The sequence below is a fragment of the Sorex araneus genome, chromosome X, assembly GCF_027595985.1.
Source record: "Sorex araneus isolate mSorAra2 chromosome X, mSorAra2.pri, whole genome shotgun sequence".
NCBI lineage: Eukaryota > Metazoa > Chordata > Mammalia > Eulipotyphla > Soricidae > Sorex > Sorex araneus.
In genome coordinates this window covers 291,296,897-291,434,352 of record NC_073313.1, presented here as the reverse complement: position 1 = coordinate 291,434,352, position 137,456 = coordinate 291,296,897, and the positions used below count along the sequence as shown (strand labels likewise).

General features: G+C 45.8%; 4 protein-coding genes across 8 annotated transcripts; 2 read left to right on the top strand and 2 right to left on the bottom strand.

The window, feature by feature from the left end:
- Nucleotides 1–22,071: 22,071 nt before the first annotated feature.
- Nucleotides 22,072–48,201, bottom strand: ATP6V1E2 (ATPase H+ transporting V1 subunit E2). 2 transcript variants are annotated; one of them, XM_004611986.2, is made up of 2 exons: nt 48,087–48,201; nt 22,072–22,931 (listed from the first exon to the last, which is right to left on the bottom strand). In XM_004611986.2, the coding sequence occupies exon 2, from the start codon at nt 22,839–22,841 to the stop codon at nt 22,161–22,163; it is 681 nt and encodes a 226-aa protein (XP_004612043.1). In that variant the 5' UTR covers nt 22,842–22,931; nt 48,087–48,201; the 3' UTR covers nt 22,072–22,160. The 2 variants fall into 2 exon arrangements, with proteins under 2 accessions (XP_004612043.1, XP_054975898.1); XM_055119923.1 differs by lacking the exon at nt 48,087–48,201 and adding an exon at nt 25,880–25,981.
- Nucleotides 47,502–82,507, top strand: RHOQ (ras homolog family member Q). 2 transcript variants are annotated; one of them, XM_055119920.1, is made up of 5 exons: nt 47,502–47,788; nt 48,101–48,159; nt 76,606–76,770; nt 77,593–77,688; nt 78,199–80,385. In XM_055119920.1, the coding sequence occupies exons 1-5, from the start codon at nt 47,647–47,649 to the stop codon at nt 78,460–78,462; spliced, it is 726 nt and encodes a 241-aa protein (XP_054975895.1). In that variant the 5' UTR covers nt 47,502–47,646; the 3' UTR covers nt 78,463–80,385. The 2 variants fall into 2 exon arrangements, with proteins under 2 accessions (XP_054975895.1, XP_054975896.1); XM_055119921.1 differs by lacking the exon at nt 78,199–80,385 and adding an exon at nt 82,286–82,507 and having other exon boundaries at nt 47,515–47,788.
- Nucleotides 82,508–82,646: 139 nt separating this feature from the next.
- PIGF (phosphatidylinositol glycan anchor biosynthesis class F) lies at nt 82,647–117,521 on the bottom strand. Of its 3 annotated transcripts, XR_008627192.1 has the most exons (7): nt 117,424–117,521; nt 115,696–115,944; nt 114,459–114,550; nt 113,241–113,357; nt 94,355–94,463; nt 91,595–91,851; nt 82,647–82,966 (listed from the first exon to the last, which is right to left on the bottom strand). XR_008627192.1 is itself a non-coding variant. In XM_004611985.2 (6 exons), exons 2-6 carry the CDS (start codon nt 115,921–115,923, stop codon nt 82,853–82,855), a joined length of 660 nt encoding a protein of 219 aa, XP_004612042.2. In that variant the 5' UTR covers nt 115,924–115,944; nt 117,424–117,521; the 3' UTR covers nt 82,647–82,852. The 3 variants fall into 3 exon arrangements, 2 of the variants coding, with proteins under 2 accessions (XP_004612042.2, XP_054975897.1); XM_004611985.2 differs by lacking the exon at nt 91,595–91,851; XM_055119922.1 differs by lacking the exon at nt 82,647–82,966 and having other exon boundaries at nt 91,615–91,805.
- A 132-nt stretch (nt 117,522–117,653) lies between these two features.
- On the top strand, nt 117,654–130,005 carry CRIPT (CXXC repeat containing interactor of PDZ3 domain). The gene is made up of 5 exons (XM_004611984.2): nt 117,654–117,760; nt 121,056–121,121; nt 122,175–122,229; nt 126,762–126,865; nt 127,217–130,005. Exons 1-5 carry the CDS (start codon nt 117,745–117,747, stop codon nt 127,279–127,281), a joined length of 306 nt encoding a protein of 101 aa, XP_004612041.1. The 5' UTR covers nt 117,654–117,744; the 3' UTR covers nt 127,282–130,005.
- Nucleotides 130,006–137,456: the final 7,451 nt, after the last annotated feature.

Sequence of the window (137,456 nt, the reverse complement as noted above, 5' to 3'; positions counted from 1 at the left end):
TGTGTTCAAATTTTAAAACTGTTATTTATAGGGTAATGGTTAGATTTGAGCTAATGTTAGTTTTAGGTGTAGTCTTGAGTAGGGTAGGGCTAGGGTTAGTACTGAGTTTACAGTTAGGGTTAGGTTTGGCTATAAGATTTGGTTTTAGGTTTGACTCTTAAAATTATAAATCATTGTGTTTTTTTGAGATTGTTAAACTTCCAGCTAATTTCAGGCTTTAGGCATAAACTAGGGAAAGATTAATATTGTGTTAAAGTTAAGGTTAGAGAGAGAGAAAGGGCAGGGAGAGAAGAAAAGTGCATGCCATAGAGGCAGACTTGGCAGGGTGGTGAGAGGGATTCTGGGGGCATCGGTGGTGGGACATGTACACTGGTGGAGTACATGGGTGTTGGAACATTGTATGACTGAAACCCAGTCATGAACAGTTTTGTAACTTATGGAAATTCAATTTTTTAAAAATGCTAAGGTTAGCACTTTGGCCAGGATTAGAGTTAGGGTTTTCTATAGCATTAACAATTAGGCTTGGCAAAAGGAGAGAGAGAAAGAAAAGTGCCTGCCATAGAGGCAGGGTGGGGTGGGGGGGAGGGGCTGGGGGAAAGGTGGGAAACTGGGGACATTGGTGGTGAGAAATGTACACTAGTGGGTGAAGGAATGAATGTTGAAATATTGAAACACTGTATGACTTAAATCCAATTGTGACAGCTTTGTCATTGTGTGTCTCACTGTGATTCAATTAAAAATTAAATAAATTTGTAAAAGTAAAAAAAAAATGAAAATAGGGGTGTCAGTTTTCCAAGTTAAAAATTAATGCTATTTAAAAGAAAATTGCTAAACTTAGGCTAGTTTTAGACCTAGGGTAGGATAAATTTAACCTAAGTTTAGGATTGGTTTTAAAGTTAGCATTAGAGTTTGGGTTTAGGATAAAGGATTAGTGTTTTATAAAGAAATCTAATAGGATTAGTCTTTAGGCTTGGTGTGTTTAAAGGTAAGTATCAATGTTTCTCATAAGGTGATTTTTAAATTTAGGTTAATTGGTAGGCTTGCACCTAGGTGGGGTAATGTTACGATAGCATTTGGATTAGGTTTAGAGTTAGTGTTGTCTTTAGAGTTAGGAAAAGGTTATGCAATAGGGATTTAAGATTGGGTGTTTTCACAGTTAAAAAATCAGTGTTATTGATAGATTCATTGTTAAATTTAGACTAATTGATGGGGCTAGATCTATGCTGGAGTGAAGTTCATACAGTTAGGTTAGGATTTATGTCAGGGTTAGAGTTAGGTTGGGGATAGGATTAGGGTTTAGGTTTGAATGTGCTCAAAATTTAAAACCAATGTTATTTATGAGCAATTGCCAAATTTAGATTAAGTGAGCGATAGCACAGCAGGTAGGGCGTTTGCCTTGCACGAGGATGACCCGGGTTCGATTCCTCCATGCCTCTAGGAGAGCCCGGCAAGTTACTGAGAGTATCTTGTCCACACGGCAGAGCCTGGCAAGCTACCCAGGGCGTATTCGATATGCCAAATACAGTAACAACAAGTCTCACAATGGAGGCATTACTGGTGCCTGCTTGAGCTAATTGATGAGCAACAGGATGACAGTAACAGTGACAGTGAGATTAAGTGATATGTTTCAAACTATGCTTTTGTAAATGTAATATAGGATTAGTTTAGCATTGAAGTGAAGGTTAGGGTTAAGTTTTGTAATAAGATTAGGGATTAAGTTTAACTGTTTTTCAAATTCAAAATCAATGCTACTTTTGCGTGATTGTTAAATTTAGACTAATTTGTATTTTGACCTCAAGTGAGATTTATACTAGGACTAAAACTAGGGTAATGGTTAGGTTTTTTGATAGCATTAGGGCTTAGGTTTAGCTTGTTAAAGTATAAAAATTGGCATCATTTATAGAGTTACTGTAGAATAAAGGTGAATTGGTAGGTTTTCACTTAAGCTAAGTAAAGATTAAGGGGGAGTTGGGTTTAGGGTTAGCATTTGAGGTTAAGGTTAGGTTTTGCAATTAATTTAAGGTTTAAGTGACCGTTTTCAAAGGTCACACACAATGTTATTTAAAGTTTAGGTGACTGTCTTCAAAGGTCATAAGCAATTTGGATTTTGGCTAATTTGTAGGTTTAGACCTTAGCTAGGCTAAAGCTCATGTCAAGGTAGGGTTAGCATTGGGGTTCTGGGAGGGTTGGGTGTTGTGAAAGACTGTTGAGGTCTGGCTGGGAGGCTTCATGGGGGTGGCAAGGACCCATGCAGAGGCCAAATTTTTTTTTTTTTACAGACTTACAGGTTTTCATGCTTACATTTAAGTCATACAATGATAGAGTGCTCATCCCTCCACCAGTGCCCATTTTCCACCACTAATGGTCCCAGCATCTCTCCCACCACCCCTACCCTGCCCCCTTCACTCCACTCTGCCTCTGTGGCAGGGCATTCCCATTTGCTCACTCTCTCTTTTTGGGTGTTGTGGTTTGCTATCGAGGTATTAAATAGGCACCTTGTTCGGTCTATAGTCTATTTTCAGCCTGTATCTCCCATCCCTAGTGGGCCCATCTAGCACCCTTTGCTTGGTGATCCCTTCTCTATCAGAGCTGCTTCTTCACCTAGCATGTGAGGTCAGCTTCCAAGCTGTGGAGTACGCCTCGTGGTACTTATCTCTAGTATTCTTGGGTGTTGGTCTCCCATTCTGTTACTTTATATTCCACAAATGAGTGCGATCTTTCTATGTCTGTCCCTCTCTTTCTGACTCATTTCACTTAACATTATACTTTCCACGTTGATCCACCTATATGCAAATTTCATGACTTCATCTTTTCTAACAGCTGCATAGTATTCCATTGTGTAGATGTACCAAAGTTTCTTTAGCCAGTCATCTGTTCTCGGGCACTCGGGTTTTTTCCAGATTCTGGCTATTGTAAATAGTGCTGCAATGAACATATAGGTGCAGATGTCACTTTTGCTATACTTTTTTGCATCTCCAGGATATATTCCCAGAAGTGGTATTGCTGGGTCAAATGGGAGCTCAATTTCTAATTTTTTGAGAAGCGACCATACTGTTTTCCAAAAGGGCTGAACCAGTCGGCATTTCCACCAGCAGTGTAGGACAGTCCCTTTCTCCCCACATCCTCACCAACACCAGTTGCTTTTGTTCTTTTGGATGTGGGCCAGTTGCAGAGGCCAAACTTAAGGAGAAGAGCAGATAAGGGAGAGCAGAGCCCTCTGTCACTAGGATAGGGCCTCCATCAATCTCCGTCCAGCCTGTAGCCAGCTCTGGCCCTCCTTCCTCTGCTTCCCACAGGCCTGCCCACAGTGTCTGGGGAGCCTCCAGGATTCACCAGAAACTTCCAAATGCCCCCGGGCATGTCTCTGTCTATTTGCTGATCGGGCTCCCATGCGTGGAGCTTTGGGGAAATGCTGCCCTACCCTCATTCATTATTTAAAGGTTACCCCTGTTTCCCCAAGAAAGGTGAAGCTTGTCAGAGCGAGGGGCTTTTCCCACGGACACGCAGGAGAGCCTGGGCTCTCGCATTTTTAAGCGGGTTTGGCCAAGCCTCGTTGCATAATTTAATGGCTGTGACTTAGTTAGATTTAATTAGCCCGAAAAGCAGCAGCTGCTGGTTCATTAGCTGGTGTTTATGAAGCTCCCTCGGAGGGAGGGCTCAGCAGGCCAGTGAGAGGACAGCAGAGGTTGGGCATTTGCTACGCTGCGTGAGGAGGGGCTTGTGGAGGGTCCCAGGGGACCTGCCTTGGGGTTCATTAAGGAGGGAAAGGCAGGGGCGGGCTGAAGCCCTCCACTTGTGGAATCCTGAGAACAGCCTGAGGTGACAGAGGCTTGAGGAGCAGGGACCAGGCTCTCTGGAAGGTGGTGTTGGTAAGGGACGGTCAGAGTGTGTGTAGGGAGCGGCCACTCACATTTCAAGAACCGGGAGGGGTAGAGACAACAGGTCCAGTGCTTGTGGGGCCCAACGCTAACGGAGAATGCAGAGGCCCCGGTTCACAACTGATGAGGAATTCTCCAGGGGCAACGTGGAACCTGAAACCAAGGGTGGCGCCAGGCAAGGTTGGGGTGGGGGGGTCTTTGTCCTGAGCAAGGTCAGGGAGTGGAGGCTAGGGGTGGCATCTCAGAGGCCAGTCTGGAATGGAACTGGGGGAGACCCTCCGGTTAAGGGGCTTTTGGGGCTCTCCGCAAGTCTCCCCCGAGAGAGGCCATCCTGGAGGGAGGGAAGCAGGCTGTGTGTTGGCAGACGCCCTGCAGCAGGTCTGGGGTGGGGTGCTGGGTGCAGGTGAGGCCCTCCCTCGCACACCCCCAGCTCTAGAAGCAGAGTCAGCTGAGCAGAAGCTTTCCCTGGCATGCAGGGCACACCCCAGTTCGGCAGCCATGGGCCGCTGGGTCACTGAGAAGACTGAGTTCTCCAGCATCCCTTTCCCCTCATTCCACTCACTTGCTCCTTTTCCTCTGCACTAGCAAACCCCCAAATAGAATAAAGCTACATTTTTTTTAACCCCCATGAGTCTCCCTTGTATGAAATGACTCAGTGGCTTTGGCTCAAACTTTTCCTGAAAGGAGGCTTTGTCAGGCCCCCGGGCAGAGCTGGCCTTGGAAAGGGGCCACCAGGAATCAGGACACAAAGTGCTGAGCAAGGAAATCCTGGGTGCAGGAGGCGGGGGCGTCCCACAGCTTCCCTCCACGGAAAGGGCCAGTGCCCGCTGTCCCCTCCCCAGCCCTGCAACCCTCCAGGAGATGCCAGAGCAGAGAAGGGCGGCAGTGGGGACTGACCACTGACAGGGGCTCGATGCTCAAGGAACAAATCAAGTACAGGGTGAATCAAGGAATGCCACGGGCTCCCCCCAAAGGCTCTGTGAGCTCCATTTCCCTGCAGTCGCCCCAGAGTGGGAGAATGTGCATCGTCCCTGCTCTGCACCCAGTCCTGCAGTCCTTCCACCCCCGAAGCCGCATTCCCTCTTGGCAGGTGAGGAAACTGAGCAATTCCGGGGGTGCCTGAGCTCACTCAACAGAAAGTCAAGTGATGTGGGAGCAAGGAGCAGAAAGTTGACATCAAGAAAGCAAAACTATCCGAGGTTCACCTCTGGCTTGAAGGGTGAAGACCCGAGGTTGCCCTGCTGTCGGGAGGAAGGCGCTACTGTCGAATCTCCCGCTGTTCTGTGCACCCAGTGTCCACCTATGCGCCTTTCTCGGGGCAGTTACCTGGCCAAAAACTCTTTTACATCTCTCTCTGTTTTCACAGACTCCCACAGAAATGTCTTGGAGAGCAAACAGGGATGCGTGCACTTACCCCCAGGCCTCCCATGGACACACAACTCTCGGATTGGGGTACAAATCTGGGATTGGTGTACAAGAGAAGCTTAGAATGCTCACTTCCTGCCCGATTGCAGGCTAAGTTCTGAGGATTCCAGGTGACTGAGCCAAGCAACACCTCCACATCCTGGCCCCCTCCGGCTCGGTTCTGATCTGTAAGGGATTCCGGAGGGTCAGGTGGGGGATGTAAGAGAAGGAAGTTGGCCAGGTGTTGCAAATAGGAAATAAGCACCAAGAGGAAGAGAGGAAACCCCGCTGTTGGCCTCCCTCCTACACGTGGTCACTATGTAAGGACACTAACAGGTCCCACATCCTGTTGTTCAACGACCAGGAACCCAGTCTTTTGTTTTTATTTTTCGATTTTGGTTTTGGAGCCACACCCAGTGGTGCTCAGGATGAGCCCTTGGAGGTGCTCTGGGAGCCATATGGGTTGCTGGGGCTAGAACCAGGGTCAGCAGGATGCGTGGCCAGTTCCTTAAGCCCTGGACTGTCTCTCTAGCCACAGAAACCCTGTCGTTTAATGGAGTTTCAGGGGCTGGAGTTCTCGCTCAGTGGGGCAGGCACATGCTTATAGGTCCAGGTTCAATCCCCTGCTCCCCAGCACCACTGGAAATAAGCCCCAGGCAGAGTCTGGAGAAGCCCCTTGAGCATTGCTAGGCATAGTCAAAAAATAAACTCACAGAAACAAAATTAAAAACTTGATGGTATTCCTGCTGATGTTTAGCTCCTGGTTCCATTTTATTTATTTATTTTTAATACATTAAGCACCTCTATAGGCCTGTTGGTTCATAATCTGGGAAAGTGAGATGTTATTTTCCTTAGTATGGAGTGTGTTTCACTTGGAGAGATTTGGGGGGATTTCTTTAAACAGAAAACACTCCTTCTACAGAAATAGAATGTGATTCACGCTGGCACAGCACGGAAGCCCAGAAGCCGCAGTAAAGGAAGCCTCCTCCCCTCAAAAACTGCCTCACCTTGAACTGCTTTAACACAGACCTCCTAATGCATTCCAAATCATGTTAGACACAGAAAAATCTAATTTCCATACAACTTTTTGTAGGGAGTGGGGTGAAGATTTGGTTTGAGTCTAGACAAGAATTAAGAAGGGGCGAGGCAGGCCCGAAGCAGGAGAGAGAGGTGGGGGAGTGTGTTGGGATGGATAAATAAAAGAGGGGGACGTTGGGTGTCCAGGCTGAGCAGAAACCAAGAGAAATTAGCATCAGCTCTGTGAAGATGGTGAGCGTGGTAGGGCCTGGGGGCCGGAGTGAGTGGAGGAGGAAGCATCATTAGTTGTCATGACAACAAAGGAATAGGGGAAGGGGGAGGAAGCATGAGGGGGTCTCAGGAGAGAAGCCTATTTGTTGCTCTCTATGCCCTCTCTTCTCTACATCCAAGCACCTCGTCTACAATTGCCTTGATATTCTTGATACCTATCCCTTACGCCCTCCCACATACACACCATAACTCTGCTCATTCCTAACACAGATAAATTACTATAAAATTTTATCAAGGACATTTAGATCCTAAACATGAGTTTAGTGTTGTGTGGGGTGATGAGTTCCTGCTTCTGGTGCTTCGTAGTCTCCAAAAGTCCTTTAGAATTCAAGTATTTTCGCCACTGTCCTGCCACAAAGTCAGTTATTACAACAGCAGGACAACATATGTTGGACTAGGATTTGCTTGTGTTCTATTACAAATAGTCATTAGGAGGAGTAATATATAGTAGTGGTTATCAATGTCTAGAATCCCTCAGGGATTTGTTTATCACATGGAGCTGGTAGTTTCACCCTAGAAGAATGCAGACATATCTGAACTGATGTACTGGTGAAATCCAGCCCAGAGAGTGCTGATCCTAAAATGGTTCTAGAGACATCTCTTCTAGAACCAACAATGTCTTCCTTAAAGGTTTGCTTCCTTTAGGGGACCCTCCCTGTTTCTCCCTCTTTATACATGAGGCCCCTGCAGGCTTAATCAGTCAATATGGGCCGATAGCCAGATCTAGCCAATGAGGCATTCTGTCTCCTAGCTAAAAGTATTCCTTCTGTGTGGATACAGGACCCAAGACAGGCCAGTGAGGCTCCAGCCCAGGTCTTTGGCTGGAACTTCTGGGCAAGAGAAAACCTTTCATAAGTAGGGAAAGAGTCTCCCTGCTTCTCCAGGAAAACAGGGAGAATATGTGTGGAGTTTTTGGTGACCACCTTACTCCATTGAGAAAGTCAAATGTGACTTGGAAACTTGAGAATAAAGCTGATATGGAGACAAGCTAAGTCCAGAAGAGATGAGGAGACACAGACAGGAAGGTAGAGGGGGAGTGGGAGGAAAGGGGGAAAGGTAAGTCTTGGCAGAGTCAACTGCCCCCATCTCTGCTGTGCCCCATGTGGTGGTCTAGAGAGTAAGAGTAAGAACATTTTTTGATCCAGATTTCACCTTCCAGGTCGTTGTGAAGGTCTTTTGTCAAGATAAGAGGCTGGAACATCCAGCAGTCTGCTCATTTGCCTTTACAGTTGGAACATATTAAAACAGTGGCTAGTGGTCGTCCATTTGTTACCTGACTCTGAATCTCCCCACAAGAGCTGGGATATGAACTGCTGGCTGATGGTCTTTAATACATCAACACCAGCTCAGACCTCCAGTGGCTTGCTCTTGAACACACCTTCATCAACACAGACTTAATGTGACAATATGCTAAGAGAAAGCTCTTGCAGTGCTTTTCTTGGTTTTTGCTTATTTGTTTTGTTTTGGGATTACCCCCATGGTGCTCAGGGCCTACTCCTGGCTCTGTTCTCAGAAATGTCTCCTAGCAGGAGCTGGGGGACCCTCTGGGCTGCTGGAGATTTCAGACACATGGAGGAAAAATGCCCTTCACCTTTACTATCTCTCTGGCCCCACCAGAACATTAATTTTTTGATGAATCCTGGTATAGGGGATTCCCAGGCCACATTTATGGATTTGAGAAGGATTGTTCGTGGATCCCTTGTGTCAGACTATAAAGCTGACTCATGCATGCCCACGCTTGAAATGCAATGATTTCTCTCAATGATGTCTCAGCTAGCTGGGATTAGCCATGAAGGAGGTACGAAGGTGGGGATATGCATGAATCTATGAATTCAAGTAAAGAATTCTGTGTCTATCTGATTCTGGTTTTGTTGTTGTTGTTGTTGTTGTTCTTTAAGACACCATGTCCACTAGCAGGGAACTTTAGCAGAAGTTCAAGAGAAACATTTGAGAGCAGGGCTGGAGGCAGATGAGAATATTCAGCCTCTCTCTATGGCCGAGGGCCACTCCACTGGAGGTCCTGTGCTAGTGCCCCAAGCACACACACCTACAGGCCACTTCTCACCCCTGGGCTCACCTCCACCCCCTCCCAAGGCCCCTGAAAGAATGAGGAGGAAGGTCCTTCAGGAGTCGCCAGCAGCTTGAACCAAGAGTGGAGGGAACTGCAAGGAATAGTTGGGCTGGGACGGAGAGAGCAGCAGGGTCTGGCCTTCAGGACACTTCTGCTCCCTTCTCAGGAGGAGGCGCCCCTGAGGGTACCCCTGACCAAAGCACCTTCCCTCCTATCAGATTAGGAGGCCCGGCAGGGACCTCTCACCCCATCACCTTCCCTTCCTTGGCTCAGTGACCCGCAATGGACCATGACACATTGAGATCCAGGTGCCTGAGGGGATACATAAAAATATCCCACTGGGGTACATATTTTGGCCTGAGTCATTCAGGGGTTCTCCCCGTCCACACACATGCTCTCATCCAGGGCTTTTGTCTGAGCACACGATGCCACTGGTTGTGTCTCCTGCCTCCCTTTGCACCGCCACCTTCCTCCCTAAAGAGAGCATATCTGACCATTGGTGCCTGGACTCGGGCAAGTATAAACGGGGCAACCTCAACACAGATCACCCTTGACAGAAGAGTGTCGGAAGGAGAAGAAAAGGAATTGAAGGGGGGACATAAGAAGAGGTGAGTGGGCAGTGAGGGGAGGAGGGCTCAAGGGCCCCTCAGCAGTGGAGAGAAGCAGCGGAGCTGTATGTCCAAACAGCAGAGGCAGCAACCCCGAAAGCAGGAGATTCAAACCACCGAAACCAAACTTAGAAAGGTGCCAAGGTGCCTCTCAAGGTGGGGAAGGGAGGGGTCGGGGGGGAGCTGGGGGCAGTGCGGAGGGAAGTTGGTGTTGGTGGTGAAATTGGTGCTGGAACACTGCGAGCCTAAAACTCAACAAGGCACAACTTTGCAAATCATTGTCTCTCAAAAATAAATAAATGTAGAAGGGATGAGCTAAGACCTGGCATCCATGCTGAGAAAGGAAGGACTCATGACAGGCCTGACCAACCAGCTTCTGGTTCTCGGCTTCCCTTCCCAGGGAAGGAGAATTTATTTTAGTTGTCAAATGCTAGATTTCAAAAGTTCTGCCCATAATATCTATGGCCTATCACTCAAAGGGGTTTATAAAAGTGGGCGGTATTACTGTAACCAAACTCTTTACACTTCTTTATATTTAGATCCATGCAAAGGTTTCTGAGCTCAGTTTTTGCATCAACAAAGAGAAATGGAACTAATGCAGAATCCCAGTCCTGCCTAAAAACAGCTAATCCAAGGAAGATCAGCTAATGGGAACAGGAAGAGAAAACTTCATCTTACTAGTGGATGCATTTTAATTGAACAATTTCTTTTGCTTTTTTAGTATCTGTTAAAATGTCTCATGGCACTTCTTGATTAATTATATGTTGGTGATCATAATACAAACTCAGACAAAGAGTTCTCTGACAGGCACAAAAAAGTTATAAAAGAATATAATTCATTTTATAGATTAAGCTTAGTTGGAGATTAGTATGATAGGAGAATGCACAAAAAACATTATTTTTTAATAGGATAAAATTCTGTAGGGAATACAGATGGAATATAAATTCCGTGAGAAAAAAAAAGAAATGACATTTTTCTTGCTGTTAGGGAAAACTTCTGTCCTTTTTTAAAAGGGTGATGGTGAGGATCTAATTCTGATGTTTCACAGACATTTTCAGATGGCTGTAACAGTTTTATTTTAAAATATCAATATTTGAGTACACCAGTAAGTGCACCTTATGTAACGGACCCATAAAAAAATGTTGAATGTTTATTTCTAAAAACTGCACAGGAGGGTACACAGCTTTTCAGAACTCTTTAGGGAGTCAGTAGGAAACCCAGCTGGAATACTGGGCCCTGGGGGCAGGCTCTGGGCTGCAGGGTGAGTGGGCCTACAGGGGTCCAAAAGCAACAGCTAGGACAGGCCGCCAAAGTCTTGCAGAGTCTGTGGGTCCCTACCAAGAAGGTCACGGTGGTCTCAACGTGCTGGGCATGTGGGAAACTGACCATGGTCTGCCCTCCATCTACAGACTCTCAGTTTTCTGTGCTTTTTGAATTTTAAGCTTCCTTTCTGTGGGATCTAAGGAGCCAGGCAAGAAGAGGTGGGTCTGCTCTCACAGTGCTCAGGACTCACTCCTCACTCTGTGCTCAGGGATCACTCCCAGTGAGGCTCTGGGGACCATATAGGGTTCCAGGGATAGGATCAGACTCGGGTGCAGGCAAGGCAAGCACTGTGCTATTTCTCCAACCCGAACCCCATTCTCTCCACCCCAGAGGCCCCATGAGGTTAGTGGGTGCTCTTTTCCGACTGTGTCCATCCTACGTTCCTTTCCTGACTGCCCACCCTGCATTCCTTTCCTTCTCTTACCTCGTCAAGCTTCTAGGGCGAGCTTCCAGGGCTGGCACCTGCCCTTGGGCACGCTATACCCACGGCTCCCTGCAGTTATCTGCAGTCATACCCAAGGAGTATACTTCCTTGGGCTAGTTGCAAGCCCCAGTTAGGTTTCCTTGTCTGTGTCTTCGAGTCTGTTCCCTAAGCAGAAGATGTGGATGATAAGAAGGAAGCGAGATGCAATCTGTGCAGTGCCTGCCCCCACTCCTCTCCCCGCCACACACACAGACACACATCTCCAGAACTGGGCCCCTGGCTGCATTCAGCAGCTGTTTGCAGAGCCTCGTGCAGTTTAGCTCTCTGCTAGGAGCACAGAAGCCAGGGCTGCCTGCTGCCTCTTGCTTCGCCCAAGAAGTATACTCCTTTAAGTCACTTGCCAACTTAGAAGGATGAAAATTCCCTGGGTGCTGCAGCACAGGGCGCTGGAGGGGAGAGGAGAAATAGGAGGAGGATTAGGAGGAGGAGGAGGATCCAAGAGCTATGAGGTCATGCTCAGGTCACGTGACAGGCACCGCATCTGTCAACTGTGGGACAATTACTAAGACTATAGGAGCCTGTGACATTCAAACCCTTCTCTCTCCCTCCTCCCCTGCCCCTATAAAGGCGCTGGCCCCTTTCGCACCTAGGGACTGTCTCAAAAAGTCTAGGACCCTGAAGTGCTTGGCTCCTGGAACGGTTGAAGATAGTAAGGGAGAAAGTCCAAGATTGCTTTTACAGCTGCAGTTTGAAAGCCATGCTTAAACCCACTTTAAAATATTTTCTGCCAAAGCAATTTAGCATGTGTTTGAAGAAGATTTAAAAAAAAATAAAACACATCCTACTCTTTAACCCATTAGTGCCAGTTTTAGGATGCTTGCCTATAGCAATCATTCAAGTGGAGACAAAATCCACCAATGGATTATTGAAGTTAATAGATCTGGACATTAACAGAACATAGGATGAAGCTGAATACATTTGAGTATTAAAAAATATTTCATTTTGGTACATATTTAAATGGTGATTTCTAAGGATTTTTCATGGCATGGAAGAAGTGTGAGGAATGACAACAGGAAGTGTTTGCTGAGCACCTACTATGCAGCAGATGTCCTACTAAGTACTTTATGTGTGAATTGGTTCTTTTTGTTGACTTTGTTTTGGGGTTTGGGTTGTTTGGTTTTTATTTGGACCATATCAGAGCTCCTCAGGGGCTACGCCCAGCACAGTGCTCAATGAACCCCCCCTTCACTGAACAATCTCTTGAGTCCTGTGGATTGAGTATTACATCCTTAGGAGAGAGACACTCTTGTCCTTCTGAAAACTGTGCCTAGACAGAGCACTTTCCTAAGGTTGACACAGCCAACTTGTCAATAATTGACATTTGACCTGCTTTTAAGTTTTCATTATAATAAATTGTATAATAGACTCATTGTAATAAATTATAATTAGCCCATGGTATTTTATGGACTCACAGCGGTAGTGTGTTGGCCTTTCATGAGGCCAACCCGTGTTCGATTCATCTGCCCCTCTCGGAGGCGAAGCTACCAAGAGTATCACGCCCGCATGGCAGAGCCTGACAAGCTACCCGTGGCATACTGGATGTGCCAAAAATAGTAACAACAAGTCTCACAATCAAGAGACGTTACTGGTGCCCACTTGAACAAATCAATGAGCAATGGGATAGAACAATTTAAGGATCAAAAATACATACAAGGAAAATTTCCAGGACCTGAGCCCTGGTACAAGGCAGAACATTTGCCTGGCATGTGTCTGACCTGGGTTCGATCTTGTGCATCCCATACATATGATCTATCTAGCCACATGGAGGGATCCCCGAGTAGAACCAGGAGTGAACCCTGTACACCACCAGTTGTGACCAACAAAGCAAAACAAAACAAAATGTTCATGCCATTGAGGAATGTCGTGGTGAAAACAGGGCATGTGTCCTGGCTTTTTATGTGTATATTGTATGTAGAGGCACATATGTGTATGACCATGCCACCTGGACTAGAGGCATCCATGCAGGCTGAGCTCTAATCAGTCATTTTGCAGAAGACAGTTAAGAGCACTCGGGTTAAGAGGAGTTATTTGTCATCATGAAAACTAAAAAGTAGCTCCAATATCAATTACTATTTGAGTAGTTATATGACTTTTAGAAAGCTATTAGCTACAGTAATTTATAGGCATTAAAAATGAAGATTAAAAAGAACAAGTGAAATGATTATATACAAAATGGTCAGCATCTATAGCTTTATAATTTGAGTCAATCACTGTGAAATTTTCAGGCAAAGAGAAAATGACAGCCATTATCAGGATGGTAAAATTATATATAATTAAGATTTTTGAACTTCTATCGTGCTTTCTAATGTATAGTAATATTTGAGCTGAGTGAAAGTTCAGTGCCGACATTAGAGTGGAACACATAGGAACTGTTTTTTGCAGCTGCGAGTGCACTGACAGCTGTGCTCAGCACCCACTAGGGTCAGTCTGATCAAGGGCTACTCCTGGTGGTACAGGGGATTGAGCCCAGGGCTCACCACGTTTGCTCTAACACTTGCATCTCATTCCTAGTCTCTGTGCTCTTGACTTTCTGTCTTATACATTTTATTGCTAAATCATCCCAAAGAAATAGTGCAGAGGTTAAGACATTCGCCTTGCATGTGGCTGGTCCTAGACCAGTCCTTGGCACCACCTGGTCCCCTGAGCACTGCCTGAGATAATCCCAAGCACAGAGCAGAAAGTAACTCCTGGGCACTGCCAGGTGTGGCCCACCCACCCCCCTAAAGGAATTACTCAGTGAAACAGAAGTTTGTTCTCCCATTTTGTCAATAGGAAAGTTAAGGCTTAGAAAAGAAGCAAGAATGACTGCATCTTCTATTGAAAGTAGCAAATAAATAGGACTCAAGTTAACCCTGCAATCTCTCCCGCAGGGCTCGGGCCTGCAAAGCACACTGATTCCTCTTTGTACAGGGCTGCCAGGCGGGGCCTGCAGAGCACAAACTGCTATTATTAAGCCCCTGACTCTGAGAGGCCAGAGTGGCTCCTCTCCAAAGGGTGGGATCCAAGAGGCAGGAAGCTCGACCTAATTATGCGCTTTGTTTTCAGAGCACAGACGTCTAAGGCCCACCTCCCTCCAGAAGCCCCCACAGCCCCTCTGAACACACACAGCCACCGTTGTCCCACACACAGGCTCAGGGACAGGCTTGCTGGGGATGCAGCTCATGACCTCCTCCCTCCTTTCCTCCCCCCCCCCCACCCCCAGCACTGGAGCAGCAGAGACACCACAGTAAAGTCGCTGAAGGCACCCAGGAGGCCACCTGGGGAGAGAGGTCAGAAGCTGTCTTAAGTCAGTGTTGATGGGAAAAACCCACAGAAGGGAGCTCTGGCTTAACACACCCCAGGGAATTTGGTTACCGGGTTCCTCACAGACGCAAATGTGACTTGCTGGGGTCAGCCAGCAGCCAGAGACAGCTGAGTTAGCCCCACTCTCAAAGCAAAGCAGTAGGTCAGTGGCCAAGCTGCCACTGAGCCAGCCTTCATTCATTCCTTCAAATACACCACAGTTACTGTCATATTCCGGTTCCCCCCCTTGGGGTCAGAAGGGAGACACCTGGGAAGTCATAAGAAGGCAGCTGTCTCTCCAGGGCAATGACCCTAACCTCCTGAGCACATGAAACATACCACAGGGCTGAGAGTCTGGGGATATGACCAAGGCTATGACACCCAGTGATGGGAAAGTTCTAGAAAGAAGGAGGATCCAGAAAGAATCCAAATTTGCATCGCCCACAAGCCCACAAAGATGGATATGCTATAAAGCACTTAGAGGGCTTTCTAGAGCTGGTAACAGTGTGGTTATAAGCAGAAACTATACCCAGACGTACACTTCTGATTGGTAGGAAGGTCCCCAAGAAGGAGAAAGGGAAGTTGGTGATTTGGGGAAACCATGCATTTAAATCACTGCCCCCACATTGGAGAGGAAAGGGGGTGCCTTTGTGTTGGCCATGTCTGCTATTGAAGACCAAGGTGAAGTTCATAGTTATTTTCTGTAAAGAGAGGATATCACTTGCCCTAAATGCTCTTTACAGGATTCTTTCCATGGAGGAAAAATGGTGCTGGTTAAGAGGCCCCCCCGTCCATTACTCTGAGCTGGCTGAGGACTGGGCACTGCTTACTATATTTATGAAATTGAGGAGATTTCTCTTTTCTTCCTTTCTTGGGGGGTGGGTGTATACCAGTGTGATGCTCACAAGCTATTCCTGGCACTGCTCCAGGGACCCTGTAGTGTCAGGGGATCAAACCCAGGCTTGACCAAAATATGCACACTAGCCATTTGAGCTATCTCCCCAGTCAGGAAGATTGATTTAGTGGGAATAAATGGCATCGTAGGAACTTAACAGAAAAGTAGACACAAAATGAAGGCGGCCATGCTCTTCCAGGCTCGCACACCCTTGATGGCTTCTTATTATACTCAGACAAATTTCACGTTGCTGAAAAGCCACTCACAAGAAACTGTATGGCTGCACTGCCCAACCCACTTCCTCCTCCTTTTCACTTCTGCCTTTAGGACCATGAGCCCTAGTTTGCAAGGCTCATAGCAAAGTTCGTCTACCCATAATCCTTTACTTCTCCATGGCCTTAACATCAGTCACCAATCGCCAATCAGCTACCTGTTAAGAGAGTCCCTCTATCGCCCTTCTCTCTCTCTCTTGCTCTCTCTCTGTGTCTCTCTCTGTCTCTGTCTCTCTGTCTCTCTCTCTCTCTCTCTCTCTCTCGCTCTCCTCTCTCTCTCTCACAAACACACACACATACACACACACACACACACACACACACACACACAAGCTGGAGCCTGAAGTGTCCAGTTCTCTGGCAGTGCACTGGCAATTTGCAACCATTCATTAACTATTCATGGAAGAAAGGAATGAGTAAGAGGTGTGCCGGCTGGAATTTAGCTGAGCACTGTAGCACTGTCATCCCGTTGTTCATTGATTTGCTCAAGCAGGCACCAGTAACATCTCCATTGTGAGACTTGTTGTTACTGTTTTTGACATATTGACTACGCCACGGGGAGCTTGCCAGGCTCTGCCATGCGGGCCGTATACTCTTGGTAGCTTGCCTGGTCAGCCAAGTGCAAGGCAAACGCCCTACTCGCTGTGCTATTGCTCCAGTCCAGGAATTTAGCTGAAGTGAAAATAAAACCCAGAACACTGAATTCTAAACAAAGAAAGAGAAGGCTCTTCAGACACTGCCTTTTGCTCCCTTCCTCTCATGGAGCCCCGGAGCATCCAACTTCCACACTCTCCAGCCCCCTACTTCCCTCCTGTCCCTCCTCCTGGCACAGAGAGTTATATGATGCCTGTCCTGAGCCCATGGGCGAGGTGCTGTGTGTCAGGCAACTTTTCAGACCCACTCTTGTCTCCCTGTCTCCCCCAGTGCCCTGCCTCAGGAGCCTAACCTTTCCCAGGTGAAGTCCACCTCTCTCACTATCTCCCCCGACTCCCAAACCCCCATACCTTTTCCCCATGACTCTGGGGTCAAAACACCCTGGGAGCAAGAAACGAAGGATGTCCGTGGACCCATGAGTGACCACGCATATGCACACATATTTGTCATGTTAGGGGTCAAATTCTGGGACTGGAGCTATAGCACCAGGGGGTAGGGCCTTTGCCTTGCACGTGGCCAACCCGGGTTCAATTCCTCCATCCCTCTTGGAAAGCCCAGCAAGCTACCGAGAGTATCCTGCCCGCACGGCAGAGCCTGGCAAGCTACCCGTGGCATATTCAATATGCCAAAAACAGTAACAACAAGTCTCACAATGGATACGGTACTGGTGCCCGCTCGAGCAAATTGATGAACAACGGGATGGCAGTGCTACAGTGCTACGGGGTCAAATTCTGGAGCAGTAAGTCTTTCATCAAGCAAATGACAACAATCTGGTCCTCTTTTTTTTTCCGGAAGTCTCTTTTTAGGTGTTTAGACCTTGTACCATTTCCTTACTTCCTCTGAACTTCAGAATTAAATGAACATTTGATCCCTTTGAACTCAGAACTTTCTGCATCCCCCAGAATGTGAATGCACTCGGGTCTGGGAGCAGTCAGGACACATGACGGGCTTCATCTGCCCTGAGAAGCGTATGCTCCACCCCTCCTTCCGAGGGTGTGTGGGAGAGAGCAGAGAGCTGGCCTGGGAGTGACCCGGCTGTCTCTCCCAGCTTGGGAGGGAGCCCTCTCGGCTGCATCTGCAAAGAGCAGAGAAACAGCCTTCTGTGGAAGCAGGAAAGGACTGCTGGGAGAGCTGGAAGCTGCCGGAGAAGGCCTGGGGTGCTGCTGGAGGAAGGCCTCAGCAGGGTGGAAGTGGGAGGAGGGACTGTCTCCTTCTGGGGCATTCCAGAAGAATCTGCAGGATTCCAGAGAGGAGGCAATGCATGAGGAGGGTGGTGGGAAGGCATGGAAGAGAGGGCAGAATGGGGAAGGGTCTGGAGCAGTTCCTCTGTCACCCATGCTCACCAGGGCCACTCTCACTCCCAGAGGTGTGAACTTTGGCTGGAGCCCAGAGCAGATGGACTGCCCGGGGCCTGGGGGTTCGACACCCCATGGCACATCTTCTGTTGTGTTGCTCTCGTCTTCTGATTTCAGAGGCAACCCAGGGCTGCAAGCAAATCTGCACTCAAGTGATACCACCTCACCCCACAAAAACCAGGACTCCCCATGGAGGCCTTCGCGAGCAGGGAGGGAGCCTGCAGAAACACCTTCCATCAGCACAGCCTCAGCCTGCAGCAGCAAGCAGCTTCCCTGGCACCTCGGGAGGAAGTGCTAATGAAGAGAGCTGCCAGGAAGGTAGCGCCCACCCAGTCTGGCTCCAACAGTTGGTTCCTCTGGGAGCTCCTGGGGCACAGAAGTCCACATACATGCGGGGAGAGAGTCATCTCAGAGGAAGGGCCCACTGCAAGGGCACTAAACAAAGCTCCCCCAGAGATCTCCCACAGATCTGACAAGGTTAAAGCAGAGCTGGGTGCAGGGCAGAAACATGGGGCTGAAGGTTCCCTTCTCCCGTCACTGGAGCCCTAGGAAAGCCCCAGTCCCTCTGCAGCCTTTTGCACTGGAAAGGTTTCCTTAGTTTCCCAGCGAGAGGAGGGATGTACTATCCTACTACAGACATACTCACACATGTGTACACAGTCATGTGCATGTATGTACACACATGTACTCACACACTGGCATGTACACACATTCACACACAGTCATGAACATGTACGTGCACATACACACATGCTAACATGCACGTGCACACGTGCACACACATACACATAGTCATCCACATGTATGCATATACATGAATCTATACTCACAACATTCACATACACAGAGTCACCCACATGCATGCAAATATATGAAAGTACACTCACAACTCACATGCACAGTCATGCACACGCACTTGTACACACATGCACATAGCCGCACATATGTGCACACACATGCACATACACTCACATGCACGCACACACACATACACACACGCGTGCCAAGGTATTGGAGCCACAGAGTTTCTGCCTGAAGTTCAGGCTTTGTCCAGTGTCAGCCTCTCCAACCCACATCATCTTGGCGTGTGGAAGATTTTCTTGTCCACAATGAGTGTTGCTGGTTCCTTCTCCTCTCCTCACCATATCACATGCTTATACATCAACTGATGGGGAGAAGAGGCTGCCCTCCAGCAAGCAGAGTCAGGCAGGGAACGTGGAATGCTCCAACCATAATGCTCATTCCTGCTGCACAGCTGTAACACACAGCCACTTTCTGCACCAGCGTAAGGCAGCAAGGAAGGCAAGAGTAACGGCCACCTCCCGACCATGGAATGCCGTCTGCAAGGGTGGGCCTGGAGAGCAGCTAAGGCCAAGGACAGGAAGCTCAGGCACCATCTGTCCTGGGAAGGGGGGCCTGACTTTCTTGGGGTACACTATGAGGGAGGAGAATAGAAGCAGGGGAGGGGGCAGGGAGGGAAGAGGCTGAGGAGGAGAAGAGATAGTATCTGACAATTCTGGGAGAGAAATGTTTGGGGAAACATATGTTCAAGTGAGACTTAGAATGTTTTCCCTTCAGGCACTCTGTGAAACACCTCAGTCTCCCTAGCCCTACTGATTGTCAGCATCTGGAAGATGAATTCTCTTCAGGGGCCCCAACAGTGAACCGAGGCTGGTTCAGAGCACCAGAGTTGTGCGAGGCCAGGGGCTTGGGACACATCTGTGGGGGGCGGGGGGGGGGGACCAGCTGAACGTGTATGAGCTCCTGGGAGTGGAAACCAGGGGAGTTGGGTCAGCTGGGAAGGGAATGTTTTGCCCAGTCTGCAGGGGGTCGAGGAGAGAAGCCGGGAACTCTGCGGGTCAGGGGACTCACAAGGAAATGCCTAGAGATGGTGGAAACTGAGGTGACAAAAGCCTGACTCCCTGGACAAATGAGAGAAAGTGATGGGGGGAGGGAGGACGTGGGAGTGGACAGGAAGTCGGTTGCTAATTCTTATCTCTCCCCGCCTTGGTGTCCACGCATCAGCCCTAAAGCACAGAAGAGCGTGTAAATCATCTATCATGTCACTTGGCCCCCGTCGAAACTCCTGCCTCATGTCCTCTTCCAACGTGTGTTCTGTGTACAATGACACTGGGGTAATCTGGCTCTCCTGCTCGCACTCTTATGTAATCAGGCTCTGTCTGTGTCTCTGGGTGCCTCCATATCTCTTTTCCTCACTCCTCCATCCCCATCGCACTCAGAAGAACCAGTGAGAGTTTTGACACAAGCTTGTTCACAGGGCTCCGCATGCACACTCTCCTCCCACCCACCAACCTTTTCCTAAAGTAACTCCCTTTCCAACCAATGACAGCCTCCGTGACCTTCTCTTCCTGTGTCAGCTTCCACAGAACTGCGTATCCAGCACCAGACTGGCTCTTGCACAGCGTCTCGTTTCCACAGTGCCCCTCTGCTGATGTGTCTGACCAGTGAATGCAGAAGACAGACCGTGTTCTGTGCAGACCAGCACCTAGCACAGGGCCCCGCGCATGGCTGGCGTACAAGGATGCTTGCTGACTGCGTGAATCCACCACTCTCAAGAGTCCACAGAGGACACCCGTTGGGAGTCTGCCTGGCTAACAAAGACCCCCTTTTCCCTCAGCCCCGTCCCCAGGCACCGACTGGACCAGAGTTAGTAATCTGAGTCAGGACAAACAGATTCCCTCTCGGGAAAGTGGGATTGTCCAGAAGGGATGCACATTTGTCTCCGAAGCTATAGCATGTCATCTTTGCCAGTTAAATGTTGTGGGCTTACCTACTCTCCTGCCGATACAGAACAGTGGAGCAAGTCACTTCTTTAGAAAGAAATGAAGCAGCCAGATACATGTTGGCTGTCTAAGTGTCTAAGACAAGTGGCTGTCTAAGTCTCAATGTGGGCCCTTGACTGAGGCCCTGACGGAGGCGCAACTCTAGGTTCTGACTCCATTTCCCTTCCTGGCCCCTTGCTGGGTGCGTAAGCTTCCAGAACCATCTGTCCCTTCCACAGTCCTGACCACACAAGCCAAACTTTGGCTTTCACAGCGTTGCTTAGAGTTTCTTTTCTTCAAAAAGTAGCTCAGGCTTTAGCAATATCACAGCTGGATAGGGCATTTGCCTTGCACTCGGCCAACCTGAGTTTCATCCCCAGGATCCCCCAAGCACCGCCAGGAGTAAATTCCTGAGTGCAGAGCCAGGAATAACCCCTGAGCATCCCTGGGTGTAACCCAAAAAGGGGAAAAAGAAGTCTTTCCATTTAGGATCAGTTGACAATGCATAGTGTGTCTGGGACCGGGTTGGGTTCCCAGGACCTCAAAGTCCCCGGGGCATCTTGGGTGCAGCTTTAGGTGCCCCTGAGCCTGAGCATCTTTCTCACCACGTGGTCTGGGCAGCACTGCAACCTTGAGCCCTTGAGCTGAACTGATGGTCCCATTGGCCGAAACCCCCAGTGGGGTCCTGAGGCCTCCCGGGCACTGCCTGGAGGTCTTTAAGTTTAATACAGAAATCGTGCTCAGTCATCAACTCTAGTGCAGATGGAGCTCAGAGCAGGGCCTCGTGCAAATGGAAACGTGGGATCTTTATTCTAAAAGCAGCTCAGCTAAAATAGTACTAAAATATAAAGCTGTTTTATTCTCAGTCTGTCTTTTGACCTATGGTGGTGTTTATCTGCCATTTGATGTCTAACTAAACAATAAAAGGAGCATTTAACGCATTTGCCTGATTTTTATCATTTTTCTAATTGTGCAATGCCTCTGTGGAGAATCACCAGAATTACACAATCTGTAGTTCTTGGCTTCTCCTGGGAAATACCTCTGGCTGGCCAGAGGAGATGAGCTCAACCCCCTCAGGCACTGAGCTGTTGACCAACATACAGCTGTTGATGTTTGAACTCCATCCAGCAGGCACAGAGATACTGCACAAAGCAAGCACTGAGCTTCCTAAACTCCCGAGAATCTTGCCTAAGTGCAGACACAGCAAGTTTGTCAGTGGCTGATCCTCCTCTCTATGTGCTAATCCTCCTCCCTTCTCTGACTTCTGTGAGGTCAGGGAAGCCATGTCATATATTTTCCTTCCCAGTGGGTTGGCAGCTCTAACACAGCAAGCAGGTAACCTTCAATCTTTAAAGCATTGCACCCCACCCGCCAGGTTCTTCTAAGAATGGAGCCCCAGTAGGTCTGCACTGGTCCTGTTCTCAGGAAGTTGGCTTTGCGCACAGGAGAAAGATGTCTAAGCCTCATTAACATAAGTACAGGAAGCTGAAACAGAAGCTAGAAACCACACTTCTTATCCATATTGAGGAAATGTAAAGCACTCAGACCCACAGGCCAAGAATACCATTCACAGTTCCCCAAGAGGCCGAACTGAAGAACGGACATCATCACCCCCCCTCCCCACCCAGGCCACAGAACAGCAGAAGTTGTAGGATGTATAAATGAATTGGAAATAGATTTCCAAGCATCAAATCGGGCTTTATTGCAAAGTATAATGTCTTCAGCTCTTCAAAGGGTATTTTATGAAAGAGGACAGAGTAGTAGCAGAGCAACAGAGTGGAGGAACCATGACTACTTTCCTCTGCCCTAATACTTCTCCGCTGGAACTTCACTTCTCAGGAGGTTATACAAAAAACTTCCGGTTGAGATTGGCTCCAAACAAGGCCATTCGAATATTTGGCATCTTTTGCTGGGCTAGGAGAGCCAGGCGACTCTTTAGGGTATTAGAAACTTTGATTCTCTGATCGTAGCTATAGATGTCCACACCTCCAATCACATCTGGTGTCAGGTGCGTCTCTTCATCCACCTGGACTTGCACCTGTTTTTGGGAGATGGTCCAGTACTCCGGAATTGCTTCTTGAACTGCTGCCTTCACCATGAGCAAATCCTGTGGCCTACAGCGCACAACTACCACAGGCTCCAACAACCAGAGCAGACTCTGGAGCACTAGTTTGTTTAGCAATTCCTGGTAGGCTTCTGCATGAGCCACAATTTTGCTGAGTCTTTGCTTTGCATTATTTAGCAACTCGGAAATGAGGTCATCTCGGGCTCTTAGGACTTTCAGCCTTGCCTGGTTCCTCATGGTAGACATCTGAATTTTCTTCTGCTGCTCTATCTGCTTCTCCTTCTTCTCATAGTACTCCATGATCTTCAGTCGTTGGGTCTGCACAAAGCGTCCTTTCTCAATGTTGAACTCTTCCTCAGCCTTGGCATCAATTTCTTCTACCTTCTCATTGGCTTCCTGCTCAATGAAAGCCATCATGTGTTTGATCTGTTTCTGAACATCCGCATCATTGAGGGCCATCGTGGCTCCTACAGGGGGAGGTGGCGGGACAGCTGATAGACCCTCTGGCTCTTTCTATCTAGGGAAGTTTCTGGAGTTCCACTTCCTTGGCTGTGAAAGATATACAAAGAAAAAGTGAGTCAAGAGTCCAGAAAGAAGGATGATGGAGACCATTACTGTTCATGGAAGCCCAAATATTCAACCCTAAGTTCCTGGCATTCTATTTTTACTACATTTGCCAACTTCACTGTCATCAACTAATGAGATAATTGGGACAGACCTAGTCTCTAAGTTTTATAGCTATTGATGACTCAATAGACAGATAATGAGCTGAGAGAATGAAAATGCCAAATTGTGCACAAATGGACAGTTGGATACATTTTCAGATGAAGAGGATTTGGAAGAGTCATAGAAAACTTACAGCCAGACAAGATTTAATCCTGGGAGGCTGGCTGGAGACAGAGACTTCAAAAGCCCTCACAAGTAAAGAGACAAAATACTGGTAGGAGAATAGTAATGTGCTGTAAGACACTAGGTTAGTAGGAGGGGCTTAGGGTGGCCTCTCACTGGAAATAAAATCTATGGAAGTCTGTATCGTCTGTAAAGCTTTCAGAAATATAGCGCTCTAAGCCTTCCAGACCACAGAACCAGAATCTCAGTCTGAGAATCCCTATCCTAAAAAGTTCCTTGGGATGATCAATAAGCTGGGGAAAGTGATAAGAGAAAATTGGCAACAATGTAGACAGAGAGATAGTCCAGGAGTTAAGGCACTTGTCTGAAACTCAGCTAACCTGTTTGATCCTCAAACCTATATATGGTCCCCTAGTCACTGTCAGGAGTGATTCCCGAGCACAGAGCCAGGCCCTGTACATTGCCCCACCCCCCAAAAAAACAAAGATTAGCAACAATGAGATAGAAAATATTAAAGAGATCCAAACAGACAATTCGCATCTAAAGAACATAACCACAAAAGAGCAAAATTCACTAGAGGTATTCAGTGATAAACTTGATTGCTATCACAGTGGTAAATTGCTCAGAAAAAAGGATTCACAAACTCAAAGATCGGTCATTTGAAACTTGTGGTCAGAGAAGAAAATTTGAAAAGACTGATGAAAACCCAAGGTACATATAATATAGGAGTTCCAAAAGGGAAGGGAAATGAGAAACGGACAGAAAGTTTATTTGAAGAGATAGTGACCATTATCTGTATGCAAAAGAAAGATATTGGACCTTTCTCTACAGTTTTTGGTAAATAAACTCAGCCTAAGATGCATTGAAAACTTAAACTCTGAAGGGTAAAATTTTAGAAAAAAACGTAAGACAAAGGTTTCCTGTCAACTTGGTTAAGACACCAACAGCACAGCAACAACAACAAAGATAAGCAAAAAAGGCTAACTCAAACTCAAAATTTGCAGGACAAAGGGAACCATAGATGTAGTTACAATGTTAGCCTATGGAGTGGCAGACAATATTTGCCACCATTCATCTGATAAGGGGCTAATATCTAAAATAGGTAAGAAAATTCTATTACTCAATGTATATTTTAAGTTAAAAAAGATGGGCAATGAATTAGATAATTATCTAAAGAATATCTACAAATGCCCAAAAGGTTTATAAAAATACACTTAATATCAACAAATTAAAATCACTATGCTCTATCACCTTTACCTCTTAGGATGTAAAATAACTATTGCTGAGAATGTGGAGGAATGAGAACAAGATTAGTAGGAATACAACATGGTGTAGCTATTTTTTTACTGTGGAAATAACTCCAAAAAAAATAGAACTATAATGGATCCAGCAGTATCACATATGAGTATTTATTAATAAAATAAGTAGAATCTCAAAAAGACATCCCCAAGTTCATTGTACTCCCAAGTTCATTGTGCCATCATTCACAGTAGCCAAGCATAGAAACAGCCTAAGTTTCTTTGGCCATTGAATGGACAAAGAAAATATTGTATGTGGTTGGAGAGACTGTACAAGGATTAAGGCACATGCTTTGCACCCAGCTGGCCCCAGTTTGATTCTTGCCACCACATATGATTTTCCCAATTCCCCCAGGAGTAATCCCTGAGCACAAAGCCAGGAATAAGTCCCAGACACCACCAGATGTGGCCAAAAAATGAAAAAGATATTAAAAAATAAAAATTGTTGTATGGACACAAAATGGAATATTATTTTGCCTTCATAAAAGAAATTTTGACATGTATTCCATCATGGATGAACTCTGGGAACATTAGCTGAGTGAGAGGAGTCACAAATACTGCATGATTACACTAAAAGAAGCGTCTTTAGTAGTCAGAGTCATAGAAGCAAAGGAGAAGTTAGAATGAGGGTTGCCAGGAGCGGGGGAGAGGGAACTGATGATCAGTGGGTATAAGCTGTGGTGGCACTAAATGAAGGACGAGACGTGGTTAATAATACTGTGCAGCACAGTAATACTTTGATAAGAGGTAGATTTCATATTGTGTGCTTTTACCCTTTTTTTTTCACTCTTAGGTGGAGTTTGGACCAAAGAGAGAAGCCCTGAAACAGTGGCCCAGCTGTCCAGGAGGGGAAGAACAGAGACGTGCCCGAGGGCCAGTGCGGCTTTGACGCCATCACGAGGCGGAGCTGACTGGCCAGCTGGAGCACAAGTTCCGGTTATGTTAAAAACAGCCCATGAGAGAAAGGCAAGTCTCTGGGGATGAGACGAGCCACTTATTTTAAGATCTAATAGTATTTTAGATCCAGATTTTATGACAAAGACCAAGATAAGGGGATCACAGTTACAAACTGTGATTCAGTCAGCCACCCCCATTATATTCTATATAATACAGTGTATATATTACCCGTTCCCCCATTATTTTAGGATGAGTTTTAAAAGACTTCTAAATAAAGCAAGGCAATACCTGCTTCTAAATAAGGCAAGTCCTTGTAATTATTTGTTAAGAGGCTTCCCTGGGCAACACTTCAGGGGCCCAGCTCCGGGGGCCCTTTCCCTGGGCACAGAGAGGGTGAGTCATGGGTGACCTAGGCTATATCTATACGGGGAACTGAAGCAGATGATCTCTTACCGGTCCGAGCCGAGGCCCAGCTCTGCCCTGGCACCGGCGCCTGTGTGCAGAATGTGGAACCTGGAACTCACCCTGGAATGTGGCATTACTGCTTCCTTCTTTCTGCAGAGGACCCTCAGCTCCCCCGCCCTCTCCCGCCCTCCCATGGTTCGCATCCAAAGACCCAGGCTGTCACTGAGAAGGCAGGCCAAGTCCTCCAAGGGGCAGCCAAGAGGGATTTCCTTGGCACAGGGACTAAGGCCAGGGCTGGCCTGTGTGCTTGGCATCTCAATGATTGGCCCATGGTGAGCTTCAGTTTGAGGTGAGCTCACCTTAACCAAGAGAGAGACATGTGGACACAGACACATTTATTAATTGAGGATGGAAAATTCAGCTGTTGTGTTGGCAGATCACAGCCTTCTGCCCCGGAATGGGAGTTGCATGGAAAGCCAAGTCCCAAAATGGTTTAATGAGAAACCAGAGCAAGCAAAATTTGCCAGATGGTCTCTAAGAGACCACGCCCAGGGGCCATAGTGCTGGGATTTGGTGTGGGAGGACTTCCTCTCACACCCAGACAGGCCTTGAGTGTGGGCTCTGGGATCAAGCTGCTGACACTTCTGGGATCCCACTTCTGCACTTAACATTTGCATGAGTCGGGCAACGCAGTGTATCTCCCTGGATGGAGCCCTCAGTTTCCTTCTCTGTATTCAAAGAACACCTCTAGCATCCACACGAGAGCATAACAGAAGGGCTAAACGGAGGCAGGGAAGGCTGAGCCATGACGCACGTGGCGACTCTTCATGTTTGGTTATCGCCGTCGTTGCTGCTGTGGCTGCTCTGAGCATAGCTTGCCTGTGCTTTAGGGCTCCTCCAGGACAGCCCTGCTTTGCATGCAGAGTACTCTGGTGTGACTTCCACTCCCTGGAGGACGCGGAAGCACCTTCTAAGCCTTCCTCTTTCTATTAAACTTAGCAGCCCCCAGACCGTCCAGGGGTAAGGTACTGGCATGTGGCCAATCCTGGTTCAATCCCTGTCACCACGCATGGCCCCCTGAGCACCAGCAGGAGTGACCCCTGAGCACAGAGCGCTGCTGAGGTATGACCCACTCCCTCCCAATAAATAGCAATAAAAGGGAAAGATACATTGAGCAGTCCTACCTGAGGTTGGGAGTAACTACTCTTTTCCTTCTTGAGAATCATTGGTTACTTATTTTGATTGACCAGCTTGTTTCCCCCTTCTCCTCCCCTTGTTGCTGCGACTGTGATCTTGAGGTGACACACACTGGGTCTGTCTACACAAGTACTCACTAGGGTGTGCTTCCACATTCTGGGGGCTGTGTTCCCATGGGGCCACATTCCTGGTCACAGTGCTCACACATTTCTAGTTGGAGAGCCTGTTGTGGGCACAGAGTGGATGTAGGTGGCCCTGGGGGTGGATTCCTGGCTTTGTTCTTGCGAGGGGTCACTCTCAGCTCCAAGCCACCCCCTGGGCCTCACCCCCACTCTTTCTGGCCCCGTGGCCACAGTCTCAGGTGGCCAGCCCCATCCATGATTGGGAGGGGGCAGTCCCTAGATGCCAGAGCTCGAGGACTGAGGCTGGGCGGGCCCTCGAAGCCTGTCCTCCCCCCATTCTGAGGCTGCAGCCCCACATCCAGACAGCAGCTGCAGGGCGGAGCAGGAGGGAGAGCTGAGGGTTGAGCAAGGAATCCCGGCAGGAATGCAGGTCCCCTAGAATGTGTCTGGCAGACGGAAACTCCAGCCTGTCTGGGATGGGGATTATGAATCCACACGGGCTGTGGCAGGGGCACAACAATAAAATCAGCAACGGGACACGCGCATGTCAGTGACTGTTTGCGGCCCCTTCGCTCCAGGCCTGGGCACAGTGGGTCCCCACCACCAGCCAACTCCCTCTGACTCAGGTTTGGGGTCCAGAATCTCAGCCCTCCGAGCTCCCCTGCTCTGCTGGAATATTGACCACCAAGGTCCTTCCATGGTCCAGCCGCACCCCCGTCCCCACCCCTGCCCACGGCCCCCACCCATACTAGCAGCCTTTGCTCGTTCCATTCTCTACACAAAATACTTCCTTGGTCTCTCTCCTCGACTGAAATCCGCCCTAGTTCCAGAGCCGCTGTGAGCCTCCTGCTTCCCTGACCTCTGGGCTCTGCTGATGGCTGCACAGCCTATTTTCGAAGCTCTAACTCAAGCTGGACCCACAGCCTTCTGTTCCCCGGCCACTTTGCTTTCTCCAAGAAATGCCTTGAGGACAAGAAACTGGCTCTCTGGCTAAACTGGTGCTGCGTGACTCTGGCAATAAGACAAACCTAAACTGATTGGATTAGGGCCAGGGACCGAGGTGGGGGGGTGGAGGGTCGATGGTGAGGGGTGGGGGGTGGCTTAATGGAAGAACTTCTTTTTCTGTTGTTTTTGGGTTTTGCTTTGTGTTTTGTTTTGCTAAATATTAAACATTTGCCAAAGTATAGGGAATGTAAGTGAGCAACAGTGAATTATTGGGGGCCAAGATTTGAAGACCACCATCCAGGTCAACCAATAGAGCCCTGGGACAGGAGAGGGAGTACAGTGGTCACGGCAATACCTTGCATGCGGACAGCCCAGAGTCACATATGGGAGTGATTCCTGAGTATAGAACCAGGAGCAAGTCCTGAGCACCTCGGGATGTGGTCCAAAAGCCAAGCAAGGAACTAGAACGTAGCGAACACCCCCAAATCCACTCTATAAGGCCTTGGGAAAGAGATGTTTTAAAAACAGACTGGACCAGGGACTGAAGCGATAATACAGTGGGTAGGGCGTTTGCCTTGCACGTGGCTGCCCCGGGTTCGATTCCCAGCATCCTATATGGCCCTCAGAGCACTGCCAGGAGTAATTTCTGAGTGCAAAGCCAGGAAGTAACCCCTGTGCATTGCCGGGTGTGACCCAAAAAGAAAAAAATAAAATTAACTTGATTAGGGAGCTAGTATAGCAATTAGGATGTAGCTTTTGCGCCCCGCAGTTACATGGTCTTCTGAGCGTTGCTGAACATAACTCCTGAGATCCCACCACTCAGAGTATCACCAGGTGTGATTCAGGAGACGCCCACGCACTACCGGTGCCGTGGTGTCCTCTGCCCCTTATTTGGACCACCAGCCCGATGGCCTGGCTGGGAGCGGCCCCTGGGCCTCTTGAACACCATGCAGGAGGCCCCAAACCAAACGATTGTGCATTTTATTTCCTCCCTGCTTCTCTTCATTGTTGATGACAATGAAGCTGTGACATGGGAGCGTTCGTGACACATCGACTTTGTCACTTGTCCGCTTGAGGCTTGCTGTGGGTTTTCACGTCAGGCTGGGTGTTTGCTCACCAATATTTGTTCACCATTAGTCAGATTTTGTGCACATGCTGGCCAGGAGTTTCACTCTTCGACATGGCTGAGGGCCTCACTTCCTGCCCATGGGCCACATGACTTTTTAGTTATAGCCTCACTGGGGGTCACACCCCTGTGTGGTGCTCACACACCTGGCTGCTTTGTGGCTAGAAATCGTTTGCAGACACAGAGATCCTAGACAGCAGAGCTGCCAGGCTCAAACAGCAGCACTTCCTGCACCCTGTCCACAGCACCAGGGATTTGAACTCATGACCGTATGCAGTGAGACGGTGCTCCAAGGCCCCCAGCCATTCCTGCAGGCCCCAAACCGATGCTTTTGCACTCACAGAGGTTGAAGGGGTGCTTCAAGGAGGCCCAAGCTGGGAAGTCTGTTCTCAGGCCCTCCGTGGTCCCATGCACACGCTGGGGAAGTGTGGAATCCAGCCCTGTGGTCAGGAGGAGGGGGGCTGGCAGTAGACGCGTGTCTGTCACCCTGGAGCCCAGCCCAGCCTGGGAAGCAGCTGTTTTCCATTCCAGCTGGGATCTGTAAGCAGACGGGTCTGGGTGTGGGCTCTCTACCCCTGGCCAAAAGAGAAACAGCCTTCGATGTGGACCCCCACCCACAGGGACACTGCAGAAGGCGGAAGGGGGGAGGGTGCTTCCTAGAGCTTGGAGAACCGGGAACTGGGTGAAGGCATTTAAAGAAATACTGACTGCTGTGAGTGATTCCAAGTCCCAGGTATGTGGGCAGGAGGAAGCCTCTTTTCCCATCTGTCCACAAATACTTGTTGGCCACTTACCACAGAGCCACTCACTAGGCAGGCCCAGGAGAGAGTGAGGGAGACACCAGCTATCTCCCACGTCCACAGCGGAAAAGGGACGAAGAAATAGCAAGCAGGTGACTTCATGCCAGTGTGGCATGGACGGTGTCATGGGCTTAGGACACACGTGGACATGGTATGTTGGAATTCAGCATCTTTCAGAAAATGACACAAATGAGGGGCTCCAGCTCATCGGCTGGGGTGGCCTAAAGACAGGCAGCCTGTGGGTGGATGGCATGAGACGTGCCCTCTGTGTCCTCCATGTCGTGATTTGGAGAGGGCCACTGGGGAAGGGCATAGAGAGCAATCAGCAAGGAGAAAGCATCTGCCTAGACAAGGATCAGCTGAATCTTTCTGAATTCCCAAGTCCTGCAATGCCTTGGGTTTGTCCAGGGAGGGCCTGGCTCTCCGCCTGAGATGGGAGTTGTGGCAGGAAAGGGAACTGCTTGCTTTGGGGGTCAGGGGAGAAGCCTGCTGTGGCGAGCGGGTCCTTCCAGGAGGGAGATGTGAGGGCGGTGTTTAAAGGCTGAGCCACTTGGCAGAGAGCAGACGGAGCAGGGCATAGTCTAAATGCGGGGACAAAGACTCAGGGAGTGGAGGGAATGTGGAGGGGGCCTGGAGCACGGCAGGGAGCCATGCCACAGCAGTGGGAGTGAGCTTTGTCTAGACAGACCTTTGGAGTGGTACTGGGGCATGTGGCAAAGGCAGCCCATCGAAGGGTGGCAAGTTGATCCAACCCTGGGCAGAAGTGAGAGAGGCTGGGTGGAAGGCAAATGCCATGTCTGGACAGTGCCTGGGTGAGGACTTGGAGAAGGCGCAAGAATGGAAGGAGATAAGAGCCAGACAGGTCCGACAGCTCTGGGCTGGCCCATGCAGTGCCCCGGAGCATGGGGGAGAGAGCAAACCATAGCCAGGAGCCGCCCAAAGAGGAAAGCCCAAGTGCCCAGGATGCGCTCTCTCTCCCTCTCTCTCCTCCCTCTCTCTTTCCCTCCCTTTCCTCACTCTCTCTTTCCCTCTTTCTCCCTCTCTCTCCTCCTCTCTCTGTCTCTCTCTCCCTCCCTCTATCTCTGTCTCTCACCCTCTCTCATTCTCTCTCCCTCTGTCTCTTGGTCTCTCTGTCTCTCAGTCTGTCTCTCCCTCTCTCTCCCTCTCTCTCTCCACAACCCTCTCTGTGTCTCTGTCTCTGTCTCCCCCCCCCTCCAAGAGCTGGCTAATAATGGGGGAGAGGGAGTGATACTCAAAGCTTATTCCCAGAGTTGCACCCGCGCAGGTGATTTGGAGAGAGCACGCACCTCTGGGGTATCAGCACCATGAGAAGCACTTTACCCCCACATTATTTTCACTGATTAGCCCCAACATAATTCCTCCTTTGCGAGCATCTGCAGGAAGGTTACTTCAAAGCCACTAGGTTGAGCTCATGGGTAATGTATGATAATTTCTCCCCACCAAAGAAGACTCTTTGGTTCCACTTCCGAAACCCATTTGAAGGGCTGGGGATCTGCCTTGGAAGTGTGGGCATGGTGCCACGAGACCTTGGAGAGGCCGGGAGCCCTGCTGTCAAAGCAAATCCGCCTTATCTTCCTTGAATGTGGAAACATACACACAACATACACTTCACTGTTTCAACCACTTTTAAGTGTCTCATTGCCAGGCATCAAGTGCTTTTACCCTGCGTGCTACCTGGTCACCATCCGCCTGCATCTCTGCATCTTATCTCTCATCTCCCTCAACTGAACTCCTTCAATAAGGATACTCTATTCCTCTCCAACTCCGCACCCCTAGTTCGGGAAAACATTCTTCTGCTTTATGACAAGAATCTGTCTTCTCTAGGTAGAGCATATAAATCAGGAGCCTGGGCGGGGGGTGGAGAGCATGATGAAGGGAGGGAGAGGGAGAGTACTAAGGTGAAGGGGCTTGCCTGCATAGATTGTGCCCGCTCAATCCCCAGCAATGTACAGGAGTGACACCTGAGCACCTAGTTGTGGTCCTAAACCCCCAAATGAATGAATTAATGAGTGAAGGGAATCAGACACTATCTGTCCCCTGGGACTGGCGTACTTCACTCAGCATAATGTCCTCAAAGTTCACCCCTTCTGTATAAAAATATCTTTCCTGGGCAAGGCCAAGAGCACCCCATTGTACGTAGGTATCACTTCGGCTCATCTATTGATGAATGATTCGCTTCCTTGAACTGTTCCCGCCATTTGGCTACTGTGAATAAGGCTGTGGAAACACAAATACTTGTTTAAGCCCCTGCTTCCCATCCTGAGAGCAGATGCTCAAAAGTGGAAGTACTCATGAAATATCTAGAAGTGAGATATCTATATATTGTGAGATATTTATATATAATATTTTTATCACTATGTATATAATATGCACACATACATATATTCTGGATCATAGCATCTGGTCCGGTGTATGGCAACTCATTGTTTCCTTGTTTGAAGACCTTCTGGACCATTTCCCCTAAGTACCACACCCTCTCATAATCCCACCAGCTACCACAATGAGGGTTCCAATCTCTCTTACCAGTATTTGTTATTTTCTGGGCCCTTTGGTCATTGTCATCCTGATGTGTAGGATGCATTCCTTTCTGTTCTGATTTGCAGTTTTCCTAATATTAGTGGCATTGATCATCTTATCACATGCTTCTTGTCCACCTGTCTATCAATGAACATAAACGTGTATTTGGGCCCTTTGTCCATTTTCCCATCAGGTTGCTGGTTTGCTGTTGCTGTTGAGATAGTTGGAGGACTTCTTTACCCCTCTGTGGCCTCTCCCCCAGCTGCAGGCCTGGGAGGCAGAGGGCAAACAGCCCTCCAGCAGGGTTTCTTAAAGAGCCATGAGATGAAATTGAAATACTCAGAGCTTACTCTGCACAAGGGCTGGGTGCTGAAAGGAGGATAGGCCACATGCATGATATCCTTTCTGTAACATTATTGTAAACCCTTGTGCCAAAATGGGGGTGGGGGAGGAGTGTCTGCCATGGAGGCAGGCTTGGGGTAGAGGGGCAGGAGGAAAACTTGGGATACTGGTGGAGGGAAGTGGACACTGGTGAGGGGATTGGTGTTGGAACATTGTATGCCTGAAACTCAATCACAAATAATCTTGTAACTGTATTAGATATGCCAAAAACAGTAACAATAAGTCTCAAAATGAAATGGTACTGGTGCCCGCTCAAGCAAATTGATGAGCAACGGGATGACTGTGACTGTGTGTAATTCAGAAGGATTCAATAAAAAAATTAGCACTGTAGCACTGTCGTCCCATTGTTCATCAATTTGCTGGAGTGGGCACCAGTAACATTTCCATTGTGAGACTTGTTGTTACTGTTCTTGGCATATCAAATATGCCACGGGTAGCTTGCCAGGCTATGCCGTGTGGTGGGATACTCTTGGTAGCTTGCTGGGCTCTCTGAGAGGGACGGAGGAATCGAACCTGGGTCAAACACGGAGAGCCCAGCAAGCTACTGAGGCATCTCGCCCGCACAGGTAGGGCATTTGCCTTGCATGCAGCCAACCTGGGTTCAATTCCTCCATCCCTCTCAGAGAGCCCAGCAAGCTACTGAGAGTATCCTGCCACACAGCAGAGCCTGCCAAACTACCCATGGCATATTCGATATGCCAAAAACAGTAACAAGTCTCACAATGGAGGCGTTACTGGTACCTGCTCAAGCAAATCGATGAACAATAGGACAACAGTGCTACAGTGCTACAATAAAAAATTAAACAAATAAATAAAATATCCAGAGTTCATCACCGTAGTGATAAAAATATATATATTATATATTATATATATATATAAATATATAATATTTTATTATATATATATAATATTTTTATCACTATGTATGTAATATGCACACATACATATATTCTGGATCATAGCAAATATATATCACGTGATTTGCAATGCTGGAAAGTCACTGTCCTAAAAGTTGACACAAAATACCCATGTTATCAAGCAGTTTAATCCACCATGTGCTAGCACTCAGGCAGACCCTTGGCAGGGCTTAGATACCCACTCAATCCACTCAGTAAAGTTTTTGCCTACCAGAGAGACCTCTTCTAAGGTGGGGTGTGGAAATGGCTTGTAATAGTGTGAGAATCAGGCTGAGTGATATATAAACAGGATCTATCCTGACCTTTTCTTAAGCTTTAATTCGGGACCTCCCCCATGGTGCTTGGGGACTCAGCTGCTGGAACTCGGGTCTGATACATGCCAAGTGTGCCTCTAATTCTTGGGTCTCCTCCAGACCTGTGACCAGCGTTCACAGACCACATCCCAGACACCAGTGGTCACGGAATTGCCTCAGGCAGGAACCCACTTCTCCCCCTTCCTACCAGGCTGGACCAGGGAGTCCCTCTAATTAGCCAGGATCCCCCCCAGCCTCAGATGCCTCAGCGATAAGTGAACAGGATTCAGTCTCCGAGATTCAGGACTCTTTGTACACAATTTGGAGAAGGGCTCCAGTGGGCCTTAGTTCTGTCCATCCAGACAAGGCCCAGAGTAACCACAAGATCAAGATGCATACACGGAGAACAGCACACATCACAAAAACCAAAAATGACCCGTGTTGGTGTGGATGCGGGGACAAAGGGACCCTCACTCACTATTGGTAAGAATGTCAATAGATCCAGTCTTTTTGGAAAACAATACCGACATTCCTCAGAAAACCAGGTATTGAGCTTCCCTAGGATCCAGCAATGCCACTCCTGGCAACATATCCCAAGGACCCAAAACCACAATGCAGGAAAGACATTGTGTTTGTTGTAGCACTATTCACAACATCCAAAACCTAGAAACACCCCAAATGTGCAAGAACAGGTGATTGGATAGAGAAACTATGGTATGTATACACAGTGAAATACTCCTTGGCTTTAGGTAAAGATGAAATTGGGGCTGGAGCGATAGCACAATGGGTAGGGCGTTTGCCTTGCACACAGCCAACCTGGGTCTGATTCCCAGCATCTCATATGGTCCCCTGAGCACCGCCAGGAGGAATTCCTGAGTGCAGAGCCAGGAGTAACTCCTGAGCATTGCCAGGTGTGACCCAAAAAGCTAAAAAAAATAATAAATAAATAAAATTAAAAAAAAGAAGAAGAAGAAGAAAAAGAAAAGAGAAGGAAAGAAAAGAGAAGAGAAGAAAAGAGAGAAAAGAAAAGAGAAGAAAAGGAAAGAAAAGAAGAGAAAAGAAAATAATGAAATCATGTAGTTTGCTACTACAGGGATGGGTCTGGAGACTACTACGCTGAGTGAAGTTAGGAGAGGGAAAGATACAGAATGAGCTCTCTCATGTGATATAAGGAAACATAGTAGGGGTATAACAAATGTCCAAGGGCAACAGAAACAGAGAACATGAGAACTGGCCCTCAGCAGGAAGCTTGCCACTGGGGTTAGGGCTGGGGTACAGGGAGATGTAGGACAATGGTGGTCACTCTGGAGGAGAAGGGGTTGCTCAAAGGTGGTAAAGTGATATGCGTGAACCATATCAGTTAACTGTAACGTAAACCACAGTGCCTAAAGAAGGAACAAGGTTTCTGCCGTAGGAGGGAAACTGGGGGCAGTGGCAGAGGGAAGGGAACGCTGGTGAAGAGGGGTTGGTGGAACATTATGCTTGAAACTCAATCATGAATCACTTTGCCCATCATGGCACCTCAATAAAAAGATAAAGATGTGTGTTCAGAGCGCGGCCGCCAGTCCCAGCTCACAGGAGGGCTGCAAGGCCACAGGCAATGCCAAGGTGGGCACGGGTCAGATGTTGTCATTCACCACCTTCCTGTCCCACTTCCTGTTCTTCCAGAACCACATTCCTGCAGCTTCCTGTGGGGAGGTGGACCCAGGACAGAGGACAGAGCTCTAGAGAGACACCAAAGTGTGGGGTCGACCAGGAGTCCCTGGACATAAGCCCCTCAGAGGGAGCTGGCTGATTCCGCCTCCATCCAGGGGCCTGAGGCCAGGAACACCTAAGATTGCCCCACGTACCCAAGGGTACACAGAAGCCACACCTGCTACTTGTCCTGGTTTAGAGGACATTAGGGTGTCAGCGCTGCAGCTCTTCCCCTGTCTCCTAGGCTCAATCTGGAAGAGGCTTGAAAGTCCTGTAAGGAAAAAAGTGTCTTCAGCCCCCTCTGTTCCGCTACAGAGTTGGGGCGTCCACACTGGCTCGCTTAGGGAAAGAAGGTACAGTGTGCGGGTGTGTAGGGATAGTCCTGTGGGTAAGGTGCTTGCCTGAGTTGCATCCCCAGCACCCCATGTGGTCCCCAGAACCCTGCCAGGAGTGATCCCTGAATGCAGAACCAGGAATAAGCCCAGAGTAACACTGGGTGTGGCCTCCAAACAAATAAACACACACACACCAAAGGGCCTAGTACACTTGTAGCTCAGTAGTGATTTGCTGGACCCAACAATGATGAATGGGTGGCTGGTGCCACTTCATAGACTGGTGGCTTTCCGACAGTTTATGGTTCTCCCATTAGACTGTCACAAGCCTAGGAATTCAAAACCCTCTTTCAGATTCAAAAGGGGAAGCGCTTCCAGATGGGAAGCGCTGATGCAGGACCCAGTCCTGAGGTCTACCCCCTCCCGATGCCCCTGGAACACGGAGCTCCAGTAGGGAGACTGGAACTGGAAGGTGTTTAACCAATGGACCTGTGAACACAGAAGTGACTGGAATGCCGGGAGGCGTCCATTTCCCTCACCGGTCGCTTAGCTCCATAGATGTAACAAGGGGTCAACTAGAGTTCTGACTCAACTGAAAGCCAGTCTGGAGGCCCCCAGCCATCCACCCCCCAATTTGCCAGGTCTTAACCCTTAAGATGCTGAAGGGAGCTGAGAAGATGACACAGAGGTTCAGGTGCTTTCCTAGCACACAGTTGTAGCCAACGCTGTGACTCAAGTCCCCGCAACACGTATGGTCTCCTGAGCACCACCTTACATGCCAAAGCAAATGAAAAGTAATCACAAACAAACAAACAGGCTGTTGAATCAGGGGCCAGGCTGATAGCTCAGCGGGCTGGAGCTTCTGCCTGGCATGCTCAAGGCCCTGAGGTCGAGCCCTGGCACTGCCTGCCCCACCCTTTTCACCTCCAGGGGTAGTTTTGCTGCCAGCCTTCCCCTGGACTCGAGAGTGCTGCTGGGATGACTCCCTGTCCCCCACCTCCAGCCCCTGGAAAGAAAGACAATGAATCGGGTCAGAGGGAGCCTGGTAGAGGCCTGGGGTGATGGGGCACCCCTGAGAGCACTGGCAGCGAACATTTACCAACCAACAGGAAATCATTTCAGCCATTCTGCAACCTGCTCAGCCACATTGTTGAAGGACTAAAGGTTGGCCCAGCCTCTGCGGCAGCTGCTGGAAATCCCCACCCGAAGCAGGCTTCTCAGTCACCGGGCCCGTGACAGAGGCGCTGCGTGGGTGTCTCCAGAGTACAGCACTCGGGGTTCAGTACCCTCCCGCTGGGTCCCAGGATTCCCAGAGAGCCAGCTAGGGCGCAGGGAGGCTGTGGGGGAGGTCAGGGCTGAATGGATGGAAACTGCACACAGCAGGCCACAGGTGTGCTGGCTCACGTGTCAGGGTCGGTCAGGCACCCCCGGCCTCACCAGCCCTCTTTCAGAGCCGGACACCTGTCTTCTGCATTCTCGGCCCTGAAGTGCTCACTCTACACTCTCCCTTTACCCTGCAACCTCCCCCAGTGCCAGCCTCTGTAGCCACCAGGAGGGTTTGGTTTAAGGCTGGCACCCTGCTACTGATTCTCTAGGAGTCTCCACTCTTCTGTTTCTTTTCCTGTCTCACTTTTTTCTTTTTCTTACTTGTCTTCTGGAACACTACTTTTTAGTAAGGGGAATTTCATAAGAATAGTTCATCTGAGATAATTCATTCGTTTTCAATGTATTTACAGTGTTTGCAGCTACTTCTATGTAGTTTCCAGACATTAGTACCACCCCCAAAGGGACACTTGGACACATTAAGCAATTGCAACCTCATCTCTTCTCCCTCAGCCCACAGCAACCACCAACTGCTTTATTTAATTTGAAATCACACAACTGGAAGTGGTGTTTGGCTCATTTCACATAGTATATTTTCGAGAGGCAGCCATATTTTAGTACAACAAAATACAATATTTCTTTTTCTGACTGAATAATATTCCATTGCATTTATATAGCATATTTTTCCTTTAATCCCTGCATCCAAAGGATAGAACTGAGGGGACACATCCCTGGCCCTCCACTTTTTGGGTCTTATTAATTATGCTTCCATATCATGCATGCATATGTGTTTGAGTGTTTGCTTTTGGTTTTTTAGAATATGTGCCTAGAAGTAGAATTTCTAAGTCATATATTGACTCTCTGATTAACGTGGGAGAGAAATTGGGGTCTATACCTCAGTTAAAGTTTAAGGGCTCTCCCTTGTTCTGTGCTCAGGAGTCACCTCTGGTGGGTGATGTTCAGGCATTCAAACCAGAGCTGGATGAATGCAAAGACAAGCACCTCAAACCTTGTACCATCTCTTCAGCCCCATCTATGACTAATTTTCTCACAAAAATTCTAAATTGTTTTCCACAGAGGAGAGGGCATGTTTTGCTCCTACTGGCAGGGTAAAAGGGTTCCAATTTCTCCGCATCCTCGTCATCACTTGCTTTATTTATTTATTTATTTTTATCACTTGCTTTTTATGTGACCATAATCATCCTGGTAATATGGGACAGTATCACATTGTGGCTTTTATTTGCATTTACACAATAATAGTAATGACTTTGGGCATTGTTTCATGAGTTTGTTCGTCATCTGAATATCTCCTTTGGTGAAAGGTCAATTTAACTCCTTCACTTATATTTTTTTAATTTTGTGGCCACACTGGGCCATTCTCAGGGGTTACTCCTTGCTCTGGGTCCAAAAATCACTCTTGTCAGGGCTTGGAGGACCACATTGGATGTCTGGGATAGAATCCGGGTATGCTCTGTGCAAGACAAGCACCTTACCTGCTGTACTATCACTATGCACCCCCCATTTACTTTTAATCTGGAGCATTTTGTTTGTTTTTTGTTTTGGTTTGTCTTTGTTGGGGCGGGTTACTCACACTCAGCAGTGCTCAGAGCTTACTCCTGGTTCTGTAGTCAGTGATCACTTCTGGTGGGCTCAGGGGATGAGATGGGGTGCCAGGGATCTGTACTCTCTGTCATTGACCAGTTAAAGCTGTTTTTGAGATTGTGTTTTAGATGGTTAGGTGTGTTGGAAGTCCAACCCAGGACCTCCGCCATGCGAAGCAACAAGTGCTCTACCACTCACCTAACTTCTCAACCTGAATTATTTGTCATTTTGCTGCTGAGTTGTAAGTGTTCTTCATATATTCCACAGGCATGACCTACCTAGTTCAGGTATATGATCTGCAAATCTATTCTCCCTCTGTGTAGGTTTTCTTTGAACTTTTTCGATCATGTCTTTTGATGCAAAAGGTTTTGAATTGCATGAGATCCAGCTCATGTATTTTTATTTTTTTGTCCTTTTGATGTCATATCTATGAAATTGTTGTCAAGTCAGGGGCCACGAAGAGTTTGCTTCATTTGTGCCTTCATCTCAAGAATCATGGTCTGTGCTATGTTTTGCCCGATTTCTAAGAACAGTGATTCCCTAGACTTTGTTCAATTTTTGAGTCACTTGCTCGGGAAAGTATTACAAGATGAATTTCCGTGTCTCCTCATAATTGAAAGGGGAAAGCTGATGCCCACTGTAAGGTATTAAGTGAAGGAATATTGGGAAATGATTATGTCTGAAGGGTATAGCCTGGATGAATGGAGTTAGTGGCCTTATGAATCAAGCCTGAGAGAATTCCCCCAGCCCTTCCTCCTCGTGAGCAAATAACAAAGTGTCTGCAGTCTTGAAGAGAGCCCTCAGCCTGACCATACTGCTAACTTGATGCTGGACTTACAGCCTCCAAAACTAAATGAAATGATTTCATTCTGGAGATAGGGGTCACACTCACTGATGCTCAGGAGGTACTCTGAACTCTGTTTGGGAACTGCTCCCAATAGTGATGGGGGGCTATGTGATACTGAGTCTCACGTATGCAAATCATGTGCTCATCCCTTTGAGCTATCTCTTTGGTCCCAATGAATTTCTATTGTTTACCGGATACCTTAGTCTGGGATATTTTATTCTAGCAGCCTTAGCAGATTGGGGCAGGAAATGAGTCTCATACCAGTGTGGAAGTGGATGTCTCTACTTCCCCTACATGAAGTACATTCAGGATAATGATGTTTCTGCACCTCCTTCTCAGGGAAGCTGGTGGAAAGCAACAGAGCTGTGTCTGACTGAACTGAAAAGAATGTTTAACGGATCATGGGGAGTTCATGGGGTTTGAGCAGGCTAAGAAGCTGCTCAAGACTGGAATGTGCCTACCACAAGCTCCAATAAGAAATGTGCTTCTGGGACCATCGCTGACCCAGAACTCTAGAAACCACTGTGCATAGCAGTCCCCTCTGCACTGGAAACGTGATAGATCAAGTATGACTGCCCCCTATTCAGATGTGCCACTTCTTGTGCCAGGAACTACACTGTGTGCCCACTGCTAAGGCCACAGCCTCAGTGCACTGTTTAATGCGAGTCATGCCCTCTCTCGAGTCTGACAAAGAAAGCAAGAGTCTGCAATATGCAGCATCCCTAAGGGACAATCTTTCTTCCCAGTGAGATTCACCCAAGGGAGGATTCCCCCAACTCAGGATATGTTTGTGATGATGCTCAGTTGCCCACACTATCCACTATGGAGGAGAAACATTCATGAGTGGGCCATGGGTGAATGTGGAGTACTCAGGTGTGGAATAAAATCATTTTCTTTCTGGAAGAAGGCTAAGTCTAGCCTCTTAGTCTAGACCTTATGAGAGATGGGCCTATCAGTTTCTCTTACCAGCAAGCATTAAATAAAGGTCCTTTCCCAGAGATCGGCAATGGCCAGCAATGCAGCAGTTATAGAGATGGTCTCCTGTGCTGGGGGTGGAGCACAATGGGGTTAGAGATTAAAATGGGAAAATGTTTAGGTACATAAGCCCAAATCCTCAGAGGCTGAGCGGACTCATGAGTTTCTTTTATGTCATCAATGAGAAAAGGAAAAGTGCTAGAAGCACTAACCAAACATGGAAGTCAAAGAGCCAGTCTTACTGGATTTATTTATCCTTATCATGAATCTAGACTATTGGCCTTTAGAAAATGCCTTTAGAAAAGCATATTTAACACCTTAGCTTTAAAAGATCAAGCTGCGAAGGGAGTCTTGGATGGCTGGGAAGACTTGAGGACTAGGAGAGGCTTGTGGCCTGATAAAACAGGGTGGCCCAAGAAGTGAAGTGAAAAGGCTGCAATATGGAAATACTGGGCATGTGTGGAAGAAACAAGCATAATAAGGAAATGATAGCAGCCTCAGGCACCAAGAGGTTGGCACCAGGGGTTGAGGCACTTAGTCAGCATGTAGCCAAAGCCTGTCCCATCCGGGGTACCACCAGGAGTGGTGTACTTGAGCACAGCAAGGAATAAGTCCTAAGCACCACCAGGTGTGACCCTAGAAATCGCCTCTCACAAACATCCACCACCTCAATGATAATTCTAAGGAGGAGGCTTAGTGGTAAAAAGAATGCCAAGTACAGGCCAAGAATTTGAGTCAGAATGAGCATGGGATCCTCTCTGGGCAATCCCGCTGCTGGTAGGAATTTGGAACCAAACGGCTTTGAATTGGACCCTTCTTATTTCCTCTTTCCTTGACACTTTATACTTTCACAGGATTCTTTAGCCTGTGGTGTTCTAGGAACTTTACTAGTGAGCAGCCCACAGGAATGATACTGCTGAATGTCTCCCCAGCATACACCCCACCACACCTGCCATTTACTGTGCCAGGACCACAGATCTAAGTGAGAGCAAAATCCTGGCCTTGTGGTGGTCTCTGGGAGTTCCCCGACTCTTGTCACAGAAGCAGGTAGAAGAGCAGGCCTAAGACAACAGCCACCTGACATCCTGCTGACCGTGAAGGAAGCTCATCGAATCAGAAAGTGCAAGACTTGTGTACCGTGAGCGAGTCCAGAGAAGTGCTCTCCCCTGGGAGGGCGCGGGAAGGGCACTGCTGCCTGAACCCGGCATACCATTTTGCTTCCAGAAGAGAAGGCAACCTCAGGAGCAAATCGATTTCAACAAGGAAGAAAATCATGGAGATAATTGTTGGAAGGAAAATGAAGCCAGAATTTTGATCAAGCCACAACTGAGTTTAAGCTACTCCTGGATATTTCTGTTAAGGAGATCCATACACTTGCTGTTGAAGCCAGTCTAGTATCACTTATTTTTTTAGTGTGGGGGGGAGGTTCCAAAATGGTGCTCAGGGAGCCTTGGGTGGGTCACTCTGGTGATTCTTAACCAGCTAGGCCAGCAGTTGTGTGAAGGTCTGGGAATATCAGCAGTGCTCAGGCCCCATGACGCTGGGGATCACTAAGGAAACTCAGCAGTGCTTAAGAGCCAGAAAAGACTCACACAACAGTGCTCAGGGTCCTCCAGGACTGTACCCAGTGTTGCTTAGTGGGGGAGGGGGTGTCCATATAAATGCCTTAGCCTGTTGATCTCTCTAGCCCCTAGGAAGACTTGACTAAGCAACCAGTGCCTCCTGCCAGGACACTGAATGATCGACTAAGAATCCATTGTTCCATGTCCAAGGTAGATGTGAGGAGATACACACACACACTCATGCACATACACAGAACACTGCCAAAATAAAATTATTCTAGAATCTTTCTGTGCTGAAGGTCTTTCTTAGCTTGATTTTGGCAGTTGGGTGCATGGTTAAGAACCAAATAGGAGAAAGGAATGGTTTGTGAAGTGAAGAAGACCAAGAGTGATCCTTGAGTGCGGAGCCAGGAGTAAATCCTGAGCATAGCCAGGTGTGGTCCCCAAACAAAAAGCAAAGTAGACACAATAACTGACATGGTGTGTTGGAGGATGATAAATGCTAGGGGGTAACAGCAGTGCTAGGGACGCTGGTGGGTGGGTGGGGGTGGCAAACATGTGATGATTTTATTTTATTAAAAATATATATTTTATTGATTAAAAAAACCAGAAAGACGAAACTCAAAGAAATATGGAGTGGAGAAACAGGAGAAAATACAAAGGAAGAGCGGAAGCCTTGGAATTACTCTGGCCAGCCCCATCCTGAGCTCTGAGCCCTGGGGATTCGTCATCCAAATCCCCCAAATCCCCCGCTCCCAAGGCCTCTTTCCCTCGATGCCATGCTTGGCTGAAACCTCACTTTCCCTTCCGCCAAGTCTGCCTTCAGTCTTACCCCTGCAAAGCCATACTCTCCACCACTCCCAATGATCTTCTCAAACTTGCCATTTCCCCAGACTGATGTCCCAGTGTGGGAGGTGGGCTTGGAAAGGCAGATCCTTTTGAAGCTTAGCTCGGCCACTAACCAACGAGACTTGGGACAGATTTTCTTCATCTCTGCATACCTCCTGTCAGTGAGAGTGGCGATATCAGAATAGCTAGGATTCCTCTGGAGGCCAGTGATAGAAGACTCACTAACCTATACTGGGCACAAAAGGGATAGGGAACTTATTTAGACCAGTGACAAAGAAGGACAGCGAGCAGCAAGGTCCTTAGGAGAACTAGAAGCAGGAACTCACAAATGGTCTGTGTCATCTGTGGGAGTGGGGGAGGGAAGTCACTTCTCTATTTTTGCTTCTGTCTGCTTTTCAGCTTCATTTTCTTGCAGTGGTTCTTTGTGGTTGGTTAAGACAGGACATGTGAATGACCAACAGTTTCCAGGCTCATATTTCGAGTTTAATTAATAAAAGAGGAGAGACTCCTGTTCAGAACCCCAAATTCAGATCTTTCAGGCAGACTGACCAGCCTGGCTCAGATGATCACCAGGATTCATCTAAAGGGCTCAGGTCAAGATGTGTAGGAAGATAACAGCTTTCAGTCAAACCACAGGATCTCAGAGAGATTAAATTAGAAAAAACACAACATTTGGCAGAAGTATCTGGTGCAGTGCTGGTTAGATAAACTGATATTCTCCACCAGTTTTATTATGCATGATTATTTGGAGGTGGAATGAGATGACCTATGTAATTGAGCAAAGTCCCAGGATAGTGCCCAGGCACAGTGGACACTGCCTTCCCTCCCTTCATACATCGCAGCCCCAGAGCCACCGCTTGCTTTTGTGTTGTATTACATAGAAAAAAGTGCCCTCCTTTGATTGGACAGCTCCATAGGTACAGGTCTGACCAATGGAAAGCCAAAGCAAGCGCCTCTTATCCCAATGAGCCAAAGTCAGGGCTTATAAATATTCCATGAGCCAGAGTTTCCTTTAAACTTTGCATAAGGCACAGCCCACCCAGTGTGGAAAGGACACTGCATTCTCCTTACTCTGGTACCGGGAGTCTAGGAATGAGGTGCAGTATACCCAGTTAAATACACACATCTTTCCCCAAGCTCTAGACCCTGTGCATTAATCTCTCTTAGACAGCTGATCACTCCCAAGAAACTGCATACTATTTTCTCATGCCCTGGTGTCTGGCTTTCCTTTTAGGTTTTCTTACTCCTACGAGCCTCTGAAACCCCAGGCCAGTGATGCATTTCTGCAACTCTTTCCTCGGCTCACCCAGGCTGGGGACCAGCCACTCCCCTTTGTTTCCAGAAGCCTGTTCTTTATCCTCCACCACAGAACTGATCGCATTATACAGTAATTATCTGTTTGCTCATCAGTTCCTTTCTGCCTCCCCCTCCAATGACGTGTCTTTCCAGCTCTTTGTCCCCTGCTCAGGAATAAGGCCTGGGATCTAGTAGACCTCGATAAATGCCTGTTACATAAAACATCTCATGAATCAGTGAAGAGGAGGAAGCAGAGGAATGAGAAGGCTAAGGAGAGATTTCTCTGTATTCACACAGACCTTTGTGTGTAGCAGTTGACACAAATGAAGAATAAAGCCAGCACCAAGCCTACGGGATCCTTGAAATAAAGTTGGTTCCTGGTCCTCAAATCTCTGAAATCTGAGATTTGACAGTTTTGAGCACTTGAGGCACGGTCTTTCTATGTGCATAAAAGCACGATTTCTTTTGCAGTGTCTTAGATCCTTCCACTTAACCTCTTTTGCAAGCTGGCTGCATGCTGGCCTGGGATATCCAGATGAAGACTGCTCCCGCCCCTCCCCCACAAACACACTCTGGGGTCGGTCCCAGAGTCCGGAATATTCCTGGCAGGCAGTTCTGTCTTTTCTGTGGGCCAGAGGAATGAGGTCACCGATGAAGTCACAGTGCATGATTCATCAGGCAGCGGTCCCCACTTGGAGAGCTCCGACATTCCCAGCGCCTTCCCCCAGAGCATCCAGACAGGGGTCTCTGCTATTCTCAAAGATCCAGGAATAGACCCTCCAGCTCCCTGGATCCTAGTAAGTGACTCTCACACAAAGCAGCAATAGAACTGGGGAAGCCTCCACCTGCCAGTGCTGGGACAGATCTACACACACACACACACACACACACACACACACACACACACCATCTCCAGTAGCCTCTTCTTTCTCCCCTCGTTCTAACACTTTATGTCCAGGATCTCCCCCGAGACACCTTTCTAATGGTCTAAAAGTAGGTGAAAACAGGACTCACCATGTGGAAGCCCTGTTTGCAGATGAGAGAACTGGGGCCCAGAAAGGCAGAGAGAAGTGGCTACTTAAGGGAACGCTGCAAACCAGTGGTGGAGTCAGGACCATGTTCGTTGCCCTGGCCGAGCCCTCTCTTCTTCCTCTGGACTCTTCCTGGAGTTCAGCACGGGCTGCCCTGCAGCAAATGATGGGGAAAGCCAGCCTCTCTTCCTCCACCAAGGATACGGAGGAGAATCCTGAGCCAGGCTCTGGCTCCCAGGCCTTGTCCGGCCTCCCCTACTTGCCCTCAGTGCACACACAGTTTCCTATCAATTCACTGCAGAAGGAAAGGCAGTGTGCGTCCCTGGGTGCAGAGAGACGCTCAGATGAAGAGAAGTTTGGTGAGAGGAGACGCGTGTGAGACTCCAGAAAGAGCCCAGGAACTCTTGGGGGGTGGGGGTGGGGGTAACGAAGTCAGATTTGCAATCAGGGAAGAGAGGTCCGGGGACCTACAACCAGAATTACCCAAAGTGAGTTCCAAGCGTCTGGCAGTGGGCTCGCTGAAAGCAGGTGGAAGGACTGGTTTGTCTCTGAAAGTCTGTTTGCGTACCCACAACCTAAGGGAAATGGTCTGGGTGACCCCTACGCTTCTCAACACGCAGGCTCTAACCCTGTGAACAAAAGGACCAGGTTTATACCTGCCAGTAAGCATCTCTCTCTCTCTCTCTCTCTCTCTCTCTCTCTCTCTCTCTCTCTCTCTCTCTCTCTCTCTCTCTCTCTCTCTCTCTCTCTCTCTCTCTCTCTCTCTGTGTGTGTGTAGGGGAGGTAGTGATATCAGCATGGAGGCACTCCCTTTCCTTCTTCTCTCCCAGTGCTGATGTTCAAGAATCGCTGCTGGCCAGTGCACTCCAACTGCTCAGGAAACGCATCCAAGCTTTGGTCTGAAGCAGTCCAGGGGAGCTGGGTCCATCCCAGGCCATCTCTGAGCCCAAGCATCACACCCCAACCTTTCCCAGGGACACATCGCCTCCAGACCCAGCACCCTCAGGGTCTATATCTCCGGGCTTTGTGGGGGGGGGCGGCGCGTGGGGGTGGCGGTGGGCGTGCTAGCGCAGCTCAGGATGCGGTAGCTCCCTTAGTCACCCGTTTGGTAGTAAATGATTCAAGCTCTTGCAGTGAAAAGCGCGGGGGTGGGGCTGGGGGTGGGGTAGGACGGGGGGTGTGCGGAACCCAGTAGTTCGCTAGAAGTCTCTCCTCTACGCTTCAGGGACCCCCGTCCCTTTGCCACCCACCCTCTGCGAGTGCCTTCGAACATTTTTTTTTTTTTTTTTGGAACTCTTGGCCTTTCTTCCTTGCTGATTTCTAGTTGTGTCGCGCACTTAGCGACAGGATCGTGCCTTGCGGGAAGGTTCAAAAGCGCGCACGCACACGCACACACACACACACACACACACACACACACACACACACACGCACGCACACGCGCACACACATACACACGCACACACGCAGGAGCGCGCGCGCGTGCGTGTGCACATATATGATTTTGCACGACTCTTGCGTCATCGCTGGGGTCCTGTGCTCGCCCAGCGGCCTCGGGGCCTGCCCGCGCCGGGCCTGTGTACGCCGCCGGGCGCTGCGGCCCCAGCGCCCCGCGCCCCCGGCGCCCCCCGCTGCGCTCCCCGCCTACCCTGCCGGGCGGCGCGCGCTGGAGCCCGGCCCGCTCGCCGGGGCCGCGCCGGGCCGGGGCGGGGACACGGCTGGCGCCTCCCCTCCGCGGCCCTCCCCGAAGTTGCCGTCTCCCCCGGGGCCCGACAGTCTTATGATCCGGCGGGCGCTCCCGGGGAGGCCGGGCGCGGGCGCGGGCACAGCGGGCGGGCGCGGCGCGGGCGCGGGCACAGAGGCGGGCACGGCGCCCGGGCCCGCCGCCCCCTGCCCTGGGCCGGGGGCCGCCGCTGCATGGGGGCGGGGGCGCGGCCGGGGCTGAGCCGGGGGACCATGCAGCATGGCCCACGGGCCCGGCGCGCTGATGCTCAAGTGCGTGGTGGTGGGCGACGGGGCGGTGGGCAAGACGTGCCTGCTCATGAGCTACGCCAACGACGCCTTCCCCGAGGAGTACGTGCCCACGGTCTTCGACCACTACGCAGGTAAGCGCCGGCCGCCGGCTCGGGGCCGCTCCCCGCGCCCGGGAACTTTGGAGCAACTTTGCCGGCGCCCCCCGCCGCCCCCCGGCGCGCCCCCCCGCGCCCCACTCCGCGGCCCCCTCGGCGCCGGGGCCCGCCCCCCCGCCCGCGCCGGCCCCGCGGCTGCCCCCCCGAGTCCCCGGGAAAGGTGGGCTGCCGGGCTGAGGGTGGACAGCGGGCGGCGCACACGGGGTGACCGGCCGGGGCGGCTCCGGAGCGCCCCGGAGCCCGGGCAGCTGCGAGCCTCTCTCCCCGCCCCCACCTCTGTCCTTGCAGTGAGCGTCACCGTGGGGGGCAAGCAGTATCTCCTGGGACTCTACGACACGGCCGGACAGGTGAGTGGCCCGGGCCCCTGACCCACGCCCAGCCGGGCGGCGGCGGCCGAGAAGGGCCTGGGAAGCCGGGCTCTGCGTCTCGGGCTCCGCACGGGCCCCCCTTGGAGCGCGCTAGGCGGTTTCTGTCCTCAAATCTGCGGCTCCCAAAGGGGGACGGCCTCCCCCCGCCCCCCGCGCCGCCCACCGCTCGGCACCCCCGGGCTGGGAAAGTTTCTGCCTCTGTGTGCGCTCGGGTGTGTGGGTCCCAACTCCTGTTGCAAAGTGGCAGCGGCCAATCCTGAAGTGCCCTTATTTTTAGTTGCAGATGACCAGGTCTCTCCCACCCCACATACACACCTCCCCTCAACGCCCCCCCCCCCGCCTCTGTCTGCTCCCTCATTGGCCAGTGCTCGGCCAGCCGAGGAGCCTGATTGGTGGGAAATGGCATCATCTAATCTGATGGGAAGGCATTTGGTCCTGGTTATGTTTATTACAACATCACTGCTCTTGGGACTCTGGTCCCTGAAAATATAATCTGTGGTGTTAGCCGAGGACCACAGGGGGAAAAAAGAAAAGAAACAAGCACCACCCAGCCACTCCCTGGGGCAGGAGGAGGAGGAAGGGTTAGGAGTTCAGCGTGAATGCTAAGGGAAGTACCCCCAGCCCCCAGGCTTGCGGACTTGTCTTGGTTTTCGTGTGTGTGTGTGTGTGTGTGTGTGTGTGTGTGTGTATAAAGCGCACCCTCAGGGCAGTCTTGCATCACAGATTGCAGAGTGGATGCGCCTCTAAGGACTCAAGACCCCCACTCCTTCTCCTTCTCTGTCCCAGTGCCCTTCTGTTTCCAGACACTTGTGCCAAGGGGCTGGGATGATCTGATTGTGTGGGAGGGAGTATTGCAGAATCTAGCCCAGTGAGCAGACTCAGGGACTGGGACGGAAGTTTCCTCGTGTCATGCATGAGGACATATGAGTGGCTGAGGGGGTTAGAGTGATGTTGTGTGGAGGGTCCTCTCCTGGATAACGTGGGGTTGACCAGCTTCAGCCCAGGACCTGCAAGATGGGGAGGGGGCGGGGCTGGGCAATGGAGGTGTTTGAAGGCTCCTGCCTTGCAACTGGCAATCGGTGGCTCCATCCCGGCCCCTGTGTCTGGTCCCCTGAAGCCACAAGGAGCAGAGCCAGGAGCAAACTTTGAGTTCTGCTGAGTGTGGCCCCCAAACAGACACTCCAGCCCGCTTTCCTCTGCAGGTGTTCTATGCAAGATGTTCTGCAGTGAGTCTGACATGCTCTCAGTGCTCAGTAAAGGGGAACTCTTCTTTGGATTTTGATTTCAGAATGGGGGGGCTTAGGGTAGTCTCTGGAAAATGTCTTTGCTGGGAAGGAGAGGCAGGGTCCCTTGATGTGGCCTCTGGTTTCTCAGCTTAGAGGCAGGTGCATCTGTGGGCAAAGAAGCAAAACGGTTGGCACCACCCGCTGCCTGCAGCTGCCTCCTTTCACCAGACAGTACCAGGCCAGTACAAAAAGTGTGCTTCCCCCTCGGTTGCCTGCCCTAGGGGTCACTCTTCTGTCTTTACCAGAACCTAGGGAAAGCAAGGGATGGAACTCAGGCCAGCAAGAACAACTTGTAAGTGCACGGTGGCTAGAACACTGGGCGGGAACAGTTGGTTGGAAGAAGAGAAGTTTTAAAACATGGTCTAATTTTAACTTCTCTTACTGCCACCTCTTCCCTTTCTCCTTTACTGTCACCATCGTCTCTGTTTCTTTCTTTTCTTCTTTCCCCTCCCTACAAACCTTACTCAACAATATGTGTGTGCCAGGGCTGTTCTCTGCCACATTCACACCTGCCTTTTTTTTATCAAGTTTTCTGTACATGCCAGCCGTTGGCTGGCCCCATGTCAATTTTGCCTTATGTACTCTGCCAAGAGAGAAGATACCCATTTTTGTAAATGAGGAAACTAGGGTGCAGAGGAGGAGTTGGGACGTTTGTCTGCAGACAGTCAAAAAGCTGGCACTGGGATGTGGGTTTCTGTGTGCCCCAGTTTGAGGGGGCCCGAATGCACTGGGAGCGTGGGAGGTGCTTGGAGCCCCGCCCGATGGGGTGACTTGAGTGTCTGGAGGCGTGCTATCTGCCTTCGCCCCAGCCCGTCTGAGTGGGGGTTCCGTGGTGTCTGTGGAGAGGACCCAGATCCAAAAAGTCGCCCACAGTCAGAACACCCACCACAAACCCAGGAATGTTTGTCCATCCTCATCCTTGATCTTTTCCGTGGAGTCTGTAGTAGCGATGCCAAGAGGGAGACTGATGAGTAAAGTTTAACTCTTACTGTTTTGCCCCGCGGTGGGATACAGACGCTGCTGGCCCAGATGCCTGTTCAGCTCCCTCCTCCCTCTGTGTTTCTCCTAGTGTTCAAGACATTTATTTTTGGGTCCAAGTTCATGATAGCCCATCTTTCGGCAGTGAAGTATTCCTAGTAAGCAGTCTTACCCACAGAGGCTCAGTGAGGTGAAGGCAAGTCTGCACATAGCGCACAAAAGGAATAGGCTGGAACCCGCGTCTGCCTTGGTGCAGCTGGCGGCTGGGAAGAGCCTGGCTATGCAGGTGGCTCCTGTTGTACTTGGCCACGGGGACCCTGTGACTCTAACCACAATCATGAAAATTGGATACACAGACCTACGGCTAGCTCGGGAGCTACCGGCAGCACAGGGACGCCCGTGGGCTCCTCCCCTGGCTCTTGCAGCTGTCACTCACCACCTTTGTGATCTAGCAAGGATGTGGAGCACGGTGACGCCTGCTCTCTCGTTGCCGGGAGCTCAGTTGAATTGTTGAACGTGTGAAAAGAGAGCTGAGAGGTCTACATTCAGAGGGATGTGTAACAAACTTCCTTGGGGGTGGTTTTGTGAGAGGAAGCGGTTGCCAGGAGGAGGGGACCACAGAACAAGTTTGACTTAATGGAATCCCACCAGACCCCAGAACCCTAGGTCCTTTTACAGAAAGCTGCTGAGTCAGCTTGGCTGCCTGCCCCCTTCGTGCCCCGCCCCTCCCCCCCCGCTGGACCCCTGGACAGCCCAGCATTGGCTGCCCTCAGTGCCTTGTGGTGGGGAATGGTTTCATTTGTCATCAGAGAAACTGTGAGAGAAACTCTTAGAAGAGTGAAGAGTGCAGTGTGGAATTGGAGAAAGCAGAATGGGCGCCAGGCAGTTCCACTTTCAGAATGGTGAGGGGGGCTGAGAAGGAAGTCGCAGTCTGAGCAGCAACTGAGCAGTTGCTTTCTCTCCCCCACGTCCCCTCCTGCAGGTGGGCACTCAGAGCTACTGAATCAGCCACAGCCCCCTCCCTCCCTGCCTCCCTCCCTCCCTCCTTCCCTCCCCTCACCCACTCTAGGTGCTTGTCTCAGGCTGCTCTGGGTTTGTCTTTATGTGCCGCCCTGCCCCTCCCCCCATCACGTTTAAGGTGCTCATCATCCAACTGACATATCTAGGTACCTCTTTAGGAAGTTGGGATGTTTGTATGTATTCTGGATGGCCATTTTCTTTTCAAAGCAGCCTGCTTTCCCCTTCACCAATGCAGCTATAGTTCTGTGTGTGTGTGTGTGTGTGTGTGTGTAATGGGAACACACGTACATGGTCTAGCCTTGGTGCCCATCACCTCTTCTGCCAGGGGACACCCCTCCACATCCCCAGCACACTTGGGAGCATTCCTGAGGAAGGGCAGCCCCCTCTCCATGTGGCAGCCCAGAAGCAGGTGCTATTTTGATCACCCTGCATTGGCGTGGGGGGGAGGATGGAAGGGGGAAGCCCCAGGTCGAGTTCCTCCTGGGGCAGGGTTGGGGGGGGGTTGTGGCACTTCCTTTCTGGATGGCCCTGGAGACCAGCTCAGGCTCAGTGCTGCCTGGACCTCCTGGAGGCAGCAGGAAGGCACACTTGCCCTCTTGCCTGGCACAGGTGGGGTGCAGGGCCCTTGGGCAGAGCTGGGTGCTCTGCAGATGAGCTGCGGTGGCGGCTGGGCCCCTTAATCCTTGGCAGCCACTGTGAACTTGATCCCTCCAGTCAGTCTGGAGGGCTGAGAATACCGCCCCCTGGGCTGCTGTGTGTCAGGGTGAGCCTGAGTTCCCTGCCTTTGTGCCTTTCTCAGCGCAAACCCGGGTCAGCGTGCTTCGAGGCTTGCTGTTGCCTCGGGGGCGAGGGTGGGGTTTCATTTAAACGCAGGCAGCTCAAGGACAAGCCTTGAGAGCTATAAATATCCCTCGTGCAGGTGTGTGTGGGGGGTGGGGGGAGGAGTGGCTCTTTCAGTGACAAGTGAGACTGATTCTTACTTGACAGAACCCAACAGCTGCGGCTGCCCTGCAAACGCTCTAGGGGCCAGAGGCCCGGGTAGCCCCCAGCAGTTGGTGCTGGGCAGGGCAGTGGAAAGGGCGGGCACTGCCCGTCTTCACAGAGCCCCTCGCGCTGCCATCCCCACCGCACCTGTCCCGGGAACTCCCCTTGGGGAGAAGGGGAGTGTGTGGGCTTCTGGGAAAGGAGAGGTGCTGAGGAGAGGGCTTCCTCACCCGAGGGCTGCAGGGAGCCTCTGGGCGCACCTGCCTTGCGTTCAGGTTCCTGTCCCCCGGGAGTGTCACATTGCTCTGGGGGTGAGGGTGTGGGCGTCGCAAATGTGGGGGGGGCGGGCGGTGAGAGCAGAGCTCCAGAGGAGAAGCAGGTGCCAGCCAACATCAGAAGCAACAGGTGAGAGCTAGCCGCGAGCATCCCCGTCTCCCTTGGAAACCCACTTCAGACTCCTCTGTGCTTTTTGCTAACCTTTCCAGAAGCTATTTATAGCTGCAGCCGCGCAGCCTCCAAAGGAATGCTGCTCTGCCTTCCTGCACGGTGAAGGTGGGCTCTGCGGGCGGTGCCTGTGACAGCCCCCCGGCCCCCTTCCTTGGCAATCCGGTGTGGATTTTAAATGGACGGGCTCAGACCCGGTCCTGCAGGGTGCTGGGTGGTGAGGGCAGGCCTCTTTGGCTCCGACTAGCTCCCCTTTGTGGCTTTGCTGGGTCCCACCCACCCCCTGCCCTGCTCAGCCCTCTGCTTCTCCATGTCTTCTTGTATCTCTTGAGGTTCGATGACATTCACATGTCGGGAAACCAAGCTTCAGCAGGTGCCGCAGGAATGGTGCTTCCTCTGTGTGTGTGTGTGTGTATGTGTGTGTGTGTGCGCGCGCGCGCGTGCATGCGCATGTGTGCATGTGCGTGCATGCATGTCTGTGCACACATGTGCTTACAAATTCCATCCTCACTGCTGATGGGTGCGGGTTTTGGGGGGCTGTGGAGCCCCTAGAGAAGCTGGGCTTCTGTTGCCGCTTGCTGAGTAAGGCAGGAGGCGTTTTGTTGTTGTTGTTCTGGTGTCACACACTCAGGAGCTTCTGCAGGATCAATGGAGGGGACCAGTAGCTGCCTCTGGCCCCCGCCCGCCCTGGGCTTTCTGGAGGCAGGACACGTGTCCAGCCGGGAGTTCCCTGTCCAGCCAGGGGAAGCCTTGTTTCAAACTCATGGTTCCGAGGCCTGAAGGACAACTGGGTGTCTGAGGTTCTGTTAAGGAATTTGGGGTCTCAGGAGAGAAACCTAATGGTATTAAAAGGACACACTGAGCCACTCTCCACGGGGGCTGGGCCTCCGCTCAAGTCTTCAAGATCGGAACTGCCTAGAACGGGAGCCATATTGCCCTGCGTGCAGCTGACCTGGGATCGATCCCTGGCACCCCATATGGACCCCCAGGCCCCACCAGGAGTGATCCCGGAGCACAGAGCCAGGAGTAAGCATGCCCAGTATGGCCCAGATTTTCCTCTTCATGTCACCTCCCCCAAAGGCAGCACTGGGACTCCAGGGCAGTCTGCCCATGTCCAGGCCTGGGCACACTGTTCAGTTATTCACTTGACGCAGCTTGACCCCTGGCTGGTGCAGCTGTGCTTGAGAGCACATTCCCAGCCTGTGCGTCTCTGGAGGGGATGTTGGGGGCCTGCTGTCCCCCGGGTGCGCCCCAGCCCCCAAAGGTAAAGCTCCTTGACATTTTGTTCATCCACCGTTACTCAGGCCTTAAAAGCAAGGGAGGCCCAGCTGACCCCATGGCTTCAGAGGTGTGCAAATGCAGGGAAGACAGATGCGGTGTTCCGTGTTGGCATACGCTGAACCCACTCTGCCCTCTTGTCCTGGTTCTGCTTGCCAGCCTAGACCTGCCCTCAGCCTGTCATGCATGGCACCGCGGCTGGCAGGTGTCTTTGCTTTTGGTTTCCACCCCATGACAGCTTGCTTAGGTGGGAGCTGCCCGTCGCCCTGCCCCTCTTCCATCAGGAGATGGCCTGGGTGCACCCGGAGACTCCTGACACTTTCCTGGACTGTCGCGCTGACCCCACCTCTGCATGGCTCCCCGGAACAGCATCTGCAGAAGCCGTGGGAACAGTCTCTGTTCACCCAGCAGCCGTTGCTGGGCTGCAGGTCCCCACTGGTGGCCCCGCTAGGGTGCCATCAGCCAGTGTCAGGCTCTGCTCCCTTAAGAGTCCAGTGCAGACCTGGGAGGGGCTGCCCCTGAGCCAGTCAGCCAGGACACCACGGCTGCCTGAGGGCTTGTCGCAGGTCGAGTTTGTAGTTGGAGAATGTCCTCGACTGGATTGGCACCGCCAGGCGGTGCTCTGCTGGGGTTTTGAGGACTGCACCGAATCCGCAGTGCATGCGTCTCTGGGAAGCGGTGATCAATCCACACTCGTAGCTCCTCCTTAGAAACTCAGGGACATCCCTATTAGAACAAGCCCCTGTGAGCTGATTCTCAAGCAGCTCAGGGTCACTGATTCGATACAGGTTTGTGTACTTACATGCCTTCTGTTAGCAAGCCATGCTACCACACACACACCCCGTACACCTTTCTACACATGCCTTCCATAGTACCACACACACCACACTCCACAACACACAACCCAGTGTGTACCCATATGCACATGACCCTCACACACCACTATACCACACACCACACCTTGCAGACCTGTTCAGTGTTAAGAGCCTTGGAAAGTGTTCTGGGGTGCAGGGAATACACCACTCATGGATGCACACCTGTACACACTACCACATCACACCATGCACATCCACACACCCTCACACGCGAGAGTGTAGAGAACATCATTGATTCATTGTTAAATCATCACATGAAATGCCCCTCCCTAGGCCCTTATTCCTGGTTCCTCACGTATGCTTGAAAAGGACATATGCAAAGAACCATATTTGTGGGGATGAATCATTCAAGCACAGGTCTCCTGACTTGGCTCCCCTGGAGATGGGGCCAGGAAATTACCAGGAGAACAGAAGCAGAACTTCCCAGGCTGCCCTGAGTTCCATGGGTATGCTGAAAGGCTAAGGGCTATGTACCGTCACCGCCACGGCTTTTGCTCGGTTTTTGGCTGACTTCCATTGAGCAGGCAGACAGATTGGAGGCCTGGGCCCAGACCCTTGTTGGGCTTAGAGCTGTTGACCAAGGTATGGCCCTGGGGAGGCAGCACTGGAAAACGCTGGGACCCAGGCGCCGATGGGCTGCCTTGGCAACCAGCTGGTTCAGGGTTCATAGTAACTGCAGGAAGGTCTTTCAGTGCCTCCTGGGCTCTGGAAGGATGACACGGGACAGAGGAGAGAGGTGGAGTCCTTGAAGCCTTCAGACAGGGTCTCTGCAGGTGGAGGGACCCCCCACCCCGTGGTCCCTGTCTTCTCAGGTAGAACCCCTTCTTTGAGTATCACCACGACAAATTGTCTGCAGGCTGCACTCTAGCCTGTGGTCTGGCTCTTGGGTGACCTTTACTCAGCCCAGTTGCGATCTCCGAGGGGGGCAGGGGGGTTAGTCTGCATGTGACAAGTTGGGGGCCTCCGAAGGTGTGTGCTGGATTCAAGAATTCTGTGAGGAAGATTATTACAAGGCTGACCTTTCCCTTCATGTGTATGGTCTCTGCGCTGACTTTGTCACTCGTTTTCAAGGGGCTCAGCTTTGTGATGTGCCTTTAAGATGCCCAGCCATCAGCAGGTCCCCGCCAAGCATGGCAGAGCTCATTTCTAAACAAGGGGAGGGGGTGCTAGCTGTTACTGGTTGGCCTGGAGAAAATGTGGGTCAGGAGGTGTGGTGCTCTGCAGTGGATCTGTAGGAGTCCTTCAGAGGGGGTTATGTCAGGGTCCCTCCAGAGCTTGGTGCTTGTTAAAAGCAGAGCCAGGGACAGGGTAGTACAGTGGTTAGAGCCTGGGTCCGATTTCCAGCACCACCTTGTCCCCGAGCCCCGCAGCCGCTGCCAGGTGGCCTGGGCTTCTTTGGCATGGCTTCTCAGGTCCTCACACTGAATCGCCGGCCCAGCTGGCAGGGCCCCCAGATCTCCCGAGAACTGCCCCCTCACCATCAATCAATCAAAAAATCCAGGCAGAGACAGTGGAGGGACAGAGAGGGGCCAGCTCTGCCTGGAGACGGGAGTCGCGCACCGCGCCCAGCTGTTGGGGCTGTGAATGCAGCAGAGTCTAGCGGAGTCTGGGTATTGTGAAGAAAGCGATTACGCAGAAACTCCCGGTTGGGGCGGGGGTTGGGGGGGCGCAGACTGCTTAGCATCTGTTCCTCTGCTTTGCTTTGTAAAACTTGAGGGGCAAGAGCCATAGCACAGCGGGGAGGGCATTGGCCTTGCACAAGCCCCGGCATCTCAGATGGCACCCCCCAAGCCTGCCAGGAATGATCCCTGAATGCAGAGCCAGGAGTAAACCCTGAGCACGGCTGGTTGTGGCCCCCAAACAAATCCCCCACCAACATTGAGATATATCTCACACTTAGTGTTTTTTTTAGTATTCACCAAGTTGTATAGTCACTATTTCATTCCAGAACATTCTCACTGCCCCCAAAGAAGCTCCATACCCATTAGCAAACACTCCACCATCCCCTTCCCCAGCTCCCAGCAACCACGAATCTGCTTTCGGTCTTTATGAATTTACTTCCTTTGTTTTCGGGGGAGATCACACTCGGTGATGCCCGGTGGGTTACTCCTGGCTCCACACTCAAGAATTACTCTTAGTGATGCTCGGAGAACCACACAGGATGCTGGGGATTGAACCCTGGTTGACTGTGTGCAAAGCCAATGCCCTCCCCACTGTACTTTCGCACCAGCCCCTGGATTTGCTGCTTCTGGACGTTTCATCCAGACAGAGCCGTGCCTGTGTGCCACTGGCGCTGGCAGCTTTTACTTGGCGAGTCTTTAAGCCTCGCCCCCACGGCAGTGTGCATCATTCCACCTCTTGGTGGCAGGACCCTCCTTGTCTGTCCTTCCAATTGCTTTTCTGTTGGCATTGATCCCATGGACACTGCCCCAGAACTGTGCTCTGAATTGCAAGGCAGGAAATAGAGGTCACTGCCCAGCACCCCAGCTGCTGCCTCCATCCCTGCCTCAGCGGCCACCTGCTCTCCCTTCGACTCACCTGGGGACCCTGTTCTCTCTCCAACTCTGTTCTTAGTTTCCCTACCCCTAGCCTTACATTTTTACTTTTGTTTTGTGTTTTGGGCCACACCTGGTGTGCTCAGGATTTGCTCCTGATTCTACACTCAGGGAACACTCATGCAGGGGTCAGGGGACCGTATGCAGTGCCAGGAATCGACCCTGACTGTTTCCAAGGCAAGTGCCCTCCTTGCTGTACTCTCTGCCCCATCTTTACTTACTGAAGATGTGTCTGTCAAACACAGGCGTGGGGAAGGACACATAGAGCCACCAGTCAGGGTTCTCCATTATGAGTTTTGAGTCCAATGACCAGACTGCAAGTAGAAAGTGCAGCATCTACATCTACCTTCTGGGAGGAGGTAGAAGGCGCTGTGATGCATGTCTTCCTGATTGGCAGGGTACCAAGAGGCTCTCCCGAAGCAGAAATGTGATCAACTCATGTCCTCGGGGATGCTCAGTGCCATGGGTCTGACTTGTGTTAACTTGCCATAAATGAGGTTGCTGAAAGAGTTTTTGCATGTGGTCTTGGTAGAAAAAATGGCCAAAAGACACTCATCGTATGTCACCAAAGAAAAAGAAACTAGCCAGTGAACACAGTATGAAAACTTGTGCAAAAACAAGCTTTTAAAAAAATGGTCACTTAAAACAATGAATAACTAGAAAAAGTTGATATGTAGGAATCAGGTGAGGAGATGACTTGTGCCCCGTAATCAAGGCTGGGGTCAAGACTGACACTCTGTTTGCAGGTTAGTTTGGCGAATTCCATTTTGGTTTGCTTTTGTTTCTGAGCCACACCCAGTGGTGCTCAGGGCTTACTCCTGGTTCTGCACTCAGGGATCATGCCTGGCGGGGCTCAGGACTGGATGTGCTGGTGGGGATCGAACCCAGGCCAGCAGTGTGCAAGGCGCATGCCCTCGCCGCTGTACTGGCTCGCCAATTCTTTATGTTCTCAATGAAACATTTCTATAAATTTGTGCCAAGGAAACGTTCAGAATATGCAAAGATCTACATAAAATGATGTTCTTTACAGCAGTATTTATAATGGTGATAAATTATAAACACATTAGTACAGAGAAAGAGGGAGTTGTTAAATGATAGCACGAGGCATTTTAAAATAATCATAGCCATTAATAACTGCTTTCAACAAATATTTAAAGTTATGTGAAAAGGCTAATGATGTGTTAGTGTGAAAAAAGCAGGAAGCCAGACTATATATAGCATGATTACAACTTGGAAGACTTTGCATATGTGTAATTTCCAAGGGAACAATGGGCGCAGAATTGTCAAAATGGTAAAGCACTTGGCTCTAGGTGGTGATCTTGAACATTTTAAAAGAAATCTACCTCTATACATCATTCTGTTTCCCTCCATTTATTAAAGGTGTCATTTTAAATTTTTAAAATCGTAGAGATACTTGGTTTAAAGAGCCAACAGTACTAGACGCTTTTATTATAGAGAAACAAAAGACACCTCTCCACTTCCCCCACAGAAAAGCCATTTTCCACTCCTAGAGGCAACTGGTGTCAACTTGTAGTCATTTATTTTAGTAGCTGTCATCTGCTGACCCCACGAGAGCCCTGTTTGACATGTACTTCTCACTTCCTCTCTGCATTTTCCCAGAAGCTCTATTGTTTCTGTTTGGTCTTTGACCACTGTTTGTATTTTTATTCTCTTCTCACAGCGGAGCCACTTCATGCCCTTTCATTTTCCCTTCTTGTACTGCTTCCTGTTTCCCGGAAGTGAAGAACCATCCCATTTTGTTTTTTGCTGAGTTTCTCTGCTTGCCTCACACTTTCCTTGCAAGCTTGCCTTCCCACAGTCCAGCAGGATCATGTCCTCTGGGTCTCTTCCTGGAAACTGTCTCTTGAGCCTTCTTTGCGGAGCCAGGGCTGCTGCTTGCCTGTCCCCTACCGCGTGATTCATCTCAGCAGTTCCTTCACCAGGCCTGGGCTCCCCGTTGGCTCTCTCTTGTATTAGGTCCTTGCTTTTATTTTCCATATCATCTTAGTTTATTCTTTTAGTTTGGTGGAACTAAATTTTGGGAAAGGTGCATTGTAGATAGAACTTTTGACACCAAGAATCTTTGTTAATGTGTTTATTTCATTCATAACTGTTTGACAGTTTGCGGATACATTAAAATTTTTTTCTTGTGTGAGGCGGAGGGCTGGGGGGGAAGGGAAATATACACATAAGTGCTCAGGGTTTAGTTCTGGCTCTGTACTTAGGGATTACTCTTAGTAGTGCTCAGGGAACCATATGAGGTGCTAGGGATTGGGTCCAGGTTGGCCACGTGCTACACAAGCACCCTAGCATTCACCCTAGTCATGTCGATCAAAAGTATCTCCAGACTCGGCCAAATATCCTCTTGGTGGCCGTGTCACTCTTCGCTCCTGCCGGCAACCCTAGTCTAGAACCATCCTTGTAGAGCAATCTACCTGGGACTTTTTATTAAAAAGCCAGTAACGTCAGTAGATTCTGAACTTTCCTTTCGGACAGATTGTTTTCCCGGGACAAGAATGTACTACTTTCCTAAGGAGTAGCCCATGTCTGGGAGGCAAGAACAGGGCCAGGGTAGGGATCTCAGCGTTCATCAGGGATTTGCATCTTCCCTTTGCTGTCCTTTTTAAAACAAACTTTTTTATTGATCCCGTGAGATGCAGTTATAAAGCTTTCATGTTTGACTTTCAGTCATACAATGATCGAACACCCATCCCTCTACCAGTGCACATTCTCCACCACCAGTGTCCCCAATATCCCCTCTCCCATCCCACCCTTCACCCTGCCTCTGGCAGCCAATTTCCCCCATACTCTATCACTACTTTTGGGCAGTCTGATTTGCAATGCAGATACTGGGAGGCTATCACATTTGGTCCTTTTTATCTACTTTCAGCACACATCTCCCATCCCGAGCTATCCCTCCAACCATCATTGACTTAGTGATCCTTCGCTATCCCAGCTGCCTTCTCCCGAGCTCATGAGGCAGGCTGCCAACCATGGAGCAATCTTCCTGACCCTTGTCTCTACTGTGCTTGGGTATCATTCTCATATTATGTTATCTTATATTCCACAAATGAGTGGAGTCATTCTATGTCTGTCCCTCTCTTTCTGACTCATTTCACTTATTTGCTAAATAATTCCCCTCTGCCTTTCTGTCTTGTTTGGGATAGTATTGGCCATGGTAGGAAAAGGTTTCTGGGATTTAATTTCCCACTGGCTGACTTTCATTCACATTCATGCTTGTGTTTCCACCTTCGATGCACTTGCACAAGAACATAACGGTCCACTCCTGACCCTTTATGAGGGGTGTGTCACATACAACCAGGTGGGTCCCCCATCGCTGCCCCAGGACTGTGCCTGGTTCTGCCATGTCAGTTACTCACAGTTCTTTACCTCTCCAGCTTCCCGAGTCATTTTTTTCTCTTCTGTTTTGTGCATGTGAATTTGTGATTTTCATTCCCCAAATGCTATAAGCACGAAAGAATTTTGGAGAGATCGGCGATACATGCACAAACTTAATTGGTTGGGATTTAACAGAAATCATTTGAAATAACTATTAAATTATTAAATAAGTCATTATTTTTAATAATTATAAAACATCTATGTGAAGAACAAGGTTTATGGTGATGGATATCATTCAGGACCTGCTAACCAGTACTTTTCCTTTGTATTAAGACATATAGCACTGCACTGTCTGTAGCACTGTCGTCCCATTGTTCATCGATTTGCTCGAGCGGGCACCAGTAACGTCTCCATTGAGAGACTTGTTACTGTTTTTTGGCATATCGAATATGCCACGGGCAGCTTGCTAGGCTCTGCTGTACGGGCAGAATACTCTCGGTAGCTTGCCGAGCTCTCTGAGAGGGACGGAGAAATTGAACCTGGGTCAGCCGCATGCAAAGTAAACGCTCTACCCACTGTGTTATCACTCCCCCCCCCCCATTAAGATATATAGTGGGGGAAAAGATAGGAAAACATTCACGAGAAGTTTGCTTGGGATTCAGGTTTTGAAACAAAGGGAGTTTGAAGTCTTACAGGAGATTTGCATTTCCTCTGGACCTGGTACTGTGTGATAAACTTTGTGTGTGTGTGGTGGTGGGGGGGGGGGTTGGAGCCAGGGCTTACTCCTGACTCTGTGCTCAGGGATCCATCCTGGCAGTGCTCCAGGCACCATCTACAGTGCTGGGATCAAACCTGGGCTGGCTGTGTGCAGAGCAAGACCCCTGATGTGATGAACTTTTCATCCCCTGAGACAGTGCAGCTCTCCAGGGCCACAACCTGGTGCTCCTCAGACCTGTATCCCGCTGCTGGGCTGCTGGCATTGCTGGACAGATGCTCAGATTCTTTTTTTTAATTACTATTACTTAATTTTGCTTTTGAGGTCACACCCGGTGATGCACAGGGTTTACTCCTGACTCTGCACTCAGGAATTACTCCTGGCGGTGCTCAGAGGACCATATGGGATGCTGGGAATCGAACCCAGGTCAGCCGTGTACAAGGCAAAAGCCCTACTGGCTGTACTATCGATCCGGCCCCAGATGTTCAGATTCTAATCATGCACTTTCTCTCATGCTTGATGCTGTGTAGAATCTGTGTGGACCGGGCCTCCTAAGGCCATTTGCAGAAAGCCCAAAACCTACTCTATTAACCTCCCGCTTGCCTCTTTACATGTCAGTCCCCTTGATGAGATATGTGTGTTTCCAGTCATCTCTGAGACACACACCCTGTCCCACACTGCAGGGAACAAGTAACTCTATAGTTTGGTTTTCATTCATTCATTCCTCGAAATGTAGTCTTATCACAAATTCCAAGGGGTCCTACTCTGGTCCCCTTCCCTCCGTGAGCTCTACCTCCAGTTCTGAATGACTTTGAGAGGCAGGATGAAAATCCCTCCACTACCCTCCCCCCCGGCCTCCTTCCACGCTGCCCAGTCAGATGCCACAGCTAGATTTTACTGGCACTTCAGACACCCTCACTGCCCCGGGGCTAGGGCTGGGGGATGACAGCATCTGTCCCCATGCGGCCCCCAAGAGTCTTCCGAGATGCGCCGAAGAGAGCAGACCTTTGGGGATGGCCTGTGAGCTGATGCTTTTCTTGGCAGGTCTGGGTACTGCTGCCACTGATCTGGGCTTCTGTCTGAACTTCTGGAGCGCTGTGTCTGTTTGATGGGGTTCCACCGGCTCTCAGCGCCCTGCAGGAAGTGTCAGTTCCCTGCACAGTGGGGCTCTTTGTAGTGGGAAGTCCTGTTGAGCTCCCGGATTGACTGTGCCTCTTGGAACATCAAAGAGCAGGTGTGCATGTGTGTCCAAGAGCAGCTCCCAGTCAGCCCTTGATCGCTGGCCAGGGCCCACATCCATGGCCACGTATGTTTGACTCTTTCACTTCTCTGATCTCATTATTCACCCTCTAAACCAAGGGATAGTGGAGCTGAAATATAACAGTTAGGGGCCAGAGTGATAGAACAGTGGGGAGAGCGTTTGCCTTGCATGCAGCTGACCTGGGTTCAATCCCCGGCATCTCATATGGTCCCCCAAGCACTGCCATATCAGTTTATCTGTATTTCAGCTCTTCTGGGCTTTGGACGTCTGGAAGGTTCTTGAGCCTCAGTTCTGCATCCTCATCAGCAGTGCAGGAACTGCCCCCTCGAAGGTTGATGAGGTTCAGTGGGGAATTGGGGTGAAGGGGGAAGGTAGGAGCTGGGAGGAGTAGCTTGGCCGAAGCCAAGACCCTTGCAGGCTGGCACCACTTCCTGTAGCATCTGCAGGGCTTGTCTGTCCTGCATGTGCACATGTCCTCAGACCCGGGTTCAATGTCACGCCGTCCTGCAAGGTCTTTCCTGCCCATTATACTGAGGATGGCCACCCAGGTCTCCTCGTTACTTTGCTAATCAGCCTCTGGTTCTTTCACTTGATGATACTGACCCTAGTTTTACACTTGGACTCATTTTTGTTCTATTTTGTGAAATATTTGGGTGTTCAACTGTATCTGATCCATCCTCCTTCTTATGAAAGATTTCTCCTTTACTTATCCTCAAATGAAATGTATGGTAGACGCACCTCTCAAGACATTTTATTTTAAGCCAGTGTAGAATTCTAACAGTAAGGGAGAAATGCAAGGATAGTAATTCATAATTGTATCATTGTCATCCCATTGCTCATCAATTTGCTTGAGCAGGCGCCAGTAACATCTCATTCATCCCTTTCGTGTTCAGGGTCAGGGGAACAAGGCCCATTACTGTTACTGTTTTTGGCATATCAGATACGCCACGGGTAGCTTGCCAGGCTCTGCCGTGTGAGATTCTGCATCACTCTCTTCCAGGAGCTTTGTTTTATAGTCTCTGGATCTTGGCTGTTGATGAGGTTACATGGCACCGGGGTCGGTTTGTGGGTTTGTGAGTGTGGCTGCCAAGCTACTGGAAAATGGGGGGTCTGGGTGGAGGAGGCCCAGTCCTGATCCAAGCAGGCTTGGAGATCTCAGCCCCGGGTCCGGCACACCTGGGTTCCCCTGCTGGTTCCTTCATGGGTGAGGCTCATCCAAGCATGTGGAGAGTGGCCCTGAGCATGGCTGTGACTAGGTTCTGGAGGTTTTCAGCTGCAGGGGCTCTGCTTGGGGCAGGGTGGGAAACTCAACCCACCCCCCCTCCGAATTCATAACTAAGTGATGATTTTAGCATTCCGTTCCTCAACTCCCAGGGCCAAGTGCTCCAGAAACCATCATGCAGATTAACCCACAGGCGGCTTTACTGTGGAGGCAATGGCTCCAGATGGTGACAGATGCCATCGGAGTTTATTGATGATTCAGATCCTAAAATGCAGTGTGGCTGGTGGCATGCTATTCTCTAATGGCAACTACCTCCTGCAGTGTTTTGAACAAAAGAAAGTGCTGTCTACCTTCCTTCTTCCACATTGTGGGGCTACTCCCAGCTCTGTGCTGCTTGGTCACTCCCAGCCATCCTTAGGGTCTATGTGGTGCCAGGGATCAAACCTGGGGTCCCAGAGTTAAAAGCCTGTGCTCAGCCCATTGAGTTTTTTCTCTGGCCCTCTTGTGACTATCCTACTATTTTCTTTTTTCTGTCTTTGTCTGTTGTAATAATACAGCACACAGCGACGGTACAGCAGGTATTGCACATGGCCAACAGAACTCAATCCCAACCCTCCATATGGTCCCCCCCCCAAATCTAGCAGCAGTGACTCCTGAGCACAGAGCCAGGAGTAAGTCCTGAGCACTGTTGGGCATGGGCCCCCCAAAAACTCAAGCAAACAAGAAAAAGAATACAGTATATAATACAGAGAATATATAAAATTTGTTAGCTGCCTAATTTCCCAGTAAGACTTCTGACCTACAGCAGGCTATTATGTGAAGCTTGAGAGAGTCAAGAGTCATGTGTGGATTTTCCACTTTGGGGGGAGGTTCCAAGCCCCCCACTGCCTGCTTTGTTTGAAGATTCACCATGACAGGTGACCGCCAGGATGACAAGAGGACGGTGTCTGGTCCCCACCAGAGCATCTCAGCTCCTCATTGGCAGAGATTTGTCAGAATAAGTAAATGAGGGAATATTCCAGCTACATGAAATTTGTGCCAAGAAAGTTAGACAAGAAACTTACCACATGCAAGTATGCCCTGACATTAACCTTATTGGTGGTAGGCCTTAGACCCCCTGACCCCTGTGTTAGTGAAAGAGACTTATAATTGCAACTCCCAACAATGCTGAATTTTAGCTCTAAATCCTCCACAACAAGAGAAACCACAACACTATGCACCAAAGAAGCAGCTCTGTCTCTGAAGTTGTGGGTTTTTTTTTTTGCTTTTTTTTTTTTTGGAAAGTTGGGCTTGTCTGTTCAAGAGCTCATAACACTTGAGCAACTCTCTCATTTATCTTAACATGCGTGTGCTATATTTATCTCCCCCTCACCGATGGGGAAGTGAAGCTGGCCAAAGGGCCATATTTAGCTAAGTCTTGATCACTGCCTGGCGGGGTCAGCTTAGATAAAACAGAACCCTGAAAGTTGATCTTTATCCAACAGCTCCCACCTGAAATCTGTCGGCAGGACGTAGAGTAAAGAGAGTCAGTAAAGAGATGGCTTCTTTCTCAGCCGCCCCCCCTGGCAGAGCCCATACTCAGTCCGTCTTTCTCAACCACAATTTCACTTTCTCTCCCTTTTTTTCTGCCACTCGAAACAAGAGGGATGATGCCTGGGCAGCCAACAGGGAGACAGTGAGGGAAAGAAGTCCAAAATCTGGTCCAGTCATCCTCACATAACTGGTCATCCCATTGGGAGCCTGATATTTGAAATCAGAAATGTATAGAAAGGTGACATTGGCTGAGAATTAGAGCTAGACATTCCATTTCAAGAATTCTTTTCCCTCAGAACTAATTAGGTTAGTGATAAAGAAATATTTCACATTTGAAAGTTGGGAGAAAAGGGGTTGGGAAGCTAAATATTAAAAAAGTTTTTGAAGAACAGTTATCTGTTGGGTATTGATTGCATTTTAGAAAAATTCTTTCATTCTTTGGGACAAAAAAAGAATTCTCAAATTTTCCTTAGTGTAGGTTATGAGATGGGAGACAGATTTAATAAACTGGTGGGCTTTTCACTGATGTATTCAATAACTGATGTATTTTAAGCCAAACTTACCAGGCCAGAGAGATATTACAGAGGCTAAAGTAAGTACACACCTGTAAGCTGCCAGTGCTGGTGTGAGCCTTGGAACCATGGGATCCTCCAAGTACCTCGGGTGCTGCCCTCAAGACTCCCGGGCACCATTTACCTTGCACTCAGCCGACCCAGCATCCCATATGGTCCCCTGAGCACCGCCAGGACTAATATCTGAGTGCAAAGCCAGGAGTAACCCCTGAGCATCGCTGGGTGGGTGTGACCCAAAAAGCAAAAAACACACACAAAAAAAACCCAAAAAAAAACCCCTTTTTTTAAAATGAAGTTTCATAGGCTCCTGTCTGCATTTTCACATACTGACTGATGCCCAATATGCCCTTTGCATTGTTACCTGCTGACTTCTGTCCATGTGGCCGCGGGGCTCCAGCTGAGCCCCCTTTGGGGTGTGAGGGTTTCACTGGTCACGCCTGCGGGGCTCTCACTGGAAACATGTTACAGATGGAACTTACTGCTGTGGGCTGGGAAGCGGTGGAGAGAAGCAGCTTCCTGGACCTCAAACTACAGTTGTCAGGACACCCGGACAGAGTTCTCTTGCTTTTCTATGTCTTCGAAGCCATCCAGGACTACAGACTTCAATGTTTGTGGCTTGGCTATTAAATAAGAAGTTAAAAGTCTTAGATCATTTGTGCAACAAGGAATTATTCAGGCTGGGGAGATGACTCAGGTGGCAGAGCACTTGCCTAGATCATCCCCTCAACGAGCACTGTTACATGTAGTCCTGATGACCCTGGGGTCACTTGGCCCCGGTACCAAACCATCAGGACATCACTGCTGGCTGAACATTCCCAGAAGTGGCTCCTGAGCCCCTGAGCTCTGCTGGGGATGGCCCCATAGGAAACGAATTATTCAATTGTGGCCTCACATTTTTTGGGGGACATTCTGCTCTCTCTCTCTCTCAAACACACACACACACACACACACACACACACACACACACACACACACACACCCCCCTATAATGCACTCTTCTAGACCTTACAGCCTTCAGAGCACTGGCCACAGGCTCCCATTTCACAGATGGAAACACTAAGGTGCCAAGGCCACCTCACTGGCAGCTCATCTACATCCCTCTGCGCCCCTCTGCAGAGCTAATTCAAGTACCACTGCTTCTGACAAGCCATCTTAGCACCCGCAGCCTTGTGTTTACCAAGTCCTGACTCATAACACAGTGTTCACGTGTGTTTTCTCCTCACCCTGAAGTGTAGAGAGCAGAAGTCCCTGAGAAGCACCTGTGCCCCCCAGCTGTCAGGCCTCCCTCCCCGTGCTGGCCTGTGTGTGTTTCCACACCTGAACTGCCTTTTGTTTTCTGAGCTGTGAAGTCTGCAGATAAGCACCGGTGTGGGGTACAGCTGCTCGTTTGAGCCCCTTGCCTTATTTCTAACAAACGTGTATTTTAAGAGACTTTGCAATGGTCTGCTTTCTCACAAACCAGATAGGATTTGAAGATTGTCCTTTCATTTTTTTTTCTCAGAGTTTTTATTAAAGCACAGTGAGCTACAAAGTTATTTGTAGTTGGGTTTTTGACATACAATGTTCCATCACCAATCCTGCCACCAGTGTCAGATTCCCTCCACAAATGTTCCCACATTCCTTCTACCTGTCCAACTGTCATCCCAGCCCCGGCCTGCCATCTTGATAGGCACCTTTTCAATTTGGTTATTCAAGTTTGGGCCTCAGGATCTCAGATTGTGGACTCTGTGTTTTGGCTATTTAGCCCTATCATTCCCTAGCTTCAGAGTATACCTGGGTCCCCTTGGCCCCTGTCCCGTTGCTTCTCACTTATCTCCTCTCTTCTTCCTCTTCCCACTATTTCTTTCCTTCTCCTCCCCACACTGTGGGGACAGGGAGATGTAGGCATTGGCGTCCCCCAAACCATATTGCATTTCCTCATCCAGTTACTCTAAACACCACATGTAAGTGAGATCACCTGTGTTTCCCTCCTTCTGGCTTATTTCATTTGGCATGATACCTTCCAGTTACATCCATGTTGCAGCAAACTGCATGATTTCATCCTTTCTTGCAGGTGCATAAATTCCACTGTCCGTATGTGCCCATCTTCATGACCTGCTGACCTGTCACTTGTCCTTCTTTCATTCCCTGGTGATTGCTCTTGATCCCATTAGGGGCACAGAGTAGTTGATTAATAAACTTTCTACAAGCTTCTGTACTTGCTTTAGTCTACACTTTTCTCTCCCTCCTTGTTCCACATTACTTTCTTTTCCTATGTAAATGCCTAAAATGTCTAAGCAAACCATGGGTTGCAGAGGGAACCATGCTTTTTATTTGGGTATAGGGATCCTTAGAATGTCCCCATGCAGGGCAATGTCAAGAAATCTTTGCTGGGGCTGGAGCCATAGCACAGCAGGTAGGGTATCTGCCTTGCATGGGTTCGATTTCCAGCATTCCATATGGTCCCCTGAGCACTGCCAGGAGTAATTCCTGAGTGCAGAGCCAGTAGTAACCCCTGAGCATCACTGGGTGTCACCCAAACAGCAAAAACAAAAAGAAGTCTTTGCTTTTGATTTTAAATGACCAGATTGAAATAGCATACCAGCTAACAATGCATGGCGAGGCCGGTGCTATCCGAGCTGAGTTATTTGGTCTGAAATGTAGACTTGGGGCTCTGGAGGATTGGCACTCCTGCCAGCACACCGTCTCCTGCCAAGTCCCCGAGGTGATCTGGCAGTGCTGCTGGCTGGGACCCCTGGAACCGCCCATCATTCTGAGCCCACTGCAGCCAGGTGTATGTGTGTGGACACCACAAGGGGCACGACCCCTGCAGGGCAGCACAACCCGAAAGGTGACAAGAACTCCAGTCAGGAAGTTTGAGCTTTGTGCAAAATAGCCTCGACGTGTGCGTCTCCACCAAGGGCGTGGTCACCCCACCACGAGCACGTGCACACTTCAATAAGCATCTTGGTGAGGGACCCTGGCAAGCACCGTGGCTTTGAAACTGTGTCGGCACCACAGCCTGGGGCGTGTGGCGAGTGCTCGTCATCCCACCACACCCACAAGAGTCATGAAGAATGGGGGGTGGAAAAAAATAAATATAAAACATGTGTTGTCTGTGTATTTTAACTAGGCATGCACACCCTAAAAGGCATGTGCTTTTGCTCTGCTGTTTTTGGTAATTGTCTGTGGGCCACACCCAGCAGTGCTCAGGGCTGACTCCTCACTCCTGCCAGGCATCAGGGGACCCTGTGCAGTGCCAGGCATTGAACCTGGGCCGGCCAGCGCCTTAAGCCCTAGCCTCTCTAGCCCTAAGGCGTGTGTTCTGGTTTTGTTTTGCTGGGGCCACCCCTGCTGATGCTCTGGGCTTTTCATTGGCTCTTGGCTTTGGGATCACTCCTGGAACGTTTTAAGCAGAGCTCCCTGATGGAGGGGGAGGCAGCCAGGTACCCCCGCAGGGCATAATACTAGGGAACAAGTCCAGATGCTCCCAGGCACCCTGGCTAACTAGGTAGAGGTGGGCTCCCCTGCTGGTGGTCTTGTTCCTCAGAGTATGCTCCGTTGTCTGTTGATTTGGGTTGTTTAGTTTAGTTTAGTTTAGTTTTGTTTTGTTTTGTTTGGGGGCCACATCCAGTGGTGTTCAGGGATTACTCCTGGCTCTACACTCAGGAATTACTGAGTGTAATTACTGGAGTCAGGAGACATCTATGGGGTCCTGGGGATTGAAGCCCAATCAGTCACATAGAAGGCAAGCACTTTACCCACTGTATATCTCTTCAGCCCTCATCTGTCGATTCCTGTGGGGATGTAAGTGTGATATTTTCAAAGGGCTGAGGTGGTCGTCCTGACAGATCTGGAACTCCTGAGAAGGGAGAGCCAAGTCACTAAGATAAAGAATATACTTCGTCAAAACTGCTGCTTTCGATGGAAGAGAGAAGGGATCACTAAGAAAATGATGGCTGGAGGAACCAGTTGGGATGGGAGATGCATGCTGAAAGTAGATAATGGACCAAACATGATGACCTCAGTGTCTGTGTTGCAAGCCATAATGCCCCAAAGTAGAGAGAGTATGGGGAATTTTGTCTGCCATGGAGGCAGGGGGACGGTGGGAAAGGGGGGGGGAGGTATACCGGGGATATTGGTGGTGGGGAATGTGCACTGGTGGAGGGATGGGTGTTTGATCATTGTGAGATTGTAACCCAAACAATGAAAGCTTGTAACTATCTCACGATGATTCAATAAAAAGAAAAAAAAAAACCCTGCTGCTTTCTAAGTTGCTTAAGAAACTAAAGCTTGGGGCCAGAGCAATAGTACAGGGTGGGGAGTGGGAAGGGGGCACGTGTTTACCTTGCATGCACTGGATTCGGTTTATCTCCCCATCCCATATAGTCCTCAGAGCAATGCCAGGAGTAACCCCTGAGCATCACCGGGTGAGACCCAAAAAGCCGAGAGAAAAACAAAAAACACCCTAAGCTTTGTTTTGTTTTTGTTTTGGGGGGTCACACCGGTGATACTCAGGGGTTACTCCTGACTCACTCAGGAATCACTTCTGGTGGTGTTTGGGGGACGCTTTGGGTTGCCAGGAATTGAACCTGGGTTGGCTGCATGAAAGGCAAATGCCCTACCCAAGAAGCTAAAGCTTTTGGCTAACCATCTGATCACCAGTTTGGCCATACTTTCCATGGTTTTTCCATGGTTTTCTAGAGGACAGGTATCCTGAATATGCTCACACTGGTGGAGGGCATGGTGTTGGCACATGCGTGAATCCCTTATATCAACACAACACAAAAAATTAAGAAAAAATTAAGAATAAAATAACAACAAAAGTATGTCTGAGACTTAATCCTGAAAGCTTTGTAACTGTTCTCACGGTGATTCATTTAAAAAAAAAATGCATTTTCTCTCCTCCTGAGAATGTTTCAGTTGCCACTCTGAGAAGTTTTAGTACTTATCTCTCTTTTTCTTAGGACTAACATATATTGGTTTGTTAATTAGGACAGCACTAGAGAACTAACTGGCTTTGAGAACTGACTTTGGTAAGCGGCTATTCAGAAGTCAGGATGACGGAGTCCTAATTAACTGCCTTTGTATCATCAAAGATAAACTCTTGACTGAAGAGGAAATATTCTGCCCATTTAACTTATTTATCCCTGAGTTCAAATTTTCACATTGAGTTCACTCAATATATCGCATAGTTATAAACAATTTATGTGATACATACAGGCTACTGTATGCAGAGGGGAAAATTTATTTTTTTAATTTGGTATCTATTATTAGACTCTTAATTACTCAGGCTGGATGAAATAGAATGGTCTCATTCTTATAATAATTGCCAGTTATTTAGCTGGAGAGCTCAAGCAGGAGTTCAGTTTAAGTAGTTCAGACTCTGAGAAGTGACATTCCTTCCTTTCTAAGGAGTTCTTGCTTTTCTTTTTGGTTTTGGGGCCACGTGCAGCAGCAGGGTACTCAGGGGCTAGTCCTTGCTCAGTGCTTAGCGGTTGCTCCTGGCCATGCTGTGGAGGGAGGATTGTGGTACTGGGGATCAAACTCCAGTCTCCTGAATGCAGGGCATGTGCTGAACCCACTGGGCCATCTTTATGGCCCCTTCCAAGCAGAAAAGGGCCTTTTTTGTCTTTTTGGTGTTTGGGCCATACCTGGCTGTGCTCGGAACTTACTCCTGCCTCTGTGCTCAGGGGGTCACTGCTGGCATTCTTGGGGACCATCTGCAGTGCTGAAGATGGAACCAGGGTCAGCCATGTAAAAGGCAAACAAATGCCTTAACCTCTGTATTATCACTCTTGCCCGGTAAATTTTTTTATAACCCCAATTCACTGCACTTAAATCATTCTAAGTGAAATTTGCATGTTCACCAGTCGCTAGAAATGACAATCTTATTTCCTTCCTCTCTGTCCACCTCTCTCTTCTACAAAGGAAATTCAGCCAATGTTCCCTGCAGTTATGACTGCCACTCGTCCAACCACATGATGTTCTGCACAGTATTCTGATGACTTTTATCAAACATTTCTAGAGAACTTTGATTTCATGTTATTTTTTTGTAATACCTACCTAGACAAAGACTTTACATTCCACTTCCCTGAGGAGAGAACGTGTTTGAAAGGCAATATTTTCATTAAAATGTCTGATCTGATTTTTTAAAAGAATATATTTTGTCATCTTTTCAAGATTATAAAGCTCGAATTCCCAAATAGCTCATCAATACAGTGATAAGATATCATTTTCTTTTATTATTCTGAAAACTACACTGGTGCCATAAGACTTCATTTTGATTCGTCTACCTTGGTGCTTGTCTCGACCTTTGATTCTCTCCTGAAAGGATTGTTGGCTTTGTGGTGGGGGGAGCAGAGGCAGGATTGGGGTGGGAGCGAGGAGAGGACAGGTTTGCAGAGGCACAGATGCTGCGTGTGTGATGGGAGACAGACTCTATGGGAGTCATGGACTGGGGCTCTTGTGTGTCTGGCCTCAGCTAAATGCTTTCATTGCATTGTTTCCTTCACTCCTCAAGCCTCTGAGGTAGCAGCCCCCTATTTCTAAGTCTGTGAAAGTGGGAAATCTAAATATGGATGAGGAAGACATTTTTAATGAGCTCCCCCAGTTCCTTGGCTAGGCCAAGCATTGGTTTCTCAGATATAGAGAATTTCTGGGTTGTTCCTCTTGCCCCTGTACTGACTGTCACAAAGTTTGGAAAAGACAGTAGAGAAATATATTTCATGCACCCAGCTCTACTCTCTAGCCCTCAAGGTTTAAAACATGTTTTGTTTTCGAACATCCTTTGGTCTTACAGCGGGTAAGGCACTTGCCTTGCAAGCAACCGACCAGTAAGATCTCCTGAGCATCGCCAGGAATAATTTCTGGCCAGGAGTAGCCCATGAGTACCACTGGGTTTGCCTCACATCACACAGACACACACACAGACACACAGACAGACACACACAGACACAGACACACGAAGAAAACACGGTATGTTCTTCATGGCAGCCTGCTGTCATAAGTGGATACCCATGTTTGAGACTCACGTTATTTGGTTCATTAATTCTTTCTTTACAACATTGCTTTTTCAAAACCAATTAGAGGTATTCCCTTTTATAAAGAAAGTCAGGAAGATCGGGGATGGCATCTCGTAAGCACCTAAGAAATCTTTCAGTGCCTCCAGATTGTGGGCGTGTCTTCGAAGTGTGGCAGAAGGAAGCACAGGAGGGTGAACCCCACCACTGAGTAGGATGCACCCACATACTTGAGTTGAGGACATTGTCAGAAGAAAATGCATGAAAGAAAAATGTTCCAAGCTAAAGCTTCCCCAAAATGTTCCAACTACAGCTCCAAGCAGAAGTTGCAGCTATTTACTCTTTTTTTAGTTCCATGTCTGTCTGTTGCAAGTAATTTAAGAAGGGCAGTGGCTAAAGCCAGAATGTTTCCTTGTAATCAGAACTCAGGCGTGGTTTTGACAGAAAACCCTGACTGTATTCCCTCACTGGGCTGTGATCAAGGAGCATTTGGTGTCAGTGGAAATAGTCCAAGCATCATCTTGCTGGCAGAGAAATGGCCCAACTCTGCAACTAGCTGCAAAATAGGACATGATGGGACCCTCTGCGCCTAAAGACTTTGACTCCAAAGATGTAACACATTCGGGCATCCAGCGCGGCACCCGAGAGCGATGCACTGGGACACCAAACTGGGCTACAACTCGGTGCTGCTGGGGGTGGATTTTTTTTTCCTCCCCACCCTGTCTTCCTGCATGGAAAGCGGCGGGCTGGCGGCACCATGTGGCAGGCGCCATCTTCTGATTCCAGACCCACAGGTATTCGGATTTGACTTTGGGGGCTCCCAGGAACTCATGGGAAGGGGGCGTAACCGGCACGCCCTCGGCCCAGATAAACCCGGAGCTGCTGAGCGCGAATCGGACCCTCTGCGCCTAAAGACTTTGACTCCAAAGATGTAACACATTCGGGCATCCAGCGCGGCACCCGAGAGCGATGCACTGGGACACCAAACTGGGCTACAACTCGGTGCTGCTGGGGGTGGATTTTTTTTTCCTCCCCACCCTGTCTTCCTGCATGGAAAGCGGCGGGCTGGCGGCACCATGTGGCAGGCGCCATCTTCTGATTCCAGACCCACAGGTATTCGGATTTGACTTTGGGGGCTCCCAGGAACTCATGGGAAGGGGGCGTAACCGGCACGCCCTCGGCCCAGATAAACCCGGAGCTGCTGAGCGCGAATCGGACCCTCTGCGCCTAAAGACTTTGAACTCAGAGACTTCTTACAGCAATGCACTGGGACTGTGAGCTGGGCTATGTAATTTCTGGCAGAATTTTCCCTGGACTTTGTGCGGAAATCCAAAACCGCGCGGACGCAGAAGCGTCCGCACGACTTAACATTTATAATTGTCAGCAATGTGAAAGGGTTCCATTTGAACAGGTCTGACTTGGGGGGGAAACTCCAAATAATAACAGTAAGTTTTTGTTGAAAATATTGAAGGTTTTTAATGTAGCAGCCACTTCTGGACTGTGAACTAAGCAAAAGCCCCACGCTGGCCGACGTGGCGTGGCGTACACCATACTATGAGGCGCAGGCAGGGGGATGAGGGGGAAAAAGAAAAATAAAAAAAAAAGGAAAAAGAGAAAAAAAAAAAAGAGAGAGAGAGTTATGTCAACTATAGTGAGTTTTGTGTTGAATTATGGAATGTAATCAGGGTAAAGAGAAAATGAAGTGAAATTCATTAGTTATACAGTAGGGGGTAGGGGGTGGGGGCGGGGGGTATACTGGGGTTTCTGGTGGTGGAATATGGGCACTGGTGAAGGGATGGGTGTTTGAATATTGTATTACTGACATATAAACCTGAGAACTTTGTAACTTTCCACATGGTGATTTAATAAAAATTAAAAAAAAAAAAAATAGGACATGATGCCGCCAAATCTTCCCTGGTAGACTGGTCCAGGCCAACAACTCTGGGGCCTTTTCTGAATGAGGGCAGGAAGATCTCCCTTACTGCCTGAAGGAACAGCAGCCTGGCGGCCGACCTGACTCCTCTGACATAGAAATGGCCCAGCTCCACAAGTGAATCTCATCAGACAGCCAAACCACCAAATTGGTCCAGTTCTGTCATCCTGGAGCCACATACACAGCCATGCAACATCTCTGAATTTTAGTACTGTCAGCCCACTAGGATAAGAGCAAATCTGACTGGAAAGTTGTGACAGGGCTCAGTCAGCCTAAACAATGACAGAAGGCTCCAGCGACCAGCCAGCACCAACCAGCCCAGTACATACTCGGTGACTTCAGTAACACCATTATGACATATAACATTGATCACATACTGACTTTTATTGGTTTAAGTTTTGATGATTACATTTTCGCTTGTGCTGTAACAATATGAAAATTAATTTGTGTCCACTAAGGGGGCAGGTGGGGGTGGAGAGTGGCTATTGGAGACACTGGTGGAGGGAAGGGCACAGTGGTGGCAGCATCGGTGTTAGAACATTGAATACCTGAAACAGTCATATTGGGAACAACTTGATAAGTCACGGTGTTTTTAAAAAAGATAAATAGGGCCTTCGCTGCCTTTGGGCCCAAAGAGCTATGGAGAGAACTGGAGAGAACGTGCCTGAAATAGAAGCAGCTCATCAAATGGAAGCTCAATCAATTCTGGTCTGGGAAGATCACCAAGACTCCCAAAATTTCCCAGTGCCACGTGGATGACACAGTCTCATCAATGGATAGATATCTGCACCTGCATAGCTATAGGTGTCCACACAGGGAAAAAGAACAAAATATAGGAGTCAGTACATTTGGGGAAGAGAATGCAAACTGGGGAGGAGAGGGGAAATATTTGTGGATTTACTCTGATTCTACATGTTTTTGCAATGTATAATAAACTATTTTTAAAAGCAAAGATTTACATTGTGTATAAAAAGGCATACTGGCTAAGGAAGAGTTCCAGAGACCAATTCTTTTCTCCTTTCTTTACTAAGTAATTAAGAAATACTAAATAAAAATATGAAAGAAGTATTACATGGGAGAACATAAGGATTGGTACTTTACATAGTATTTCAAGTGTATTGGTATTATATGTGGTAATAGTTAAACAATATCTAAGCTATAATTTTGGGCAAGCTTTTCACTTACAGATGTTTCCAAAGTCAGTCTTTGTAACCCCTAAAGTCTTTTCTCAAGATTTTCTGTGGTTCTTAATGCTGTAGTTTTACCCCACTGGTGTTCAGAGCCTTAAAAGGACAATTAACAAAAACTGTCTTTTTGCAGGGGGCTACTTTCCTATCTTTGCTTCTTGGACCAAGTGATGTAATAGACATATTCTTAGCACCCCAGAAGAACTGAAATGGAAATAATGAGCTTTCCCTCTCTTCCCCAGGAAGACTATGATCGTCTGAGGCCTTTATCATATCCAATGACCGATGTCTTCCTTATATGCTTCTCTGTGGTAAATCCAGCCTCATTTCAAAATGTGAAAGAGGAGTGGGTACCAGAACTTAAGGAATACGCACCAAATGTACCCTTTCTATTGATTGGAACTCAGGTAGGTCTTTGATTTTACCCACTTAAGGTTGGACTGGAGAGAGAGCCCAATGAACTGAGTGCGCAGTTTGCTTTATTCGGGAGCTGTAGGTTTGATCTCCGGCACCAGATGGGGCCCTGAGCACCACTAGTAGTGACCTGAATATACAGCCAGGAGTAGCCCCAAAACAGTGCAGAGTGCACACGCCCCCCACCCCCCGCCACCGCAACAAATACAAACAAAAAATGAATACTCTCCCCTGAGGCCATAGAGGTGACCCGAAAGGTAAGGCGCATGCCATGTGTATAAGAACCCCACGCTCCATCTCTGACTCAGATACTGCCCCAGGAGTGGCCGCCTTGCCCCCAAAGAATGATCTACCTGGCCTGTTCCTCTCAGACTAACATTCTAAGGATTAACAGCTGTTTCAATTCAGTTGTAAGTTGTAACAAATTGGGTCACATTTTGGGGAAGAAAGGGTACCAAGGGCAATTTTAGTAGTAGCACTATAGCACTGTTGTCCCTTTGTTTATCGATTTGCTCGAGCAGGCACCAGTAACGTCTCCATTGTGACACTTGTTACTGTTTTTGGCATATCAAATACGCCACGGGTAGCTTGCCAGGCTCTGCCGTATTTTACTAGTAGTTTATAAAAATTAAATTGTTTAGTGTATTTTTAAAAATGTGGGGATTAAATGTTTTTTTTTTAATGTGGGGGTTAAATGTTTTTTTTTTCCAATGTGGGGATTACATCATTTTTTAAATGTGGGGATTAAATTAATGTGGGGGTTTATCTTTAACAATTTATGATATTCTGGGACATTATTGACGTTTTCAATTTAGATTGATCTCCGAGATGATCCCAAAACTTTAGCAAGACTGAATGATATGAAAGAAAAACCCATATGTGTGGAACAAGGACAGAAACTAGCAAAAGAGGTAATGGAACCTTTACGAAATTTAAAAATAAGCATAAATGAAGCTCCAGGAGTAATAGAAGCTACTGATTATTTCTCGTGCACTCTCGTCTGCCAGGCACGGTGTGGACGCCCTCTCCTGGGCTCCTTAAATCCTTCCACACTGAGGAAAGAGCTTAAGGACATGGGCTTCCTTGTGTGAGGTTCTGCGGGTTGTAAGTGGCGCAGCTGGTTTCAGTCCAGGCCTGATTCTAGGCCCCAGCTCTGACCCTGGCTACACCATCAATAGCTTTTTTTTTCCCAGTTAAGTTCTATGTCTGAAGAGACACCACAAATAAGTGTCTCTTGCTCTTGCTCAGGAAGCTTTTCTTAGTCACTTAAACTTTTGCACTGTGCCAAGTCAAGCTCTGTCGTGGCACAGAAGACTGTTTAAATCTGCCGTTTAAAGCAAAAACTCAGGGGCAGAGAGGTTCTGTAGGGGCTAAAGCTCACACTTTCGTGGCGGACCTCATTTCAGTTCCTGGCACCACAGGGCATCACGGAAGCTCCGAGTCTCACAAATGTGGCCGAGGGGACTCCAGCCTGGCTGAGCTCCACGGAAGACTGCTCCCTGGGGGAAAAAAAGTACAAAACAGAAAATAATTCAGTAGGTGTGAAGTATGTTGAGTTTTCTAACTCTTTATTAAAAGGGAGTAGAAAATGCTCCCATTACAGAAAGTATATGTTGTACCTAAGACTTTTAACTTATATTCTCCCTCACCCCAAAGCTAAGCTTACTTTTCTGACAAGTGACTAACATTATTGAATCCTATATTTTAGATGTTGTACTCTTAGAGCACTTCTGTGGAGACAGCATCTAGCTGATTGGCTCTTTTAAAATGCACTATCTGGAGGCAGAAGAAACCAAGAAAACTTTTTGGAGGGCAGGTTTTCCTAAGGCATAGATAAGTAGCTTCACTCACATCACTCTAGAAACTCCATGTATTTACGTTTTTGATCTTGAGAAGAGAAGGAATTTCTAACTGTCATAAAGGAAAGACAAAAATATTGATGATTTTAACTGTCACTGTCATCCTGCTCATCGATTTGCTTGAGCGGGCACCAGTAACGTCTCCATTGTGAGACTTGTTGTTACTGTGCCCGGCAAGCTCCTGAAAGTATCCCACCTGTACGGCAGAGCTTGCCAGGCTAACAAAATTGACATGTATGGCAGAAAAGTGTGAATTAATATTCTCAGTATACAGAAACCTTTTGCAGTGGATTACTCAGAAATAAACCTGAGGGGCTGGATCGATAGCATAGCAGGTAGGGTGTTTGCCTTGCACTCGGTCAACCCAGGTTCGATTCCCAGCATCCCATATGGTCCCCCAGCACCACTAGAAGTAATTCCTGAGTGCAGGGCCAGGAATAACCCCTGTGCATTTCTGGGTGTGACCCGAAAAGAAAGAAAAAGGAAAAGAAAGAGAGAGAGAGAGAGAGAGAGAGAGAGAGAGAGAGAAAGAGAAAGAAAGAAGAAAGAGAGAGAGAGAAAGAGAGAAAGAGAAACCTGATGGATACACCTCAGTAGAAAAATGGGCCCGGACCATAAATGGAAAGTTCAGTTAAAAACTGCAGATTGACCTTGAAGATAGAAAGTATATTTGGGAGTGGAAAGATAAGTGGGAGGAAGTTGACACTGGTAATGGGATAAGTGTTGAAAAATTGTATGTCTAAAACCTAACTATGAATTTGTAAATTACATTGCCTAAATATAAAATTAGTTAAAAAATAAAGATAGAAAGTATATTCAGACGCCTTGGTCAAAAAATTCAACTTCTGTGTACAAAATTATCACCCAAAAAGGGGAGAGGTCTTTTAACAGCTCTGTTCCAAGTGTGTAAGTAAATGAGCGCTACTGCACTATTATTACTGATCAGGTTAATGATCACTGAACACGTGCAAGAGGCTTATAGTGAGGCCCACAAAGGAGAAGAAAAAAAAAAAGACATTCTTTTGATCTTACAATTTCACACACATTCTATTCTTAGAGAATTAGAAGGATCTTGTTTTGGGAGATGGCTTATGAAAGTGCTTAATTGTTTATAGAGGCAAAAACAAAAACCCCAGCAACAGTGTGTCTATTAAAAATGCATACTAATCATCTGCTAAGTAAGAAGTTAAGTGGTTGCGAGACGATGTGGTCCCATTCTAGATCTGTCTGCTGCACTGAGTAGTTACTTCCTTCTTGAGCACGTCTTCAGTGGGCTTTCTTGGATGCTTCCTTGAAAGGGTCCCTGCAGGTTTCCTCCACTCTCATTGTCTCGTCTTCATTTCCTCAACCTCATCTCTGAATGATGGATCAACACTCAGCTTCTTATTTTTCCTCCTGTGTCCACCCTCATTCTCAAGCCCTTGAACTTGTCTTGCTGTTGATGTCTCCTCAGGTTTCTTAAATGTCTGCATTGAGCCTGAACCTCTTGCCTAAACTCTTATTTCTCATCTCTTAACAATCCCATTTGAATAGCAAAGCACTGAAATGTAATGTCTAAAACCCAGAGTTTCTTATTTTACCCTCCAAGTTACCCAGGTCAAAATCTTGGCCGCATTTCACATTTGACCATAACACAGTCAAACCTTGGGCATTCCAGATCGCTTTACTGTAGAATATAACCAGCATCCTCAACCCGATCACCATCTCTCCTAAGCCTGGAATTCTGAACAACTTCTGACTCACCTTTCTGTGTTTGTACTCCATGTCAATCACGTCTCAGCACGGCCAATCTTTTAAATCGAATCTTTTCAAACAGGAGCTCAAATCAGGTCACTGTTCTGTGCAGAATCCTTCAGCTGCTTCCCAGCGCACTCAGAGCAGATAAGGCTGAAGTCTTTCCTGTGGCCCAGTCTTTTAAAAAAAAATTAATTTTTAATTTGAATCATCCTGTGATAGCTACAAGGTTGTTCCTGATTTTTTTCTCTCTCTCATCTCCATCTCTCTCTCTCCTTCTTATTGTGATTTACAATATTGCTACTGAAAGGTTATCAGTTATATCCCTTCACCTCCTTTCAACATTCAGTTCTTGTCTGGAAATAACTATCATTGTCATAATGGCCCTTTCTCTGACCTAACTATGCTCCCCCTGCCCCTTAGTGGCAAGCTTCCTACCAACTTCCAACCAGTCCTTCTGGCCTTTGTTTCTACTGTCTTTGGGTATTATTTATATATTGTGTTGTTGTTTTATATCCCACAAATGAGCGGAATCATTCTATGTCCCTTTCCCTCTGATTTCACTCAGCGTGATATTCTCCATGTCCATCCATGGATAAGCAAATTTCATGACTTCATTTTTCCTTACAGCTGCATAGTACTCCATTGTATAGACGTACCATAGTTTCCTTATCCAGTCGTCTGTTCTCAGGTACTCAGTTGTTTCCAGATTCTGGCTATTGTGAGTAGTGCTGTAGATGGCCCTGTAGTCAGTTCTTTACTGCTCATGAGCAGACTCTTTCTTATTCAGTTTTCTAACCTCAGGCCTGTTTTGGGTAGTTCCCTTTGCCTGGAATATTCTTCCTTATGTGGACATCCTTCTCCCCCACTCTTTTCCGATCTCTGCTAAAATATCATTTCTCAGCAAGACCTTGCCTCATGTGGTTTCCTTCTGCGTCTCTCCTATTTCTCTTCAGACTGCATATTGTTTTCTGACATTCTTCCTCTGTATTGGCTCCTAATCTTCACTTTAAAGTGTAAGCTTGGGGAGACATAGGTAAGGCACTTACCCCCGTACTCTGATTTGAACCCCAACATCACACATGGACTCCTGAGCACTGCCAGGAATGGTTTCTGATCATGGCCAGGGGTAGCCATAAAAGCCAGCTTCCCCATCCTTCCTCCCCAATGCCTCACACTCACCCCGCCTTGCTCCATGAAGTGTAAGCTTTGAAAGAACAGGATTGTGACTGAATTGTTCCCTACTGAATTTTCTTCTCTGCTAAGTCAAAGTGCTGGGTAAATTTTCACTGACTGAATTAATGGTGTTCTCAGGCATGGGTCTGCTCAGGAGCCCGGAGGCTGCCTGGCACCTTCTCTTGCCACTCTCCCCCTCATTACTGTCCTGCTGTTCCCTCAGGCTCCCAGAGGACCCCCACCCGGGGCTTAGCATCTGTGGCTCCATTTGCCTGGGACCCTTCCCCCAGGCACCTCTCAAACTCCGCTTGGTTGAGTTTTCCTCCCCCGGTTGCCCCAGCTGCTCATCTCCCTTACTCCTTCCTGCCATTTCTTCTTGTCCATCGTTCCTGAATTCCCTTTCTTTGTGTGGCTCCCTCCTCTGGAAGAACTAAGCAGCCATGAGCATCACACCATGGGACCCTGACATTTCCATCCAGTCCACTGGTATATCCCTAGCATCTAAAACTGTGCTTGGCATATAGTAGGTACCCGGTAAATAATTGATACATTTTTCATAGAAAAATTCTGGAAGGCTAATCACAAGTATTTAAGTACCTATTCTAGGGTATTGTGATTGTGGATGATGACAGCATTTTTTTTTACACTGCTATATTTTATCATTTTCCATTGGAGATTGTGTTTGCATCATATCAAATTTTAAGTTTCATGTGTGTGATTTTTTTTCTCTCCCTCCCAGATAGGGGCGTGCTGCTATGTGGAATGTTCAGCTTTAACCCAGAAGGGATTGAAGACTGTTTTTGATGAGGCTATCATAGCCATTCTAACTCCAAAGAAACACACAGTTAAAAAAAGAATAGGATCCAGATGTATAAACTGTTGTTTGATTACGTGAGAAACATCTTCGTGGCAAAGGGACAGGTCTGTTCCTCTTAGAAGGCACCTGAAAGGCTACAGCTGAACCCAGACCTCTTAACAGTGATGCAATTTAAACTTGAAGGAAGCAGAGCAAAACAAAAACAACCCTTTCCTCAAAATTCTGTCAAGTTCATTGAGAATGTTTTGTATCGGTCTAAGAAGCAGCCAATAGCACTCGAAGCCACAATCTATGATAAACATTTTATTTCAGCTAGAAGGTACAATCTCTCAGGGTTTCACAGTTAAAAAATCTACAATCACATCATAGTGTAACTACATAAACAAAAAACAACAGTGCTGTAAATGGGACTGCCTGGCTTAGACCAATACATTTCTGCACAGTCTTTATGGAAACCTGCACAAAGAAATATCTTCTCTGTGCTCCAGATTAATTGTTCTTGTATGTAAGATGCTTTCTATTCCAGTATATCCAGAGTGGTGAGATGACAAGGCCAGCCACGTAGCCAAAGGTCGCTCCCAGTGTACAGGAAATGGGCCACGCCTGAGAAGAGAACCAATGAGATGAGGAGAAGAGAACAAATGTTTTCTTATTACTTGAGCACAAGTGTAACCTAAATATTTCTATATTAAAGTTTAATGTGCTTTCCTACAGAATGCCAAAAGTGTAGTAAGGTCACAGATCCATTATCATGAACACTAAAAATGTACACATTTTAGTTAAAATGCGTGAAACTGTAACCAGGCTTCTGGCAATTGTAGAGTTAGTTTGATGCTCCCCAAAATGCATGAGGCACATGCGAAAATTACAAATTAAAAATTTGGGTCAGACTTTGCCATAATTCTGGACTCAATGTAGGTCTCTGAACCAGTTGGTAATTTGGTAAACAGTTTTAGTTTCCATATTGGCTTTGTATATCAGATGAAAGGAGAAGTGTAGATGCTGCGAAAAACACAACAAACTTATTTTAAATTAATTAGAGAGCAAAGCCCTAGAATTCAAGCATGCTACATGAAGCTTTGAGCAACTGCTTCCTTGATAAAACAACGTCACCTGTGGATAGATTTTGGAACCAGCGCAGAAGCTGTAGAACCACAATGTATGTATGTTCTAGAGTATAAGTTAGACAAAATACTGGCTTCCAAATACCTGTTTTCTCCAGCTATATTATATCATCAAGCTAGAAGTAAATAATATTGATTTATGTCACCCACAAGCAGTGCAATTTGGTTCCTGGTGAAAGACTGCTTAAGAGCGAGAGGGGGAAGGGGTGGGAGGGAGAGAGAGAGAGAGAGAGAGAGAGAGAGAGAGAGAGAGAGAGAGAGAGAGAGAGAGAGAGAGAGAGAGAGAGAGAGAGAGAGAGAGAGAGACAGACAGACAGACAGACCAAATTGCAATGTTCATTATGAAGCTTATTTGGTCCCTGGAACCAATCCTAAGCTTTCTTTGGGGGAATGGGCCATAGATGTGTACCAGAGGCGCACCATCACACTTACCTGATTAAGCCTCCTTGTTTAATGTGTATCTGCCTTAGTTCAAAAACCACGCAACAGACAGCAACAGTAGATAAAAGTTTCAGTGTCAACAAACTACTACAGCTCAGAGAAGCAGAACTAATCCAGAATCCCCCTCACAGCTTTTCCTACCTTCAAATGTGGTGTAGCCCTAATGGATAACATTGTCTCTGGCAAGCTTCTGTGGATTTCCTTGATGAAAGGTCTTTCTATTGCACAGATTGGGTAATGAAACACTAAACTTTTATACTTGAAAATGACAGCCTTAAATGCTCCTAGCAGTCACAAATCTAGGATGTACTGTCTTGTATGTAAGCTTTGTAGAGATTTTTTTTTTTTTTAAATCCAAGCATCAGTCCTCCTGTGGAAGAGTGGGGTCTCCTGGATACCCTACAGGAGCTTTCTCCACTGGACATGGACCAAGATTTCTCCGTGGATTTCTCTTTTCTCCCAAGAAGTGGCGGCTCACATAACGTGTCATGACCTTATGTATGCGCACATGGAAGCATATCTAATTCTCTCATTTATTTTGGTCTGCTATTTTAGATAGAACTGAAAGGAACTGTATACACCAACTAGCATATATTAGTTAAATTGTCCAATTCATGGTATAAAAGAATTAAGAGAGTAAAGTATTACATATTTCCAACCTGCCTTTGGGGGTTTGATGGGGATTTGTTTTGTTTTGTTTTGTTTTGTTTTTTCCTCCTCAAATTCACACCTCAGAAACTCTTCACACATGGTTTACTAGGTAATGAAGTTAAAATTTAGAATTTTTCCTGTCCTAAGAGAAATGGACTAAGTGTCTGGAAGTATCACCTCTGGGTGTCCCCCTTTCTGGGTTGGGCCTCTGTTGATTCCTCCATAAATACTGGAGGCAGAACAGATACACGGTCAGTCCCATTTATCAACTCTTGTGATTCCTTTTCCTCCTCCTTCACTATAACTATAGCTAGACATCACATTTTTCAGCTTCACATTCTTAAGATGGTAAATATTGTGTACATAGACTACTACAACTCTAAGCAAAGATGATTGTCTCATCCAAACCTGAGGTGCCTTAGGTGCTCTATTGACCTTCCTGGGGTGTAGAGTTTCCCGTTGCTGATTAAGAACCTTTTCATTGCTTCGGTTCTTTAGTTTCTTTTTTGCAAAAATACTTTCTGCCCTTTAACTAAAAACAAAACATAATAAAACAAACAAACAAAAAAAACAACCAAAGACTTGTTTTCTATTCATGAGTGGAATGTAGAAAAACTGCCTTATTTTCAGAAGCATGTCTTCTTCATTAAGTAATTTTTAGGTTTCAGTAGAAATTCAGACTTATCACTGGAACAAACAGATCACAGTAATAAAATCTTCTGGTCAATAAAGTACTTCAAAAAATCTTACTGATAGTCATTTTGTGAGGGAATGCAAATACAATGCTTCAAATAAGGTCATGTATGAACATAAAACAAGCTTTTTTTTTGCATATAGGTATTATAAAATTCTTAGAAATAATTCTTGGGTCTCTCTGAGATTTTCTTTAAGACTTTGCTAACCTCTACCCATATTCTAACTCGAAAGGTACATTTTAGGTTAGTCCTTGTTGAATTATATTTCCAATGCATTGAGCCTGAATTAATGGTTTTTATTGTGAATTATCTTAGTTACTTTAGGCATTGCTTCCATATGATTTTTAATTATTAATTTTAAGTACCAAGTCACTGGTTTGTTGGTTGTTGCTTTTTAAGTGATTGTTATTTTAACAGTGTCCCTTCTTCCTACATGGGGTTGCAAATAAAATAATCTGCATAGTTTACTATCTCTGGCCAGATTGGACTTCTTCCCTCAGTAGCCTCTCTCGACAGCCTCCGTCAGCTCTGGGGACGGTACTCTCCAAATGTCCTGCAGCAGCTGCCGTGGCCCCTCACCATCTGGCCACGTGTGAGCATCCACCTGTGTTCAGATGCAGCACTGTCTCGTGTGGGGATTATCCCAGGCCCTCAAGAACCTCAGTAAAATTCTCACTTGGGTTACTAAGTTCTATTTCAGTCACTTTCTAACTTCAGTATGACGCTTCGTCTACAAACACATAAACATATTTCCACATAAGTTCTTTAAACAGCTGCCATACTTTGGCTCCAAATAATTGCCAAAAGTTTAATATTGGTTAAAAAGGGTTGTCTTGGGGCCAGAACGATAGCACAATGGGAGGGGGCTTGCCTTGCATGTGGCCAACCCAGGTTTCATCCCTAGCATCCTAGATGGTCCCCCAGCACTGCCAGAAGTTATTCCTGGAGTGCATAGAAAGGAGTAACCCCTGAGAACTGCTGGATGTAGCCCCCCCAAAAAACCCAAACCAACTGTTATCTAGTAAGGGATTAGAGTTGGGAACACTTAATACTCAGCATCTCAAGAAACCCTTGCCACGAGCAAATTTAAAGTTTGGAATGACTGAAGAGTCTACTTGTAACAGGCTTCAAAAAACAAGAAGTCATCAATTGGAACACTTGTTTTTTAAAAATGATTTTTTTTAAATAAAAGGACTACTTCACTGATTTATATGGATCAAGAAAGGGAACAGCAAAAGGGTACTGGAGAGGCTGTCCACTAGTAATACTATTTCCTTTGACCTTAAATTGCACTTAAATGTTTTTTAACTATATACTATGGCAACAAAATTCATTACTGATTTGTCAAGCACTCCAAGCATAATCATGCATTTTCATAATTAGATCTTATAGAAGAATCTCCTTATCTCACCATCAGATCTTCCTATTTAACATTTCTCATAATACAAATAGATTTATTTTCTTTTAATGGCATCTTCCGTTGGACAATTCTGCTGCATTACTGTATTTCTCTGCATTCTGGTGTCTGAGGTGGCTGCCTATAATCACCAGTTTCAGGAAAACTCAGAACAAAGACATGTAAAGGAAATCATTCAAAGGTGCTAGTCACTAAAGTGATCGTCTTCTATTTATCCATTTTAAAAATGAATTTTAAAGGTTATTTAGTCACTAAATAAAAGGAAAAAAACCTTATTGCATAATAAAATATACAATAAGTATGAAATTACTGAATTACTGTGATAAACCAAAGCCTATTTACAAAAACAAGTAACTACATAGTATAAAAAGGTCCCTAGCTTAAAGCAATACTTTTATTCTTTCTCTAATCAAACATTTCCTATACTTTTTATCACTTAAAAGTGTTCTCTAAATAATCAGCATTAACGAAGGCTTAATATTAGAGAGTTCAGGTACCAATAATTAAGTTTTTTTCTCAAGCAACATTCTAGCCAAATAAGCTAAAAATCCATAATAAACAACATAGATATGTATGTTATCTTTCTAAAATCAGTATTATTGATTCAAGAAAGATCTTTTAGTTATACAAGATTCTTTACATGTGAAGATTCCATATTCTAATCAGGGATCACTATAAGATTTGGCTGACAATTTTAGGGAAAATGTACTCATTTTCTATAATACTCATTTAACTATAATACTCTATATTTCTCAATTATATTTTCAAGCATATTTTAAATACTTTTAGAATGAGAATGAACAACCTTGATTTTTGTATTAGGCATCTTGCCCATGCCATTTGTTAAATGTGTGACCCTGAGAAAGTCACCTGAACTTTCTGGGCCTTGGTGTCTCATCTACACAATGAGCCTTACCCTAAAACTCTCCTCTTAGGCTTTGATGACAGTGGCATGAATGGGTGCGCTCTGGTAACCCTCTCTGGCACAGCACACAGGCTGATGCATGTAAGCTATAAGTGATGATAAGCTTTCATTCATGGTCCTCACGCGTGTGCTAAACGCCGTCATGCTAGTCTAGAACACCAGAATCATACGCCTCCTCAAAAGCTGTCCCATAGGGTATTTCCTATTTGAAAAAGATCCTGCCCTATTTTTAAAATCTAAAAAAAAATCCTTTTGATGGTACAATAGGTAGTATGCTTGCACTGAATGTGACAAAACCCAGATTCAATCTGCAGCATCCCATATGGTCCCAAAAGTGACCCCTGAGCATCATCTAGCTGTGGTCCCAAAACAGAACAAAACAAATGACCATAGTCCTTGTCAAGACCATGCAAATGAGTCAGTTGGGCCAGCACTAGAGTCTCAGATGCAAGACCTACTAGCTGAGCCTTATCAGCTGGGACTACGATTATCATAATTATCTTCTAATGAACCCACCTTTTAGATCTCAAATCCCTTCATTAGTCATTCTAATTTTTCCCCATGCTTGAAATATACGTCATAATTTATAATACCCGTGGCATATTCGATATGCCAAAAACAGTAACAATAATGGGCCTCATTCTCCTGAATGCGACAGGGATGAATGAGATGTTACTGTTGCCCACTCAAGCAAATTGATGAGCAATGGGACGACAGTGATTTAGAGAAGAGATAGGATTGTATGGTTCACACCGAGAGGTAGAATGAGTGAAGCCCAGGGTGCAAAGGTATTTGGGATTGGGATTTTTTTAGGTGCCAAAGTGTTGCATGTGAATTTATTAAATTTAAAGATCTACAATGTACACATATTATCATGCCATTTAAATAAAATTCTTGTGTGGAGAAAGAAAGGCAATGCTGCCCAGCAGTGAAGGGATGGTGACATGGGGCCCTGACTGGAACCCAAGCAGACATGTCCCCTCCCTCTCTGCCCTCTGACATTTCTTGTGTGTGGAAACGGGAATGGAACCCACTTTGCACAGCAGCTGTCAGGATGAAGTTACTGGGCTGACAGTGCCAAGTCCTGCCTGCTAGAAGCATCAGAAGATACACGAAGGTTGCATTTCTTTCTATTCCGTCAAAAACCTCAGTCAGAAATGACACTTGTGTGAGAAGCAAACATCTTGAGCATCTCCAGAGAAAACAGAGATGATTTAACAATACACTCTAGCAAATGAAGGACTCCGGGTGGAACAAATAGACAAGTGACACTCTCAACACTTGAGAACTCAAATGGAATTTTTGTATTGCTAAAAATAGTAACCAATTTAATAGGTCATTACTGTATATAACAATTAAGCAGTAACTGTCAGAGGCTGAACTTAAAAATAATTCTATTTACTCCTCACTAGCAAGTGACAGATCTTAGATATCTGTTAAATTATTAATAAAGCACATAGTTTTAAAATTTTCATGACCAATTTCCTTTGCTCAAATTAACCAACATTTCTTATTACCCATTAATTTTCTGTAATAGAAAACTACTAGCTAGTTTTGATACAAGACATTTTTCAAATAAAAAACTTCATAATTATCTCATCTATAAAATGTTTTAGAGCATACAAAATATGAATAGATCATGAGTTGCTCTAAACGACTATCAAATAGTTAAATTCCAGTCTATGTAATACTTAAGCATCTATTATACTTACAGAAAAAGATATATCTGTGTATATATATGTATGTATATGTGTATACACACACACACACACATATGCTTTGTCACTGTGGTTTCACTGTCACTGTCATCCCACTGCTCATCGATTTGCTCAAGCGGGCACCAGTAACATCTCCATCGTGGGACTTGTTACTGTTTTTGGTATATCAAATATGCCACGGGTAGCTTGCCAGGCTCTGCCATTAGGACAGGATACTCTCAGTAGCTCTCCAAGAGGGATGGAGGAATTGGACCTGGGTTGGCCTCGTGCAAGCCAAATGCCCTACCCGCACATATGCTTTGTACCAAGTGAAACTAAAATAGTTACAGATTAGCTATTCAATTAGATCAGATGAAAAGCTGAATAGTAGTGTACAACTTTCCATAGTCCAAATACTTGCTTTGGCTTTAACTATCACTAAGTTCTCTCTAGTACTGGAGAAGGCTAATTGAGTTATGAGCAATTCTAATGCTTCTTTTCTTGCTAATAATTCAAGGAGAGTCATTAAGGCAGGGAACAAAAGATGATTTTAAGAAACAACAGATGATTAATAATAACATCCTCTTCTTCCCTCCTGAGACGGAAGGCTTCCTTATCATTACTTACCAATTATCTAAATTCATGTTCGTAAGTGGGGGAAAGAAATAATGTTTCCAATCAGAGTATATCTTTTGAATGGGCCTTTCTGGGAATTTATTGATAAACAAATTACACAAGGGGCTGGAGCGATAGCACAGCGGGTAGGGCGTTTGCCTTGCACGCGGCCGACCCGGGTTCAATCCCCGGCATTCCATATGGTCCCCCAAGCACTGCCAGGAGCAATTCCTGAGTGCAAAGCCAGGAGTAACCCCTGAGCATTGCTGGGTGTGACCCAAAAAGCAAAAAAAAAAAAAAAACAAATTACACAAAAAAAGATATGAAAGCACAACTAAACATTGTAATCTTATGTTTTGCCTTTGGAACTTTACACAAAGTCGTATGTATCAAGTGGAAAAATTAAACTAAAGCATGTAAAAATATTTTTTGAGGGGCCGGATCGATAGCACAGCGGGTAGGGCGTTTGCCTTGCACGCGGCCGATCTGGGTTCTATCTCTGGCATCCCATATGGTCCCCCAAGCACTGCCAGGAGCAATTCCTGAGTGCAAAGCCAGGAGTAACCCCTGAGCATCGCTGGGTGTGACCCAAAAAGCAAAAATAATAATAATAATAATAATATTTTTTGAGTATCTAGCCCACAGCTGACAGTGGCTATATGGCGATCCTGGTCTTGTGCTCAGGGGCCATATGCTGCGGGATCCCCCACCCCCGCCCGGGGCTCAGATGCTCCAGCCCCGTAAGCCCGACATTGATAAAATATTGAGCCAGGCTAATGCTGGCAGCAGATCCAGTGATGGTAACCTGCCTATCAGTAGATCCTTTCCACTGGGTTCAAAATTTTGATCTGCGCCCCAGACATCTGACGGATCTCATTGATTTTGGCGCCTTGACGCCTGATTATGCAGCCAATCATCTGGAATGGTGAGTTCATGAGAAGTAGCCTGAGCAGATGCATCCAAACCTGCCCAACAGACTTTCACCTCTGGAGAGCTGGATTCAATGCCACTGAATTCGGTGTTGCCATGCGTCAGAGGAAAATGAGACTGTTGCATTGCCAACTGGTGCAGCTTGGTCAAATCTGGCTGTGGAATGACATACTGTCCTTGAATGTACAGGCCTCTAGAGGTGGTCCCTCCAGGTGAGGGTTGAGGCACATGGATGGGTGGAGTGGGGAAAGCTCGCACTGCCGCTGCCTGTGCTGCACCTGTCCTGACCACCTGCAAAGATGACCTGAGAACTGGATGGCTTGGGCCAGTAGGGCATGGTCACGCCCTTCGGAGGGGACTCCAACATGAGCACGCACATCTGTTTCATACACTCAATGATGGATTGCGGGATGCCAGCAATAGTGATGGCCCGCTCAGGTGAACTGGGGAGCATGTCCCCTGCCACCTGGACCTGAGCCCCTGTACTCTCTCGTATTTCCTTGATCTTGCAACCACCTTTCCCAATGAGAGAGCCACACTGACTAGCAGGGACCACCAGCCTCGGTGACTGGAGGGTCGACTGGCCGCTGTGCTACTGGCCATAGAGTTGCTAATGTCCTCTTCTAGTTTGTCAATGATTATAGCAAAGGCTTTAAAGATGGCATTAGCAGGTCCAGCCAAAATGGTAATTCTCTCAGGACAATTCCCTTTTCTGAGATGTTGATACGTGCACCACTCTCTTCACAGATTCTCCTTTCTTTCCGATGATACTGCCAACTTCCATACATAAGTAGTCGGATGATGAGTGTGACATTTAATCCACCTTCAATCACACCGGTGTCCATGTTGAGCAGTATTCTGGGGAGCTGGACTCTGAGTGGTCAAGTCTTTGGTCACTGGCAGGGTGTGGGTGTGGGTGGAAGCCAAAATCTGCAGGTGCAAGGTGACTGAGGGGGGGAAGGGGAATGGGTGAGAAGGGGAAGGGCGGGGAGGCTGGCCGGAACAACAGGGGCGGGAGGGAAGGCGAGGACCACCCCCAGGCGGGCAGAGGAGGAAGGAGGAGGCGGGTGGAGGGCAGGAGAGGGTGCAGGCTGCTTAACACATTTTCAATATTATATTTTTGATAATAAAGCCTAAATATTAGTATCTTTTCTGAAATTTTAATTTATGGAAAGAAATATCCAATTTCAGAAAATATTTTATTCCATTATCTGTTTCTCTGGCAGATTCTGTCAGTCTCATAGGCCATACTAAAGAAGACAGTTTCCCTATTTACTTCCCTATATCACTTCTTCCGTGTGTAAGAATTATGAGAAATAAAACTAAAAAACTTTGCTAAAAGTAGTAAGGTGAAAGAAAATAATGGAATCTCAATTTCTCTAGTTCATTAGTAGGAAACTGTCTAAAAGGGAGAAGTGTAGGTGATTATCACTGAACAAATGATGATGAATTATAGACTAATTCTATTCAAGCTACCAACAACATGATTTTAAACGGTTATATGAAATGGAAAACAGTTTCAAACACTCTAAAAACCCAACTGCAAAGATAATTAAACCACAGTAATCCAGTCAAATTAAACTTTTTAATGAAGATCAATACTTGTTACATATTTAAATTAGCTAGCTAAAAGTCTTTTTAAAAAGCCATTAAGATGGAAACTCTATACTCCATTTACAAAATCTGATATTGCTGATCTGGGTCCAGTTCATCTCTTTTATTGTAAAAATAAGCACTAATGTAGAAAAATAAGTCAGGAGCTAAAAGTCTGAATAAAAAAAAATGTATAAGTGAATTATAAATAGAAATATACATATCTACATATAATATATATATATTTGCTTTTTGGGTCACACCCGGCAATGCTCAGGGGTTACTCCTGGCTCTGCACTCAGGAGTTATTCCTGGCGGTGCTCAGGGACCATATGGGATGCTGGAACCCAGGTCAGCTGCGTGTAAGGCAAACACCTTACCCGCTGTACTATCTTGCCAGCCTCAAAATATATTTTTTATACAAACCAAAATCCAGATTTTACAAAAGAATGTCTGTTTCCCCTAATTTCATTTCTATATGTGCCTTGTATTGGAAAGTGAATATTTAAACAAGTATAAGGTATCAAACCTTCATATTTAAAAATATTCTATGAATGCACATTTCCTTGCCAACTCAGGACATACTGATGGCTTTATGTGTCACTACTTTGTATTTAAATTTTATATTTAAAATTTCAGTGTATACCTGAAAGTAATGAATCTACTGTTAAATCAAAACAATTTCTGTGCATTATCCTCAGTAATTGTCCTCTAATGGTAAGGTATGAATACAAATGAATCTCCATCTCCCACTGAACATTGAGACAAAGAATACAAAAAGACCACGTTCATGAGCTTCCTCTGGTATCACGACATATTCCTATTTCAAAGCCTGCCTTTTGCTTTAAAAAAAAAATTTCAAGATTCTAATTCATTTTAGAATTCGGCAACATGCAGTTGCTTTACATGTAGCCTACCCGAGTTCACTCTCTGGCATCCCATATGGTCCTCAGAGTACTTTGAGGAGCAATTCCTGAGTGCAGAGCCAGAAGTAATACGCCCTGAGCACTGCTGGGTGTGGCCCAAAAGCAAAACAAAAACCAAAGCCCAAACAAACCAAATTCAGATGGTATCAGCCAGGTTAAGAAATTATGAGTCTAAGGCCCTAAAGAGTAGGAAATATAAAAATTATAAACATAGGGGCTGGAGAGGCAGTATAGTGGGTAAGGTACTTGTACATGTCTGACCTGGGTTTGATCCCCAGCATCCCATATGGTCCCCCTACCACCGCCAGGAGTAATTCCTCAGGGCAGAGCGAGGAGTGACCCCTGAGCATCACCAGATGTTATTCAAAAAACTTAAAGACAGAAAAAATCTGCCAAAATTTATAAATGTGAATTCCTGCATCTTCTAGTCATTTTGAAAACTCAAGACATATTCACAAAGTAGTGAGTTTCTTTACTACCTGGATATAAAAACAGTATTGGCAGACAGAAGCAAGATTAACTGACACCTACGGTGCTGAGACTCGCCCCCAAAAGAAGTCATCCATCTGGGCCCAGAGTAATAGTACACTGGGCACACAGCAAACCCAGGAGACCTCTTAGAGCCAAGAATAACCCCTGAGTATCACTGGGTGTGGACCCAAAAGAAACAAAGCCACAAAAGGGCCACACTCTGACAGTGACAGGGGAAAAGGATTCCTAACTTGATTGAACAAAATGATGTATAGACAGTCAGGTTCAAATGTAGGTTATTGGCATACTGTTAGAAACCATGGGACACTGAGCAAAACTTACAATGAACGCAGGTGTTGAATGCTGTCCTGTTCCACACTGGCCAAGATTTTCCTTTCCTTCTTAACATTTTAAGAGTGACACTATTCAAGGGCCTCGAAGCCAGCTCTTGTCTCAGCAGTCTATCACTGTACCTTACACGATGGCTTTAAGGATGGAAAACCAACCTGCCATGGCTTCTCCCAGTCGAGTGGAATAGGAAACGCGCCCAGCCAGCTGCCCAGGAGACTAGAAACTGTAGTGATCTGGAGACTATTCTCCCAAATGGATGTCACTCTGTAAAAACAAATGCGTGAATCTGTCATGGGGAAGTATCTGAGCTGCTAAAGACTCAAACAGAATTTATGTAATAGACATAATTACATAACACTATGCAATTTTTTCCCGCTCACTTAAAATAAGCATCTCAGACTGACAAATATTTATTTTATTAACCATGTTTGTTAGGTGGTAGGTAGCACATATGTATTGTGAGAGTCAAAAACACAGATGAGTATGAGTCTCCCTCTCACCCACAACTCTGGGCTCTGTGATGAGTTTATCACATGACCTTCCAGAAGTACTTTACACAGGAGGATGGAGAGACACTACAATAGGTACACACAGCTGACCCGGGTTCAATCACCAGCATCCCATATGGACCCCCTGATCCTGACCAGGAATGATCCCTCAGTGCAAAGCCAGGAGTAACCCGTGAGCATTACCTGGTATGGGCCCTCGCTCCCAAAATTACTTTACACAGATACAGACAATTCTATTTCAAAAGATATATTCATATTTGTACATATGTGCATAAGTATCTATTCTTCTAAACAATAACCAGCTGATTTTGCATTTCCCTTGTTAATAATATGCTAGTATTCCATTGTGGTGGGGAAGGAGCATTGTTGATTCAACTCGTACACATTCCGTTAGAATATATCAACTCTACTTGGTGGGGAAGAGTAGAAAACAAAAACAAAGTATTTTAAAAGACGCTATAATTGTTTGACCTCCCATTCCTATTTATTAAGTGCACATATTAGAATGTAAAGGAAGAAAGATGTAGTTCTGCCATTCTCTTGGTAGGTCGTAATGTTGGTGTTCCCCTAATAGTGTGATGAGTCTGGTCACAACAGAGTGAAACATAGTCCAGGAAATGGTATCTAATTATTCAGTGTTTAGAACACAGGGTGGACTTATTATGAAGTTAATGAAAGGTAGTTTCATGCAGCTAATGGGGAACAAATGGGAAAATTTGCTTTACTAGATGATTTCCTTTATTAGAAATATGTGCCAACCATTGCACACAACATGTACACTGAACTAAGGAAGCTGCTACTGACAAGTCAGTTCTTAAGCCAATTTACTTATCACCTGTCCTTCCCATTGCTCCCCCATCTCCCTGCCCCTCCACCCCACCTAAATAGAGCTGAGAGAAGACAAGAGCCAATAACTAGATATCTGTTTTATGTATTTATGTATTTGCTGGGCTTTATTCTTTTTTATGCTACTGAGTAACCTATGAATGCCAGTCAGTTTCTTCAATTAGCACTCATTTTGGGGAAGGGAGGGAACACAGCAGTTTTTAAAAAATTATTATAACACCATGATTTACTAAGTTGTTCATAAGCTTATAAATCAAGTTGATTTTCAGTTGTTGGGTGCATTCAATGTTCCAACACCCATTCCACCACTAGTGTGCCCTTACCTCCAGCAATGTCCCCAATTACCCACCCACAGCCCTAGCCTGCCCTCTTAGCAGGCACAAATAAATGTACTTCATATAACAAAACTTAGATCAATAAGTCAATTTTGATCATTGTTATGTCTCACAATACTGAAGTCATTTTCTAAAGATTAACTGGGCTGGTTGGTGTGAGTTGAGCCTTCTCTGTTATTGTTTTCACTCTGAGTCCGGTGGTCTCAAATGCAACTTTCCTATCAGATATGCTGTGATCCTATTGGGCTGACAGAACTATGAATTTCAGAGGTATTGTGCAGTGGCATATGCAGCTGTGAGGTCCAGGCACTATGGAGCTGGGATGATTTGGTATTCAGCAGTTTGACGGGGTTCAATTGTAGAGCGGGGTGATTTATATGCTGGAGGGTGCTGGGTGTCGATGTGGTGCCTTCAGGCAGAAGGGGAATCTTCCCACCATGAGAAGGTCCCAGAGTTATCACCCTGGGAAGATCTGGTGGAATTACGTTCTTTTGGAGATTAATTGTGGTGCTGGGTCACTTGTCTGCTACAGAGATCCAGCAGGATTTTTTGTTTGTTTGTTTGCTTGCTTGTTTTACATAAAGAACTGTACTATATTCATCTTGTTTGGTCAGTGGTGTTTCAATAAACAAATAGGGCAACATTAAGTTAAGAAGTTTTGCACCTCAAAAGAAATGGTGACCAAGATTCAAAGGCAGCCCACCCAGTACCCATCTGATAAGGGGCTGGTATCAAAGCTGTATAAGGCACTGGTAGAACTTTACAAGAAAAAACATCTAGCCCCATCAAAAATGGGGATGAAGAAATGAACAGAAACTTCTTCAAAGAAGAAATTCAAATGGCCAAAAGGGACATGAAAAAAATGTCCTACATCACTAATCAACAGGGAGATTCAAATCAAAACAACAATGAGATATCATCTCACACCACAGAGACTGGCACACATCCAAAAGAACAAGAACAACCAGTGCTGTCGCAGATAAGAGAAGAAAGGGACTCTCATTCATTGTTGGTGGGAATGGGGACTGGTCCAGACTTTTTGGAAAACAACATGGTCTTTCCTCAAAAAACTAGAAGTTGAGCTCCCATTTGACCTAGCAATACCACTTCTAGGATATGCCCTGGGGAACCCAAAACACAGAGCAGAAACACCATCTGCATTCCTATGTTCATTGCAGCACTGTTCACCATAGCCAGAATCTGAAAATAAACCTGAGTGTACAAGAACAGATGACTGGATAAAGAAACTATGGTGTATCTAAACAAACATTTAAACAATTGTGTATCTAAACTGCTACTATGCCGCTGTTAGGAAAAATGAAGTCATGAAATCTGCTTATAAATGGATGGACATGGAGAGTATCATGCTGAGTGAAATGAGTGAGGAGAGGGACAGACAGAGAGTGACTATACTCATTTTGTGGGCTATTAAAAAAAACATGGTATGAGACTAATATCCAAGGACAGAAAAACAGGGAGCAGGAGAACTGATCCATGATTGGGATCTTGCCACAAGTGGTGGCGTGGTGGGGGGAGGGCAAGGGAGGAGGCCGGGAGTTAGAATAGAGACAAGACCACTATGACAATAATAGTTGGGAATGATCACTCTGGATAAGAACTGAGTGCTGAGAGTAGGAAAAGGGATATACACGATAACTTTTCAGTATCTGTTTTGCAAACCATAATGCCCCAAAGAAGAGAGAGAAACAGAGACAGGGAGTCAGACAGAGAGACAGACAGAGAGATAGAGTCAGAGAGATAGAGAGAGAAACTGTATATACTATACTATGTATAGTATAGTAAAAAGAACTATACTATACATACAATTTAAAGGGCTTCATATGATAATTTTTATTTTATCTGGCTGACAAATACTGTTTAGCATTCACTTAACAAACAATTCCTCTACGTTGCAATAAATAAGATAATGTGCCTAGAGACAACATCTTTTTTTACTTTCTCCCAGTAAAACTTTCCTTTTTCCATTTTATGGAAGAAGATCAACTTGATTTGGAAGAACAGGTAGCATTTGATCTTAAAAACTGAGGAGCCACATATGTAGAATAAAAGAATGTAAGTAAAACTAATGTTGGAAAAATATTGAGAGTTAAGATTTTGAAAAGGCAACAGTTTAAGTTCAGTAAAAACTTTCCCTTCAACAATCCTTTCCCAGCCAAGCCATTTATTTAAAGCGCACCGACTCAACATTGTTAGTGTATTTAGAGTCGTGCCACTGCCAAGCCTAAATGCAAGCCATAGCAGTCATCCCCCAACCCCCACTCCCAAGCAATCACTCACCTACTTTTGGCTTCTACAAATTTGTGTTTTCTCCATGTCATACATATGAAGCATATAATATGTGATCTCTTGTTTGGATTCTTCCTCTCAGCATAATGCCTTCAAGGTTCACTCATTTGGTAGCTTTATGTTGCCAAATTCTATTTGACTATTTAAGCATACCAGATTTTTGTCTTTTCCATCCATCAGTTAATAGGCATGTGAGCTGTTTCAACTTTTGGATCATTATGCATGGTTATTCCATAATCATTTGTGTACAAGTTTTGTGTGGACGTATGTTCTCTTTATCTTGGGTATGGTCATATGGCAGTAATGTGCTTAACCTTTTGAAGAATTGCCAATCTATTTTCCAAAGCAACTGAATCCTTTTACATTCCCAGCAAATGAGGATTCTAGTTTTCCCACAGCCCTGTTAACATATTATTGTGCATATCATTTGTAAGTCTGAAGTGGTATCTCATCATGGTTGATTTAGGGTGAAAATATTCAGTCTTAAAAGTCAAACTATATAGTTAGATATTAGTCCTCTGTCGATGTATGTTGTGACTATTTTCCCCCATTCAGTTGGATGTCTTGACTTCAGCCATCATTACTTTGCAGACCTCAAGATTTTTTAGCTCGATATAGTTCCTTTTATTATTGCTTTTTTTTATTTGCCAATGTAGCTGTCTTTTTTTTTGGGGGGGGTCACACTCAGTGATGCTCAGGGGTTCCTCCTGGCTCATGCATTCAGGAATTACCCCTGGCGGTGCTCAAGGAACCATATGGGATGCTGGGAATCAAACCCAGGTCAGTCGGGGTGCAAGGCAAACGTCTTACCCAAGGGCTGGAGCTATAGCACAGCGAGTAGGGCCTTTGCCTTTCACACGGCCGACTCAGGTTCGATTCCTCTGCCCCTCTCGGAGAGCCCGGCAAGCTACCGAGAGTATCTCGTCCGCACGGCAGAGTCTGGCAAACTACCCGTGGTGTATTCGATATTCCAAAAACAGTAACAAGTCTCACAATGGAGACGTTAGTGGTGCCCACTAGAGCAAATCGATGCACAACAGGATCAAAGTGATACAGTGATATTTCATAGATATAGGGGTCTGATGTTGACTCTTTAATCCATCTAATCTTATATATCTTCATGTAAGATGTGATTCTTTTTTTTTTTTGTACAAGGCTAACCATTTTTCCCAGCATCATTTATTAAAGAGGTTTTCCTAGCCCAACTTTATGTCATCCGGCTCTATTCTGTAGATTAACTATTCATTTATCTAAGGGTTTACTCCTGAACTCTTAATTCTATTCAACTTTCCTAAGAGTCTGTCTTCATGCTAGTACCATGTGGGTTTGATTACTGCAGCTTTATAATATAGCTGAAAGCCAGAAAAATGCATCTTCCCTTTTCTCAGAATTGCTTTAGCTATTCTGGGAATTTTATGATTCAAGTATTTTGTTTAGATGTCCTTGAACAATGCCATTGAGAATTTTGATGGGGGTTGTGTTAAATCTACAAATCTCTTTGATTAGGGTGGCCATTTTAACAATATTAAGTCTTCTAATCCATGGACAAGGAATGCCTTCCATTTCGTTGTGTCTTCTTTCAGTTCCTTCAGTGGTAATTTACAGTTCAGTTTTCACTAAACCGTTCTTTCATCTCTATTGTAAAGATGATTCCTAGATCCTTGTAGGTTTTTTTGACATGACTGTAAATGGGACTTTTTGTTTTTGTTCTTTTTTGTAAATGGGACTGTTTTTAATGTAGGAAAGAAAAAACTTTTCTACATTGCTTACCTCTAAGAATGTCACAGATTTCTGTACATTTATTTTACAGCCTGATACTGTGCTGTATGTTTACTGTTCCTAGGAGTTTTTGAAGTCTTTAGGGTTTACTATATCCAATCTCATGTCACCTGTGAATAGTGATTGCTTGATTTCTTTATCACTGTTGAACAGAACACTCCCTCAAAGAAGACATACATACGGCCAAACAATGTTTGAGAAAGTGCTTATCGTGACTGAGTATCAGAGAAAGGCAAGTCAGGTAATTTCACACTGACTGATCACTTCCCACTGGTGAGAATCATCTATATCAAAGAGTGCAGAGATCATCAAAGCTAGCAGGGACGTGATGGAAAAGGAATTCAGATTCACTGTCGGTGAAGACTGTGTTTGGTTCAGCCTTAATGGAAAATGGTATAGAGACTTAAAAAAAAAATTAAGAACAGAACTTCCTTAATACCCAGGGATCCCAAGAGCACTAAAATCATAATTTGCAAGATCTATGTATATCTATGTTTACTGACGCAATACTTATTTAATACCTAAGATCAGGAAGTAACCAAGTGCCCAACAACAGTTGAGTAAAGAAATGATGGTTTACGAATCTGACAAGCTAAGAAAACTCCGGGGTGTTCTCAGGAGGCGGACAGGCCAAGTCCCTGCCCTGCTGATGCTCCATCAGCCACACCCACACCCCACAGTTGCCACCACATAAACCACACTGACAGCGCAACTTCAGTGCTTCACAAGTAATTACCACAGAGACGCCAAGATGAAGACAAATTCCAAGTACACCAGTTTTAGGGCTGAGAACTCTCGGGAGTTCTCAGTGTAGGGGCAGACAGTCTCCTCTGACACCCTTACTGCTGACAGCCCCATTCATGTGAGAAACAGCTTCACCTCCACAGTTTTACCTCCAAGCTCATTTCCACAGTTTCACCGCTACTCTTGAAGAGATGCAAGCCAACCCAAGTCACAGAAACGCATAGGCCCAGTTTTACAGATGTTGGAATTCCTGGAGCGCACATGCATACGTGTCCTTGCAACACCTCCGAATTCTGTGATCCTGACACCCCAGTAGGAACACACCACCTCAGGTGGGAAAATGTCATCAGGGGCAACTAAGCACAGTAACAATGACAGAGAAGGCTCAACTAGCAACAAACAGCTTAGTGAATGTTCAGACTTTAATGAGCCTCTGGTGAGATACAAGAATTTCCACACATTTTTCTTTTACTGAAGTATGTTTTTTATAATTCCATTAACTATGTTGTTGTACAAACAATATGAAATAAATTATTTTGTGCCTGAAAAGGGGGCAGACTCAGGGGGAGGGAGCGGAACTGAGGACAGAGGGGAATCACACAAGGTGGTGGGATTGGTGTTGGAACACTGAATACCCGAAACAACTGCATTATGAATTCTGTAAAGCATGGTGTTTAAATAAAGGGCGGGGAAAAGAATCTGAGAAGCTGTGGAAAATCGTGGCTTGCTTGTGTCACACATCCTCAGGCTGTTGCTGAGACGGTGGATACCTCTGGCCAGCATCACTCAAGTTTCAAGAATGATAAACCTCCCCAGGTGGCACTTAGTGGACTCAAGGGAAGGAGCATTTGAATTTCTTTGATGCTTCCATAAGATTTGACCTTGCTCACCATAATGCAAGACTGGACCCTGAGGAAAATGTGTGTTCCTATTCACAGACTATGTATTTTTAAAAATTGTTTACAGAATGCTAAAGCACTTGTTTACAAAATGTTAAATAGCTGAAAAGTAGACATATTAAAGCTCAGACATACTAAATATTGTAGCACTGTAGCACTGTCATCCTGTTGTTCATCGATTTGCTCAGGTGAGCACCAGTAATGCCTCCATTGTGAGACTTGTTGTTACTGTTTTTGGCATACTGAATATACCACAGGTAGCTTGCCAGGTTCTGCCGTGTGGGCGGGATACTCTCGGTAGCTTGCTGGGCTCTCCAAGAGGGACGGAGGAATCAAACCCAGGTTGGCTGCATGCAAGGCAAATGCTCTACCCGCTGTGCTATTAAGTTTAAATGGGAGGAAGTATACTCCTATCATTTGATAACATGATATCATTGATAATATATCTCTCCTACCAAATTTTTCACTCCTCAAGCATACTTTCAAAGTGTTTTCCTATTTATTATAATTGAGGCTTTGCAATGAAAAATTACTCAATTTTGAAAAAAAGAAATAATGTTTATATACAACACTGGAGAATGAAGAACCTCCGGCTCCGGGCACATCTTTTCGACTCCACCTACGCCTCAGAGACCTAGGCCCTACGGAAACAGGATGAGAACGCTCTTCGGGTATCCCAAAGAGGAATTGAAAGAGCTTGCTTGGAATATCACATTTCACTCAAGTGAGGAAGGAATCCAGAGTTCCAACCTCCATGAACAATTGAGAATCTGGGACGCTGTCTCGTTTGCCAAGGCGTCAAAAATCAGGCCGGACACGTAATGCGATTTGGAGACAACCGCTGGACTAGAGCTGTTACTGACTGGATTCCACCAGATACCAAAAGAATGCCTGACTGCCCACTTACGAGATGGTCAGACTTCTTCATCAAGATGAATGAATGGTTTGAGGCTCTTTGTGATTCCTGGAGCGAGCAGATGCTATTGGGCTATACTAGCACGCGACAGGGACAAATGAAGACATTACTGGCACCCACTCAAGCAAATCGATGAGCAACAGGATGATAAGTGATACAACACTGGAGTACTATTCAGCTATGAGAAGAGATAAAATATTGCAGTTCACTGTATCTTGGATGGGATTCAAGGATGTCATGCTAAGTGAAATGAATCAGAAGGAAACAGAAATGCCAGATCTTCTCGCTCATTATGCATAGTATAAAGAAACAAGGCAAAGGAACAGACAGTCCCAACAAGAAGTGAGATACTGTCAGTGAGCTGTGAACTGACGCTGCAAAGTGCAAGATAGGGAGAGAAGGGATCCTGGGATGTAGGGGAGGAGTGGGGACCCAACAGACACAGGAAGGGAGCTTATGGATCCTTTCAGTGTAGAAAGCTGAGTGCAGAGCAGCAGAGGGGTACTGACACCTGAGTGATGGGGGGGATGGTGCAGGGTTCTGAGAATCCAAGGATAATACTCAAACCCATGGGAACCGCAATAAAAATTACCAGTAATTTAAAAATAAAGAGCATACCGAGAAAGTCAAAGTAAAAGAATGACGGAAGATTATAAGTCAAGGCTGCACTATGACTGAGTCATGTTCCAATAACACAAATGTATGTATTTTATTTACCCTCTTCGTCCCAAGTCCCGGGGACTCAGAGGCATGGTCACACCTTTTTTACACAAAGCACCTTTGTGACCATCTGATATATGTCAAAATGAAAGGTGAAAGCATCCAAAAGGTTCTCCTCTATGTTGTGTGCTGTATACAGAGTGCTTATGATCTTACATACAACAAATTCAAGAAAAAGAAAATGAACCAAGATCTAGTTTAAGACCAGAAAAGCTCTCTGAGGCCTGAGCGACAGTCCAGCGGGCAGGGTGTTTGTTTTGCACACGACCCATCCAGGTTCGATCCCCGGCACCCATATGCTCTCCCGAGCCCCACCAGGAGTGATCCCTGCGCTCACTGCCAGGAGTAAGCCTTGAGCACTGCTGGTGTGGCCCAAAATAAAAAAGAACCCAAAACAGAAAAACTCTGTGGCTTATTCATTTTTTTCAGTGCAGGAAATAAATCCAGAGCCTCACACATGTAAGGCCTACTGCTGAATAATCCTCAATTGTGTCTTTAAAAAAATTTTTTTGATTAAAAGTTTTGTTTAAAAATACAGATGTATCAACAATCAAGTTGACCACCAGTGTCAACTTCCCTCCTTTTGTCTCAAAAACCCAACTATGAATAAGCTTGTAATGCACGGAGCTATAATAAAATAAAATTTTGAGAAAAAAAAATAAAAACTAATTTTGTTAACCATAACATAAACTTATATGTGTCAAAATAATATTTATAAAGACCTTAAAGCCAAAAGGTTTTAAACAACTACTACTGCTGCTACTGCCACCATCATCACCAGCACTGTTACTACAGAAAATCCCTCCCTGGATCACTGATTTCTGCTCCAGAAACAGAAACTTTCACCTTCTTTCCCTGCTTCTTATAGATGCCTCACATTTTAAACATACATTACATATGAATTTTTCAAAATGAATTCATTCTTTCTACAATGGAAGATTTGTACAATAAAGCATCCTTCACCACCAATCTTCCTCTTTCTATCCCCCACCCCCATCCTGACATTAAAAAAATAATTATTCAATAAATCCCTAAGAAATGGTACATGGAGAAAAGATTTTATAGACCCTTATTTTCCTCCTGCAGCATCAGGGATCAAACCCAGAGCCTCTCACATGCAAAGCAGGTGCTATACTGCTAAGCTACATTCCCAGCCCAGAGAAACGTTAAGACTGAAAATTACTTTGCTATTAATTAGTGGAAATCACTTTGCCTCAGATCTCCACTGTTTTCTGATTCCTCACGCTGGCTCTAAGTCTTCTGTAGGCAATGTGCCCTCCCAGCTGCCTTGGGATCTCTGGGACCACTTCTTTCCTCTTGGTTCCTCGTGGTTCCAAATTCAAAAATAATGTTATCTTGGAGTGAGTTATTTTTCATCCATTTTGCTGGAAATGTATGGATCTTCTTAATCCAGAACTTTGGATCTCTCGTTCCTGAAATCTTATTTTAAAAATCTACATTTTCTGGTGGAATATTTTTAGTTGGAATTAATCCTCTGATTTTAACATTTTGTTTGGGAGATCTTTATAGCTTTGTCTCCACTCTGTTGAAATTTTTCCTGTTATATTTTTAAATGCCATAAGCTTATTCTCTGCATAGTCCTTTGATTGCCTCTTGTTTGGTTTTTACAAGTGTAATAATGCTTTTTGTGGGCTCAATTTTTTTTAAACTATCTTTGGTGTTTCAGTTCTTTGTTTCTATTGAGTCTGTTATTTTCACTTTGTAATTTCATTTTAGAGGTAGTCATAAAATGTCCAGTGATTCTTGATTTCTTACTCCCTTTTAAAGTTCAACATTTGCAGGACATACTAGAACAGGCACGTCTACAGAGGCGGAAGATGCAGCTGTTCGTGTGGGCATGGGTGGGCAGTGTGTGTGGGCAGTGGGGAGATAGGAGGAGGAAGTGGGGTTGGAGGATGGTTGCTAACAGCCACAATTTCTTTTGGAGAGTGATGAGATATTTTTAAATCAGACATGATGGCTGTATTCAGTAATAACCAACTAGTTGCTCACTTCAAATGGGTGCATTTTACAGTATGCAGTTATATCTTAACTTTTAAAACAATAACATTTTAACTGTGCATAAACAGCGTAAGTTCACACTGAGCTTACCTGCACCAGCGGCTGGGGAGGAAGCAGGTCTTTTACAGGAGCCCCAAATATGGTGCTTGCAACTTTGGGGATGGTATTACTATTCCCGGCAGAAAATAATGCGGCATTCTGCAGAGATGGCATAAGCCTGGCTACAGTATCCAGGGCTATACAGGAAGAAAAACAGACTAGAGATAGAGTGAAGACACTGTTTAGTACTTTATCTTTTATTTCACCCTTATTTCCTGAAGACCAGGGAGGCCTGGGACCAGGGGCTAGCCAGAGTGAATGGCTCAGGAGGTTCAATTTTGGTTTTTCCATCTTCACTTCCCCCACTGTTTAACTTTGACTAATTCTATTGTTATTATTATCATTATTATTATATTATCATCATTATTATTATACCATTAGCATTCTGTTCTGTAGCCCCAATCCAGGAATTTTTTTTGATATCATGAAGAAGCAACCATAACACACAAATTGAATTCTTTGGGGAAGTTGTCTTCCACCTATCTTAGAATTATTCTTTGCTTTGTATTTTCAGGGCACTAACTGGTCTTAAGTTAAATGTCCTTTCTGTTTTTTTCCTTTATCATCTCTTTTCTAATCATTTCTTTCTTCTCAGCTTCTTCTCCTTCCCTCATTCATTTTGCCCACTCAAGAACTTGCTTTCCGGGGGGGGTGGGGGGGCTGGATCGATACCACAGCGGGTAGGGCATTCGCCTTACACGCGGCTGACCCAGGTTCGATTCCCAGCATGCTATATGGTCCCTCAGCACCACCAGGGGTAATTCCTGAGTACAGAGCCAGGAGTAACCCCTGTGAATCACCCCCCTCCCCCCCAAAAAAGAACTTGCTTTTGTGACTGGTCTGAGTTTCTGATTTATCGATTCTGACAGTGTAGTTTGGATTTGCAGAGTCAAGTTTTCCTTTGCCCTGCAACCTCCTCCACCTCATCTACCTCATCTTGTTTTGTTACCTCATGTCTGAGCTCTGGTTTCATTGAGCTCGTCTCTATATTTTTTGGAAAGATTTCATTTATTCACAGGGAGGTCCGCCCTCTTGTCCATGACCTCTGCCAAGGCAGCCAGGGCCTTGCTTTGCTCCTGACTCTTCCTCAGGCACAGATGTGTCTTCGCCCTGCCAGCCAAGGGCTCTGGAGTCCACACCCAGGGCTACGACCATGTCCTACTGGCAGCCGGTCTATTTGGTGAAGCTCCAGGGGCTGAGGCCTTGAAGCTGCGGGGCTGGCTGGTTTTTGTTCCTGAGTACTGTTTTCTTCCAGGCTGGATTCTTGTCTTTGGTCTTTTTTCTTCAATTGTATTTTTAGCATTGACAAGTGATTCCTTCCCATCTTACATTTCACCTGGGCAGGCTGCAGTAGATGAAACAAGGAGGTCATCTTCCCAGCTAAATCGACTCCAGTCTTTCCTATCCTGGAGGGGTATGTTGAGGACTAGATGTGATTTTTCTACTGACTTTTCTGTAATAAGCAGAAGGAAGAATGGAGGTACGAAGGCAAGGTAAAGGAAATACATTCTCTGCAATTTAATTAGCAATGTTCAGCAGAGAGCTAATAAATGCTGGTTCCACAAATCAAAAGTTAATCTTTTTTTAAAACCAGACCTATACATCCTAAAGGAAATCAGATGAAGCTGCTGCAACATAGCCCCATGGGCAAAGCAGAATAAACTCTATTGATAAATATATAAAGAGGAGGGGAGGGGCGAAAGAAAGGTAGGTAGATGTAGAAGTGTTCATATATTCTTCAAATTAGAATTTTAAGAACAAAGCATCCATCACATTCCTTTGAGGTGGGAATTCTACTCCAGGTAGGCCACAGAAACCAGTACAGAAATATACAAAATTAAATGGCACAAGGATGCTCCTGACGACATTATTTATCATTAAGAAAATTTGATTATAATCATCAATAGGAAATAAAATGAGTCATGGAACATAGAAGACTCATAATGATGATTATTTCCCAAGCTTCATCTCATTCCGGATGGTTAGATTAATTAAATCCTAGTAATCCCATTCTCCTTCCCAGTAATTAAACAAAGAGCACTCAATCAGAGGGGCTGCTGCTGTCTCCTGACCACCCAAGCCAAGAATGCCCACAGGGGCCCTGCGCTATCGTTCCATTTGATCAGGAGCACACGCTTTGCTCATGTAACGTGCCGTTATTTTCAGGTCCTACTAAATCTGAGACTTGAAGTACCATGTTGCCATTAGATCCCCTATCCCGAAGAAGCCAGACACTCGCCCATCCGCCAAACACCCTAATTCAGGGCCTCCCAAGTTCAAGACCAGGGAGTAGATCATTCTCACCCCTTCCTGGAGGCCTCTAGCAGCAGGGCCTACCCTCTGCTACACACCCAAGGAGAAAGAACAGAGAGCACGGCCACTTTCATGAAGCAGCCACAAACACTTTTGAGGATTGGGAAAAAAGTGAAATGGGTTGATACTGAGAGTAAGACCTTTTTCTAAAACAGCAGCTGTAGGGTTGACCCTGCATGTCATGTTTGATTAGGAGTCTGGCTGCTTATCTTATAAACGAAGGTACAATTTCAGCATGAGTAAGGAGAAGCATCTTGAAGCAGAGGTACAGAACTACTGAAATGAAATCCAAACATTGGCACTTCAAATATTTCCTTTCACGAGCAGCTGAATTTTAATGAGAACTAAGGGTTCCTTTGGTGTCTAGAGGTGTTTGCTCTTCTTACTTTTGGTTCGCTCCTACACAGAGCTGTTCGAGCATCTGGCCCAGTTAATGAAACTGGCTGGAAACGCTTGTGGCTGAATGAGAAACACACAAGTGCCTAGAGTCTTATAATTCGGTACAAAATTTCTATCCGACCTGTGTTTAGTCAAAATTAGTGGAGATTTTTGGTAACTTAGATTCTTATAGTTACTTAAATTGAGGACTGGAAAATAGCACAGTGGGTAGAGCGTTTGCCTAGCATGCTGCCCACCCAGGTTCAAGTCCTCCGTCCCTCTAGGAGAGCCCGGCAAGCTACCGAGAGTATCCTGCCTGCACAGCAGAGCCTAGCAAGCTACCCATGGCGTTTTCGATAAGCCAAAAACAGTAACAAGTCTCACAATGGAGACGTTACTGGTGCCAACTCAAGCAAATCAAAGAACTACAGGATGACAGTGCTACAGTGCTACTTAAATTGAGAGTAAATAGCGGATTTCTTCAGGCGAGGTCATTTCAGGACCGAATTAAGATTCCACCCTGACATCGCAGAAGCTGTAAGTGGCTATTTTGAAGGTATGTGAAACCGTTTCCCAAATCTCTTGGGAAATGACATTGTTTTAATTTTAGTACAGGGATGTCACAGAGCACTCTTAAAACCTATAAAGCGTGATGGATAGAATCTAATGGTGTCAAAAGGATCTATCAGCTTTTTCAAACTTAATTTTTCAGTGGGGTTGCCTAGTAAAACAGTAAAACAACTTTATTGCATATCTGTTTTTCCACTGGGTCTTTAAGCAAACCTAGTCTTGGCTTTAAGAAAACTAAGCTTTTTATTTAGGGTTTTAAGGTCTTTGCTATTGTGCTTATATGGAGAAATGAACATTGTTTTATGACAATCTGTGTTAAACATTTTGTGAGACTAAGTTTCCCAGAAATCAAAATTCTAGGGAAGAAAATCTTGGTTGGTAAAAAAGAAAAGTAAATAGGAAGGGTCTTTTTTTGGGGGGGGTGGGAGAAGTGTCACACCAGCAATGCACCAGCAATGCACAGGGGTTACTTCTCCTGGCTCTGCACTCAGGAGTTACCCCTGGTGGTGCTCAGGGGACCAAGGGATGCTGGGAATCGAACCTGGGTCAGCCGAGTGCAAAGCAAATGCCCTACCCGATGTGCTATCGCTCCAGCTCCAGGAAAGGTCTTCTAAGAGCCCTTGAGGCACTCCAAAATAACTATTCTTTCCCCTTATGGACTCGGGATGGGGGGAAGGGGCAGGGAGTCTTTTACTAGGCAAACTCACTGAAAAATTAACAGTTTGAAAAACCCAACAGATCCTTTTGACACCTATTAGATTCTATCCATCACATTTTATAGGTTTTAAAAGTACTTAGAGATATCCCTGTACTAAAATAATAACAATGTTACTTCCCAAAAGATTTGGGAAATGATTTCACATAACTTCAAAATATATATGAAGGGGATAGAGGGGTGAGAATCAGCCTTCAGCCTATTTGGTATTTTGGGACTTCATGGGAAGTATTATTGCATATAGAAAGAAAAACATTCATCTTTCTTAACACATGTAAAGAATAATGTAGGTATTCCACAAATTACTTCGAAGGCTAGAAGACTTTTACATTTCTGGTTAATTCTGGATATTTCAGGAAATCGTATGTCACAGTGTAAAAGACTTACCTGCCAACTGTGTAAACATTCTTTTGCCATTTGTAGAACTATTCTAATGCCTAAAGAGAGTCTGTGGTAAAAAATCTTTAACAGATCTTCCAGAACACAGACTTGTAATGTAATTGAGGATAAAATTTAGTGCTTTTGGGAAAAAACACAGGTAAAAATTGTAGAAAATCAAGCGTTTCAACTAGGACTAAAACGACCAAGTATATAATTCTTTCTGTTCAAACTAGATGCTTTACTCTACAGATTTTAACAAGTCTTTTTTTTTTTTCACCTGTGACCTACAACAAATAAGTAAACTGCATCTGACTATGAGTTAAAGTGAAGTATTTGCTTTTCTCACTTCTTGACACCGTTCACGTGTTTTTAATACTTCATGGCAATGTCTTGTTTGCTAAGATATGGAAAAAAAACTGGTTATGTAACAAACTTTGCAAAGGGTTCCAGGCCATTAACCGGGTGCCAAAGTGGCCCTTGGTTACTTTGAAACCTCGAGTGGGGAGTGATAACCCCAAACACAAATGCTGTAGGTGGGTCTTACAGCACCCTGGGCATCTGTCAAACAGCTTGGCTTAGGCCCTTCAATGCTCTCACGTTCTAGCCTGTGACAGCTGTCATGCTCTCTGTGGGGGACTCGATGATTGGGGCAGGTGATCACCCCCTGCCAGCTCCAACATCTCTCCCTCCAGGGACTCTCAGAGAGCACGTGACCTAAAACCAAACCGCTTGAGGCTGTATTGTAGTCTGGGACATGGTGCCCTTGGGAAAAGCCACTTTACCTGATCTGAGGACATTGAAAGTCACAGGTTAGAGAAACATGCATTATGTGCTCAGTCCCTTACTCTGTCTACAGAACATGACTGGCCACTTTTACAGAAAGTAAATTTAATATTACAGTAATGGTTAAAGTGGAGAGAAAACTATGCTTCATTTCAGAAACACACCTTTCTGCATAAATCAGATTTCAGTTCCACAGAGGAATAATGAAATTCTTACCTAAATTCCAAAAATTAAAATCAATGACATCCTCACTGAAAACCCAAACCTCTCTTCTCCAAGGCAATGACAACGGTGGCTTGGGGACAGCAAAGTGGGAGAAAGGAAGTGAAAGCTACAGGATAAGCCTACTCACACCCATGGATTTAACCTGCAACCAGATTCCAGACAGCCTTTATCCTGAGTATTCACAAAGGCATCACTACCCCTGTCTATTTCCAAATGTAAATGTCAGGGTTTTTCAAGAAAAATTGCCAGTGGGCGACCCCACCCCACACCCCCCATACTTCCGGAAGACCTGCCCACCAGCCACGCCCAGTTAAATATTTAACTGTCCAGTTAATTACCCAGTTAAATATTTTGGATTTTCTGGAGAGTGAAGCCACACGACATCTCTGAATTCTACAACGACAACATCCCAGTACTTGCCCACCAGACTGGATGGCATGTAACGCAGAAGCCAACCAATGTCGATTAAGTAAACAGGAACACCGAAGGTTTAACTTGCAATAATAACTTAGTAAAACTTCAGACACGGACTTAATGTCCCCATGGTGAGATACAACAATTTTCATAAATTTTCTTCTATGGAAACAATTTTTTGATCATTCTTTTAGCCATTTAGTGGTAGCAACAACATAAAATAAATTGCAGTGGGCCTGCTGTGGGGGCAGACTTGAGGGGTGTCTGGGGAAAATGGTGACAATGGTGGAGGGAAGTTGACAGTGGTGGTGGGATTGGGGTTGGAATATTGATTATCTATAACAAATCACCATGAACAACTTTGTAAGCTATGGTGTTTAAATAAAGGAGGAAATAAAAGAAAAACTGCCAGATTTACTTATTTGTATGTATTTTTAACCATTTGACATATATACTGTTCTACCACTTTTATTAAGCACCTATCTTTTAAGTGCATTACTGACCGTTTTTCAATATTATCCCATAATTTCATCCCAAAGATGAAAATTATGGGATAATTCATATAAGCCCTGCATCTTGACTCCTTCCCAACAGTACTGAGATTTTTAGAAAAACAGACACCACACTGTGGCAGAACCAGCTGTAGAATCAGATCTCTTCCCTACTATACCACTAATGCCATTAGCAGAAACAGAACTCAAAGCTAGATAAATCACCAAACTAAACTCAGAAGACTTCAACCTGTTCTCAGTGTTCAAAATTTTCAAACTGAAAGTTAAAGACATTACTTCAATTTGACATGCTAAAATACCAACATGAGAAAAGTTCCTAGTTCCTAACTTAGGTAAAGACTTTATGACTCTGTAGATGATTCTGAAGGGGAACAACTACTCATTTCAAAAAGAAAAAAATAATCTAGAGAGCTCAATACCCTAACATATGTCCTTTATTCTCCAGGGCTGCTGTCTACCTCAAAGCCACACACTAATGCCCACAATCATTCCAGTTTCTATGTTTTATTATTTTATTTTATATTTATTTATTTATTTTGCTTTTTGGGTCACACCAGCAATGCTCAGGGGTTACTCCTGGCTCTGCACTCAGGAATTACTCCTGGTGGTGCTCAGGGAACCATATGGGATGCTGGGAATCGAACCCAGGTCGGCTGCATGCAAGGCAAACGCCCTACCTGCTGTGCTATTGCTCCAGCCCCTCCAGTTTCTATGCTTTAACACTTTGCTTCCCTGTCCCCTCAATGTCACCCAGTCTAACAGTCCTAACCCAAGAAGACCCATCACCCACTCCAGCTCCACACTCTTCAAGGATTTTCTCTGAGTTCCTACAGCAGTTAAACATTTACCAGCTGGGTTTATATAATTTTTGTCTCATATTGTTTGCTCATTTCATTTTTATCCCTTAAACATACAAATTCTTAGAGAATCAAACAAACTGCTCAGATCCACACCAACTTTATATAGCGTGGAGTACAGAGTAGTAATAAACACTCAAGTGTTTGATGCGATAGCTTTATACTAGTTTTATTAGTTACAATTTAATGACTTACACAAATCATGTCAGTGACTTTCAAGAAACTAAAAGTTTAACTCAGCATGCTGAAAACACAGATGACTGCTTAGTCCTATGAAACTTGCACTCAAAGTCTTACCACAAAATATGCTAAAAAAAAATAAATTAGTTGTTACACTTAGCCTTTTCACAGATCCACATTTTACAATATAAGAGGAATGAAACTAATTTTATCACAGTGACAGTCATTCCCTTAAGGAATGATTTTCAAAGCTTTTGCTTGATGGTAGAAAACTTTTCTCTAACAAAGGGCACAGTAGGATTCTATCATATAAAGAAAAGTAGAGCTGACCTTTCTAAAATGGAAGGAGGGACCTATAGCTCTGCCTCCACAAGTTCTCCTCAAATGCACATCAGCCCTTCCCTGGTCCTAATCCCCCAAGGAAGTAAGGACTTCAGGTACCTCTCAACCATATACCCACCAACCCATCATAAGTAGAAAAATACTGCAGAATGCTGTAAAATTTCAAATGTCACAAATTATAAAATTAAAACTTACCCATTTCTACTGAAAACTCTTAGCCATGCTTTGATGTTTGGGCCTAACAAACACAGACAAGGAATAGTGGTAAATGTAGACAAAGTAACCGCAAATAAAAATGTTTCCAACACCAACCTAAGAAGAAAGAAACCTTTCATTAAAATTTTTAATTTCCAAAAGTGTACACACACAAAATCTTTGAGACTTCCATAGATTTAATGTAAAAATATTTTCTTACACTTTACTTTGAAAGTAATATGAGTCTGACCAACCTGATAACTATATTTATTATCAAAATACAAACTATAAAATATAATCTAGCATACATCTTACTTTTACATTCTGAACAGTATCATACTATATGATTAATCCATAACAAAATTCTCCATTTTCAAAAAATCCAATTCTAGAAAGTGAACTTCTTCCTCAACCACCTCTGGAAATTTCTCTACAACTAGTGCTTTAACATTAGCTTTTATAAAAACCACTTAGACAACTGGATAAACTAAAATTAGGATGGGACAGCTCAGCTATTATTTTTAGGTCCAAGGATTTGTATTTGGGTAAAACGCTAATGCTGCTGGTTATAAAGCTATACTTTTGACAACTGTTACCTCACTTACTCATTCTAGTCTAAATTAGATTAGACAGAACGTACTATTTTCCATTACAAAGGTCTTTCTTCCCCCCTCTCCAGAAAGTAACTTATTAGTTTGTGCTTTCTTAACTCAGTTACAAACATAATGCATATCTCTATATATGTTTATGTGTCTATATATATACATAAATATACATGGTTTCTCATCTACCTCTCCACTGTATCCCCGATACAATTAAATTGTAGAAGGCTAGCAAATAGAAGAATACAAAAGCGATTAAGTAACTAGCTGTGAAATTAAGTCAATCTGCACATCACAAACCATATGTTTTTTATTGTGAATAATGCCATCAAGCAAGGGAAATGCTGTTAGTATTCTTCCGTGATACAGTAAACACATCACCCAGGGTTTTTCTCTAGTCCCCACAGCATTTTGTCTCATAAAGACTGCTTCAGGGGTCTCGACCACTTGCCCTATTCACAGCCACGTGAGTTCAATACCTGCACCAGGAGTGATCCCTGTGTGTAAAGCCAGGAGTAAGCCCTGAGAACCACCGGGTGAGGCCCCCAAACAAAACAATAGCAATAAAAGGCTGCTTTACATTATAATTGCCTTACCGTGACAATTTAAAACTTACTCTATTAGTGGTGCTCCATATAGAACAAAAATAATATGAAAGAAGCAACAAGATATAAGAAAGTAGACACAGCACTTCAAGAGCCTGGTTATCTAAAAAAAGAAACAAATCATTTAAAAACTCCAGAGAATACGTAAAGGACAACAAAAGCTTCATTTTTATTCTCAAATACAAGGTATCCCCACAATATGGGATGCAGTGGAACATTCTCTGGGCTCAGGCACACCGGTGTCAGATGACAGAACCAGTCCAGTTAGGAACTGCGGACTTGAACATGGGCCGATTTTTAAAAGCCTCTAAGGCAGGAATTAGCCCCTTGCCCCACCCTCCCAACCGAAACCAGAAGCAGAAACGTTCTGTTGCTCTCACACATATCCCTCCCTCTGTACTGTTCATCAGGATTAATGAAATATTCAAAGTAAGAGTGCTCAAATAAAGATCAGAGTATGTGCTATGATATCAAAAGATGCCAAAAAATGACAATGCTTTGTTTCACTTAAAAACAAAACTCACAGGGAAAGTGAGGCAAATAGGCACACTAAATAATTCACCAAATCATCTTCATTTAACTCTATGAACCATATGAAAAAGATCTCTATGCCTAGAATACAGTGCAGGGCCTACTTGATTTGGAGTATAAGAATGATTATAAAAACACACATTGGACTTTTCAGTCACAGAGAAGTGAATGCACTTTAATTTAAATTATCAGAACTTTTACACAGTCCTAAAGAATCTTAAGTGAGGATACATTAATTTAAACTAATCATCAAAGTATTACATTATGGTGACTATTACTGAAAATATAGTCTAATGTCAGCAAACTTTATTTAAGGAAAACCAGGTCTGAAACGAGACTGACAAAGTAGGCTGATTTTATGATTAAAGACAAACAAACATATAGTGTCTTTTGAAAATGCAAAAATAGATGAAGACAACAGGGATTTTGAGATCTTATTGCTACCTGTATTTATCTTCAATGTGCAATAAAACATGGTCAGATTGACTCAATACTATCTATCTATTGGAGACATCCAAATTTCAATCAGATGCCTGGCAAGCATCTATCAAACGTTGTGGACAGTCTTTCAGCAAATAGGAGGTTACTAATGTAAGAAGCATTAGACTCTCTTTGCTCACCATAAATCAACCAATGTGTTCTTGACTAGTACTTCATTCTTCCTGACAAGAAACGTAACCTTAATCTAAAAATGAGGTATAAAGAAATAAGCCTTACCTTGTATGACAATGAACTTCTTTTAGAGGACACATTTGGTTTCACAACTAAGTATAAAACTAGATTCACGGCAGTTACAAAAACAGAACAGAAGCCCAACCAAGTCAAGTGTGTTTCCAATATCGAGAAGTTCTCCAAGAAGAATGATGGAATGAAGATGCTTAGGATAATTGAAAATATGCATAAAAGATGAGTATACAGTAGTCTCTTGATATCAGTATCTTTCATGATGTTTTCTTGAGTGGCTATCTAATGAAAACATTTAGAAAAAAAAAAAGAAAGAAAAGCATATGCAATAATGACTTTCCATTCTCCTAAATGCACTGAAAAATAAGTCATGAATCAAAATTTTCTTCAAGTGATAACATGTCAGTTTCAGAAGCAAGGACAATGTGTGCATGTAAACTGCACATATAGAGGAGAAAAGCAAACAGCTCCCAGCGACGCCAAAAGACAAATTTAGTAGTTTCTTAAATACATGTGTCTGCAAAAGGCTCATGTGCTAGGGCCAATGTAGGAGCAACTGGGTAGTTCCTACTCCTACCTGTGCACACGTGTGAAAGGCCGAGGGGCTACAATAACAGATTAAAAACAAATTGAATGGATTACTGGTATGTCCCTGCTAGAAAGGAAACTTGTGCAATCCAGGAACCCTCAAAGTTTGATTAACTTAATCTTTTTATGTTTCCATTGTGTGTCTAAACAACATGACATTCATATCTTCTATCAACTGACTTCTGACACCAAGTGTACAACCGAATACACCAATGTTGGCCAGTATAATGGACATAGTATGGATGTACAACATTATGCTAAACTAAGGAATCCCAGGTCGCCAGAACTGGCAATGTCTTGGTATAAAGTGCTAGACTACTATCGAGCTAGGGCATGAAAGGAAGGCAGACACGTGATGCACAGTTTATGTTTATGAATTACTTACTGCGAGCTTATACATGGCACAGACTAGTTCAGCCAAGACCTTATTGACAAATCCAAACACGTTTTTTGCAGGCAAGCACAGAGGGCACCTAGTGGCGCTAAAGGGCAGATCCAAACCTTATCCTAACAGCTTCCTAACAACTCACACTGTAATTTCCAAAGGCAAACAGTTTATCGATAAGGAAGAGTCGCCTTGGCGGACTAAGAAGTCCAAACTCCACAGCTAGGAGCCGCTAGGCCCTTTCTGGGCCAGCCCCCTGCTACACCAGCGAGGCACCGAGAAGGAGGCGAATGGCACGAGGGAGCGCAGCCCTCGCTCCCGGCCCGTCTGCACCCCGGGGAGCCTGAGGGGCTGGGGAGGCGGATCCTGAATCCACTCCCACAACGCACACCCCGACTCTCGCCTGGGAACGCCACCTGGCTCGAGTGGTTCAGCCCCACTCCGAAGTTCGCAGAGCGGATGAATGAGCGAGCAGGGGGGAGCGGGTCCCGGACAGCAGCCCGGGGGGTCCCGGCGGGCTCCGGAGCACGGTTCCCGCGGAACCGGTGTCGGTGTGCAGCCGCGGGAGCACCTGGGCAGCAGTGCCCAGGAGCACAGGGCGCCGACACGCGGAGAGGGGACAGACACGGGTCTGCGGGATGCCCAGGTGGAGGGCGGGGCGCACCTGCGGGCCACGGCCGGGTGCCTGCGCCGGAAGGCGAGTGAGCCAGGGGGCCGAGAGGCTCGCGGCCAGCTGCACTGGACGCCGAGCGGCGAGCCCTGAAGGGACGCGGTCGCGCAGGGCTTACCTAACTCTCCCGCCAGGAGCAGGAATGGGAGGTCCCCAGGTACACCATCAGCTCGACCCGCCGCCCTGCCTCGCGCGCAGGCGCAGGCCTGCGGGGGCGGAGCCGCGAGGCCGTACAGCCAATCGAAGGAGCGGAGGGGCGGGCGAAGGCGGCAACCCCGCCTTCCCTCTCAGGTTCCTTCCCCCTGGTTGGTTTCCTGGAGGCGGGGAGGCGGGGCGGCGCACCGGAGGCCGGAAGTGGCGCGGCCGGCCGGAAGGCGATCGCTGCCGGGGCGTCTGGGCTCTGCGGGCGTCTGGGCTCCGCGGGCTGCGTCCGGCCAGGATGGTGTGCGAAAAGTGTGAGTACCGGGGGCCGGCCGAGGGTGGGGTCGCCCGCAGCTCAGGCCTTTCTCTTCCGTCGGCCCGGATCTCCGAGGCCAGTCTCTGTCTCCCGCCCTGCCCTTTGCCCCTTCCTGCCCCTCCCCGAGACCGTCCAGGCCTGTGTGTTTTGCCTTCGGGAGAGTTTCCACCTTCTTTGTTTATCCGCCTCGCCCCCCTCCAAGCCCCAGTTTCTGCCCGCACCGAAAGGTTGATTTAAAGCTGCCAGGCGGGAACGGTCACCAGGACAGGATCTGAAGGTTCGAAGTATGTAAAGGGATAGTCTTGGTAACCTTCAGTAACAATGTTGCAAACCACACTGCTCCAAAGGGGAGAGAGGGAGAGAGACAGAGAGAAAGGGAGAGGGACAAAGAGGGAGGGAAGGGGAGAGGGAGAGGGGAGGAGAGAAGAGAGAGAGAGAGAGAGAGAGAGAGAGAGAGAGAGAGAGAGAGAGAAGCACCTGCCATAGGGGCAGACGGGGTGTGTGGGGGGGGTGATGGGAGGGAACGTGGGGACACTGGTGCTGGGAAATGTACACTGGTGGAGAGATAGGTGTTGGAACACTATGCCAGAAACCTAATCGTGAACAGCTTTGTAAGCATCTATCTCATAGTGATTCAATGAAAAAGTTAAAAAATAATAATAATAAAAGTTGTCAAGCAGAGCAAACACTTCAGGCCTGGTTAAATTTGAATTTCAGCTAAACAGTGAGTCATGCTTTAGTATATGTATGCCCAAGGCAAAATTTGGCCTAACGCATTTACTTTTAGAACATAGTTCACTCATATATTTATTGTGTACATTGAGTGGGGGGCAGAATTACCATTTTTATTGAATCATCAGGATTTATAATAGTGTTAATTATACTTTTCATGCAGACATCATTGTTTGCAGTTTCACTGGGTCAAACGCCGTGTACCATGGGTGTCCTGAGTGCTTTTAGCCAGCCCCTTGAGCACTGAGGCCCGAGTGAGGGTTAACCCCACCTTCCAATCTGGTCTCAGGCTCTTAGAACCCACCCTCTTAGTCCCTATTCCAGTTCTAATGCAGATTCAAAATTTCTAGAAAATAGTTTGGCTTTTTTGTTTTGTTTTGTTGTGTTTTGTTTTTTGAATCCACTGACTGTTTAGAAACAGTCCTGTTTCTAAAAAGCCCTGCAGAACTTGCCCCTTCAGACTACAGGTTCAAATATTCTTCTGCGTTTACTACTGAATTAATGTAATCTAGGTGGCATTTCCCTGAGAACTGAAACTGACCACACACCCATGAATTCACAGGTTCTTGTACTGATTGGACTCTTGAAGAGAGTGAGTTCATATTTCTTGGTCTCGTTTTTTTATCCAAAAAACGAGAACCCAGAATTGGTAATGTTCCGCTCGTGAGCAGTTTGATCACTGCTCCACGGTTAAATCTCTGAGCTGTTTTATATGCTGTTTTATAAGGGCTCTCCAGGAAGTTGCACAAATGCACCAATTGGTCCTTTCTACTACTACAGCATTATAGTTCCTAATCTCCAAGATCTCAGTTCATCAGTCTTCAATCATCCTTCCTCACTAGTTCCAAACCATCCAATAACTTTTTTAACTTATCCTACCCTCAGCTATTTCATCCTCTACTGAGAAGAAAAAAAAATACCTTCTTGGGGGCTGGAGCGATAGCACAGCGGGTAGGGCGTTTGCCTTGCACGCGGCCGACCCGGGTTCTAATCCCAGCATCCCATATGGTCCCCTGAGCACCGCCAGGGGTAATTCCTGAGTGAAGAGCCAGGAGTAACCCATGTGCATCGCCGGGTGTGACCCAAAAACCAAAAAAAAAAACAAAAAACAAAAAAAAATACCTTCTTACAGGCAGAGGAAAAGGTTATCACATTATCATTTCTTACTGCACCTATAAACAGATCTGCATTTGTACTCATCTCTCCCTTTTCATTTTCAAGGCAAATTTCTGTGTTTGCCTTTGTCACTGTTCATATTGCTTCCACGTCCACCTCCTTCCCCCAAATCAGGGCTTCAAAGAGCCAGACAAGGGGCCAGAGCGATAGCACAGAGGGAGGGTGTTGGCCTTGCATGCAGCTGACTCACTTTTGATCCCCGATCCTCGACGTCCCATAGGCAGCCCATATGGTTCCCTGTGCACCGCCAGGAGTAATGAGTCATTGCTGAGTCAGAGCCAGGGCTACCCCTGCACATTGCCAGGTGTGCCCCCCGCCCTCCCCTCCCCCCAATAGAGAGCCAGACAAGTGCTACATCCTGGGCACTCAAGACCTATGTTGTTGCTTTTCTTTTGTCTCCATTGGACTCTTTAATCAATTCTTGCAGATAAAACAAATAAAACTGCTCCGTTAAACCCAGACCTTCCCTCTTGCAGCTTTATTCATGGAGAATGTATTGTATTCTTAACAGAGCGCTAGACACCAGGACCAGTGATAAGGACCTTACCTTACTGTCCTCATTATGCCAGGACATGGCTGAGAGTAAGCATCACCAGTGTCTAAATTGAGTATAGTAGAGGTGTATTGTTGATCTGGGAAAGGATCAAATTGTATCTTTACTTGGAATGACCTGAGTAAGACCTCAGTCAGGATTATTTGAGGGGTATATGCTTTTTTTTTTTTTTTTTTTTTTTTTTTAGGATATGTGCTTTACCCACTTTGCTTTTGTCCTCTTTCTTCATAGTGTCACTACCACATAGCCAAACTCTGTTGCCTTTGTCAACACAAGTTTATAAATTCAGATGTTATTTCAGTTGAATGGTTCTTGAAAAAAAAATTGGGGGGATGTGGATTTCCCTGAGCCCTCCCCCAGAATCAGATGAAAAATAAACTCTAGTAACAAAAACAATATGGGTAAGTTGCAGCTTCCTGTCCAGGTAACTTCCAGCACTCTCCCATGAAATCTTGTAGAGACTACATTTAGAGATCTCAGTATACTATAAGCTCCTTGAAATCTCGGACCTTCATCTGTTTATCTTTTTTTTTTTCTGCATTTTTATACAGGCTTATCAACCATAGAAGCGTAGCAAATAAGAAATGAATAGTTTCGTCAGATTTGTTTAAAATATGCATGCATGTTGGAAACAGTCACAAACTACATATAAGTTTTACTCCTAGTCAGTTATCCGTGCTATTCTCCTATCACTTTTTGCCGGCAGTTAAAATTTCAGGTTCACTAGCCCTGACCTCCAAATTAGCTGGTTTCTTTTCTCCTTTGATATTGATATAATTTTGAACCTTCAACACAATGTGGTTGGTTTAATTTTTCCATCTTTTTGTTACAGGTGAAAAGAAACTTGGTAGAGTCATCACTCCAGACACGTGGAAGGATGGTGCCAGGAATACCACAGGTATGTTTCCCTTTAGAAAAAAATGCATAAAATAATTCCTGTAAGATTTTATTTGAGATAAAATTTGAAAAAAACATCAGTGGCTCTGATTTTTATTGGGGTTCCCTTATAGTGATGTTCAGGTTTATTCTTGCTGCCCTAGTTTATGTATCTTCGGCTCTTGCCATTTGAATTACCATTTCTCTTGGTATTTTTTGGTTTGGAGTTATTCTGACGGGAACTCTGAGCTTCCTGGAGCTCGGTATCTGTCTTATCTACAAATTAAGAAAGTTTCGGTGTAATTTTTCTCACCAGAACTACTTGCCCAGCCTCTCCTTTCCTTCTGGGACCCTAAATTCAGATGTTATTTGTCTCCAGCTTGTCCCATAGATCTCTGATGCTATATGGATTTTTCTTTATTTTCTCCCCCTCCTTTTCTCTCTGGATGCTGCAGCTCATCTTCTAGCGTGCTGATTTGCTCCCCCTCGTCTGTCTGTCTCTGTTGGGGTTTGTTTTTGGTTTGGTCTTAGTTCTGTTACGCCCTTCAGACTGGAGGTTTCTGATTAAACTTTTCTTATACTTCCCCTTTCCTCTTGAAGCTCTCTGTTGTTTTCTTTGGTTCAGTCAACAGCCTAATTGACTTCACTATGAAATCCTCATCTGGGAGATTAGAGTGATTTTATGTGCTTGGGGTCCCCGAGGCTTGTCCTGTTCCTACTCCTTTTGTCTTGTGCCTGGGAGCGGGTGGGGCAGGCTGCTAACTTTTATCTCCTCGAATTTATAGTAGTTAATTGTAGGAAGTCATTACTTTGAATCTGAGTGATACCACAATTGCATATTTTTGCAAATTTGAATGTTCCTAATAAATATGGGCTGATTTTTCTTCAGTGTCTTAAGACCCTGGAGATTAAATAAGGGTTTTTGAAATTTTTCATGTAAACATAGTCTGTTGATTGGAAGACAAAAAGTGAACTTACAGACTGATTGTTTTTACATGTATATGTTAATATGTGAAATGTATAGATAACAGGACCCTTTACAACAAGCCCCTAAAATTTGTGTCTTTCAATACAGAAAGTGGTGGAAGAAAGCTGAACGAAAATAAAGCTTTGACTTCAAAAAAAGCAAGGTAGGTGGGGGTTGGGAGGGGTCATCCATAGAGCTGCCCTATGAATTCCCACTCTTCCTTAATATTGAACCTACTGGAGTAAATTCGGTGTGCACCGTTCCCTTTGATGAAGTAAGACTCAAGCAGTGCCTGTCTGTTATCATCTGCTGCCTTCGCTCTCTTCCTCCTCACTGAATCAGTGTACAAAGAAACTAGTGCCCTTATCTTTTCATAACTTCACCAGAACACATGGATTTTACTTTTTGCTTCTTCTTAATTATCCTGCAAACCAGGGGCAACAGAGAAATGTAGGGCGACCATAAGCCCTGGAATCAGACCTCAATTTGAATTTTCCTCTGTCATTATGGAGCACTGTGGCCTTAATCAAATTAAGTCCATTTCGAGGCCGGAGCAATAGCACAGCAGGTAGGGCGTTTGCCTTGCACGTGGCCGACCCGGGTTCAATCCCCAGCATCCCATATGGTCCCCCAAGCACTGCCAGGAGCAGTTCCTGAGTGCAAAGCCAGGAGTAACCCCTGAGCATCGCTGGGTGTGACCCAAAAAGCAAAAAAAAAAAAAATTAAGTCCATTTCTTAACTCTCCGGAACTTGGGTTTTGTTTTTTTTCCTCTGAAAATGACTGTAAAACTGTCTCCCACCTTCCAGTGGCACTGCTGCCTCACACTTGGGCGTGTTAGGTAACATGTCACAGCGCTGGCCTCAGTATTTTAGTGTCAGGCTTTGATACCATGCTCCATCGTATCTTAATCTATAAAACTCCACAAACCCTGCTCCCCTATTTCCTTGTTCCCTTTACAATAAGTTTTTAAAATCCTATCTAGGTATGTTTTCGATACCCTTTTGTTTCATTTTCTTTCTTTCTTTTTTATTCTCCCTGGCAAGCTACCTGTGGCATATTCGATATGCCAAAAACAGTAACAAGTCTCACAGTGGAGACATTACTGGTGCCCGCTCGAGCAAATTGATGAACATCGGACGACAGTGCTGCAGTGCAGTGCTTTTCATTCTCCAGCCTTTTGACATACACTCACGCACACGCGCATACATGCACGTGCGTGTACACACACATGCACACACACACATGCCACACACTCACAGCTGTGGTACCCGGGGCTGTGGTTGCTGCATATGTAGTCACTGGCCGTTGCGTCTTCAGCTGCGCATCTGCACATTTTGCTCACAGGGCTCTTTCGGGACCATAGGCCTGACCATGGTGCTCACACACTGTTAGTCACGGTGCTTGTCAGGTCCTGGGCATTTAGTGCCGGCATCAGGAATTCCGCACATCAGTGTCTCTGGGATGACAGCGCGTGTCAGTGCGAGAGATCCAGCTGTCATCCTCAGCCTTCCAGGGCAGGGGCTTTGCCACAGCTGGTCCCCCTCATCTCCCTTCTCTTCTTCAGCCATTCCAGTCAGGCTTTTGTTTCCACCATGCCCTGAAACTAACTGTAAAGGTCACACGTGACTTAAAATTGATCATGAACTGCTTCCCTGTTCTTAAACCTCTCATCATCTCTTTTGCCTTTTCACACACACACACACACACACACACACACACACACACACACACAGCTGCCTATCTAGTACATTTTCAGTGCCCTTAAATTTTTCTTTTTTTATTCTTTGTTTTTTTTCTTTTTTCATTCTCACATTCTTACTTCCTCCCAGCTCATTTCTCAGCTGAGATCCTCTGGACTTAATCTTAGATTTATTTTTCTCACATAAATTTATCATTTCTTCTCCACTGACTTTAATCCAACGTCCTGAAATTCAGACTGTGTGTCAGTGTTTCCCAGATGTCCGTCCTAAGTCCTTACTCCCCAGCCCTCCCCCGCCCCCAGCCTCAGACATACGCTTGCGTGTACCTGACTCACTTTGCCAGCCCTTTGCGTAGTGGGCCTCTGTCCAGTGCAGGTGTGCTCTGTCAGCTACAGCTCGATCCCTCCCACTCCCTCCATCCCGTATCTGTCGGCAGAATCCTCATCTGCCGCCAAACTAGAACTTGCATGTGTGCCTGCTTCTGTTTGTGTCACTATGTGACCCTCTTCCAGACTCCGGCTACTTCTTCCTAAGCCACAGCAGTGCGTGTCTACCTTCCTGCTTCCTCTCTGTTGAACCTTGGTTCACTCTCATGGTGACCAGGCTGCTACTTTATTTAAAGAGCATACGGCTCCTTTGCTCCAAACCCTCAGTTGGTTTTCTTTCTCACATAACATGTAAGCCCGCCACCATGTTCTTACGAGGGCCTTCAGGATCCAGCACTCTCACTCTGTGACTTCCTGTCCTCCCAGCTCCTGCATGAGACTAGCCAGCCCCACTCTGTGGGGAGCGACTCGGGCTCCTGCTCAGCCTCATAGCTGACTCCTCCTCCATACTGCGGCCTCAGCAGAAATGTCCGTCCTTCAGAGCTGCTAGTCGGCATCCACACGCATGCCTGTTGGCAACCTCACATACTACTTGGGAAACATTTGTTTTAAAACGTGTTTCTTTTGAATCTCCTCTCACTATAAAGTCAGCTTAATTAGGGCAGCTTGTCGTCATCAGATTCCTCTTTGGTATTTAGGACAAGTCACAGATACTAAGTTGAATGTATAAATACCTGTTTCATGACATTGTCTGTGGGCTTAGAAGTTAAAACAAATCTGGGGCTGGAGCGATAGTACAGAGGGTAGGGGTTTACCTTGCACGCGGCTGACCCAGGTTCAATTTCATATGGGGGACCAGCATCCCATATGGTCCCCCAGCACCGCCAGGGATAATTCCTGAGTGCAGAGCCAGGAGTAACCCCTGTGCATCACTGGGTGTGACCCGAAAAGCAAAAAAAAAAAAAAAAGACAAATCGTTTACTTCATATGGTACCTTGCACATTAAGGTGCTCAGTAAATACGGGTGTAAAAATCAACACAGCCACAGAAGACAGGGGAGGAAGGAGGAAGGTGCTTGCCTTGCATGTGGCCACCCCGTTCAGCCCCTCACTGAGCTCAGCACCACCAAGTGTGGACCTAAAACCATAAAACAAACCCTAAAACAATTTGACAGACTTAACCTTCACTGCAGTGTATCACACTATACTTCATTGACTAACTTATTGATGATTCCTTTTAAGACTGTTCAATTATTGAACATTGTTGTATTTAGATTGCAGTTTAAGTTTTTATTAGTGAAAATCACCGTGAGGGTATAGTTACAAACGTATGAACTTTCGTGTTTGCATTTCAGTCATACAGTGATTGTTTACCCATCCCTCCATCAGTGCCCATTCACCTCCACCAATGTTCCCAATATCCCTCCCACCACCCCCACCACCCCCACCACCACCCCACCCTGCCTCTGCGGCAGGGCATTCCCTTTGGTTCTCTCTCCTTTTGGGTGTTGTAGTTTGCAGTAAAGGTATTGAGTGGCCATCATGTTCGGTCTATAGTCTACTTTCAACACGTATCTTTCAACCCGAATGGGTCCTCCCAACATCCTCTACTTGGCGTTCCCTTCTCTATCTCAGCTGCCTTTTCCCCCAGCATGTGAGGCCAGTTTCCAAGCTGTGGGGCAGACCTCCTGGTTCTTATCTCTACTGCTCTTGGTTGTTAGTCTCCCATTCTGTTACTTTATACTCCACAGATGAGTGTGATCTTTCTATGTCTGTCCCTCTCTTCTAACTCATATTACTTAGCATGATACTTTCCTTGTCCATCCACTTATAAGTAAATTTCATGACTCCATCTCTCCTAACAGCTGCGTAGTATTCCATTGTGTAGATGTACCAAAGTTTCTTTAAGCAGTCATCTGTTTTTGGGCACTCTGTTTTTTTCCAGATTTTGGCTATTTTAAACAGTGCTGCAATGAACATACAAATGCAGATGTCATTTCTACTATACCTTTTTGCCTCTTCGGGATATAATTCCCAGCTGGGTCAAATGGGAGCTCAATTTCTAATTTTTGAGAATCATCCATATTGTTTTCCAAAAGGGTTGAACCAGTCGGCATTCCCACCAGCAGTGAAGGAGAGTCCCTTTCTCCCCACATCCGCACAGAGACTGGCCCACATCCAATAGATTGCACAGTTATTGATAGATCTGGCTGCTTTATACTTTAAAACTTACTCCATTGTTATCTAAAAGTATTAATTTGGGGTATTTTAAAATCTCTTTTTGGAAAGGACATTATGTTAAATCTGCTACTGTAATGAGGTACATCATTACGTGCCTTGATCAGTCATTCATGTTGAGAGAAGACCTTTTGCAGCTGAGTGTACTGACAAAAGAATGTTTCATTTTTCTACATAACCAGGATGTGTGTGAGGTAACTAGGTTTGCGATTAAGTAGAACGTTCTGTGGCAGCATGCAGCTTGCCTCCCAGGTTCTGAGTGGGTAGGCATTTCAGAGAGTAGCCAGCTAAAGAGGGCCAGGCCTCTATATCGTTGAGTTTGACAGGAAGAGTGGGGAGAGTGGATAAAGCCCATTTGCTTTAGTAAGGTTCTTTAAAAGAGTTTCTATTATTCAAAACCTTTTTCCCTCCTTCTAAAAAAAAAAATCTAGGTTTGATCCATACGGAAAGAACAAGTTCTCCACTTGCAGAATTTGCAAAAGTTCTGTTCACCAGCCTGGCTCTCATTACTGCCAGGGCTGTGCCTACAAAAAAGGTAAATTCATCCCACTTTCCTGCTTTTGTCGAGTCTAGCTCAGTCTGCACTGATTTAAGTGACTTGGAGAAGGGCTAGCTTTTTATAAACTCTACTAGTCAAAGGCCTTTTTTTAACCTAGAATTTGTTAAAACTTTTAAAACTTAGAATTTTTTAAAACTTAGAATTTGTTCAAAGTGTGTGTGTGTGTGTGTGTGTGTGTGTGTGTGTGTGTGTGTGTGTGTGTGTGTGTGTGTGTTCTAGTCTTAAATTACGTTCTATTTCAGGGTGGCTTAAACAGACCATTGGTATTAGATATTTGATGTTATTGGTTGATGTTAACTTGACTGTTTGTGTTTTCTTTTGTTTTAGGCATCTGTGCAATGTGTGGGAAAAAAGTTTTGGATACCAAAAACTACAAGCAAACATCTGTTTAGTAGTACTGATGATGTTCCTGGCTTTCTGTATGATTTTCTGCTTTGAATTGTCAAAATAACTTAGATGCTCAAGTTACAAAAGAAAACATTTTATGACAATTATGTTTTTCCAGGGTACTTGATTGATCTTCATTCTTTTACTCTGAAGAAGTTGGGAATAGTTGCAGTGTAAAGTCTCTGCCTGAAATCATTTTCCCTCAAAAGCATTTTATTGGACTGGAAAGAGTGGCAGATTTAACAAAAAGAAATGTTGTCAGTTCTGTATGCACTTTTTATTTAATATTATTCATATAGTTCTTATCTTCTCTATAGCTAATGCAAAAGTCAGGATATTGTTGGTCTTTTGCTTTGAATTTGGCATTTAGATCTATAATTTGTCCTTACCCTAGTTGGTTGAGTGGTCCTTCGAATCAGCAGGGGTTTGGTTAGTTGTAGTTTTATGGGGTATTTAAATATCTGAGACCGTTATTACCAAATGGTTTTACAGTTATTACCTTGGACCCAGTGAAACACGTTATATTAATTAACCTTTAAAATTTGTTCTTGAAACCAGAGTGCCAGTACCTTTCATATTGGTATCAACAAGAAAATAAAGGATGCCTAAGTGAATGCACTGGATTTTTAAAAAAATGTTATGTGTATTACCTTAAATTCAAAATATCTTGATAACTAGGAGGACAGTGTTCTTCCACGATGATGCATAATGAAAATTTATCACCACTCTCTGGAAAAGCTCTTTTAAACAGAACCTAAACTTATATTTTACCTCCTCCTCTACGCCTTTTCATCCCCCCCCCCCCCCAGAGAAATAAATAGATAAAGAAATAAAACAAATATTTTGAGTCTTTTCAAATATATAATAAACTACTAAGTTTAATGTTTCAAACTAAGATTGTTCCTTTCTTGCCTTTAGGGATTTAGAATGTAGACCTTTAAAACCTATTTTGGAAAACCAAAAATGTGTTCATATAACCAAGTGCAGTATGTTTGAGTGTGTATCACAGTAATAGAATGGACAATATGGTCTGCTTAGTATTCTTTACTCATATTTGTCCTAAATTATTATAGAAAGTTTTTAACATTTTAACTGTTTATCTGAAGGTTTTCAAGTGTTCTTCTAGGATGCTTTGTTATTAAAAGATCACAAAAATACTGCAAAATGGAATAAATAGCAATGGCTCTGAGGACAGGAAGCATTTTCTCGTGTGTAAATCAATTTTGGATTTTTGTTTTTTCCAATTAAAGTCAGCCTAAGGGCCTGGAGAGATAGTACAGAGGTTAAGGACCTTGCCAGAGACCCTAGTTCGATCTCCCATCACTACATTTGGTCCCGAGCACAAGGAGAGATCACCAAGCACAGAACAAAGGAGTAAGAAGCCCTGAGCACTGCTGGGTGTAGCCCAGACATGCCGCCCCCCCCCCTTAATGTAACTTAAGGGGGCAGTAAAGAATTTAGATAAACAGTGGTCCAGATCCCCTAGAAGTTGGTTTGTTCAACTTTGGGAAATGTACATTTGTTAGGTATTAGCTAGGATTTGTACCTAAAGAAAGCTCCCAAAGCAAACATGAACTTAATCCATAAAAACAATGTACTGAGATGACAAAATTAAGGCCAAACTTAGCATTTATCAAAATAAATGTAAAAGTAATAAAATACAAATTTTTCAGAATTTCAGATTGTGTTTGGCAAGATAATACAACAGACTAGAGCATGCGCTTTGCAAGCAGGAGCCTCGGTTTGGTCCCCGTGCCGGAAGTGACCCCAAGCACTGAGCCAAGAGTAGCCCCTCAGTGCTGCTGGCTATGGCCTCAAAACAAACCTGACAATAGACTCTCACTTGAATATCTATATGAGCAAATACTAATAGAACACTCCTGGATACTGATCATTAGAAGGTACAGCTGTCACGTGCATAAGAATTACGTATGCAGGCGTTCTGCGTGTTTAAGGGAAACGGAGGCTTTTAGAACTGTGGCGTGGAATTGGAGGTGGAGGGGACTGTTTATAGTGGTCAACCGCCTAACACCTTACCTGGGGGAGCTGGAGAATACTAACTGTAGTATCCTATATGTATATATATATATGTATATATGTGTATATATATATGTACACACACATATATATGTACACACACATATATCTGCACGTCTGTGTATTTGTTTTGAGCATTTTAAGAAATGTAGACATCTTTTTGCACTCTAACATCTGGATTGCTCCTCATCCTTGCTCTACCATATTCTCTTTCTGCATCCTTTGACCCATTTGAGACTCTGTTGCACACACTGAGATTTCTGTTGCTCAGGGCTCACTCCTGACAAGCTCTAGATCCCATGGATCAAACCTGAATCAGCCATGTACAAGACAGGCACCCTACCTGCTGCACTATCACTCTGGCCCCTTTACTCTGTTCTTTAATACATTAATCATTTGTCATTCATTACCACATTTTCAGTACAATTACCAAATTTATAAATTGAGCGTTCAATACTTTCACCTAGTCTTTCACCTAAAAACTTCCTCATTTTTATTGCCCTTGTTTTTATTTCTCATTGATGTGGCATTGGATTGGAACATCATATAGGTTCCAGGGATGCATCATTACTAATTAATTAATTATTACACCATGATCACCTTTCCTGTTACAGTTTCATCTGTGCCCTTGGTAATTTTTGTCAGCTGAGCAGCCAAGAGTGTATTCCTCATTAAAATAGTTCCTTCCTTGACCTTTCTTTTGTCTTGTAGTATTCATTTATTTAAGGAATACAGAACAAAGCAGAAAAAGAACATCTTTCATTTTGAGGTAGGCATTTTATGCAGTGGGGGCTGATTCACAGTGATATTTCCTCCCACTGTCCCATCCAGACTCAGAGAAAAATCTGCTATTTGTCTTTATTGATGACGTGGATCCTTAAGATGTCCATTGTCCCTCCTGCAGAGTTCCTGTTTTCCCTTTTGCAATTAGGATAATTTGTTAGGAGAGATGTTGAGACCTTGTGGTTAATTCTGTTTCTCTCAGACCTGCTTCTGGTAGATTTAGCATTCTTTGGTGATTCTTAGCTAATATAATTTTGCTAAATTGCTAACAAAATTATCACTTTTCTAAGTATATCTTTGTTAGATGTCTTTCTGCTCTAGGTACTCGGGTTCCCTTTATCAGTTTAGAATAAGTGCCTTTTTTTCTGACCGCTGGATTGTTCATTACAGATAAGGTGTTTCTTTATCCCAAAATAGTTATTTCCTGAGAATAATGATCTAGTGTTACAAAATCATAGCACAGTTATCAAAAAATCATAAAACTTAACCTTAGTGCAAATACTATTCTCTTATTTCACCAGTTGTAGTAATGTAGAAGAACAAAACCTGGTCCAGGACCCAATCCAGAGGAAAGGTCACATGTACTCGCCACACCTGGTCTTTGTGCCTTTCAGAAAGGTCCAGGCTGTGAAACAGGTAAACCAGTTATTTTGTACAATGATCCTGTGTTTTGAGTTTTGCTGAAATTTCTTCACAATGGTCTTGCGTTTAAATGCCATTTGGGGCCAGAACATCATCTGAGTGAAGTTGCGTACTGCTCAGTGCTCAGAACACGGCAAAGCAAGTCATTTGGGAAGCTTATTTCCAGTTGCGTCTGCTCGATTTCTGCACCATAGAAGTTCCTTTGCAGTTGAGGCGTTGTGATCTACGAGACTGTCTTTGGTAGGGTTTTATACATGCAGCGTTCCAACACCACACCCTGCCCCAGAGTGCAGCCCCCTTCATCCCACCCTGTCTCCACCCCCATCTCCTGCCATAATAAACTCAGTTCTGCAGAGCAGTTTCCCAGTTCTGTTGCCTTTGCCTGTTTCTTATTCCTTTACTACGTTTCTTTATGTCCAATGTCGAAGAGCTCATTCTACGTCTCCCTCTCCTTCAACTTCACTTATGATTACTCTCTGCAAAAGTTTCTTTTCTTTTTTTCCATTAGTAAGAATTTGGTGGGAAGATGCTTTCACTCTAAATGTTCTTTCAGCAAACTTTCACACACAAACATCCAGTGATATTTCTTGGCTGAATTAATTGTTATTCTGCTGCCTGCCAACTGGTAGTGGTCCAGTTTTCTCCTTCCTTCTACATTTATGAATTGGAATTTTTCCATAAGGAAAAACTTTCTCATTTTCTCATATTAGTATGAGCTCACTGATTTATATTAGCCTGATGTGCATCTTTGTGTTGCTGTCAATTTTTTTTCCCCACTAGGAACCCTTTCACACTGATTCCCAGTCTTTTTGACATGTTCTTATTGTTCCTTGAGGGATTTCTTGATTTCCGAGAGGAAATGTTCAGTTACCTTTTCTTCCCTGCCCTTTGCCCAAACACAGCGCTGGAATTAGCCAGTTCCTCAAATAACCCTGGTTTCTCTAGGGGTGAATGGGATTTAGCCCCTGAGATAAGGCCCTTTTGGTTGTCATTGCCTCGGGGCCCACTAGGCAGAAAGAGCTAGAGATCTTATGTCAGAAGTCATCCATTTTATAGATAACTCCAAGTGCACTCTGCCCCACAAACTGGCCTTTCCCCATTCCATATTTGTGCTTTTTTCCATGGTGAGACTCCCAACTTTATCCTCCCCATCACTCACCTGCAGCACTCTTAGCATGTTTTTCTACACATGAATGCCAGTTGCCAACCTTTAATATAGAGGAGTATCACTGTTGCTGTCATCCCGTTGTTCACCGATTTGCTCAAGCGGGCACCAGTAACACCCCCATTGTGAGACTTGTTACTGTTTTTGGCATATTGAATACACCACGGGTAACTTGCCAGGCTCTTCCGTGGGGGTGGGATACTCTCGGTAGCTTGCCGGGCTCTCTGAGAGGGGTGGGGGAATCGAACCCGGGTCAGCCACGTGCAAGGCAAACACCCTACCTGCTGTGCTATTGCTCCAGCCCATTATAGAGGAAAGGTTTGGAAACTTCTGCTTATGCTGCCCCCCAGGCGAATGTGCCAAACAAGACAATGTACAAAAGGAGAAAACTCAGGACTGTTTCAGGTCGGCTCTGAAGGGCTAGAGTGACTGTACAGGATTCCAGGTGCTCGCTTTGGCCTGCATGCGCCAGCTTTGGGTGTCCTGGGGCACTAACGGCCCCAGAGGCCCTGAGCACAGCTGTGGTGTTCCCTGCTTTGTTCTCATTTTTAGCGAGCCTGGTGTTATTGAATTCACATTTCTGCTGCAAGGAAGAATTGGATAAGGAGCACATCAAACTGATGAAAAATTAAATGAAGGTGGAGCAATAGGAACAAGGGGCATGTATTGAAAGACAACAAGCAAAACACCCCAGAACTGGGAGTTATACTAAGATGGCACGAAGATCATAGAAGGGGAGACCGATTTTTTTAAGTATGGTAAGAAAAAAATTGGTAGGATGTTACTGAGTAAAACCAGGCAGCCCTCTGTCAGGTGTTGTAATGCTGTGTGTCCACCAGGTGGCAAAGTTGCTCTTTCTCGGGTTCTGGTTTTCCGGCCTAGAAGATTTTTTTGGTAGCAACACAAAAGGCCAAATAGGGGCCAGAGCAATAGTACAGCGGGTAGGGCTTTTACCATGTACACGGCCACTTGGGTTCGATCCCAGCATCCCACATGGTCCCCCAGCACTGCCAGGACTAACCCCTGAGCATCACCTTGAGTTTCCAATAGTATTGTCAACATGATGGAGAAACTTAACCATTCCATTAGAAAAAAACCATGGAAAAGACATTTACACACAGAAACCTATGTAAGTTTATTATAGGTAAGTAATTTTAGAATATGAGCGTGGTTAAACTGACAAAATAATGATGATCCTCAGAGGGCAGAAATCAAGGAAAGGAATACACTTAAAGGGGAAATTAGCAGCAAACCCAGTGCTTGCCTTCAGGAATATCTGTCAGTCTGTTGGGTGAAAAGCCCACATTTTGAAGAGCATCTAATGCAGGGCAGACAAAGCCCTGCATCTCAACAGTGGATAAGGCACTTGACTTCTATGTGGCCAATCTGGGTTCAGTTCCTAACACCACAAGCAAACTCCTGAGCCCCTCCAGAAGCCCTGAGAGCAGAGCCAGGAATAGGCCCTGAACACCGTGGGTGTGACCCCACCCCACACAAAAAAATCTCTAAACCCAAAGATCCAGAGATTGAAAAATATGAAATAGAAATTAAGACATAAAAGGTAGGAAGAGAAGCTCTCATCATACATGCAAAGTTCCAGACCATTATATTTTGTAATTTTTATAATAGCTCTATAAAATGAAATACATTTTAGGCATTCTAATGAGTTTATAACCAACAGATTCTTAGAGGGCATTCCAAATGGTTTGCTTCAAGAAGAAAGTGAACTTTCTATCTTCTTAGGAAATACAAAATGTGAAAAGGGATGGTGAGTCACAGAAACTGAAAAATAGGTAACCAGGTACACTGGTTATTAGGTGGCATCTAATAAGTATAGCTAATAGGAGTGAAAATACTACAAAATAAAGAAAATAACCTTTTCAAATTAAATATTCAAGAAAAAGAAAAAAGATATTAATATATTTCAACTTGGTCATGTTAAAAATACATATTTAAATTTCTTAATAATATAGTTTTATAATTTCCAAATTAGGTTTATGTGAAATCACTGTATCACTGTCATCCCATTGTTCATTGATTTGCTGGAATGGGCGCCAGTAATGTCTCCATTTGTCCCTGCCACGTGCTAGTGTAGCCCGATGGCTTATAGGGGACTCTTTCAGGGTTGGGGAATAAAGACCATCGTTGTTACTGTTTGGTGTATCGAGTACACCATGGGTAGCTTTTCAGGCTCTGCTGTGCAGGCAGGATACTCTCGGCAGCTTGCTGGGCTCTCCGAGAGGGACGGATCCTTTGGGGGCAGCCTCTAATCGCCTTTACAAGATTTATGTGAAATAAGAGAAAATATCAATGAAAAAGCTTTCATCAAAGTAGAGAGTATGGAATATAAAGAAAAGAAGGAACAAAGAATGACGGAGTCAATAAATCCAAGACTATCTCGAATCACAATAGGTATGGGTATAATAAAATTTCCAAGTAAAGGATGCAAATATTGTTACTTTGATTTTATTGTTTTTTATTTAAAAGTCCAACATAGGCTAAATGTACGTTTACAATAAATGGATGGGGAAGTATTTTAAGCAAATACTAACAAAGATTATATTGAGGCCTTCCGCCTAGACGAGACCTGAGTGGCCGCACACGAATGGCTCCTCCATTCTCGAGCGACCATGATCCCGGAGGCCCACTAACTACTTTAGGCACCCAGTGGCTTCTTGCAGAAATGCCTCTAGACTGTGAACTAAGCTACGGCCCCATGCTGCCCTGGGAGGGAAAGGCTTTTCTCTCTCAGCCTTTCCTTTCACTGGCAGCGTGGCGACCGCCATCTTGTAGACCCCACTAAACAGAAGTACGAGCTTGCAGTGATCCAACTTCTGGCAAAAATTTCTCTGGACTTAATTACTAAATACCAGAAATCCAAAACCGTGTGACCGCATATGCTCTTCATTCTCAGCAATGGAAAACAAATTATCAAGTGATGCCTTTCAGGCAGGTCTGATTGTTGGGGGAAAATTCCAAATAATCATAGTGAGTTTTCTGTTGAAATATTGAATGTAATCAAAGTAAAGAGAGATTAAAGTGAAAATCATCAGCCACACAGGCGGGGGGCGGGTGGGGTGGGAGGTATGCTGGGGTTCTTGGTGGTGGAACGTGTACAGTGGTGAAGGGATGGGTGTTTGATCATTGTATGACTGAGACTTAAACCTGAAAGATTTGTAACTTTTGTCATGGTGATTCAATTAAAAAATAATAAAATAAATAATTTAAAAAATTAAAAAATAAGAGAATATCCTTCCAAAAAATAAGAAAGATTATATTGAATGGGCTAGAAAGATAGTACAGCATGTAGGGCTTTGCCTTGCATGTAGCCAACCTGGGTTCAATCCCTGGCATCCCTTGTGGTCCCCTGAGCCCCATCAGGAGTGATCCCTAAGCACAGAAGCCAGGAGTGAGTCCTGAGCACAGCTGGGTGTACTTTCCCTTGCCCCGCACAAAATCATTGTATTGAGTCAGGGACCTAACTCAGTGCTACTGTGTCTTGTATATTTTGGGTCTGGCCCAAAAAAAAGCCGGAACAAAGTCAAAGTGACTTTGAGAGAAAACAGTATGAGGATGTGGCTTTGGCCTTGTGTGCTCATTGCAACACTGTGAGTAGTCCATGCCTCCAAGTAGCAGCACTCCTCAAAGCCAGGTGAGCACCGGCCTCTCAGCACCACGGTCCTCGAGCAGGCCCTGTGCATGGAGCAGAGCTGAAGGCCACTGCTCACAGCTTGGGAGACCAGCCCTCTGCCCCCCCCCCCAGCCTTCTCCCCCCCACCACACACACACGCCCCACAAAAATAGGTTGTGGAACTCAAAAGAAATCCCAAGTTTTTCCCCAGACACTCATAATTTTCCCACATCTATGCAACCGTTTGAGATTGAGGATCAACAAACTATGATCCACAGACCAGTCACCTATTTTGCTAATAAAGTTTCGATGGAACCCAGCCATTCACGAACAGATTGTTTTTTGTTGTTCTGGGTACAAGAGCAAAATTGCAAAGCCCAAATTATTTACTGACTGGCCTTTGAAGAAATCCTGTGATGACCCCTATTCTAGAAGACCCTAGAGATAAATGTTCAGTATGTTCAAGAAAATGTTAGGCTAATGGAAACTCAGTCATACTGCAATGTTTCCTCAGGCCCTTTTTGTTGCTTCTTAACATCATCATCACTTTGTGGACAAAACTGAAGGCTTATATCACTCAGACATCTTGAAATATGGAGTTTTCAGGATGGAGGGGTGTTAGCACCTTGGTGGTGGATGTGGTATGCGACTTTTGAAGAGGTACGAAAAAAAAACCCTGAAATATATACAAAGATGTAATCCAATGTTATCTCAATTTCTTTTAAAAAGGATTGTTTTATTGGCTAAAATGGTGCACATATTATTCTATGCTCAGGAACTTTAAACTATTAAATAATTTGGTCTAAATCATTGTTCACAGTTTAATGCAAATGTTCAGTCTGTTCTGGTTATTTACTCAAGGATTCTAGTTTCCTGCTACACTCACTCAAGAATAGTAGTATGCAGTTACTTCCCTTGTGATCTGGAATGTCTGAGTTTCTCCAAATGCAGCCAAGTTGAGTTGTTTTTACCATATGCAGTTGGCCTCTAGGTGACGTGGATAGTAATATACAATCAGCAGATATTGACTTTCATTCTTCACAGCTGGAGAAGTATATTCCATCATTCAGTTCAGTGGACCATGCTCCCTTTATAAAATAAATGCTAGCCCAGTGTCTTTGTGGCACCTTGGCAGCAAATCATGTTTCTAGGAACACATCTCAATGAGTGTCCTCAGTGAAGGGCACACGTGAGCTTTAGCCAGAGGGTTAGTGATTTTAAAATATTGCTGCTAAAGTTGGCCTTTGGCAGCCTGGTGCCTCCGACATGGCTCTGCCAAGAAATTCACCGGAAGCACAGGACCATTCAAGTCAGCTGCCTCTTTCCAGGGCTGGAGGGGAGGAGATTTGTGCTGTTTGTGTTGGGAGGGACCCTCCACCCCAGGATCACCCCGTTCCCTGATTCATGAGCAGGAACAGGGAATTGTCCACCTGCTCACACAGCCCTTCGCTCTTTGGAACAGAAACGACACGTGCTCATCATCACCAAGTCAGAAACATGTCAGCACTGCTGCTGGGAACTTGGGTCTGTTTCAGCCCGATTTGTTGTTCTCCAAGCCCTGTCACACCTAAGAAGTGTCTTGTCCAAGGACCCCCCTTCAGGCCCCCCAGAGCCTGGTGTTCCTTCTCTCTAGCTCTACCTGTATCTTCTTGCCCCGTGCAGGAAGCCTTCTCTGACACCTCACACATGGCCAGTGTCCTCAGGTCCCCTGCACCCTGCATGTCCCCATCCTAATCCTGAGATTGGCTTGTCTTCCCGGGGCTTGCCCCTCCCTCTCCCAGCCTATTCTTTCCTGAAGTCCAGAGACCTTATGTTTAGCTTCAACAAGATTCTTGGCTCAAGTTGGCTGAAGTACAGTTTCTCATGCACCAACGATAAAGTCCAGCAGAGAATTCAGTGGGTGTGAACACAAGAATAAGTGA

Bases quoted from the DNA above. Each gene is read 5' to 3' on its own strand.
- PIGF (XM_004611985.2), bottom strand. From the start codon at position 115,923: ATGAAAGATACTGATATCAAGAGACTACTGTATACTCATCTTTTATGC. The intron at 94,464-113,240 runs GTAAGTTTTAAT...TTGTTTTTACAG, and splicing joins AGAGTTTTCAGTAGAAATGG to AGTGACATCCATTTGGGAGA. The intron at 82,967-94,354 runs GTTGGTTTTCCA...TTCTCTTCTCAG, and splicing joins ACTGGGAGAAGCCATGGCAG to GCGTGGCCCATTTCCTGTAC.
- ATP6V1E2 (XM_004611986.2), bottom strand. From the start codon at position 22,841: ATGGCCCTCAATGATGCGGATGTTCAGAAACAGATCAAACACATGATG.
- CRIPT (XM_004611984.2), top strand. The intron at 121,122-122,174 runs GTATGTTTCCCT...CTTTCAATACAG, and splicing joins TGGTGCCAGGAATACCACAG to AAAGTGGTGGAAGAAAGCTG. The intron at 126,866-127,216 runs GTAAATTCATCC...CTTTTGTTTTAG, and splicing joins GGGCTGTGCCTACAAAAAAG to GCATCTGTGCAATGTGTGGG.
- RHOQ (XM_055119920.1), top strand. From the start codon at position 47,647: ATGGCCCACGGGCCCGGCGCGCTGATGCTCAAGTGCGTGGTGGTGGGC. The intron at 48,160-76,605 runs GTGAGTGGCCCG...TCTCTTCCCCAG, and splicing joins TCTACGACACGGCCGGACAG to GAAGACTATGATCGTCTGAG. The intron at 76,771-77,592 runs GTAGGTCTTTGA...TTTTCAATTTAG, and splicing joins TTCTATTGATTGGAACTCAG to ATTGATCTCCGAGATGATCC.